This window comes from Dromiciops gliroides, chromosome 2 (genome assembly GCF_019393635.1).
Source record: "Dromiciops gliroides isolate mDroGli1 chromosome 2, mDroGli1.pri, whole genome shotgun sequence".
NCBI lineage: Eukaryota > Metazoa > Chordata > Mammalia > Microbiotheria > Microbiotheriidae > Dromiciops > Dromiciops gliroides.
Genome location: NC_057862.1, coordinates 489123722 through 489266724, shown reverse-complemented (window position 1 = coordinate 489266724; position 143003 = coordinate 489123722). Strand labels below are relative to the sequence as shown.

The following is a 143003-nucleotide window of genomic DNA, read 5'->3' as shown; positions in this document are numbered from 1 at the left end:
TGCCAATCCTCACAGAGTTCAGCATCTTTGCTGGAGGAGTCACTCTTCTGGGCTCCCTGGATCTGCTCTCTACTAGGCTAAATGTGTGACTTCATTGCATGGCCATATTCTCTACCACCACTGTTTTCTACCTCAGTCAAAATCTCTGGCTTAGGGTCCTGACAGATTCTTTCAGGGAGAACCAGAGCCTTCACCTAACACTGGTTGGAAGTGTCCCCATTTCTACATCCCTGGAGTCACAGCAGGATCCCTGGGGGGGAGCGGAGCAAGCTTGCTTTCTTCCAAAACCTTATCCATAGTCCATCCCCCTGTTTTAACACTCTCAGATTCCCCTTGTTAGAAACCCAGCTAACAGCTCAAATAGTGTTAGCAGCTCAAGTGTTGCTAGCAGCTTGCAGCTCAAAGAATCCAAGCAGGGGGAAGCTAGGTGGTGCAGTGGATAGAGCACTGGCCCTGGAGTCAGGAGGACCTGAGTTCAAATCCAGCCTCAGACACTTAACACTTACTAGCTGTGTGACCCTGGGCAAGTCACTTAACCCCAATTGCCTCACAAAACAAAAAAATTAAAAAAAAAAAAGAATCCAAGCAGGCAGCAGAGGGTGGGTGAAGGCTTCTTTATTCATCTTCATGAAGATGGGCATTATTCTGAATGTGCTGGAGAGTGTACTGAAGTGAGGTCCTGCACCTTGATTTATACCCACCAAGGGTGCCCCTTGGCCAATCACATAATAGTATTACAATCCATACAGCATTACAGAAACAACCAATCGCAACATGTTTTACCAACCTCCCATATATGGTAATTGTAACGACCAATCAGATTGTACCAGTTGACCAATCAGATTGCAGCACTAGGCCTTAATCTTACTCTGGGCAAGAATGTCCATTCCTTACTAGAACAGAGCTGTGCTAACATATATAACATGTCAAGAAACAAAACTTAAGTCAGAGTTTCAACACTGGGGTCACGTGGGAATCACTTCAGGTACCTCAAGGTGAACTCTCAGCTTAGTTCAGCTCCCACAAAGTACAGGCCCCATTCCAAGTCCTGCTCGGGCCTAAGTCCCAGGGACTTTGGTTTTTCAGAGTCTTGTGTGTCTGGTGGCCCCCTGCTGGGAAGTTTAGGCAACAAAGTTGTGGGGCTTGAAACTAAACTCACTCTCTGTCTTTAGGGCTCTGAGAAGAGTCCAGATATAGCTTTTTCTCTCACCCTGATGCTTACATAAATGCATAGCCAAAGAAAAAACACTGAGACTAGCCATAGTCAGGGACAAGTCTATCTTCTCCACAAACCCTCAGCCACATTTCCTGACCCATTTATACATAAATAAGCCTAAGACTTCTGTACTGTCTACAAGTCTTTGCCTTTTTCTTTTCTTATTTCTGATCCAAATTTTCCAGTTATATTACTCATCAACTTCACCTATTCCTATTGTATTAATTAGCATGGTGATTGAATTTTAAAGGTCTGTCTTATCAATTCTTCAAAGAATTTCTCTGCCTCTTCAACCTTTGCAATAGATGTTGGTGAAAAAAGTTGCAATTAATTCATTGTTTTGGGTTTGTTGCTTTTTTTTTTTTTTGCTTTATCATGAGCACTCCAATATGAGATGACTAAATATTTCTTGTGGCCTTTAGATACATAACGAAGTCACCTCTGCCAACTGCTTTGTCTTTTCCTATGAACCATTCTTATATTTAGTTGAAACTTCCTTCTTTTAATTTTGTTTAGAGGAAGAATGTCAAGATTGGGATGATTTGATTCTTTTAATCATTTGTCCACTAAGTCACTGCATGAGGATTTCCTATGTAGATGATGAATAGCTAAATTAAAGTTTACAAAGATTCTGTGGCTCCCACTGACAATTTTCTACGACTCAACCATTATAACGGCAAAGTAAAATAGAATTGTGGAACACTGAGGCCATTTTTCATTTCCCCCTATTTCCTGGGTTGCCATAGCTAAAGAATTCATGCTTAAATGCCTTGTCCTTATGGTGATGCGCCTCTTTGTACTTAGCAGGACTGGTTCTTGGAAAGCAAGCTCATTTTGTTATCAGGGCTGTACTTTAAGTCTTATCCAATATGATAGAACATGTCAAAGCTTGTGCCTAAACTGACATACCTTTTGAGAATCTAGGGTCACCTTCAGACCATGAAACAGCAGTGGAGTAGTACTCTAGTTAAAGTAATGGTAAAATTCACATTGGCTGGCAATTGATTGGAATTCTACTCATCACCCAAGGATCAAATCAAATACTACCTCCTGTATGAAACTATTCATTATCACTGAACCCAAAGAGATCTTTTACCCTTTTCAACCCCTATGGGCCCATTTTTTACTATTCGTGTTTATCAAAATAATAAGAACAAATATGAACTCAAGTTTTCTTGGCCCCAGCCCCAGTGCTATATCTACTGAGTTACTTAGCTGCCCAAAGAGTACTTATCCAAGATGTTGGGTAAATTATGTAGGAAAGGTCTCTGTTTCAGTTTATTTTGGGTAGATATAAAATGACAGTATTTGTTTGTAAATCATAAGGATAGTGACTAGATCAATGAAGTACAATATTTATAACTACCTGTAGCTGATGAAAGGCAGAATAGTATAGTGACTAGGATACTGAACTTGATTATCATAGGATTATTGACTTAAAACTGAAAGGGACTTCAGAGGCCATCAAGTCCAACCCTTATCATTTTACAGATGAGTAAACTGAGGCCCAGGGACTTTAAGTGAAGCAGCTAGGTGGCACAATAGAAAGAGTCTTGGAGTCAGGAAGAACAGAGTTGAATCTTGCCTAAGGCACTGTGTGACATTGGGCAAGTTATTTAACCACTCTTGGCCTCATCTGTAAAACTGGGATAACAGTACTGATGAGATTCAAACAATGCATGTAACTTGCTTTGTAAACCTTAAAGTATGGTACTAGCTTTTACGTGGCTTCCCCAATCACACAGGTAGAAAGTGTCCCAGGCAGGGTTTACACCGAGGTCTAAGAGACTGAAGGTCAGATTTGACTGTTGTTGTTCAGTCATTTTTCAGTTGTGGTTGACTCTTCATGATTCCATTTGGGGCCTTTTTGGCAAAGTTACTGGAATGGTTTGCCATTTCCTTCTCCAGCTCATTTGACAAATAAGGAAACTAAGGCAAACCTGGTTAAGTGACTTGCCCAGAGTCACACAGCTAGGCAGTGTCTGAGGCCAGATTTGAACTCAGGAAGATGAGTCTTCCTGAGTCCAGGCCTGGTAATCTATCCACTACACCACCTAGCTGCCCCTGATCAGTCAGTTCCAACTTTACATATTTGCTAACCCTATAAATGAGTGATTTAGCCTCTTAAAATCTTTGTTTTACTGTCTATAGCATAGGAGTAATATTTTGTCCTGCTTATTTCACAAGGTTGTTATAAGGAAAGTGCTTTACAAGTCTTAAAATGCCACAAAAATGTGAGTTCTGTTCCTGTGTGCTACATTCATGCTTTAAAACTATATTATGGGGTGCAGCTAGGTGGAGCAGTGGATAAAGCACCGGCCCTGGATTCAGAAGGACCCGAGTTCAAATCCAGCCTCAGACACTTGACACTTACTAGCTGTGTGACCCTGGGCAAGTCACTTAATCCCCATTACCCAGAAAAAAAAATGAAGAAAACTATATTATGCGGGGCAGCTAGGTAGTGCAGTGGATAGAGCACCGGCCCTGGAGTCAGGAGGACCTGAGTTCAAATCCAGCCTCAGACACTTGACACTTACTAGCTGTGTGACCCTGGGCAAGTCACTTAACCCCCATTGCCCAACCAAAAAAAATCCAAACCAACCAAACAAACAAAAACCCAAAACCCAAAACTATATTATGCTATAGAAACTCTGTTTAGATGATCTATGTGAAAATTTGAGGATTGTCAACCTCTCGAGAACTTCTAAGCTAGACAAAAGTGCTTGTTCCTCTGCACCCTTCTCTCTTAGGTGTCCCACTAGAAAGACTTATCCTGCCTCTTTCCAGGAAGATTGGAGGAGGGGGGTGGGGGGTGGAAAGCAATCATCCTCAGCCAACTCTAGGTTCAGCTGGGCTCTGGTGGTAATCTGGAGAGGGAGTCTCACTGATGCCTGAAGGTTTGTCTCTATGAAGTAATAGTTAAAGAGGTCCAGAAAATAAACCACCTGGGAGCGGTTGACTAGTTTAGCCTCGTTGTTCTAGTTCTCAAACCAGATGGGACAGTTCGATCTTGCATAGATTTTTGCTGGCCCAATGCCATCTCTCCAAACAGAATGTGAGGCCAGTGCCAACTACAGATGCAATGCTGAGACACCTGGCCAACGTAGTCTTCACAACCACGCTGATGATGATAAAAGGCTATTGGCACCTTCTCAGTAGCCTTGAGTTCCCTCCCAGAAAAGGTGGTCTGCCTTTCTTCCTCAGGAGGAAAGGTTGTTTCAGAAGAGGGGATTTCAGGCATTCAGGAAAAATATGTTCAAAGCCACACACACACACAGAGCTCTTAGTGTAATCTAAATAAAGTGACTATGTCTTTAAGATATGCTTGAAAACAATGTCAAAGACATATAAAATTAATATTGGAGAGGTTCTGCTCCTCTGCTGGCAGGCTGCTTTGGAAGACCTTTCAAACAGGCAGGAAAAATACTGTCTCATTTGAAAGGTGGAGGTGGAGGCTGGAGTGTGGCCACCACCCCCTGAGGCTATCATAAAGTTGGACAGGACCCATGATTACTCTGATACTTCCCCATTTCCCCATAGGAAATGAACTGGTCCTCTTCCCCCCTCCCTAGCCATATTATTAACCATCCATCAATCTATCAATCAACCATCTACCTATGTATCTATCTGTCTGTCTGCCTGTCCTTCTGTTTGTGTCTATATATTTCCATCTATTTGTTGGCAACTTTTGTTTTTACATCACCTCCATTTTTTTTTCTTTGCATGGGGCAATGGGGGTTAAGTGACTTGCCCAGGGTCACACAGCTAGTAAGTGTCAAGTGTCTGAGGCCATATTTGAACTCAGGTCCTCCTGAATCCAGGGCCAGTGCTTCATCCACTGTGCCACCTAGCTGCCCCACCTCCATTTTCTAATAAAGTTCTTCCTCAGAGAGCCATCTCTTTCTTATAACCAAGAACTAAAAGGAGAAACAAAAAAAGTTCAGCGATACTAACCAACATTTAAAAACAAATATTTTGATATTTATTTTTCTATGTAGTACATTGTTTCACCCAAGTAGAATATATGTTCTTTAAAGTAGGGAATTTTCATTTTGGTCTTTTTATTCCCAGTGCCCATCACACAATAAGATCATAGATCTGGAGCTAGGAGGGATCTCAGGGGCCATCTAGGCCAATCCATCCATTTTACAGATGAGGCAACTGAGGTGAGGCACAGGGAATTTAAATGCCCCAAATTGCACTGGTAGTATCAGTGGCAGGGCTTGAACCCAGGTCCTCTGACCTCATTCCACCACCATGTTTGTTGAAAGTGGGGAAAGTACCTCAGTATAACCAATACATATCTGTATACAGGAGAACAAGGATGGAGGGAGAAGTAAGGAAGTTTAGATCCTTTAGAGGAGGTGGTGTTTTTGTTTAAATGTTTTTATTAGTATTTGATCTAGATATCAAGCTATCAGTTGTTTCCTGATCTTTATTTGTTTCTAAGAGCAAATATAATTCCTCAAGGCTTAAGCTTTGAAAAAGCATTTCTTGTTTAGTTCTTTATCTACAAGACCTATTTATATTCAGACATTAATTACTTTGCCTCTTTTAAATACAATCATATAATCTCTGTTGCTGTCATTAATTGCTACAAAAGAGATGCTTACAAGAAAGTCATCCTAGGACTGTGATAGAGCAGTCCTTCATGAGACCCTGTACTGCTTCTCCAAGATCTTTACTGTTTTATAGGTATATCTGTGTGATTTGGGGAGAATCATTTAAACTATCCTGAGCCTGTTTCCTGTGAAAAGAGGATGTTAGATTTGATGTTTTTTGCATTCTCTTCTAGCTCTCAGACCCATGCAGTTATATATGATTCTATGAAATATTATGACCATTTCTTTTTTTTTAATTTAATTTTTTATTTAAAAAATTTCCCTTTATATTTAGAATGTTATGCCCACCAGATTACATGTAAAAATAAATTTTAACATCAATTTTTAAACTTTGCATTCCAAATTCTCTTCCTCCCTCCCTTAAGAATTTAAGCAATTGTGGGAGGCTAGGTTGGCGCAGTTATCCACTGCACCAGCCCTAGATTCAGGAGGACCTGAGTTCAAATCCAACCTCAAACACTTGACATTCACCAGCTGTGTGACCCGGGGCAAGTCACTTAACCCTCATTGCCCCGCAAAAAAAAAAAAAAGGAATTTAAGCAATTCAATATAAATTATACATGTGTAGTCATGCAAAACATTTCCACATTAGTCAGATTATGAAAGAAAACAAAAAACTTTTAGAAAAAGGAACTAACAAAAAAAATTATGCTTTAATCTTTATTCAGATACCATCAGTTCTTTTTCTGTAGATGAATTGCATTTTTCATAAGTCCTTCAGAGTTGCCTTGGATCACTGTATTGCTGAAAATAACTAAGTAACTAAGTCATTCACAGTGGATCATCTTATAATATTGCTGTTATTTTGTATACAGTACATTTCACTTTGCATCAGCTCATGTCTTTCCAGGTTTTTCTGATAGCATTCTGCTCATCATTTCCTATAGCACAATAGTGTTCTATCATAATCTCATCCCACAATTTGTTTAGCCATTCCCCAATTGATGGGCATCTCCCCAATTTCGAATTCAACTTTTTAAAAAAAAATCTCTTTTTGGATACCAACTTAGTAGTGGTATTACTTCTTTTTTTTTTTTTGGTGAGGCAATTGGGGTTAAGTGACTTGCCCAGGGTCACACAGCTAGTAAGTGTTAAGTGTCTGAGGGCAGATTTGAACTTAGGTACTCCTGACTCCAGGGCTGGTGCTTTATCCATTGTGCCACCTAGCCGCCCCAGTAGTGGTATTACTAAGTCAAAGAGTGTGCATGGTTTTCTAGCACTTTGGCCATAGTTCTAAATTGCTCTACAGAATGTTTGAATCAGTTTACAACTTTACTAAAAGTGGGATATGGGGAAAGTGAGACATTAATATACTCTTGGGGAAAATGATACTTTAATTTAATTTTTAAAAAATTTCCAATTACATGTAAAGATTTTTTTTGAGTTCCAAATTTTTCTCCCACCCTCCCTTCCCTCCCCACTCCTGAAGGAAGCAAGCAATCTGATATAGGTTATATATTACAATTATGTTAAACATATTTCCATATTAGTCATGTTGTAAGAGAAGAATCAGAACAAAAGGGGGAAAAATGCAAAAAAGGATAAACAACAACAAAAAAGCAACAATAAAAGTGAAAATAGTATGCTTCAATCTGCATTCAGCCTTGATAGTTCTTTTTCTGAATGTGGAAAGCATTTTCCACCATGAGTCTTTTGGGATTGTATTATGACCATTTCTAGTATCACAACAAGGTGTGAGCTAGCACATCTCTAATCTTTCCAGTCTGTTTGTTCTTCCAACAAGACATGGCAGGCCTCCTTCTTTCTTTTTACCACATGATTCCATAGAGGCATATTTATCGATGAGGAAAGGAATGAAAAACTCAAAAATTATACAGAAATTATATGAGAATGCTAATAAATTAATGAATAGCTAGATATTGCTAAAGCTTTCTCATTCCTAGCTAGTCTTTCCTAGATTACATACCTGGCACAGGACAGATGCCTTCATGTTTGGATCAGAGATTTAAAACTAAAAGGGATGTGAGAATTAATCTATACCAGTGCTGGCATTTTACATGTGAGAGAACTAGAACCAGAGAAGGAAATGACTTGCCCAGGGTTATACAGATAGTAAATGGCAGACATAAGGTCAGAACCCAGGCCTTCTGGCTCCAAATTCAATATTCTTTCTACTTTGCCTTGCCATATTTTCTCTCTTTACTGGTATGCCCAACCTTAATGGGTTCCCAGAGCAGGACTAGTAACCATTCCAGGATGCTGGGTCAAGGGCCTTGGTTCCACCCAGCTTACAGTTCCCCAGGTTCAACCCATTGGTAGGTTTATAATCAGTGCCACACTCCCAGCCCAAGGAGAAGTCACTCCAACACCCACCTGGCCCTGGCCCTCCACCCACACATACACATATAGGATTTGCTAACCTATAACTACTTACCACACGAAGATTACTGTAACCCATTACCAGCTGAACCCCCAAAGTTCTCAAACATTACATTCCTTTTTTACATACCAGAAGGGCTATCGCACCCACACCCCCAGTGCAAAGTCTTGGGTGTTGTTCTTTGATAGGGAAAGGGACATCATCCCTCCCTGATGCTTCTAGTCATTTTATTAATTATATATTACAATTAAGTAATTTGTGACTGATTCTGCTTTTATGATGTTAAAACAAACTAGTTTTAAAGGAAGTAATGGTGTCAGTAGAAATAGGGCAGCAAGTATATGGGGATCACTTCTAAACACATTGCTAGTTGATGGGAAAAAATGGAAAGCCAATCAGGCAAAAAAAAAAAAAATGTGGCCACAGCTGAAACTAAGTGGGAGGCACAGGATCCCTCCTGAATGGTGTCACAGTCCTGTAGTCCTACTATAGATGGCTGGGCAAAGCATAGGATTAGAGGGAAAACAAATATGTACAGTCATATCACTATTTCAGGGTGACCTTGGGAGCCACTTATCCTCTTTTTGTATGTTGGTTTCCTCATCTCTAAGTTTCAGGGTGTCCTCCCTCATGAAGGTGTTGCAAGAACTGACTAATGCAAATTAGTTAGTGTCTCAATAATAATGATGCAAAGAAGTGCAGGTGCTGGGAATAGCCCTTCTACTATGGCAATCCAGAACCCATGAATGGCTTCCTAATATGAGAATGAGTGTGACCCCAAAGGTACCTCTCAGTGCTCGGTGTGCCTTCCCAAGTGGGAAGAATTTCATTCAGCATTTCACAAAACTTGCATTACATAGACCTGTCTGTTGAAAGATGAAAAAGATATTTTTGCAGCTTTCACCTAAGGAAGACTAAGAATAACACTGAGGGAAGGGCAGAGTTATTATGTATCAAATTCTTTTGAGAGTGGAATAACTGAGGCACAGTTGAGTTAAGCATCCTCTCCAAGTCAAGATTAAAACTGAGAATGGAATATATCTCCACTCATTAGCAGCTTCAATTTTAGAAGCATAGAATGTCACAGAGTTGGAATTTTATTCAATTAAACAGATACATTTTTTTTTTAGTGAGGCAATTGGGGTTAAGTGACTTGCCCAAGGTCACACAGCTAGTAAGTGTTAAGTGTCTGAGGCCAGATTTTAACTCAGGTACTCCTGACTCTAGGGTCCATGCTCTATCCACTACACCACCTAGCTGCCCCTAAACAGATACATTTTTAAAAATAAAAGTATTTTATTATTTTCCAGTTACATGTAGAGATAGCTTTCAGCATTTGTTTACATAAGATTTCCGATTTCAAATTTTTCTCCCTCCCTCCCCTCCTTCCTCCCCTCCCCCAGATAGCAGGCAATCCAATATAGGTTTTATATATATATATATACACACACACACATACACACACACACACACACACACACACACACACATATATACATATTTACATACGCATGTACATACATACAAATATACATATACATAACAACATTAAACATATTTCTGCATTAGTCATGCCATAAGAGAAGGATCAGAGCAATAAGGGAAAACTTCCAAATAGAAAAACAACAGCAGCAAAAACAAAAGAAATAGTATGGTTCAATCATCATCCATATTCCACAGTTTTGTTTTTGTTTTTGTTTTGTTTTTCTGGATTTGGAGAGCCTTTTCCATCATGAGTCCCCTGGAACTCTCTTGTACCATTGTATTGGTGAGAAGAATACAGTCTATCACAGTTGATCAACACATAATGTTGATGATACTCTGTATAATGTTCTTCTGGTTCTGCTCATCTCACTCATCATCAGTTCATGCAAGTCCTTCCAGGTTTCTCTGAACTTCTCCTGCTCATCGTTTCTCGAGGCACAATAGAATTGCATTACATTCATATACCACAACTTGTTCAGCTATTTCCCCAACTGATGAGCAACCCCTCAATTTCCAATTCCTTGCCACCACAAAAAGAGCAGCTATAAATATTTTTGAACATGTAAGCATCAACTCTAAGCAAAGTACTTTGCTAGGTAGTGAGGTTAGAAAGATGTAAACAAAAGAGTCCCTGCCTACAGGAAGCTTTCATTCAGCTGAGAGATAACAAAAAGTATGCAAAATAAGTACAGTACTTAAAAAAAATAGAGGGGGAAGAGATGGAAAAAAGGAAAACTTCCTAGTGGAGGTGGCATCTGAATAGAGCTTTGAAAGAAAAGGCTTTTGAGTCCTGGGAATGAAGAGGGAATGAATTCCAAGTGTTGGACTATGGTTTATGGAAATATAAAAAAAGTGCAAGATGGATTGTCATGTTTAGGAAACAATTTGTAGTCCCTCTTACCTGGAATGTAGTGTTTAATATATATATATATATATAATATAATATTATATATATATAGTAACGATTGGAATAACGCCGCCTGCTGGAGACTTACTGTAGAAGAGTTCCACCCATGAAGGGAAGGTCTTTGAGGACAAGACCAGGAGTCTTTTCTTTGGCTTCAGGAAGTGACGGGGGCTAGTGGGAGGAGGAAGGAAGAGACTGGCGCTCACTCTGAGGCTTTCCTTTGGACTCTGGTGGAGAGGGGAGCTAGAAATGCGCTCTCCCTTTAATAGATAGGAATCTAGGCCTTTCTCTCTCTCTTTACCAAATTCTTATTCTCCTTAATAAATGCTTAAAAGTCTAACTCTTGCTAAAGCTTATAATTTATTGGCGACCACTCATTAGATATTTTAGACAGACTAGCTAGAATTTTAGCCCTTAACTATATATATATATATATATATATATATATATATATATATATATATATATATATATTTATTTATTTATTTATTTATTTATTTTTTTGGTGAGGCAATTGGGGTTAAGTGACTTGCCTAGGGTTACACAGCTAGTAAGTGTTAAGTGTCTGAGGCTGGATTTGAACTCAGGTCCTCCTGATTTCAGGGCTGGTGCTCTATCCACTGCACCACCTAGATGTCCTGTTTAATATTATTAAGATTAATAAATAATTACTAGCATTTATATAGCACTTTAAAGTTTTCAAAGTGAATTAGAAATATTTCATTTTATTTTCACAACAACCCTGGAGGTAGGTGCTATTATAATTCCCATTTTACACATGAGGAAACTGAGTTTGAAGGAGCTTAGGTGACTTACCCAGGGTCACACAGCTCATAAGTATCTGAAGCCAAATTTGAACTTCCTGACTCCAGAACTAGTGCAGCTAGCTCCTTTGAGCTGCTTTATGAAGGGGATTAGTTTGACATGTCTAGAGAGGCAGGCAGGAACCAAATTATGGAGGACCTTAAATGTCTGAGGAAGGAGTTTCCATTTTATCCTGTAGACAACGGTGAGGCATCAGAGATTTTTTTTATTAGTAGAGCAACATGGTCAGGACCTTACCTTTGGAAAGACATTTTGGCAGCTGAAGGACATAGAGAATATCAGAACTAGAAGGAATCTTGGAACATACAATGTCAGAATGTCAGAATGAAAGATACCATATAGCCCAACTCTTTCATTATCCTGTAACAGAAATGGAGATCTAGGGAGATAACACAACATGGATCAGACAGCTTGATGTACCCCAGAGAACTTCTGGGGTGCTCTGCACCCTCAACACAAGCTTTCTGATCCCAAGTCCAGGGCACTTTTCCCAACACTGTGTTTTTGTCCCCTTCTGCCTTCATTGGGCTTTGGAAACTGCATCAAAACCTGGAAAACTCTGAAAAGGAGTTATCTTTTTTTTTTAAGGGGAGTCTATTTTCTTTCTTTTTTTTTTTTTTAGTGAGGCAGTTGGGGTTAAGTGACTTGCCCAGGGTCACACAGCTAGTAAGTGTTAAGTGTCTGAGGCCAGATTTGAACTCAGGTACTCCTGACTCCAGGGCTGGTGCTCTATCCACTGTACCACCTAGCTGCCCTGAGAGTCTATTTTCAATGAAGCCTTTCTTAAAGTTTTTCTTGTCCTGTCCCTTCCTATTTGGAAATGATTAGCACACCCCTCCCGAGAAAAGCAATGAAAATACTTCCCCCAGTGTGAAGCCCAGGTATTCATTGGTTCTCTTAGGTTCCAGAGATTACTCTGGAGAAAATGCATTATTTATTATTTCTACCCTCCCCTCCCCCCAACAACCATACCTGGAAACATTCCAGAGATGGTCTATTTGGCTTTTGAATATGCTTGGCAGTGAACAAAATGCAAAGAAGTAGTAATTAAAGTTCAAGTAACCAAATTTTTAAAAAACAGCTCTTAAGGTCCTATTATATGCAGCGAACTGTGCCATGACTGAAAAGAAGATATCATACAGCCCCATGTTCTGAAGGAGTTTAATGTCTAAGAGAAAGGAAAGAGTTATACATGTATAACTATTACATGAGGTAGAATGTGTTAAGTTCAAAAGAGAAATCCAGATAAAGTGCTATGAGAAATTTTGAGGCAGAGTAATAACCTTCTCTTGGGGCAGAAAGAAGTCTTCCAGGGAAGATTTTTGAAAGAGATAGCACCTAGCCTTAAGGAAAGGAATTAGAGCAAAGCTTCATCAAAGGCCAGAAACTACAAAAGGATGGATATGGGGGTAGGGAGCATTGTTATGAAACCTTTTAGAAGGTCTTAGCCTGGGGACCATGAACTTGTGTGTGTGTGTATGTGTGTGTGTGTGTTTTTTTAAGTGAGGCAATTGGGGTTAAGTGACTTGCCCAGGGTCACACAGCTAGTAAGTGTTAAGTGTCTGAGGCCGGATTTGAACTCAGGTACTCCTGATTCTAGAGCCGGTGCTCTACCCACTGTGCCACCTAGCTGCCCCTGTGTGTGGTTTTAAAAAATATTTTAACATCAGTATTTCGATATAATTGTCTTTCTTTGTGATTCTTTGTTTTTATTTTTATGCATTTAAAAACAATATTCTAAAAAGGGACGTATAGGTTTTGCTAGACTGGAAAGGAGTCCACGACACAAAAATGATGAAGCTTTGGTCTAGATGTTCCAGAAACAAATTAGAAACCATAGCAACGTGGCAAATCTCCTTGCTTCAGGATAGCAAGATATTTTTGTTCACATGTATTCACTTATGGGCAATAAGTTAAAATGGGTAGAGTGCTGGACTTGAAAATTGTATCTAAAGGATCACATGAACTGTCTGACAGTATCAAAGTGTTAACTATTATCATTAGTGACATATTTTAATTGGTGTGTAAGTATACTATTTTAATACATAGATAGGCAGTTTTGCATAGTGATAGGAGATTAGCCTTGGAGTCTGGAAGAGTAGGATTTAATTTCTGCTTCTGACTTTTAATAGCTGTGTGACCCCAGGCAAGTCAATTAATCTCTCTTTTTTTTTTTAGGGGGCAATTGGGGTTAAGTGACTTGCCCAGGGTCACACAGCTAGTAAGTGTCAAGTCTCTGAGACTGGATTTGAACTCAGGTCCTCCTGAATCCAGGGCCGGTGCTTTATCCACTGAGCCATCTAGCTGCTCCAATTAATCTCACTGTGCTTTAACAACTCTCTAGGACTTATCCGCTAAGTCAAATAGTAGTTGTGATTTGTACTTTTGAATTACAGGGGGGTGAGATGAGTTTATGTATTTCTACAAGACACTTTGAGTATCTTGAACTCTATTAATACTGGCAATGTAAAAATGTTTTTAAGACTTCAAGGATTGTTATTCTCTCCCAAGATGGCCAACCCCTCCCACACCTTAAAAGACAATCTTATGAGTTATAATGTCCAAAAACATTCCTGACCAGTTGATCAACAGTTTGGTTTGATAAGCCTTTCTGAACTTCACTAGCTTGAATGTTCTTCAGGTGATGCTCCATTGCTGAGCCCAAATAAGGAGTCCATAAATGGAAAAATAGATCTTAGTTCTTTGCCCTTTTCCCCAATATAGTATGCTTGTTATAATCTCTTTCTAGGTCCTAAATGAAAAAAAAAAAAAGAGAGACAGAGACAGAGAGAGAACCAGAAACTATTTTATAGTCTATGTAATTTTCCTTGTGACAAGTACACAAATTAATCTTTTAGGGGGAATCCAAGGATTTTATGGAAGGAATCTCAGAAATCTTCTAGTTCAACCTACTCATTTAACTGATGAAGGAAACAGAGTCCAGGAAAAATAAGCAGCTTGGCCAAGGTCTCCTGTGTGTCAGAGGTCAGTTCTTTGTTTGACTCCAGAGCTGGTGCTCTTCCTATTTGTGAGGGGAAAAACAATCCTCTTCTCAATAATTCTTAGGAACTCAGCAGTGATGTGACAAACCCTCTTTTATTTCCTTCTTGTGAAAAAGAGGAACCCTAGTGTGCAGCTAGTGGGTGCAAAGAAAGGGGGCTCGCAGGCCCTGTTTTATACCCTAGTCCCTAACTTGAATGAACCCTCCCCTTTTTCATCATTGGTCCGATTACTCAAGGGTTACAATCTACGTGCAAAAACTAGCTAATCAGAATGAAGTATTCCCATCCCTAATCAGTTCTTCCTTATATGGGCATAACTCAGGAGTGGACCTTATTGAGACCAGGGCTCCTTGAACCATGTGATTTTGTTAGCCTGAGAGGGAGAAGGGGATCTGAGACCTTAGTCTTACAAACAGGTCAGGAGGAGTATGATTGACTGTTATATCCTCATTGAGAGGTGACAACTACCCATTTTCTCACACTATTGCACTAGAAGATACAGGTGGCATTCATAACAGGTAGAGAAGTTATCCCGTCCATGGGTCCCATTGACATTTAACAGACAATTAGAATAAAAATGAGGTGACATTTCTTTCCACCTAGGAAGATGAGGACTGCCACATTCCTTTTTAGGGAATTGAAGCACTTCCAAAATCTAATATTACCTATTTTTCCAAACATTGCATATTACTGTTCTTCACTCACTCTTATGCTTTAGCTAAAGTGGACTAGTTTTCATTCTCTCTTCTCCTTCTACAAGTTTTTTAAGTGGTTTCATATGTGTGGAATGTCCTCCTTCTCATTGTCACCTGTGAGTTGTTGTTATTCAGTCATTTTCATCAAGTTGTACTCTGGTTTTTTTTTTTTGTTTTGTTTTTTTTGCGGGGCAATGGGGGTCAAGTGACCTGCCCAGGGTTACACGGCTAGTAAGTGTCAAGTGTCTGAGGCCGGATCTGAACTCAGGTACTCCTGGATCCAGGGCCGGTGCTTTATCCACTGCGCCACCTAGCCGCCCCAAGTTGTACTCTTTGTGACCCCATGTGGGATTTTCTTGGCAAGGATACTGCAGTGCTTTGCTATCACCTGTTAGTACCTGTTCTTAAAAGCCCTTATGCCATCTTATCCAGGAAGCCTTCCGAGATTCCCCTGTTAATAGTGATCTTCTAACTCAGATTTTAGGGCAGTTAGGCAGTATATTGGATAGAATGCTAGGCCTGGAGGCAGGACGAATCATTTTCCTGAGTTCACATCCAGGCACAGACACATACAAGCTATGTGTTCCTGGATAAGCCACTAAATCCTGTTTGCCTCAGTGTCCTTTTCTGTACAATGAGCTGGAGAAGGAAATGGCAAACTACTCCAGTATCTCTGCCGAGAAATCCCCAAATGGGGTCATGAAGAGTCAGACACAACTGAAAAATGCCTGAACAACAATAAATTTCAGAGTTTACATGGCATTGGTTTTACAGCTCTCTACGCAATTCAACAAGAATTTATTGAGGGCCTATATGTATAAGGTACAACATTTTATCTATATAGCAATCCACATGAAAAAAATCTGAGGGTGTTAGTGAACTGCAAACTCAATATGAGTTGGCAGTAAGTTATGGTAGCCAAAAAAAGCTCATGCCATCTTAAGCTGCTTTAGTCAAACATTGTCCAGAAAACAGGAGGTGACAATCTCATTGTACCTTATCTGGACCACTGTGTTCACTTCTGGCTGCCATGTTTTAGAAAGGATATTGATATGCTAAAGAAGCAGACTTTCATAGAAGGTTGTTCAGAGAGTAACCAGAATGGTGAAGGGACTAGAATCAATATCATATAAGGATTGGATAAAGAAATTGAAGCCTGTTAGCCATCTTCAAGTTTGTTTGTTTTTGTGAGGCAATTGGGGTTAAGTGACTTGCCCAGGGTCACACAGCTAGTAAGTGTCAAATGTCTGAGGCCGGATTTGAACTCAGGTCCTCCTGACTCCAGGGCCGGTGCTCTATCCACTGCGCCACCTAGCTGCCCCCATCTTCAAGTTTTTTAAAGAATTAATATTTGGCAAGAGGATGATTGGATTTAGGATTATGAAATCATAGATCTACACTTGGAAGTGACTTTTGTTGGTCATCTAGACCAAACCTCTTATTTTATAGACAAGGAAACTGAAACCCAAGGAGTTTAAGTGCCTTGCCCAAGGTCAGGCAAGCAATAAGCTTTAGAGTATCATTGTTCTTGGTTCCAGAAGAAAGACTTGGAAGCCATGGGTCAAAGTTGCCAAAAGATAAATTTAAGTTTGCTCTAAGGAAAACATTTTCTGAGAATTAGAGCTGTTACAAAGTGGAATGTAATGCCTCAGGAGGTACTGAATTCCTCCTCCTAGTAATTTTTCTAGGCATGGAAAGATGAGCACTTGTTGAATATGTAGAGGGATTCTTGGTCAGGTTGGAGGTGGACTAGATTAAAGCTTCTTAAACTGTGGTTTTGAGCCTATCTGAGGTTGAGGCCCACAGTTTAAGAAGCTTGGGACTAGGTAGCTTCCAAGGTCCCTCCTAACTTTGAGAGTCTAGGATTCTGTAAAGTCCCCCAGCATTGAATTCTAGGTTTTGCACACTGTAGGTACTTAGTAAACGTTTCCCAAACGAATAACTCAGTTGTTCTAGTTACATTGTGTGTTATATTTATCGGTATTGGTGTCTCATCTTCCTAAATCCCCCAAAGAAAGAGCACAAGTAATCTTCGCATATCAGGCATTAGGCATTTAATAATTGTTTGTTGGATTGATTGAAGCTGAATCAGACTGTAAAATAGCTAATGCAAGCATTTGGGGGGGCTTTATAAGTGTTGAGTAGGACACAATGGGACTCTTGCAATAGAAACCTTCCAGATTGGAATCCCATATGTGACTCTTACACATGTGAAGATGGACAACTCTCCTGGCTTTAGTTTTCTCATTTTCAAAATAGGGGGAAATAATCCCTCTGACTTCACACAATTGTAAGAATCATTTAATATAACTTGCTAGGTTGATCGTTGGTTAGTTTTGCCCCTCTGAATTTCTCTACTCGGTCTTTATCTGTCTCTATCTGTCTCTGTCTCTTTATCTGTTTGTCTTTCTCTCTCAAATTAAATGAGATAGCTTGCTATGCTTGGAATGTTCTAATTTCTTGGCTCCGCCTCGTGGCTTCCCTGGCTCCCTTCAACTTAGGTCAGATCCTACCTAGGGCTAAAAGCATTTTCCTATGACACGGGCTCCCTCTAATTTCACTGTCGTCCCCCATTCCTCTCCATGAGCTCGCTTTCCCTTTGAGTTTACCTGAAGTTTAACCTGCCTGTGTATATATCTTGTCTCAACATAGTAGTTTGCATGTTATCTCCCTCATTAAAATATGAGCTTTTTGAGAAATGGGTCTGTTCGTTTTTGTTTTTGCCTTTATTTGTATCTCTAGGGCTTAGCTCAGTGCCTTGCAAGCACTGAGAGTTTAATAAATGCATGTTGACTTGTTCACTTCCTGTGTAAAGGAGGGTGAAGAAATATATTCAGAAACGAAGTTGATGCCAAAAACTAAAGCTAACAATTAAAAAAAAGATTTGAAGGCAGGGTAGGGATCGGTTCTGTGAAAAGAATCCTTTGAGTCCCTGAACCTGTGTTCGAATTCCTTCCTGCTGAGGTTGTTTCCTCATTTATTAAATGAAAGGAGCTGGACTGGATGACCTTCTAAGTTACCCTGCAGTTCTTACAGAACATTTAAGTCCCATGTTAATTTCTTTTCTTTCTTTCTTTCTTTTCTTTATTTTTTGCAGGGCAATGAGGGTTAAGTGACTTGCCCAAGGTCACATAGCTAGTAAGTGTCAAGGGTCTGAGGCTGGATTTGATCTCAGGTCCTCCTGAATCCAGGGCCAGTGCTTTATCCACTGCACCACCTAGCTGCCCTGCCATGTTAATTTCATATTCGGGGCAGTTAGGTGGTGCAGTGGATAGAGCACTGTGTCCGGATTCCGGAGGGCCTGAGTTCAAATCCAGCTTGATATGCTTTTTTAGCTGTGTGACCCTGGACAAGTCACTTAACCATATTTACCCCAGTTTTGGCAAACCACTCCAATATCTTTGCCAAGAAAACTCCAAATGAGGTCACGAAGAGTCAGATGTAACTGAACAACAGCAACAAAATCCCACGATATTTTCATCTTCATCATCTTCATTTTCATCATCATCATCATCATCTCTTTTGGTAGGAGTGTGTTTGTGTGTGTTTGCGTCTAAAGCTCCTGCCTTAGCTGTGTGACCCTGAGCAAGTCTCTTAACTTTTCTCAGCCTCAGTTTCCTCACTTGTAAAACGAAGGACAATAAATTTTAGGATTTACTTCCTGAGTAGTTGTGAGCTAGTGTATAGAAAACGCTTTGCAAATCTTCACTAACTATATAAATGCTAGTTGCTGTTATTTTGATGATGCCCTGAAAGACAGTTTGGTGGCCTAGGCGACCAGGTGGGTCGAAGAGAGCACCAGCTGGGGCCCAGCGCCAGGCGACCTGCTACCGTATGCAAATGCGCAGGTAGGTGGGGGCAGTCGAGCCACCTCCCCGGCAGCTCGGGGATAAAACGCCAGGCGGGCGGGGCGAGGCCCGCGGGAGCAGCTGGAGCCGCAACCGCCTGGTAGCTGGGGCTCGCGCGCACCTGGGATTGATCTGGGCTGAAGGGTAGCAGCACCTGCCCTCCAGCGACCCCGGCAGCCAGCCGCGGGAGGCAGCCCAGCACGCCCCCATCCCTCCCTGAGCAGTTCCCAAAGCGATTCCCCGAAGGGTCAAAGGTGCCCCGCCCCCCAGGATTGCCCAGGCGGATCGAACGCATCGTCCTGAACAAGAGCTCGCGTCCTCCTCCCGCCTGGAGTCTCTGTGCCCTCAGCCTTTCCCACGCACTTTGGCATGCGAGCCCCCTTCATTCTACTCCAGGTAAGAGCCGGGAGAAAATTGGGGAAAGTGTGGCCGAGAGAGGGTGGGTGAAGAAGGGAGCCAGAGGGTCGGGAGAAACTAGACCAATCGCGATCTGGAGAGAGGGAGAAGGAGGAAAGGAAACTTCCACCCACATTTATATTGGCTCCAGTTTTACTCTGGGGATTCGTTCTCCGTCGTTTCTGAATGGGAAGTTCAGGATCCAAGTAGCTTACATTTCTACAGCTCTTTCAGGTTTAGCAGTCGCTCCCTACACTCCACTCCGGGGAGGCAGATAGGGAACGCAAGTAGGATTAACCGTTTTTGACCGGCAGTGAAACAAGTTCAGAAGTTACAAGACTAGTAAGGTTCGAGCTGGAATCCGACTGCCAACCAAGACCACTACACCTTGCTGCCTCTCGTAGGGAACTATGAGGCAACTCTTAAGTTCCTTTCCAGCTGACAATCTTCTGAACTGTCATGTCAACATCAGGCAATTCAGGTTGCAGGTGGCGCCTCTTCAGTGCCCTGAGAATAGGAACAATCCATCCCCAAATACTTTGCATTAAAGAAAATGATTTTTTTTTCTGTTTTTAATGGATTTAAAAACAATTGGGGTTGGGCCGACTTAAAATTGCCTCAAAGATTTAGATAACAGCTTCTTTTAGTAAAAAAGTCTGGTTTTCGGCTGTTTTGGGTTTTTTTTGTTTGTTTTATTGTTGTTTTTAAATCCACATCAGAGATCCCTCTTAGCTCCCACCTTGGTCATCTAAGCAGGCAACAAAAGGAGGAGGTACTTGAGAGGAAGGAAAGACAGACAAACACGTAGAGGGAGGGGAAACAATGGAAAGAAGAAATGTGTGTGGGTGTATTTGTGTTCGAATGAGCAGAACTAATAGGTTTTAGTGGTAAGAACACTTGGGCAGAAACTCCTAGGTTTCAGGAGTTAGAAGCAAGATTGGGCTATAAGCTTCATCTCTAAAAGGAAGACAATGCCCCATCCTCTGTTGAGATTTTAAGAGTTTTTCTGAAGAGACTTTAAACGAAGGCATCTTCAATTCTGTGGGTCCTTAGTTATTGTTGAGGTTAGAACTGCAAAGTTACATAAAAGATCATGTATTCCACTCTTTTAACTTTGGAAACAAGAAAGTTGAAATGTAGAGGGAAAATGACTTGCTAAGTAAAAAAAACCCCAAAACCCAACAAAATACTAAATGGCAGAGCCAGAATGCAAATCCAGGCCTTTTGACTCCAAATCCAATACTTATGCCACTAAGATTTTTCTTTCCCAAAGTAGGGAAATTCCATTTCAAGCTCTTATCCCCCTACCTTGATATCCCATCCATCCCTCTCCCAAATCAGTTTTGCAGTAAGCCCATGCAATCCATTCAAAAGGTGGCTATGGTGTTAAAGGAACATCAAGTTCCCAAGCTAGGCCTCCTGATTATTACAGGTTTTTATGAGGTCATATGGGGATTTGTCATTGGAATGGGTGGAGGGAAAGGAAATGGAAAACCTCCTTCTGTTCTTCCACCTCCACCTCCACCTCCTCCACCACCACCTACTCCTTCTCCTCAGGAACCAGTCAGAACAGCCCTGTGAAAGAAGGGACTGCTAAACCCTTTCTTTGACATTCAGGAGGCCAAGCTCCTGAGTAGTCCACCCCCCCCACCCCCACAGTCCTTAGGACTGGGTACTTCCCATCGTTAAGTAATTGGACTACTTTAGGACCATAGAATTGAAAGTAGAAAGGCATTTTCAAGATCACAACATTTTAGAGGTGAAAGGGACCTCCCATAGCATTACCTACTACAGCATGCCTGAAAAATAGCCATCCTCTGCTTGAAGACCTCTCCGGAGGGGCAAGCAGTCATCTCTTGAGGTAGCTGATTATACTCTGGAGCAGTTTTAATTGTTTGCAGCTTTTTCCTTATAGATAGCAAGCCTAAACTTGCTTCTTTACAACTTCCATACACTGTTCCTGGTTCTGCCCCTGGTGCCAAACTGAACAAGGTTAATCCCCCTTCCACCTCAATCAGTAAATCAATTAATAGACATTTATTAAATTCCTGATATGTTCCAGGTACTGTGCTAAAGGTTTCAATTATTATTATTTTTTTTTTTTGCGGGGCAATGAGGGTTAAGTGACTTACCCAGGGTCACACAGCTAGTAAGTGTCAAGTGTCTGAGGCCAAATTTGAACTCAGGTCCTCTTGAATCTAGGGCCAGCGCTTTATCCACTGCGCCACCTAGCTGTCCTATTATTTTTATTTTTATTTTATTTTATTTTATTTCTTTTGTGGGGCAATGGGAGTAAGTGACTTGCCCAGGGTCACACAGCTAGTAAGTGTCAAGTGTCTGAAGCCAGATTTGAACTCAGGTCCTCCTGAATCCAAGGCTGGTGCTTTATACACTGCTCTACCTAGCTGCCCATCGATTATTTTTTTATCTTGTCCTCCTGAATTAAATTTCTCCACTTCCTTCAACCAATACGCATATGACTTGAATTCAAACCCTTTCACCATCCTGGTTGTCCTCAAAGTCCATACTATAGTGCAACTCCTCTATCATTTTACAGTGGTGGGACCTGAGGTTCAGAGAAGAAAATGACTTGCCTGAAGTCAGAGCAAGATCCCAACCCCTGCTGACTGCAAAGATTTGAATCTAAATCCAGTCTGAGGCTAGTTTTCCATGGATTACTCCATATCTACGTGGGGCAGATTGAGTCCCAATGCTCATTCCCATAGATCTGATACTAAGAAAAGAAAGTAGCAGATGGGAAGGTCCTTAAGCTTTTCTCTTTTATATGTTGGTTTTCTTTTTGTATGTTTGTTCAGTAACCTTGACTTAAAGGGAAGACTTTAATTAAACATGTCGTCGGAATTTTGGCTAATTTCTGCCCCTGGAGATAAGGAGAATTTGCAGGCTCTGGAACGGATGAACACAGTAACCTCCAAGTCTAATCTGTCCCACAACACAAAATTTGCCATTCCTGATTTCAAGGTAAGGTCCTAGAAATTGGAGAGAATGATCTAGGGAGGGTTGGGAGAGAGGAATGAAGAAAAGCAAGAATTAAGGAGAGGGAGGGGAAAGGCTGCTCCTGGAAGAAAAGAGGTAATTGTGGAAAGAGTGCTGTGTTATAGTTTAAAAGGATCTGGGTTATGATTTGCAAGTTGTTTAACATAACTGCCTCAGTTTCCTCATCTGTAAAATGAGAGGGTTAGACTAGATGATTTTATGGTCCCTTCCCACTGTAAATCTATGATCCTATAAAAAATGAGATGGTACTGTGAAGGCCATTGCTATCTATTAGGAATGGTCCTTTGGGGGAAAAGGGTAGAAAATAACCATCAATAGCAAATGGCTATAAGATCCTAGATCTTGAGCCAGAATAGACCAACCACCTCATTTTTGTAGATGAGTAAACAGAGACCCAAGGAGTTTAAATGAAAGGGTTACACAGGTCGAATGGATCAGAGGTAAGATTTTAACCCAGAATCAGCAAATTTTTTCCTATATCACATATGCTAAGAGTGGGTGGTAGAAATGTCTGATTTTATAGAACTAGGAATGGGATAAGGAATCTTTGGATTAATTGTGGTATCATGGAAAGGGATGGATAACAGTGGGATCCAAGAGAAGTTTTCCAAGAAAGTCTGCTGATTGGCTGTCAGAGTTAAAACTCCTGGTCTTCTCTTAAATTCCCATTCTAATTCCTTCTGGTAAGGACTAACAATATGCTATAGTTTGGAATTTGCCTTGTTTGTTTCCAGCCTTAAGTGTACTCTTGCCCCACTTTACGGAAGGTATGAAGGGAAAGAAATTCAGTGTTCATGCCCAAGATCACTTTTTGGTTCCCATATCCCTTGGCATTGAGTAAACTTTCCCATACCCCTTATTCAGTGTGAAAAGGAAAACATTCTTGAATTCACAATGCTTAGTTGCATAAGATTTTTCTTTTTTTTTTTGAGACTAGGTCTCTCCCTATCTCACCCAGGCTATAAGTACAGAGGTCACTCACAGGCCCCCTACTGATCAGCTCTGAAGTTTTCACCTGTTCTGTTTCTGACCTGGGCTCCTTAGGTAGCGGGCTGGCCCTTGTCCTCCTTTGGGCTTCACCATATTGGTGTCTGACAGCACAGACACTGGATGGCCTTAGTCCTATTCTGGCTCAGAACTCTAGAGCTCAAGAGATCTACCAGCCTCAGCCTCTCCAGTAGTATGAAGTGTGTCATCCTGGCCTGCCAGAAATAATTTTACAAAATTAATTCCCCTACCTCTTTGACTAACTTACATTAACTAGGGGTATGCATGCCCCAGGTTGGAGAAGCCCTTCCCAAGATGAAATTGAGAACAGGAGTCACTTTTAGTGACAAATAAAAAAAACCCTGCCATTTCTATAGTGCTGTTAAGGTTTACAAAGCCTAAGCCCTTATTGTCTCCATTATATTAAAGAAGAAACTGGTAATGGCTTGTCTAATGTTACATAGCTAATGAATATCAAAAGCCTGGACTTGAACCCAGTTCTTTCCTAACTGGAAGTACAGCACTCTTTCCACTATATCACATTGCCAAAGTAAACCTTAAGGAGATCAATATATGTTAGTAAAGTGGCTTTATCTTGAAAGCAGGTCTGTTTGTGTGTCATACTGTCTTAAAAGGCAGACTGTGTGTGTGTGTGTGTGTGCGCGCGCGCGCGTGCGCGCGCACGAGTGGCTTGGGGCGGGGACAGGGAGCAGGATATCCATATTTAATATGATTATGCTCCTTACCTTAGAGGATTTTGTTGTTGGGGAAAGTGTTTTGCAAACCTTAAAAAAACACCATAGTAATAGGAGCTAAGTAGTAAACCAGGAGCTAAGATTAAACCACATCTGGAATCAACCAAGCAAGCATTAATTAAATGCCTAACAAAGGCTAGGCTCTGTGAAATAGAAAGAGAAAAGGAAGATAGCTCTTGCCTCAATCAATCAATAAACTTACTATGTGAGCTTTCATATACCCACACAATTAAATAAATAAATAAACACATGAATGAATAAATGCACAAATAAATAAATAAATGAAATTACAAAATAAGTACAGTATACTTTTGAGAGGCAGGTCACTAGCAGGTAGGAAAGGAAGAAAGGCTTTCTATAGAAGGAATGTTGAAAATAATTATGTGTACATCAATTTCTCTTAGATCAGAGTTCTTAAACTTTTTGTTTGTAGGGCAGCTAGATGGCACAGTGGATAGAGCACCGGCCCTGGAGTCAGGAGTGCCTGAGTTCAAATCCTGCCTCAGACACTTGACACTTACTAGCTGTGTGACCCTGGGCAAGTCACTTAACCCCAATTGCCTCACTTAAAAAAAAAACAACAACTTTTTGTTTGTATATCTTGGACCCCTTTTGGTAGTCTAGTGAAACTTATGGGTGCCTTAGAATATAGTTTTACTGTATAAAATAAATTAGAATGACAAAGGAGACTTAATTATATTGAAATACATTGTTTTCAGCAGATTAAAAAAGTTAAGACCCCAGGTTAAGCACCCTTGTTCTAATTCCTGCCAGAGCTCAGTAGTCCCTTACTTCAAAAATAGGAATAAGTACGTGATTTCTTCTCAGATACTATTAAGCACAGATTTAAGACCTCAGAGTTCCTTAGTCCAATGTTCTTCCCATTTTAAAGATATGTATACCAAGAGCCAGAAATACTAAGTGACTTGCCTTAGGTCCCACAAGTAGAAGGCCTGAATTCAAGCTCTTGATTCAGAGTTCTTTCCAATCCACGTGGATGTCTCTTTTAATAGAAGTTGAAAACAGTGTCACGTCCAGAAGAGAACCCTTGGGGAAAAGAATTTTTGTGCATGCTTCTATTCCTTATTTATCTTTACATTAAGATTTTTTTTTCACCTTGGTCTCTCTAATGCCTTTGGAGAGCCAAAGGAATGTTTCCTAAACTTTCAGAATATTTAAGAATATGGTTGCCCTGGAGGATGACTCTAGAGGAGCCCCACCCAAGCCAGATCCTTTATCTCTAGCAACCCAGAAAGGTCAAGAAAGTGCTGGTTGAAATCACTTGAAATAGAAATGCTTTTTAAAATTTAAGTTCTCAATTTGATTCAGTTAATTTAAAGAACAATAAGTGCCTACTGTGTGTCGGTCACTATGCTAGTTTCTGGCTATACAAAGACAAAAATAGAATTAGTCCCTGCAAGGAGTTGACATTCTAGTAGGTTTGCTTCCACAGATATCTTGCTGAAGTTTTTTCATCAAGCAAATTCCAGAGTTACTATTTTCTATTCTGTGAAGAAAATGAGGAGGGCCTACCACCAGATAACATTCAGTCTTTCCTATGGAAAAAACATGATAGTGGGGAGAACCTAAAGCCCCAAGTTAAGAATTCTAACCAAGTTTCTAGGCTCTGGATTAGTTTATCTAACAAATGGGCTACTACAGAATTTCCCACTAGAAGCTGTTCTGTTAAAAAAAAATTCAAAGCATCTTCCCATAAAGCATTTGTACATTTAACTTATTTATACTCTTTATAGGTGGGGACCTTGGATTCTCTTGTTGGTCTCTCAGATGAGTTGGGGAAACTTGATATCTTCGCTGAAAGGTAAAATAGTCCTTATTTACTACATACAAGTGAGAATCTGATGTTGTTTTTAGAGGACACAGTGTTCTTGCATTAACTGAACCCATACCTGTCCAAACCTGGTGGGAGGATACTAGCAAAGTGGTCAGAGGAGGCTTGACCTTTTTCTAATGGCTGTCAGTTATTCTGTTAGCCACTTGCTGCTCAAGAAGACCATCATTTTCAGGGCAATTAATTATCTTGAAATAAAAGTAGGACTTTTAGCATTAAGCTGTGGGAATCAAGAAGAGGTTTTCTTCTAGAAATAGCACTGAACATTATTTAGAGCTGTAGTTTTCCTACTTCTTGAGGTTGCGAAACCCCCTGCATTTCTTTTAGGACAAATGCTGTGTCTAGTAACAGTCTAAAGAGGGACTACTGTGGATGCCAATTTTTTTTTGGGGGGGGGTACTTTTTTTTTTTGAGGCAATTGGGGTTAAGTGATTTGCCCAGGGTCACACAGCTAGTAAGTGTCAAGGGTCTGAGGCTGGATTCGAACTCAGGTCCTCCTGAATCAAGGGCCTGTGCTCTATCCACTGCGCCACCTAGCTGCCCCAGATGCCAGTTTTGAAAAGTGAAAATCTTGGGGTTCCAGGGAATATCATTGAAAAATGATTGGTATTTATAGTTACAGTTATATGATAGGCATTGAAAAATCCCTCTACCTCCCTACCAATTACCTAGTAATATTGTTATTTGTAACAATAGTAGTGAGTAATATTTACCTGTTTGCTGGATGTGGGATACTATAGAATAGCCCTAATCTTGAGGGATTTTACAATTTATGAAACCTGAGAAGGCACTTCTTAATTGTTTATTGAATGAATGATTGAATGAATAAATATTTTGCATTTTTCTTATCTGTAAAATTAGGTGATACTACTTAGCTTCTCATCTGTTTAGGGAGATAATTGTGAAGGCAAAGGGATAAGATCAGGGCACATGTTTTGGGAAATTCTAGTTTAGGGGAAATACTTGTCATTTTCCATAATTTGGGGAAGGGCAGAATGATCCCCTAGAACAGTTCATAAAATTTAAAGCCAGAATTAGACTCAATTGAGCAAATATTTACTAAATACATTCTATGTTTGAGTCACTGTGCTAGGTGTTTGGGATAGAGACTATGATGTCATTAGTATGGAGAGCTCCTGGTGAGGAAATTCCACCTATCAATACAGGTTGACACCTTCTCTGTAACTCAGAGTCATTTAGAACACTGAGAGGTTGAGTCATTTTCCCAGGGTCACACAGCTAGTATGTCTTAGACCCATGTCTTCCTGGCTTGAAGGCTGGCTCACTGTCTATTATGTCACACTGCTAGGGATACAGAGACAAAAATGAAACAGTCCCTGCTCTAGAAGACCTTTTATTTATTTGTGGGTGGAAGGACCATAGAAATAATTTAATATAGCCAGCTCATTTTACAGATGAGAAGATCATGAATAGTAAGTGCTTAATAAATGTTACTCATTCATTCATTGGTCCATTCATCCATCCATTTATTCATTTAAAGTAACAAAACTGAGATACAAACTGAGATCATATCTGTGTTCTTTTTACTATACTACACTGCCTAATGGTTGATAGATACCAATGTTACTTTAAGGTGTTCTAATTATTTAGATACTGATGTAGCATTTGGCTACACTTCAAAGTAGTACGTTCAACAGTATTCAATAAGTAGTTTGTTTTGTTCTCTCTATCCTACTATAAAGAGAGTTTGGTTTTTTAATTCTGTATGTGAGTTTGCCATCTAGGTTGCTTGTGATACTATATCAGATATGAAGTAAATGTACAAACATATAAAACCTATGTAGGTGTGTGTGTGTGTGTGTGTGTGTATGTATGTGTACACTGTATAATATAATTAGAATTGCAAATTGTTAAGGGCTTGAAGGAACTATAGAGATATGGCTAGTTAATCCCCTTCATTTCATAGGTAAGGAAATTGAGACGCTTTGACGTAGGTGACTTGCCCAACATGACACAGTAAATTACTGACAGCAGAGTCAGGACTTGAGTCCAGGTATAAGAAGCTAGTTCACCCAAAAGTAGCAGCCTTTATCTATAGTATGGTGGAGGGAACACCAGACTCGGGGAGTCAGGACCATTGGATTTGGGTTCTTGCTCTGTGCTTCCCCCCTCCCCCCAATAAACTGATCTCAGTCAAATCAAAAAGAGAAGACAGAATGGCTTAGAGGACAACATGTGGAACATGGAAACAAGAAGACCTGGGTTCAAATCAGCAGTTATATACTAACTAGCCATGGGCAATCACTGTACTTTTCTCAGCCTCAGTTTCCCCATTTATAAAATGAGTAAAATGCCTACTATAGAACCTACCCTTTCAGATTTGTCACGAGTATCATATGAGATAATGTACATAAAACACTATGCACATGTCATTTATTATTTCTAAGGTCCTTTTGAGTTTTAGAGTTGTGTAATGCTCTTTCCATCATATCCTACATTCAAGGTCAAAAAAATTCATAAAAAGAAAATATATAAAAATAAGTGCAATTGGCATGTTAACCATCTGGCTAGCTAGTAGCTAGAACTCTTTGTAGCAGTCAATACAAATTATTCCTGATTTATGGAAGCAGCAAGGTCCAAAAGAAAATAAAAACTGTCATGTCTTAATTTTCAATATGAGTAGATAACTGTGTCAAAGCCCCATAATCAGAGAAGAAAATTAAGATTTTTTGAGTCAGGAAGAGCCCTAAAGATCATTCTAGGTTGATGCCCCTCACCCTTCACAATTATAGGTGAGAAAGCCCAGATTTGTTAAATGACTTTCTAAATTACTACAGCTAGTAAGCGATAGTATGATTCAAACCCAGATCTCCTGTCTGTAAATCCAGCACTCTTTCCCTTGGACATCATTGCTTCTATAAGATAGGTATGGTCAGTTTCTGATCTCTCCAAAGAGTTAGTTGTAGCTCAATAGTGGTATAGTCAGAAGGTGGTTAACCTGCCAGCCAGCCCTGCCTACACAGTGGGAATAAATAATGTAGAGGACGCTTATAAGGAATAGAGTATTCAAAGCAACTGCCCATACCCAGCTTCAGTTCTTTGAAAAGGACTGCTGGATTCTCTGAAAAGTGCTTAAGTGTTGTTAGATAAATAAATACTAACTGTGCTTGTAACCTAGGCAGCACAAACCTGTCAGCACTGCCTCTGGTCAGGAGAGTAGAGAAGGTACAAGAGTTTTCAGGGTGTATTGTTTCCATATCCTTTTATTATTTATTTACTCGGCTAGACTGAGTGTTTTTCCATGTTGCTGTAAGGCAACTTTTGGCTCTTGGAGCTTTTCATCTATTTTTGATTTATTCCCCAGCAATTCTGTTGGGGTATGTGCTAATTATTTTTGTTCCAATGCACTGACTTCTGAGGAATCAATACTTTTGTCTTAGAAAGCAGCACTTTCCTCCTTTTTCTGAGTATACCTGAGCCCTTTAAGTGATCTTAATCAGGTTAACAATTGCTGGTGGAAACATCACATGTCCTGAGAGCTTTCTTAGGACATTACTTGAATTAATGAAGGAGAACAAAGTATGGACAACACAAACATTATTTATACAATAAAGGATCTAGTTAAGCCCACATTCACAGGTATTCATTTATTTTTAAATTTTTTTATCATAAAAGTTATTATTTTCTAGTTACATGTAGAGATAGTTTTCAACATTTGTTTTTATAAGATTTCTAGTTCCAAATTTTTCTCCCTCCCTCCATTTCCTCCCCCCTCCCTAAGACAGCAAGCAATCTGATATAGGTTACATATGTACAATCACATTAAACATATTTCTACATTAGTCATGTTGTAAAAGGAGAATCAGAACAAAAGGGAAAAACCTCAAAAAAGAAAAAACAAAAACAAAAAAAGTAGAAACAGTATGGTTCAATCTGCATCTGGATTCCACAGTTCTTTTTTTCTGGACTCAGAGAGCATTTTACATCATGAATCCTGTGAAATTATCTTGAACCACTGTATTTCTGAAAAGAGTTAAGTCTATCACAGTTGATCATCACACAGTGTTATTGATACTGTGTACAATGTTCTCCTGGTTCTGCTCATCTCACTCAGCATCAGTTCATATAAGTCCTTCCAATTTTTTCTGAAATCCGCCTGCTCAACAGATATTATATAAACTAATATATATATATATACATATTATAAATTAATATAAACTAATAAAATAAAAACAAGATGAAAGCATTTGACGACTTTAGAATTCAACCCCTTCATTTTATAGGTGAGGAAACCAAAGTCCCAAAATTTAGCTAAATAGAAGTGACTGGGGAGTCCATTAGAACTGGGATGGGGGTGAGGGGGAATTTGAAATGGCCTCATAGATGGTAGTACTTGGGCTGAGCTTTGAAGGAAGCAAGAGTCTAAGAAGTAGAAGAGAGAAGCATTCCAGATGTGGGCAACAGCCTGCACAAGGGCATGGAAACTTGAGATGGAATGTTGTGTGTGAGCACCAGCAGCTAGGCCAGTTGCAGGCTGCTCTGTGTAGGCTGTACGCAAGGGAGTCAAGCGTAACACCCCTGCAAAGGTCTGTTCAAGAGCTGGACTGTGAAGGAGTTTAAATTGTCAAACCAAATCTTTAGCTTCAGCTCAAATGCCGCCTTGTGCAGGAGTTTGTCTTTTAGCCTAGAGGCAGGACAGTGACATGGTTAGAGCTGAGTTTTAGAAGTTTTACTTTGGTATCCATGTAAAGGATGGATTAGAGAAGCAGTGAAGAAGCAAGAAAGGAGGGATGAATAATCAATCAAGAGAACCGAAGAGTACAAGGCAGAATCCCCAGTGGAGAGTATTGCAATCTGTATGTAATGGACAAATGTGTATTATGTTACGTGTTATGATAGGAAAATGAAAAGCCACACTGTCCCTACTCTCAAAGAGTTACAATCTAATAATAGTACTAATGACAAAAGAGTAATTCAGAGGGTAGAAGAGAATGGAAATCCATGTTTTTCAGTGCATGTTTCTTGTATTTAAAGAAGCTCTAAATGGTCTGGGTTGAATTTAACAGTAGAAAAACTGTTTATTTTAGTGTAAAGATTTTAAAACTAGAAAGGACTTTTGAGATTATCTTATTCAGCCTCCACATTTTACCGGTGAAGAAACTGACGCCCAGATTTGCCAAAAAGCTGTATGCTAACTAAAAATCAAGGAAGTAAATCAAAGAAAACCACAAAAAATGAATTAACAGTCTTTGACTTCTATCATAATTACAACTAAGCCTTCATAAAATGTAAGCTCATTGAGGATAGGAACTATTTTTTTTCTTTGTATCACTGGTACTGAGCAATAAATATTTAAAATGATTGTTGAATAGAATTAATGTCTTATTTTTGTATTAAATTGTTGAATTATTTCATTCAAAATATACTACTGGGATATATTATATTTTTGTTAAGTGGTAATTTATAGTTTGTATTATGAAGATAGAAGACTTTGGGGTTTTTTTTTGTTTGTTTTTTGCGGGGCAATGGGGGGTAAGTGACTTGCCCAGGGTCACACAGCTAGTAAGTGTCAAGTGTCTGAGGCCGGATTTGAACCCAGGTACTCCTGAATCCAGGGCCGGTGCTTTATCCACTGCGCCACCTAGCTGCCCCAAAGATAGAAGACTTTGAAACCTTTCAAGATATATGTATGTTTTCTCTTTTTAACCCTGTTCTAATAAGAATAAGGTCCCTGAACTACCAGCCCTCTACCCCAACCTGCTTCCACTGTAACAGTTCTTCCATTCACCCAGTGTTTGTATGAAATGATTGCTTCATTTTATCTTGCCCTACCCAATTTTATTTTTTTGAATTATTCCATTATATTCAACTCAGGGTCAAACTTTCCTCAATTCTCAGGAATATGACAAGCATCCAGGCTTTCCCCACCTCAAAAAGGAACTTTCCATTTTCAAGTGGTTGCCCCATCTACCCTCTATAAGTGTTGCCCTTCATTTGGTTCAGGGAGGTTAAAGTTCTAGACTTTCCTCCTGGCCATTATCCCCTTGTGCCAAATAAAAATCTTGCTTTTATCTTTGTTTTGTTTTTTTTTTTGCGGGATTGCTTTTATCTTTTATCAGGATGTGTATGAGTTTTAATTTTTTAATAGAGGAAATCTAAGGACCAGTATTTTTTCACCTTTTCCCTGCTACAACTCCCATGCCTGACAAAACCGAATGAGATTTCTGTCTCTAAAACTGAAGCAATATCTGAACAAAAATACCTTTTCTCATATTTTCCAAGAACTTAACTGAATATGGTAAGAGAATGACTGTGAGTGGTCAGTGATGAAGCATCAAAATCGATGAGCCACAAACTTTACAAAAGAAAAAAAGTTTATGGATGTTTGTGGTGTTTAAAAAAAAAGACTATTTCCACTTCTTTTTCCTCTTCCTCCCTCCTCCAAAGTAGAACCCTCTAATAACAAAAACAGTCAAGCAAAATCCAACCAGGCACTGTGCAAAAGCTGCTGCTTTTGATCATAGATGTAGCATCTATAGTCTACCATCTCCCTGCTGTAACCTTCCTTCCTTACTAGGTTCCCCAGTTCCTTCTCTGGAGGGAAAAGGTATTTTTCATTATCTAGCCTTTGCAACCCAGATTGGTCATTGAATTTAATCTGAGTTCATCTTCATTGTTTTCAAAATGATTATCCTAATCATTGTTTAATTCTCCTGGTTTTGCTTAGAGCACCAGTTCATATTGGTCTTTTCAGTGTTTTTTCCCCCTGAATTCCTTATATTTGTCACGCCTTACAATGCAGTCATTCCATTCCATTCATATGCCATAGTTTGTTTTTCCAATTTTTATTTGAAGGCTGCCCACTTTGTTCTCCCCACCTTTTTTTTTTTCTATCACAGAAAAATAGATTTGATTCTTTTGGCATATATGGAGCTTTTCTATCTTTTACTGCTATGAGGTATATACCCAGAAGTCTTGCTGTAGACTTTTTTTGGGGGCGGGGCGATGAGGGGTTAAGTGACTTGCCCAGGGTCACACAGCTAGTAAGTGTCAAGTGTCTGAGTTTGCATTTGAACTCAGGTCCTCCTGATTCCAGGGCCAGTGCTTTATCCACTGCGCCACCTAGCTGCTCCCCCTTGCTATAGACTTTTTCTTTTTTTTTTTTTTTTGCGCGTGGCAATGGGGGTTAAGTGACTTGCCCAGGGTCACACAGCTAGTAAGTCAAGTGTCTAAGGCCGGATTTGAACTCAGGTACTCCTGAATCCAAGGCCGGTGCTTTATCCACTGCGCCACCTAGCCGTCCCCTGCTATAGACTCTTTTTTTTTTTTTAATTTTTTTTTTTTTTTAGTGAGGCAATTGGGGTTAAGTGACTTGCCCAGGGTCACACAGCTAGTAAGTGTCAAGTGTCTGAGGCCGGATTTGAACTCAGGTACTCCTGACTCCAGGGCCGGGGCTCTATCCACTGCGCCACCTAGCTGCCCCATGCTATAGACTCTTAAAGGAATCTTGCCAATGAATGCACAGTTGGGCTTTTTAATTGATCCCTTTACTGGACAACTTAGCCAAACATCCAGGTCTGTAACTATTTTTAGGTACCATTGTTGGTGTCATGATGTCAGGGAGAGAACACTGTACTGGGAAGGAGTCAGGAGATCCAGGCTTTGATGCTTAACCAGCTATGTGACCTTAGGCAAGTTATTTAACTTCCAGGAAACCTCTGTTTCTTCATTTGTAAGATGGGGATAATACTTGGACTACCTACTTCACAAAGTTGTTGTGAGGAAAGTCTTCTATAGTCCTTCAAGAACTTTAGAAATATGAGTTATTACCACCCTCCTTCCCCTCTACTAGATACAAGTTCATCCATTTGACAGTCAGCCAACAAGCAGTTTTTTTAATTGTTGAGTCGTTTTCAGTTGTGTTAAACTTTTTGTGACTTCATTTGGGGTTTTCTTAGCAAAGAGGCTGGGATGGTTTGTCCTTTTCTTCTCCAGCTCATTTTACAGATGAGAAAACTGAGGCAAACAGGTGAAATGACTTGCCCAAGATTACAGCTAGTAAGTGTCAGAGGCAGAATTTGAACTCAGATTCTTCTGACTCTAGGCTTGGCCCTCTAATCATTGTGTGACCCTGGCTGCCCCTGGGTAAGTTTGAAAAACAGCCAAAAGTTATTTAGAATTCAGTTTGGCAAATAAAGTGGGGGATTGAGTTGGATCATACCATATGGTTTAGTAGAAAGAACTTTAGATTCATAGAGAAGCTTGAGTTTGAGGCCTCGATCAGCTGCTTCTGATCTTTGTAACTTTCGAGTAATTTGCTCTGGACCTCAGTTTATCACACTGTAAAAAGAATAGGTTGGAATAGATGATATAACTGCTCTTGAATAAAAATACATAGTTTTGGGGGGCAGCTAGATGGCGCAGTGGATAAAACACTGGCCCTGGATTCAGGAGTACCTGAGTTCAAATCTGGCCTCAGACACTTAACACTTACTAGCTGTGTGACCCTGGGCAAGTCACTTAACCCCCATTGTCCTGCAAAAAAAAAAATACAAAGTTTTGGAAGAGACAATATTTTCCAACTTCTTCATTTTACAGAGGAAGAGGCCTAGAGAAGGTGACTTGTCCACAGCCACAGGGCTAGTTAAGTAGCAGAACCTGAAAAAAGTTGTACATAATGGTTTCATAATCAATCCTCTTTTTCTGTTATTTGTACATATTTTGAATCCAGATATTTTCATTCTAGAGTTTTCCATTATAGTCTTAAAAAAAAAGGTTCAGCTTTCCTTCTTGGTGTTCAAACCATCCTATTCCTGCTGCTTGCTCTAGGGTAGGTTAGTTCCATTATCCTTATTGGCCAGGAGGAAACAGCAAGACAAAAAAGAAGCTGGGTGACTTGCCCAGGGGTTCAGTGAGTCATCTGATGGGCCTGGATCAGAACAGACTCCCCTGTTTTGTGCTTTTTATACCTCTGGGCCAAAGTATCTCACTTCAGATTTCATGGTACTGAAGAGGAAGGAACATTAGACCTTTAGTTTTTGAAATACCTGGGGGGAGGGAGGCAGCTAGGTGGTGCAGTGGATAAAGTACTTACTGGTCTTGGAGTCAGGAGGACCTGAGTTCAAATCCAGCCTCAGACACTTGACACTTACTAGCTGTGTGACCCTGGGCAAGTCACTTAACCCCCATTGTCCTGCAAAAAAAAAAAGAGAAGAAGAAGAAGAAGAAGAAAGAAATACTTAGGCCATCCTACCCTACCTAGCTCTCCTGGGAATCTAGCAAAGGCAGACCTTGTATTGTCATCTAGTGTGAGGCTTGCTCCATCTACCTGCTACAGGTGCAAAGAACCTGTCTGTAAACCGAAGAGCAACCACTGGCAAAAGAAATGTTCCAACCAGTTGGTCAATCCACAAGGATTTATTGAGACATGCTATGTGCGGAGTGTCAGAAAAGGAGCTAGGGTAGCTCTACGATTACAAAGTACAAATACAAAGTGAGGACATTCCTTGCCCTCCAGTAACAAACACACCAAATAAAACATGACTGTACCTAAAGCTATAAATTCAAAATGATTTATAGTTTGTTTTTTAAAAAGTATGTGTTATCAAATCCGGCCTCAGACACTTGACACTTACTAGCTGTGTGACCGTGGGCAAGTCACTTAACCCCCACTGCCCCGCAAAAAAAAAAAAAAAAGTATGTGTTAAACTTAAAAAAAATTATTGATGGCTTTTGTTTATATGATAGTCATTTCTGAATATTTTACATCACTATCCTCCCCCAACCATTCCTTCTACCCAAGAAAAGCGAAACCAGAAAACACAATGACCTTCTGACACGGCATATTATATATATATATATTATAATAACAATATATAACTGTAGTCAGTCTTACCTCTACACTAAGATGATACAGGTGTATTTAATCATCAGGGTTTTTTTTTTTTTGTTTTGGTGAGGCAAATGGGGTTAAGTGACTTGCCCAGGATCACACAGCTAGTAAGTGTCAAGGGTCTGAGGCCACATTTGAACTCAGGTCCTTTTGAATCCAGGGCCGGTGCTCTATCCACTGCGCCACCTAGCTGCCCCCTAATCATCAGTTTTTTAATACCAAGCAAGATTGGGCATGACAATCTGAATTCTTTTGGGTGCTGATGCTCTTACATTATTGTAGTCATTGTTTCTACTTCTCTCCTGATTTTTCCTGCTTTATTCCTCAACAATTCATACAAGGCACTTAACCTTGTACATCTCTTACAAGTATAAAATTAGGTTTGTGGCTTTGTGTTTGTTCCAGAAGAGAAATACTTCCTCCTGAGAACCTTAACCCTTTCTGTCCTCAAGTATGAATTAGGAAGGGGGGGAATCTTAAATGACCACTTCTGGGGGCCTCTTTCTGAGGGGAGTTTTAAGTGTTCTCTATAGCATCTTCCTTTGTATTCTGTCTTGCCTTGTGATGCCTAGGCTAGGAAATTCTCTTTTTGGATAGGAATTAAAATATTGAACCCTTTTTTCTATCCATTCTCATTGTAAGGGTCTAAAATTCTAGCTAGTTTGTCTAAAATATCTAAGTTTAAAATAAAGTCTATCTTTCCCCCCCAAACTCTCCTCCTTTCCTAACTTCTCGATGTTGAGGTCTTTATTCTCTATAATGTTAAGTGCTTGTTGACTGCCTGGCTGATTGACCTAATGAAACCCCATAATGGTTTATAGGATTTAGGATAGAAATCCTTAGAAAGAGAAGCATCTGAGGGCTGCTAGGTAGCATAGTGGATAAAGCACTGGCCCTAGAGTCAGGAGGACCTGAGTTCAAATCTGGCCTCAGACACTTAACACTTACTAGCTGTGTGACCCCAGGCAAGTCACTTAACCCTCATTGCCCTGCCAAAAACAGAGAGAGAGAGAGAGAGAGAGAGAGAGAGAGAGAGAGAGAGAGAGAGAGAGAGAGAGAGAGAGAGAGAAGCATCTACTCCAAACCTTTCATTTTACAAATGAGAGGTCTGTAGCCCAGAGAAGGCAAGGGAATTTCCCAGATTATGCAACATAAGTATCAGAGTCAGGATAGGAACTCTTCAGGTCTTCTGACTCCAGAACTTCTGTTATAGCACATTGCTTAGTGTGCTTCTTTGTGACTGCTTTAGAGAAACCTAGTATATTTGGCTTCAGGCTGTATTCACTTTTCTATTTTCAAATGTAATAACTAATTTCTGTAGTGTTTCAAGTTTTACAAAGGACCAGGTTATGAGAATTGAACATCTGATTAAGATGTCGGTAGAGAACAGTGTTTGATTTGGAGACAGAGGACCTGGGTTCAGACTCTTACCACTTACTACTTGTGAAACCTTGGGAGGGAAGGAAGGAGGAAAGGAGGGAGAGAAATGAGGGAGGGAAAGAAGGAAGGAAGGAGGGAGGGAGAGGAAGAAGGGAGGGAGGAATGTGAGGGGGAAAAGAAGGAAGAAAGGAGAAAGAAAGGAGGGAGGAAAGGAAGGAAGGAAAGAAGGGAGGAAGAAAGGAAGGAGGGAAGGAGAAAAAGAAGGGAGGGAGGAAAGAAATGAGGAAGGAAGGAAGGAATAATGGAGGGAGGGGAAGAAAGATTGATTTATTAAGCACCTAGTGTGTACCAGGCACTTTAAAAATATTACAAGTAATCTCATTTGATCCTTAGAACAACCATGGGAGGTAGGTGCTATCTCTTATTTTGAACTCAGGTCTTCTTGACTCCAACCCCAGTGTTTTATCCACTGTACCCCAGTATGTCTGAACCACAGTTTTTGCTGTGAAATTGTTCTAAATTTATCTGTTGTCTCCTTTGTTGGACCTAGAATTTCTTTTTTTTTTTTTTTTGCGGGGCAATAAGGGTTAAGTGACTTGCTCAGGATCACACAGGTAGTAAGTGTCAAGTGTCTGGGGCTGGATTTGAACTCAGGTCTTCCTGAATCTGGGACTGGTGCTTTATCCACTGGGCCACCTAGCCGCCCCCTATAAGTTCTTTTTTTTTTTTTTTTTGGTGGGGCAATGAGGGTTAAGTGACTTTTCCAGGGTCACACAGCTAGTACTTGTCAGGTGTCTGAGGTTGGATTTGAACTCAGGTCCTCCTGAATCCAAGGCCGGTTTTTATCTACTGCACCATCTAGCTGCCCCTCCCCTATAAGCTCTTGAAGAGAAGAACTGGGTCTCATTTTTCTTGGCACTTCCTTTATTTGTCATTATTTTTGAAGAATAGCCATGACAACTCAAATTTCTGTAGCAATTTAAGGTTTCTCAATAGTTCTTATAACAGTGCTATGAGGTAGATTGAATATGAATTATAATCTTCATCTTACACCTGAAGAAACTGAGGTTCAGTTAAAGTGATTTGCCAAAGTTTATGTAGCTACTAAGTGTCAAAGCAGAAATTCAAATGTAGGTTTTGCATATGGTTACCATGCTGTGTCTCTTAGTTTTTTGTGTCTTTCTTTTCTCTCTTTGTATCTTTCTTTAATGCCTAGCGTGGTTATGATTTAGAAATGTTGAGTTTGAAATGTCTGTAGGATATATCCAATTCAAAATGTCTAATAAACAGTTGGTGATACAGGGTTGGGAAAACCAACAGTAGACAATTAATAAATGCTTATTGAATCTAATAGAAATGACTTATTGAAATTATAAATGAAAATGGACACTAATAACTCTAATGAAGTCAGAAGCCTTCAGTCCATACCAACCTAGTAATCCCAATGATGGATAGGTTAAAAGAGCTCTGCCCTACATCACACTTTATCATCCTGAATTTCTACCTGGACCTCTACATTCTATATGGTAGTGAATGTTGTTGGTATCCAGGGTATGTGCTCCTTGTAGTGGATAGTAATGATAATAATAATAATAATAATAATAATACTTAAATGGATCTGGGATCTCATCAATACGGTTAAGCCTTCCAGGATGAATTCATCCATGATTTCTCATCCTCTCCAATAATCCCACCATAGGGGACCCACCCGGTCATCTGGGGTCTTTAAAGCATTATATACATGTTAGTTATTAGTGACTTTAATATAGTGGGGTGTTTTGGTTTTTTTTGCGGGGCTATGGGGGTTAAGTGACTTGCCCAGGGTCACACAGCTAGTAAGTGTCAAGTGTCTGAGGCTAGATTTGAACTCAGGTCCTCCTGAATCCAGGGCTGGTGCTTTATCCACTGTGCCACCTAGCTGCTCTCAATATAAGTGTTTTAAAATTTGCAGGAACACTGCAATAGTTTAGTATAGTAGACATCAGGAAGATCTAGTAAAAATTCCATTTCTGATAGTCACTATCTATTACTTTGGAGAAGTCACTCCTCTAAGCCTCAGTTTCTACATCTAAAAAAATGGGAAAGCATAGTATTTGCTCCCCGGGGGTCGGGGGCTTAGAGAGATTTTATATATATGAGTGTCATAATCTAATACTATGTCCATTATGCTTCTCATTTTATAGATGGCAATACTCAAGCTTAGAAAGATTAAGTGATTTTCTCATAGTCACACAGCTATTAAGTGTCAGGAGTGAGACTTTAAAAAAAAATCTTATTTGATTCTCACAATAACTCTGTGAGGTAGGTGCTAATTGAACCTCATTTATAGTTGAGGAAATGAAGACAGAGAGTCACGCCGCTAAACTTGTCTGAAGCCAAATTTGAATTCAAGTCTATTTCCAGGACTAGTGCTCTATCCACTGTACTTTCCCTTCAAGTAGAAAAAGCTGGACTTTTTTATGCCAGAAAAACCCAATTATTAAAAGGTGTTAACATTAGCATTAAGAATTCTTCCTGGGGCAGCTAGGTGGCGCAGTGGATAGAGCACTGGCCCTGGAATCAGGAGTACCTGAGTTTAAATCCGGCCTCAGACACTTAACACTTACTAGCTGTGTGACCCTGGGCAAGTCACTTAACCCCAATTGCCTCACTAAAAAAAAAAAAAAAAAAAAAAAAGAATTCTTCCTGCCTCTGAGTATAGCATGCCATCCAGTATACCTTTCATTACTGGCCATGTGATTCACTTAGAGGTAAATGGCCTCTCTCTGTGCTCTCTCTGTTCATAGCCCTGCTCCTGCCCTCACTAGAATGCACACAAATGTAGGTCAGTCAGATTATTAATATGCTTTGATAGTACTTGATCTTAGTTTGTCCAGTGAATTTTTTTTTCTTTTCGGGGCAGTGAGGGTTAAGTGATTTGCCCAGGGTCACACAGCTAGTAAGTGTGAAGTGTCTGAGGCTGGATTTGAACTCAGGTCTTCCTGAATCCAGGGCCAGTGTTTTATCCACCGCGCCACCTAGCTGCCCCCCTGTCCAGTGAATTTCTAATTGAGTAGTTGTCTCTCATCATCATCATCATCATCATCGTTATTGTTGTCATCATTATCATGTCATTTATAAAGCACTTTAATTCCTGAAAAGCACTTTGCATATATTATATAATTCTTGCCAGAGCGGTATGTCTGTATACTTTCCTAGCATATTTTTCTGCTCCTAATTATATTTTTCTTTTCTTTCTTCCTTCAAAGCCTTATAAAGAAGATGGCTCAAAGTGTAGTAGAAGTTATGGAAGATGCAAAGGGAAGAGTTCATGAGAACCTGTTGGCCAATGGAGGTAAGTAGCATGCATGGTCCCCTTGTACTTTGGGGGATGAGGTCTGAGGATGGGCTTGCAGATGTCTTTGGCAGATGCAGACACTAAGCAGAACTAAACCTACTTACTATTGGAGACACTGAATACCTTTGGTATTATATCTGGCTGCTCAGAGTAGACCAGTTAGAATCTAAAATAGTTATTTGGAACAGCTTGAAAAGATCCTATTCTTTGTATGACAGAATCATGGTATTTTACAAATTAAAAGCCTTTTTCTTTGTTGATCTGACAAATTTTCAGACTAATTTTTTTTATCTTTTATTTATTTATTTATTTATTTTGTGGGGCAATGAGGGTCAAGTGACTTGCCCAGGGTCACACAGCTAGTAAGTGTCAAGTGTCTGAGGCCGGATTTGAACTCAGGTCCTCCTGACTCCAGGGCCAGTGCTCCATCCACTGTGCTACCTAGCTGCCCCCAGACATGTTTTTTTAAAACATTAGTCTTGGGGCAGCTAGGTGGCACAGTAGATAAAGCACTGGCCCTGGAGTCAGGAGGACCTGAGTTCAAATCCGGCCTCAGACACTTGACACTTACTAGCTGTGTGACCCTGGGCAAGTCACTTGACCCTCATTGCCCCGCAAAAAAAACCCCAAACAAACAAAAAAACCCATGTCTAAAATGTTTTAAAAAATAAAAAGACAAGAAATAAAAAATAAAAATATAAAGACTCAAGGCTTATAGGTAGCCTCATCATATCAGTGCTTAGAGTAGCAATAATCTTTCTAAGACTATGCCAGTGGTATATAAACTTTGGCAAGTCCTCCCAGGTTGCTAAGGCTTTTGAGTACAAGTCTAAAGACTGACTATGCCTCTGTTGTCTAGTGTATGTTAAGAGACAGACGGAAGTTTGTCACCAAGTTGGCCAAAGGATTGATTTTTTTTAGCCACAGGATCTGTGAGATGACCATCTATCAAATTGTAGATAGGTTGTGATCTGTGTCAGTACAGAATATCTTCATTGATGAACTCGTCAAATCTCCAAGTATTAAAGTATTAAAACACTGCATGTATGTGTGTATGCGTGTGTGTGTACACATTTATATATTTAAAACAAAAATGCCTGAAAATGTCTTAGCCTTCTTGTTTCAGAATGAGACTTTGAAATCCTTGTGCCCCCAGATTCTAGCCCTACTCCAGTGTCTTCATGTAACTCCTAATAACCCACCTTCCTATGTTGCAGGGTTGAAGGAAAAAATGAAATACCTCAAGAGTAGGTTGAGCATGGTTTGCTGTTATGGTCCGTGTGATATGTGCATGCTCCCCAGAGGGTGGAATCTTGGTCTGGTTGTAGGGGTACAGTGATCGGGTTATGATGGATTTCTCAAGTAACCACCTCGTAGCTCGGTCACGATATCCATATGACTCAGATGGCTGCAGTTTTAGACTTTTGTCTTATTTCCTGTGTTGCTTGTTCCTTGCCCAATAACATCTATATGTCATGTGAGAATGGGAAATTCTTTAGAAGAAGGCTTCCTGCTAACATTTGCATAATGCCTTAAGGCTTACCAAGGGCTTTGTATGCTATATCTCATTTATTCTTCTTTGCTACCATTGCAAGGTCAGTGGAGTAAACATTACTCCTGTAAGTGTAAATAACTGAGATATTTGTCTGTGTGGCCACTTCCTTTATTGATTCAGATCAGAACACTTCTACTGGGAGGACAGGCCTTAAAAAGTTGTTGTGGTCAACTAACTCATCACCAGGTGACCAAGTTAGTGATTGGACAAGACTGTTGTTCAGAAAACTGATGTACAGTCTGTTAATAATGATGATGTTGATAACAATACTAATAATTAACATTTATAGTACCTACTATGTGTCAGGTGCTATGCTAAGAGCTTTGTAAATATTATCTTATTTGATCCTTTCAACAACCCCTTGAGGTAGGTGCTATTACTTTTCTCATTTTACATTTTGAGGAAACTGAAGCAAACAGGTTAATTGACCTGTCCAAGGTCACACAACTAGAGAGTGTTGAGGTTGGATTTGAATTCCAGTCTTCTAGACTCTAGAACTCTTTAGTTCTATCTACTATACCACCTAACTACCTCTAAGCAGGTATTAACTGTGCAAGTATTTTAATTGTGCAAGTATTATTAAAACCTATTTTACAAATAAGGAAACTGAGGCTTCTTGAGGTTAAGTGACTGATTGAGGGCCACACTGTAAATCCCCATGTCTTCTCACCCTAAGTCTAACTCTCTGTTCCCTATAGTACCTTGCTTTTCTTTCTGAGCTATATGACTTCCTATGTACATTGCTTTGTTCAGAAATATAGTTGCTTTTCTCTGTTACTGTTTTTTCTTTCGGGTCATAGTGTATTACTCATCTGCTCTCTTATTCCAGATGTTTCTGTGGGAAGATCAGCCATAAAAAATTAACTTACATTTGCTTTGTATGCATTACGGGTGCTCTGACACATCCTTAGGCCATTTACTTTTTAATATGCTTCTGGTTTCAACCTTGGGGCCCTCGTGTTCAAATATGCTAGATCTGGTTTTGATCAGGGAGAAGGAGAGTTTGATCTTTCTCCAACCAGTTCAGTAATCACCCAGGTTTTATAGTCTATAGTAGAGGGATAAGATGCAAGTATAGATGACTATAATACATTGTATGGAACAATTGCTTTTGAGAAGGGCAAAGTGGGGGCAGCTAGGTGGCCCAGTGGATAGAGCACCGGCCCTGGAGTCAGGAGTACCTGAGTTCAAATCCGGCTTCAGACATTTAACACTTACTAGCTGTGTGACTCTGGGCAAGTCACTTAACCCCAATTGCCTCACTTAAAAAAAAAAAAGGAAGGAGAGGGGCAAAGTGGAAAAGACAAGGAGAGGTTCTTAACTGAGAGGTGGGGGGAGGGGGGAGGGATCAGGGATAAAAGCTTCCTGAAGGATGTGACGTTTGAGTTGAAACATTTATTAAACACTTACTGTCTGCCAAGTTCTGTGCTAAGCCTAGGGCAAATGCAGTTTGGGGAAGACAATCAACCATTTTCAAAAAACTGGTGCTTCTAGCAAGGCTTCATATGGTGCTTTAAGGTTCCCAAAGTGCTTTACTTCTATTATTTTTTTGAACCTTACAACAGTCTTGGGAAGTAGGTGCTATTGTTATCCCCATTTACAGATGAAGAAAGTGAAGCAGGATTAAAACTCAAGTCTTTCTGTCTCCAGGTTCAACGTTATCCAAAGTACCACCTAGTTGCCTATATATAGTTTTTGTTTTATTTTATTGTTGTTTTTTTTTTTTTGCAGGGCAATGAGGGTTAAGTGACTTGCCCAGGGTCACACAGCTAGTAAGTATCAAGTGTCTGCAGTCAGATTTGAACTCAGGTTCTCCTGAATCCAGGGCTAGTGCTTTATCTACTACACCACCTAACTGCCCCCCATATAGTTTATAAAAGGGTTTTTTTAAAGGGGTTTTTAAAATACACCAAAAAGACTTTCCAAACCAAATCTGTCTTATACAGTTGCTCTGCTAACAAAAAAGTTATTTGTTACTTCCTTTTTGTCAGATTGGTAAACCAATCTGATGGCTTTAGTCACCTTTTGTATTGGATTAGCTGTCCTTACCTGTGAACACAGTAAGACAGACCCACCAGTAACCTGAGAAGTCCCAGGGCAAGTAACTGGCCCAATAAAGACCCAACGTTGCTGGTTTTAGGATAAACCTTGCTTTAAGAGGAAGGGTCTTAGAACAACTCTTCAATTGTCATTGCTGTAAGCTCTTTATAAGTAGGGATTATTTCATTTACTGTATTTGTACCTCCAGTGCAGTGCCTGGCATATGCCTGTTGACTGATTTTTACTAAATTTGTTGTGCATCTTAAAAGAAATGATTGGTTTGTAAACTCACTGATAGTCAAAAACCTTGAAGACCCATTCCGTTTACCCTGAAGACAGCCTGGGTAGAAAGAGCCCTAGAGGTGATGTAGTGGATAGAGGATTGGACCTGGAGTCAGGAAGCCCTGGGTTCAAATTCTGTCTCAGACACTAGATGTGTGTGCAAAGTCACGTAAACACTCTCAAATTCAGTTTCCTCCTCTTTAAAATGGTGATAATTAGAGGGGCAACTAGGTGGTGCAGTGGATAAAGCACCGGCCCTGGATTCAGGAGGACCTGAGTCAAATCCGGCCTCAGACACTTGACACTTACTAGCTGTGTGACCCTGGGCAAGTCACTTAACCCCCATAGCCCTGCAAAAAAAAAAGAAAAAAAGAAAAAAAGAAAAAAAAATGTCTCTCATAGGCCATCCTGTCTAGTAAATGGAAAAAACAATACCCCTACATCATACCTTAACAAGTGGAGATCTGGCCTTAGTTCAAAGACCCCTCTCTATTTCACCACCTCTGGGTCTCGGTTTGTTTATAAAATTGGGAGGGTATGGGTATGGGTATTACTTGTATGTGGTGGGAGGGAGCAGGTGAATTGACTTCTTAAATCCTGTCTAGTTCTAAAGCATAGTATCTTTTAATTTTTTTTTTAATTATTCTTTTGTGCGGGGCAGTGGGGGTTAAGTGACTTACCCAGGGTCACACAGCTAGTAAGTGTGTCAAGTGTCTTGAGGCCAGATTTGAACTGAGGTCCTCCTGAATCCAGGGCCAGTGCTTTATCCACTGTGCTACCTAGCTGCCCCCATAGTATCTTTTTAAATAAGGCAAGACCAGAATCAAACCAGTTCAGAACCATTTTCTTTCAGGTCTTCAGAACAAGAAACTGATATCTTTTTTCTTTCTTTCTTTTTTGTGGGGCAATGAGGGTTAAATGACTTGCCCAGGGTCACACAGCTAGTAAGTGTCAAGTGTCTGAGGCCAGATTTGAACTCAGGTCCTCCTGAATCCAGGGCCAGTGCTTTATCCACTGTGCCACCTAGCTGCCCCCAATCTGATAACTTGATAATGTTTTTTAATGTCTCAAGTTCTTGTTACAGTTAATTTATAACATTTTAGAATTGAGAAGTGGGGCGCTTAAATATGGTGACAGCTCTGAAATATAAACAGAGTCAAATGAAAGCTTTGAAGGATTCTCTCTTCCTCATGCCAAAACACACCTAATGTGGATACCCATTCATTTCAAAATATGTCATCGTTGACTTTATTCACTATTTAATTAAGCCATGATCCATGGAGGTTACCTCTGAGTAATCCTACTTCTTCGAGTTTTTTTTTTTGTTTGTTTGTTTTTCGGGGCAATGAGGGTTCAGTGACTTGCCCAGGGTCACACAGCTAGTAAGTGTCAAGTGTCTGAGGCCAGATTTGAACTCAGGTCCTCCTGAATCCAGGGCCAGTGCTCTATCCTCTGCGCCACCTAGCTGCCCTTCTTCAAGTTTTTAATTCTCAGAGGCAGGATTTGAGCCAAGGTCTTCTACACTGGGTGCTCTTTCCACTGGCCCATACTGTTTTCAGTCTAGTTTAGGACCCCAGAAGACATTAGGAACTGCTAACTTGAAGGAAGGAAGGAAAGGCTGCTTGAGACAGAAACAGATGATATCCTGATCACAGAAGAAGCAAAGGAAAGTACGAGAAGTAGATGACGGAACTTAGAAAGCATTTGGTGCAAGAACAAACTGTTCTGGGCAGCTTGATAGTGCTTGAGCATCATAAAATAGTTTAGCAATTAAAATTGATAACAATGACCCGGATCCTCTAGAAGACAGTATTAAATGTGAATGCAGGGCAGGTGATAATGTCTGCAGGAGCTTAGTAAGGTACAGCAGGGTAGATGGTAAAGCCTTGTAGTTCTCCATCTCACCCCTAAGGGAGAAAGGGAAGAGGGCAAGGGTATCCCTGGTGTCATGTCTATGTGGCCTGGGGCAAGGGAAATAGGATGGGAAAAGACAATAACTATAATCAGGGTAGAACATCTTGCATTATACAACCACACAATTTGTCTTGGTAGTAGAAGCATCATAACGCCTATTTCATTATTTCTTGACTTTTTTTTTTTTGCTTGGTCTCAGGCATTAGTATTCATTTCAATTTTATAATCAAGCTTGGACAAACATATGTATATTAGGTTGCAGGAAGGAGCTGGTCCGTGGTGTTTCAAAAACAGGTGTCTAACCCAAGCTTTAAGATACATATAGGGGAAAAAAAAAAAAAAAAGAAAAATAAATAAATAAATAAATAAAGATACATATGGGGTGGGGGTGGGGGTAAACACTTGTTAGAGCCAAGTGAATAAATGAGCCTTAAGTTATCTTGTTCTTGGGTCCTTGGATGGGACATAAGCTTAAGGGACCCTGTTGTATGATCACAGAGTTGATTGGTTTAAATCGCTGCCAATATGCTTTTGATCTAATAGCAAGAACTGCAAAACAAGGTAGTCATGCTTTGCCCTTCCCCATGCTTTGCTTTCCCTTTATCCTCACTCATATTTCACCACTAGGCAGGGATTCAAGGCAAATGCCATCACTGAGGACAATTGGCAAGAGTCCTTACTTTGCCAATGGAATGGGGAGAAAGTTATTCGAGAGCAAAGAGATGAAGCCAGAGACTTTTGAGCTGGAAGGGGTCCCTCGCTGTTGATGCCTTTTTACCTCCCCTCGTCCAGACCTTGTATGTTTAATATTATCTATATAGTTCTATATAGTTATGTTATTTCCCTTTGATGGGAATACCAGCTCCTTGAGGTCTGAGGTTGTCTTTCTTTTTGTTTTGGCATTTCCAGAAACTAGTACTGTTTCTGAGTAGGTGCTTAAATATTTGTTGATTGATTAATTTAGATATTATACAATTCAATCCCTTCATTTGACATCTGAGAAAGCTGGAGTCACAAGTAACTTGCCCATGGTCACACAAGCTGTGAGAGAGAGGAGGTGCTTTGACTTCAAATCTGACAGGCAACGGTCCTTTGCTAGTCCTATAGGACTGGGATTTTGCTAGGCTTCTTCTGCTCTTAAGGTAAGACATGGAACTTGAGATACTTAGGCTTAAGAGTTCAGAAATCCTTGTTTTGTCCTTCTGTTGGGAGCTATAGATAATGCTGTGTTCTGACAGCAATGACATTGGGATTTGTGATATTTGTGATGAGGTGGAAGTGGATTGATTTTTTTTCTTCCTACAGGGTGTAACTTAATGATTGATGTAAATAGGATTTTTGAGGAAAAAGTTCAGAGAACAAATTCTTTGCAATTATTTTATAAACTCCATTTACATTATAAATAACTCCATAACCATTATAAAGCCCAAAGACACTGGTAATTAAAAAGCCACATGTCTACTTTCTCACCTCTATTACAGTCTTATGAGAATGTTCTATGGACACACTGAGAATTTTGAAGGAATGGACAGGCCTTTGCAGATAATTGTCTGCAACAAACAACTTTCACTGTCACCAAATGATAACAACAATATCATGTCAAAGGACACACTGTGATCATATAAGATTTCTTGATAAATCAAAAGATTATAGATTTGAAGATTGAAGGGATCTCTATGAGGTCACTTCATTAACTCCCTCATTTTATTGATAGAGGAATTTGAAGCTCAAGGAGGTTAAATAATGTACATTTCTATACATGTAATAGAAAAGAAGAATTTTGCATGTGAAACTGCAACTATCTATTAAAAAGTAGAGATTACTTTTCTCTGAAAAGAAAAAACATAAATTCAACATAAAGTTTTCAAATCTGTCCTACTTGTCATACAAGTAGGAAGGGACAGAAGCAAGATTCAAATTCATGTCCTCTTGACATGAGATCTAATGCCCTTTCCAAACATTGTCCTATGCTTTGCTGCTGACATAGATCAGTTTGTTAGATGCTCTCCTGATTCTCAAGGGAGGAATAAGACAAGATATAAAAGTTACCATCATGGAAGCTCTCCTATATGCTCCTTATGCCAAAACCAGATCAATTAATAATTTCTTGACTTAAATATAGCAATGGTAATCTTTCAAAGGGCAGCTAGGGGATGCAGTGGATAGAGGGCCAGACCTGGAGTTAAGAAGGCTCGTCTTCCTTAATTTAAATCTGGTCTCAGACACTTACTAGTTATGTAGTGCCCTGGGCAAGTCACTTCACCCTGCTTGCCTCCATTTCCTCTTCTGTAAAATGAGTTGGAAAAGAAAATGGCAAACCACTCCAATATCTTTGGCAAGGAAACCCCAAATGGGGCATCATGAAGAGTCAGATATGACCAAAAATGACGAAATAGTCTTTCAAAAAGTAAAAGAACTAAAGAGGTTTGCCATTCAGGACCTGATTCGCACAAATAAGGAAGAACTGACTACTGAAGTAGACATGCAGGGCATATTGCTGGGGAAATGCCCATTCTACTTCAAAATTTGTGATGGAGAAGGAAAGGAAAGCCACTTATGGTCTGACATACATCCTAGTTTGGGGAAAACATATTTCAAAGGGATCAGAGAGAGGATAGGTATCAGTATAGAAAAGATAGTTTTCCTCCTATAAAATGCTATAGGAGAAATCAGTCAAGCAGGGATGACACTCTCAAGAATGAATTTCTGACACCATAAAGAATAATTTTGGGGGCAGCTAGGTGGCACAATGGATAAAGCACTGTCCTTGGATTCAGGAGGAACTGAGTTCAAATTTGGCCTCAGACACTTGACACTTACTAGCTGTGTGACCCTGGGCAAGTCACTTAACCCTCATTGCCCTGCCCCTCCCCAAAAAGAATAATTTTGATGATGAAGAAAAAGGGAAGTAGTAAAAAAGTGGCACTTATCAAGCAATTTAGATTTTTAAAAGACATGTATGGCAAAATATAGCAGTTCATTTCATGATGGAAAAGAACTAAATACTAAGGGGGTGCCCATCAATTTAAGAATGACTAAACAAATTATGGAATATAAATATAATATTATTGTATCATGAAATTCTGAAAGAGACAATTTTAGAGAAATCTGGGAACACATGTATGAACTGATTCAGGGTGAAGTGGGAAAAAGCTGAACCAGAACATTGTAAAGACAAGCAACTTAGAAAGATGCAAGAACTCTCTGTGAGTTCCAGAGGACACATGATGACATACGCTACTCACCTCCTGACAGAAAGGGGATGGACTCAGGATGCAGAATGAGAGATGTATTTTTTGGACATGCCTGGTGCAAGAATTTGTTTTTATAGACTACACATTTTTGTTAAAGGCATTAATTTTATTTATTTTTTCAATAGGGGAAAGATTTGAGGAAAAAAAAAGGAGAGAGAGGAGAGGGAAAGAAAAGAAAAAAGAGAAAAGAAAAGAAGATCATTGAAGCATCTTAATGCATAGAAGAGTTATAGGAGAAAAACCAGAAAGAAGTACAGACAAGCAGAACAGGTTTGAAAAGTATATGTTGTTTAATAGATAGCTGCAGTTTCATATACAATATTCTTTTCTCTCACTATTTGTATGAAAATAGATTTTTTTTTAGTGTTCAGTATAAAAAAAAATTAAGATTTAGAGGATGGATCAATGTTAGGTAATCATAACAGTGCTGTAAGAATAGTATGGGGGCAGCTAGGTGGCGCAGTGGATAGAGCACCAGCCTTGAAGTCAGGAGTACCTGAGTTCAAATCCGGCCTCAGACACTTAACACGTACTAGCTGTGTGACCCTGGGCAAGTCACTTAACCCCAATTGCCTCACTTAAAAAAACAAAAAACAAAACAAAACAAAAAAAAAAAGAATAGTATGAAGATTGTTTTCACTAACCCTAAGTCAGCAATGCTGAGGATAACCGGAAGGTGGATTTAACTTTTTCTTTCATTTCATTGGGTAGAAGATGATTTAAGAAGAGATGGTACTACTGCATAAGATGGGTAAAATCATGGTTGTTGAGAGAGGACAAAATTCCTCAACTTCTATTTGGCTCCTATTTTATCTGGTAAGGAAAACAGGCTTTAGACTGGAAAGGACAGAACAAACAAGGCCAATAAGGAGTTGAAACCCAAGATAAGCAGGTAGATAGGAAGAGAGTGGCATGTAGCTGTCCTTGGTGTTTTCAAGTTTCCAGGGCCAGACAGACTATATCCCAGGGTACTGAAAGTACTGGCAAGTATAATTGCTGAATTATTATCAGTGATGTTTGAAAGATCATAGAGAAGGGGAGTGGTATGGCAGGACTGGCTAACAGTAAATATTTTATTAATTTAAAAAAAAGAGAAGATAGTAGAGTTGGCCAATAGTAGGCCAATGACTATTGTTTCAATTCCTGGAAAAATTCTAGACTAAAGGGATGGTTACAGAACATCTAAGAAAGGAAACTGTGATCTCCAAGAGCCATCATAGCTTCATGAAAAATAGGTCGTGCATGACTAGCCTTTTTTTTTTTTTTAAATAGTAGTGTTAGCTTGATAGATCAAGGGAATGAAGTTGATGAACTTTATCTTGTAAACTTCAAGAGGTCAGAAGATTTTGGACTTCTTATTCATGTTCCAGCAGCATCCCTGAAACATCAGTAGCTGATAGATAGTGATGCCTACATCAGGAATTATAAAGAGTAAGCTAGACACACTAATGAAAGTTAGCTTCAGTACTCTATAAGCAGCTCTCTAGAAATTATGCCATCCCTAAAGAAACATAGTGAGGACTGCCCAGAAGGAAGAAAGGACTTCTAGTAAGCAGGAGCTATGAAGGTACCTCTTTGCCACATGAGTTTTTTAGATTTGAGACTATTTTCTTCTGACCTTTATATGTATTTAAGGAACAGTTTGTTCCAGACTTAGAGACAGCTGGTGGTACAATGGAGAGAGTGCTGTACCTGGAATCCAGAAGACCCGAGTTCAAATATAGCCTTAGACATTAGACATGTGGGCAAGTCACATATTATGTTTACCTCAGTTTCTTCTATTGTAAAATAGGGATGATAAATAATAGCACCTACTTTACAGGGTTGTTGTGAGGATCAAATGAGATATATATAGATATATATACACACACATACACACACACACACACACACATATATATGTATATATACACACATATATGTTGTTTATTATTATTATTGTAAAAGTGCTTAGTACAGTACCTGGCCTAATCTAGGTTCTATATGTTTATTCCTTTTCCCCCTCCCCCTTTGGGGAGATGTTTTGTGCCAACTGTTCTTACTAAACCATTTCAGTAAATACCCATTTCTAAAAATTAAGTCTGGGGCAGCTAGGTGGTGCAGTGGATGGAGCACCGGCCCTGGAGTCAGGAGTACCTGAGTTCAAATCCGGCCTCAGACACTTAACACTTACTAGCTGTGTGACCCTGGGCAAGTCAACCACAATTGCCTCACTAAAAAAAAAAAAATTAAGTCTGGCTGGTTAATTGACATCAAGTAATCATTGATGAGGGAAACATGTTGGAGAGCCCAGCCTATAAAGGTTATGTCCTAGAAGCCTGAGGGGAGAAATTATAGCCTCACTCTGGTGAACCAATGTACTAGTCTAAGTGGGTTCTCAGAGAATAGCTAATATGTTGGATGACAGAGTCTAAATCTCAAAAGATTTTGGACAGGCTAGAACACTGTACTAAATATAATCTTAAAAAATGAACTTAAATAGGGATATTCTTTTAAAAAAAAATCCACTTGGGGCAGCTAGGTGGCAGAGTGGATAAAGCACCAGCCCTAGATTCAGGAGGACCTGAGTTCAAATGTGACCTCAGACACTTGACACTTACTAGCTGTGTGACCCTGGGCAAGTCACTTAACCCTCATTGCCCTGCAAAAAAGAAAAAAAAATCAACTTCACATGAATAAGATGAAGATGGCATGACTTAATTTCAATTCATTTGAAAAAGATAGGGAGAATTTAGTATACTACAAGATCCATGAATAATTAGTGTGATAGGATACCCAAAAGCTAATGAAATTTTAGGCAGCATTAAGGGAGGCCAAATATACAGGACTAGCAAGGTAATAATCCCATTTTACTCTGCTCTAGTCAGATCACTCCTGGAGTGTTAATAATGGCAATAACAACAATCATTCCTAATATCTGTCACAAAATGGAATGAGCTGCTTTTAGAGGTGGTAGCTCTTCTCACTAAAGGTATTTAAGCAAAGGCTGGGTTTTCCTTTCTTGGGGATGTTACAGAAAAGATGATTTTTTTCTTGGTGTAAGTTGGATTAGAGGAGTTTTGAGGTCTCTTCCATCTCTGACACTTTCTGATTCTTTGGGAAAATAAGAGCATGGGGAAAATTCCCCTTAAATCTTATTTGTCTGCTATCCCCAAAACATTGTTAATTCATCAAACAATTATTTTTTAAAGTATGTAATACATGGAAGGCCTGTGCTCCATGATGCAGGGGATACAGATAAGACTAATTTGCTATCTAGTAGCAGAGATTCCATGGGAACAAAGAAACACAATCCAAAGTACAGGACAAAAGAAATTCCCTGAGAGCTTAAGGTTTGGTGTGGGCTAAAGGACACCATTTCTGGTTGGGAAAGTCAGAGAAAGTTTCCTGGAAGAGGTGGAAGCATTTAATGTGCTTTGAGAAATCAGTAAGTTTTTGTTTTTGTTTTTGTTTTTTGCGGGGCAATGGGGGTTAAGTGACTTGCCCAGGGTCACACAGCTAGTAAGTGTCAAGTGTCTGAGGCTGGATTTGAACTCAGGTACTCCTGAATCCAGGGCCGGTGCTTTATCCACTGTGCCACCTAGCTAAGTTTTGACAGAAGATGGGTGAATGCAGACTTTTTTGCTTTGCTTCCTTGGAGAGCTCAAACTGCAGAGCAGGTCCTTGATTAGAGTGGAGAGACCACTAGAATGAATGAAAGAAACCCAGAAGGGAATCTTAGTTCTGTCTGCTATTGTCTATGGAAATTTGTGTGGGACAGAGGTGAATGTACCTGATTTATGGAGTCAGATGATCTTGGTTCAAATATTACCCCTGTTAATATATAATCTCTGCAGTCTTGAGCAATTTACTTCACCTCTCTTAGTTTACTCATCTGTAAAGTGGGAAGGTGGGACCAGATAACCTTTATGATCCTTTGTAGTGGTAATTCCCTTGAGACTATGACTCCAAGCTGTTTAACCACTTTGAACCTCAATTTCCTCATCTGTGAAATGGGTATAAAAAGCACTACCTACCTCACCGAGTCATTGTGAGGAAAGCAATTTGGAAATATTTAAAGTGCCATAGAAATGTGAGGCAATTTCCTGCAAATCAGTCATGACCAAAAGGTCACAGCCCTCCTTCACTTAAATCCAATTCACTTTAAGTCATGACATCACCCCAATGTCATGCCTTGAGAACAAAGGACAAACAACAACAACAACGATTTCTGTAATGAAGCTTGACAAGATGAGAATGGGACTTTCTGTGGGACTTCAAGGTTTGCAAAGTGCTTTGTGTATGTTAACTCATTTGATGATGTCATGCAGCTGGAGATCGCTTTCAAGTGACAGTTAAAACATGTTATAATGATATTGACTTGGGGCATTTAGACTCCCATGTTGCATGTGTGCTTTCCCAGAGCAGATCAGTCTAAATAACTCACAACTTTTCATTAGCTGCATCATGGATGTAAGCACCTGTTGTATTGGAGAGAGAGCACTGAACCTTAAGTCAGGTGACCTGGGCTTAAGTCCTGGCTCTGTTCCTTTGGACATATCACTTGATCATGTTGATCTTTAGGTCTCCTGTAAGATGAAGTGGTTGGATTAGGTGATGTCCAACTTCCCTTCCATATCTAACAAGCTATGAGTGTATGCATCAATTCTTTTTTTTTTTTTTTTTTAGTGAGGCAATTGGGGTTAAGTGACTTGCCCAGGGTCACACAGCCAGTAAGTGTTAAGTGTCTGAGGCCGGATTTGAACTCAGGTACTCCTGACTCCAGGGCCGGTGCTCTATCCATTGCGCCATCTAGCTGCCCCTGTATGCATCAATTCAAAGGACAAGGAACCCTCTAAGGAAGAGACCTTTTTTTTAACCATGCTGGGCCTTGATTTACTCATAGGTAAAATGGGAATAGTATTTGTATTACTTCCATCTCAAGGCTATTGGGAAGAAATTGCTCTATAAACTGTGAGATTAAAATTGGATATTAGATCATAAATCTCCCCTACTTAACCTTTCCCTTAATTTATCTCCCAGACTAGTAAATGGAAGAAGCTTCTGGTTTTCTAGATAGAGCCTTTATTGTATGGTAGTCACAAGGTGATGTTGATTAGAAGGATAGGAAAGTAGAAATACAATACAAATCGTCTTAAGTCTAGGCTTAGTCTATATTCTGTATAAAACTCACCAAAACCCAAGGCCACTTTTGGGGAGAGAGACCGAGTCAAGCGCGTGCTGTTAACCGAGAGCCGGGCCGAGTCAAACTCCAGTCCGCATCTGTCTGTGCAGAGCAGCCAGGAGACCAGCGGAGCGGGAAAAAGCTGCCACTTCCGTTCTCTCCTTGCCTTTTAAGCTCGCACCCCGGAAGTCAGAAGTCGAGTGCTCAGCAGGCAATGCTGTTGGTCTCCTCCCCAAAAGGGTGGTCCTAAAAAAACCCAAAAACTGGCGTCTCTCCATTATCTAACCGACTGTTAAAATTTTTTACCACATTCCCCCCTTTTGTTCCTCAAGAAACAAAATATTTCCTTGACGGAACAGTAAAAAGAATATAATAACTATTGCTAACTAATAATATGTGAACAACAATGTAGAAAAGGAAGAGAGGAAAGTTTTGTCCAGAGGGGCGATTTTTTTTTTTTTGTCCTCATGAACTGACGCTTTGACATTAGTCTTGCCAAGGGAGAGCCTCTGCATATTTTGATCTCACAAAACCTTAAAGCACTATAGAAGATTTTGTGTGTATGTGTGTGTGTGCGCGTGCACATTATTATTAGCACTGTACTCTTTGGCAGTTTTTCATTGCCCTGCTTCACACGTATTGAAAAGTTGGATTTTCTTTTGTTGCTGCTAAACTATATTCATGTCTTTTCAGTTGACTTAACTTCTTTTGTGACCCGCTTTGAATGGGACATGGCCAAGTATCCTGCCAAGCAACCTCTTGTGGTCATCGTGGACACGTTAGCAAAGGTAACTGTTTGAGAATTCCCCTTTTGGGACTGGAGCAACCTCAGGGAGAAGGTGTGTGAGCCTTCTAAAATGTATTCTCTAGTCTGCCCTCCCCTGTTCCCCCTAACAGTGCTTCCGCATTTTACATTTTGGTATAGGGATAAATAAAGACACTACCCAGGGAGACAGGAGACCTGGGTTTCATCTTATTCCTTTACCTTTAAAAAAGTGACCTAGGACAAGCCATTTCACTTCGGGATCTCAGTCTTCTTCATCTAGAAAATGAAGTCACTCTCTTTTATTCTATATACTTTGTTTTAAACACCCCTTTTGCTTTAATACCCTCAAATTTTGTGGTTCATATTTCTTCCCTAAATAAGGGCCCCTTTGCTTACCCTGGCTCTCATGTTCTTCATGAGAAGCTTCCTGGAACCAGGACAGGTAGAGGTAGTACCTCTGTTGGGGTAAAGGGAGGGTACTAATCCAGTTCTCAAACGGAACAGCCAGGCCAGGTTTGATACCAGGATGTCTTCTGAGTATCAACCTCCAAGGGTTTGAGAAGGAAACAGAATGCTATGGTCAGGAGTGGAGGTTCAGGTTGGGGCAGTCAGTATAGAACCAGGAAGCAAAATCCTGATTTTCAGGGAGCTGCCTGACTGCCTCCTCAATTCTTTAGTTTTTTATGGTAGCAGTGGGTGTGTTCCGCAGCCTGTATTACTCTGCAGTACCATGGCCTTTTGTGATCATGATCTATTGTGATTCTCTCCCGTTAGATTGTGGCCTCAGGTACTTGTCCTCCCCACCTACCTTGCTTCTCTGGATATTAGGAGTATAGTCTGCCCCTGTCAAAACAGGTTTTTGAGGAAGCAGGCTAGAGTTATGATAATAATTCAAACTTCCCTTACATTTGAACATTTACGTCTAAGGTTGATTCTACTCACATACTTCAAGGACCTGTGATTTCCTTGATGGGGGCCTCACCCCTTCCTGTGCAGATTATACAATCCCTTACAACCTAATAGAAGGTTTTTGAGAGTTTTTGTGGTAGAATAATTCATCTTGCTGAGACCCAATGATGAGCTTCTGTGACTTTAGCTAGGCATTCCTTGTTCAACACACAGTCTTGTTATTACCTGCCCAATCTTAGAAACCTTTCTAGCTTAGTAGACCATGGCAGACCTTACACTTCACTGGCAAACCTTTTGAGAATCCACATTCACATTCATATTCATACCATGATGTGGATTTAGAGGAGGACCTAAATGGAGACTTATTATTCAGTAATTGAGAGTTTAATAGTGATAGATCTGATGGGCCACTACAACACTCCACACCCAGCTACTTAATGAAGGGTTATCGAATAAAGGACTAAATGAATGGTAGTGATAACTGATATGTGTGTGTGTGTGTGTGTGTGTGTGTGTGTGTGTGTACATACACACATGCCTTATTGAGCTTTTTCTCATTGAAGAACTCACATTTCAATAGTGTTTCCAGGTGTGCAAAATGTTTGTCCTATAGTTCCAAGATGGCAGGCATAGTGGCACATGCCTGTAATCTTGCTAATGGGAAGGCTAAGGCTGCTGCATCTTGAGTTTAAGAATTCTGAGTTAAGGGGCAGCTAGGTGTTGTAGTGGATAAAGCACTGGCCCTGGATTCAGGAGGACCTGAGTTCAAATCTGACCTCAGACACTTGACACTTACTAGCTGTGTGACCCTGGGCAAGTCACTTAACCCTCATTGCCCTGCAAAAAAAAAAAAAAAAGAATTCTGAGTTAAGTGGGTTAACTTAATCAAGTATCCTCACTAAGTTCAGCATCAATGTGAGGAGCCCCCCAAAGCAGGCAGAGGGCACCAGATTGCCAAAGGAGAGGTAAACTGGCCCAGCTTGGAAACGGAGCAGGGCAAGATTCCTGTGCCAATCAGTGAGGTCAGGCCATGAATGGCCCCTGGCTTTCCAGTCTGGATAGCATAGGGAGAACCAGTCTTCCAAAAAAAAATTCCTGAGGGCAAGTATTATTATTGCCATTTTACAGATGAGGAACTATAAACCAAGAGAAGTAACTTGCCTCCTGCCTCATAGCTAAGACGATTTGGGGTACCTAAGTCTAGTCATTGATTCCATTTCATCAACATTTGTTAATGAATCAATGAGTCCTAAGAGGCATTGCATAGTGACTATTACTTATGGTAAAGCCTTCCTATGGGTGTGAAATAAATCTTGTGACACAGGTACTATGAAAAACAGGTGTTGGCTAGGGTGCAGACTCGTTGGCGTCCATTTACCCAAAAGATCCATTTTCATCCACTCCTGTTCTCTGAGGTCTGACCAAACAGTTCTGACTGTGGTTTAAGAAATAATTTCTGAATGAGAATGATTGTGAAATCTTTGTTCAAAGTGGAGTGAGAGAGTGTACTCTACACCATGGAGAATTGCAGAACATTATGTCCAAGGGACATAGGTTGGCTGGCATATTTTCTATCTCTTTGAAGTCTTCACTGTACAAACTAGTGGAGGGGATTGTAATGTGCTGTTACGAGCCATTTATTGAAATACTGTATTTGGCTACCTAGGTGAGGCAGGGACAGGTTGTTAAGGCCATTTTATAGTTTCCATAAGGCCTAGGAGCTGGAATAGAACTCAGATAATTTAGCCCCAACTCCCTCATTAAAATTTTTTTCTTTTTTATAATGAACTTAACAAATATGAGCATTTCAATATACAAAGAAAGAATAGGACTATATATGGAAATTGTGAACTATTATATATAATTTTCAAAACACGTATATTCACCTTAATAAAATAACAAGTGTCTTGCTTGTCTGTTTTTCCTTCTGACCTTTCTTCTGTTCTTAACTGTACAATTTTTTTTAAAGGTTTAGTTAACAGTCTTATTTTGTTTGAATCACTTTTACTACTCACCAACTCCCCTTCATAATTCCTCTCTCCTTACTCCTACTGAAGAAATCCTCCCTTGTAACAGATAAATATAGTCAAGCAAAATAAATCCATGCATTGGTTGTATCTTTTCTTTTTTTTTCCTGGGGCAGTGAGGGTTCAGTGACTTGCCCAGGGTCATATAGTTAGTAAGTGTCTGAGGCTGGATTTGAACTCAGGAAGATGAGTCTTCCTCACTCCAGGGCTGGTGCTCTATCTTCAGTGCCACCTAGCTTCTCACTCATTCTCTACCCTGGTTCATACATGTATTCCTAGGTTTCTCAGAATCTGTCATATCTTCTATCACTTACATAGTATGGTAATATTCCATTACAGCCTTATACTATAATTTCTTTGACCGTTCCCCCATTGAATGTAATTCCCTTATTTTGCAGAGTAGGAAACTAAGGCTCACAAAAGGGATGCACCTAAATTCCCACAGCCCATAAGCAAAAGGACTAGGATTTAAATGTAAGGCATTATCATACCTATTGTATAGGCTAGGAAACTGGGGCTCAGAGAGATCTAGTGATTAACCTGTGGTCAAAGTGTTAGGGACCAGGATTCAAACCTCAAGCTCCTGACTCTGCCTCAGGGCATTCCAAGACCATTAGCCTGTAACTTATAGTTCTTGGAAACCACAGTATTTCATCAACATAGTCCATCATGCCTCTGTGGCTTATGGGCAGCTATTAGAACCTAACCCATCTTTTTTTTCTTCTGAAAAATATGTGGTCCTTTGGAACCTGGAAGCATGGGAGCATTTGGAAATCCAGGCGGGTCTTCTCTGGAAGTATCACAAAGCCTTGAAGTCTTTGGACAATTAGAGAAGCCTGATAGTACATTCAGTTCCAGCCCTGATAGAGGTGGCAGTCATTCTCCTAGTACCCCCTAGGAGAATGGAATCTACTGTCTTCACCAATTCAGTTTAGGGTTTCACACTCCTCCCCTGTTTTCTTCCAGCCCACATATACATCTTCTCTGCAATGCAGAATTACAAGGGACCATTTAGAAGGGAACTTAGAATCTAACCCTATCATTTTTTTTTTTTTTTTTTTTAGGCAATGGGGGTTAAGTGACTTGCCCAGAGTCACACAGCTAGTAAGTGTCAAGTGTCTGAGGCCGGATTTGAACTCAGGTACTCCTGAATCCAGGGCCGGTGCTTTAACCACTGCGCCATCTAGCTGCCCCGATAATTTCATTTTCCACATTTATTCACCTAATTTCTTTATCTTATTTCAATAAATATTTTTTCTGGAACAAAGGACATTTTTGTTTTACCCTTTATCTAATTGGAAAGGCCTCATTACTCCATTACAGATGTTCACTCTTTTTTTTTTTTTCTTTTTGGTGAGGCAATTGGGGTTAAGCGACTTGCCCAGGGTCACACAGCTAGTGTCAAGTGTCTGAGGCCAGATTTGAACTCAGATCCTCCTGACTCCAGGGCCAGTGCTCTATCCACTGTGCCACCTAGCTGCCCCTAACCCTATCATTTTTAACGAGGGAGCTCAGTGGCACAGTATAGCTGCAGTCAGGAAAACCTGAGTTCAAATCTGGCCTCAGATTCTTACTAGCTGTGTGACTCTTGGCAAGTTAATCAACCTCTATCTGCTTCAGTTTCCTCCCCTGCAAAATGGGGCTAACAATGCTTATCCATTTCCCTATAGATGAGGAAACTGAGGCTAAGAGAAGTAACTTGCCCAAGGTGACTTAGGCAGTAAGAGAGAGATTTAAACTCAGATCCTTTGCCTCTTTCTGCCAACATATTTGCTTTCCTTCTCTGGGTCCTGCTAGTTGGGACCTTAAAGACCACCTAGTTCAACTACTTTAGTTTATAGAGAAAGTGCTGCCCAGGAAAGTTGAGCGATGATTAGTCATATTCTTTGTACAACGAAGGAATAGTACTAGGCAGTCTCTTTCTGGTTCTAAATTTTATGATCCTGTTATGGGGAAATTAGGTGGGGTTTTGGGATAGGGATAGGGGTTCTTAGGAATTCCTCTTTAAAGAATTACACCCTCTTGCACACAAATTCAATTAGAATAAAATAATAGTTCATTCAGGTACTAGGGAAAGGAAACCAAGAGAGAAATCCTTGGACTGCTTCTCAAGGGGAGAAGGAATGGCCTAGAGGCGTGGCTCTGAGATACCTATCTCCTCAAGCAGGAGACAGGCATATACTTTTATAGAGGACTGATAGGGGTGACCATCTGACTGGGGAAAGTTCCCTTATTGGGGAAGAACCATCCCCTACTGGTGGTGGCTAGGGGAAGTTGGGTGAGGGGTGGTTGTGGATCTCTCTAGCCATCTCTCTCCCCTTCACTCCACAAAGGCTACAGCCACACTTAATCTTATTTCCCTGAGGGGAGAAGGTTCTTTTGATTTATCCCACAAAACTTCTGGGGTACCCAGGGCCATTCAAATAAGGTACCTAGGCCCATAACAATCCTTTGCTTGATAACCATGGAGACACAGGGATATCATCCTTGAGCTAGAACTAATCAAGATTTCAAAAGTCGTCTAGAAGCCAGTTGCTGTTTGCTGGTAGGAAGCCTTAAGACCATTAAAAAGAAATAATTTCAGGGGCAGCTAGGTGGCACAGTGGATAAAGCATCAACCCTGGATTCAGGAGGACCTGAGTTCAAATCCAGCCTCAGATACTTGACACTAGCTGTGTGACCCTGGGCAAGTCACTTAACCTTCATTGCCCCACCAAAAAGAAAAAGAAAAAAAAGGAAAGAAAGAATTTCATAATTCCAGTCTAGAATGCTCAGTCCCTCTGTAGCATGCAGTTTCCTTGAGGGCACTGGACTCAAGATAATGTTTTAGGTCCCTTTCAGCTCTGAAGTTCTAGGATCTAAGATGTGGAATGAACATGATTCTTCTTCGAAGTCAGTGTCGGGATGCACATCTTTTCTAGAGCTGGTATTGACCAGTTACTGTCTTCTCTAGTTCACTGGTGATATAAACAGGTTGAATATACCAAATATATATTCTACATATATTTCATACTGGCTAGACAGGATTATATATTCTGTACCAACTAAATAGAGTTGTCAAGACAGTTGTATTTGATGATTCCTAAGTTTAAAGCCCTATGCTGGGTGCTGTGGAGGATATAAGGCGAATAAGACATGTCCCTGCTCTCTTGGAGCTTGCAGTCTAACTGAGCTCTAGTAGAACTGAGATAAGTCACAGATAACAAGTGCTGTACTAGAAGTGCCTTGGGTGTTGGGGTGGGGGGTATCCAAGCCCTCTTGGAATATCTAGCCTAGAGAATGAGATAAGACCAGCTCGTGCTAGGAGGGTAGAAGGAGAGAGGACACCTGGCTGGAGAAATCAGGAGAAATACTGGGCCTGTGAAGTTGGATACAATTTCAAGATGTAGAGACAGGGTTGGGAGAGAAATCCATTGGGTGTGAGAACTGCAAAATTTACTGAGAACTGATTCCCCACCCAGTCCCCTTTTCCCCAGACAAATGAATTGCCTTGGGCTGACCAGTCTTTGTCATTTCCAGACTCTTGACCGCTTATGGATCTCCCCCAAGCAAACTATCCCCTCCCAAAGATTCCCAAGCTTACTTCCTGGACTTTAGGTTATTATGTGAAAAGATTCATTTACGTTAAATAATTTCTGTCTGTGAGAAATTTACCTTTCCCAGGGGTAGTTTCATAGCTCCCTCTGTTCTGTTACCTCATAAAAACCCTATCCTTGTTTCCCATCTTTGGGGTATTCCTAGCTTCTGAGCTTTGCGATACCAGGAGCTATAGTTCCTCTGCCCCGATTAAAGACCTTATTTTTGCCAATATTGATTGTTTCCTTAATTTCTAGGTTAATAGGTGGCACTATCTGGAACCATGGTGTGAAGATGGAAAGTAGGTTATGATCTGAGGTCAGAGTCAGCCACCTTCAGGGTCTTGAGTAGTAGTAGACTGTTAACCTGGAAACTAAGGAAACAATCAATATAGGAGAAATAAGGGCAAAGCTCAAAAGCTAGGAATAACCGAGGCCTGGGGTAAAAGAACAGAAGGGAGCCAAAAGATTGCTCCAGAGTCACTACAACTACTTAATGTATGTAGACCCTTTTACTTAACTAGGAAGTCCAGGGAGTGAGGAGATGGGGTGGGGGTGCCATTTTGCTTGGGGGAAGGTTCATAAAGCCATTAAGAATCTGAAATTGACTAAAACCAGTCAGCCCCAGGCAATTCACCTGCTTGGGTGAGGAATCTGTCAGTTCTCAGTAAATTTGTAGTTATAAAGACTAAGGAAATTCCCTAAGAAATTAGGGAAGTTGTTTTTTTTTTTTTTTTGAGGGGCAATGGGGGTTAAGTGACTTGTCCAGGGTCCCATAGCTAGTAAGTGTCAAGTGCCTGAGGCTGGATTTGAACTCTGGTCCTCTTGAATCCAGGGCCGGTGCTTTATCCACTGCCACCTAGCTGCCCCTAGGGAAGGCTTTTGTGCAATAAACTTGAGTGGTCAATTTGGGGAAAATAAGTTGTTAAAAGTCATGTGATTACTACTCCAAGAGCTAGGATGAGGCAGAAATATCTTCAAGAAAGATTTAGATTTATTTATTTATTTATCTTCAGTAACGCCAATCCTGATAATTATAGGTTGTGTTAAGGTTTACAAAGTACTTTTTATTGTCTCATTTGAGCCTCATTATAACCCTCTGAGGCAGGCAGTTTACTCTTCATTTTGTGGATGAGGTGTATGGGACTTGTCCTTGGCCACTGGTTTTAGGTGCCTAGGGCAATATTCAAATGCTGCTCTAGCCGCCTCCCACTCCTGAGCTGGAGTTAGTATGATAAATATTCCAAACTTGTCCTTAAAGCCTTTCTTGCCTCTGGCACTTTAACTAGCTTCATGACCTTGAGGCAAGGCACTTAAATTCTCTAAGCATCAGTTTCCTCCTCCATAAAATGGGACTAATAATGCCAGGAGCAAGATTGCTGTAAGGATCAGAAATGTCAGCTGCTATTGTTATTATTTCCTGTTTGGTTAGACCAGGGTTTAGGGTATACTGGAACTGTGTTCCTAGAACTATGAGGAAACAAATGATGACTTTAATAGCAATAGTGTTTACATTTGCATAGCTTTTCTCCGACATTCTCTCCTTTGATGCTCATAAGAATTCTACAACCTTGGGGCAGCTAGGTGGCGCAGTGGATGAAGCACCAGCCCTGGATTTAGGAGGACCTGAGTTCAAATTTTACCTCAGACACTTGACACTAGCTGTGTGACCCTGGGCAAGTCGCTTAACCCTCATTGTCCCCCACCCCCCCAAAAAAATTCTACAACCTAGAAAAGAACTGCAAGGATTATTATCTCCACTTTACAGATGAGGAAACTGAGTCTCAGGCTGGGGAAATGTTCCCCATATTTACACAGCTGTTAAGTTGTGGACCCTGAACTCAAATGCAGATGCTTCCCACCACACTATGCTGCTGCATAAGTCCTCAAAGTGAAAACCAACTTTTTGTCATCTGGGTTGTCCTTATAGCCCTTTACTGTATCAAAATTGAGGCAGTTTTGTAGGAAATACTAATTGTTAACTATACAGAGTTAACTTTTGCTTTCACACACAGCAATTGGCACAAATAGAAATAGACCTGAAAACTCGAACAGCTGCCTACAGCACTCTGAAAGGAAACCTGGAGAATCTGGAAAGGAGATCCTCGTAAGTATCGTTGCTTTTGCTCATTCATGGGACCTGTTTCTAGTGGTTCTGCCCTTCCCATATGACCCACTGGCCTTCCTTCTACTCCATCTCCCATATCCCCACTCCCCATCTTTGTTTACTCTTGTCTATGGATTTGTAATCTGGTGCTTCTAGGGAGGCCTACTGGGTGTTAGAATGGCTTTATTCTCTACCCCCAACCCCGGTACTTTCTTCCCTTCTCCCCCTCAGTTCAATTCAGTAAGTATTTATGGTCTTTGATATGCAAAGGTGGCTTTGGGATTGAAAGACCTTTTGAAGGAGATGGAGAATTCTTCGCCTCAGGGAATTTACGACCTGCTAATGCATTATGTACAGATAAGTAAATTAGTGGCTTCAGTGGATGGAGATCAAAGAAATCTTCTCTTCCGCTTCTGTTGGCACCCTGGCTAAGTATGTAAGGGAGGACCTGGATTCTGTGTGAAGGGAGATAGTTCATTCTAGGCTTCTGGCAAGTATTATGCGAATGCTTAATGCAAAATTGAATGTTTAAGGCTGGGAATAGCTCTTTATTTGGCTGAAACATGAAGTTAATGACTGAAGATGTTATAAAATAAGTCCAGAAAAGTTGGTTGGGGAGATCATAGAGGACATTAAATGCCAGAAAGAGGTCCTTTGTATTTTATCTGAAAGAAAATAGTGAGCCACTCAAGGTTTTTATTTATTTATTTATTTATTTATTTATTTATTTTTTAGTGAGGCAACTGGGGTTAAGTGACTTGCCCAGAGTCACACAGCTAGTAAGTGTTAAGTGTCTGAGACCGGATTTGAACTCAGGTACTCCTGACTCCAGGGCCGGTGCTCTATCCACTGCGCCATCTAGCTGCCCCCACTCAAGGTTTTTGAAGCACCCCAGTACACGGTCAGTTCTGTGCCTTAGGAATATTGTTTTGGCAATTGAAGATGGACAGGAGACTGTAGAGACTGGAAGCACGGAGATCAAATTAGAAGCAATTGAAGTAGTCCAGGAAAGGGGATAAATTAAAGTGAGTGTGACATTGTGAGTGTTGATACCAAAGATATAGAAGGAGAATCCAGAGGATTTGGCAGGTAATTGGATATTAGGACTGAAGAAGGAAGAAAAAAGTCTAAGATATTTCCCAGTTAAGGGTTTGGTAAGTAGAAGGAAAAGTTGAAAAGAGGCAGTTTATAGTTATATTTTAGTTAACTCTGGTTCAAGACTGAAGAAAGTAAAGTGAGGTCAGAGCAGGAGTGATGGATTGAACAAACAGGGAATGTTGGGGGGGAGGGGGCTGAGGTTGAAAAATGGAAGGCAGCAGATTACAGTTAGAGGGGGGATTTCAGAGTTGAGGATCACAAAATTAGTATATATGGACTATGCCTCCTAACTGATCTTCATCTACTTCTTTTGGGCTTTCTTGGAAAAGAAATGAGAAGAAAAAGAGCCTAAAAGACTTGAAGGAGAGTGGGAAAATGAGAGTTTAGAGGAAAAAGCTACTTTGACCTAGAGAGAATTAAGGGGAGTGGTTAGAGTGCTGGGCCTGGAGTCAGGAAGATTCTTGTTCCTGATTTCAAATCAGACTACAGACACTTCCTAGTTGTGTGACCCTGGGTAAGTCACTTAACACTGTTTGCCTCAGTTTCCTTATCTGTAAAATGAGCTGGAGAAGGAAGTAGCAAACCACTCCAATATCTTGGCCAAGAAAACCCCAGATAGGATCATAGAGAGTGAGACAGGACTGTAAAACTCAACAGCAAACTTCCTGACTCTGAGCTACCTAGCTGTCCTCACTTTTATATTACTGAAGAACTTTGTATAGTTTACAAAGTACTCACTTCCCAATAACCCGGTGAAAGGATTAGTTCAAATATTACACTCCTTATTTTACTTGTCTAGGAACAGAGAGTTAGTTAAGTCACCAAGACAGAACTCCAACCCAAGTATTTCACCTCTTCATACAGCATTTCATTAGTCAGTTTATAAACTTATCTCCCCTTTTGGCTTATCATCCTAGTGTTCCTCCTCCTTTTCTTTTCTTTCTTTTTTTTTTTTGGTGAGGCAATTGGGGTTAAGTGACTTGTCTAGGGTCACACAGCTAGTAAGTGTTAAGTGTCTGGTCCTCCTGAAGCCAAGACTGGTGCTTTATCCACTGCGCCACCTAGCTGCCCCTAAATCTATTACATTTTGCCACCTTCTCTTTGGAAGAAACTTCTCAATCGAAAATTATATCCTTTATTGTTAACTGATTTTTAAAAATCCTACCTATCCTTGAAGGTTCAGATAAAATGCTATTTCCTCTTTTGTTGTTCATGCCCTGACTTCAGATCTGACCTCAGACACTTATTTAACAGTGTGATTATGGGCAAGTTGTAGATTATCCTGCCTACCTCACTTTTCTCATCTGTAAAATGGGGGCAGCTAGGTGGCACAGGGGATAACACACTGGGCTTGAGAATCAGGAAGGACTCATCTTTCTGAGTTCAAATCCAGCCTTAGACATTTACTAGCTATGTGACCCTACACAAGTCACTTAACCTGACTTGCCTCAGTTTCCTCATTTGTCAAATGATCTGGAGAAGGAAATGGCAAACCATTCTGGTATTTCTGTCAAGAAAACCCCCAAATGGGTCTGGGACTCAACCTCAAGCACTACAAAAATGAAGATGATGTAGCATCCACCTCTTCTGTGACATAGGCTTAGAATGACATGGGTTTGGAATCAATTAGAGAGGGCTTCTACTGTGAGAAGCAAACTCAAAGATGACCAGATAGCAAGACAGCCACGCCAAGGAAGAAAGGGGTGATAAAGGTTTATAGCAGGAATGTTGGTTTGGGTGTGTCTGCAAACCTGGCTGGAGCCAGAAGACAAAGATAACCCCAAAGGTCAGGACCATCATTTAAAAAAACACACACAACAAACCCTGGACTCTCAGTAATATGACAAGCATCCCAGCTTTCCCCACCCCACCCCAAAAGGTAATTTTCCAGTTTTCATGTGTTTCACCCCCCCCCCATCCTTTATAAAAAGCCTTGCCCTTCCCACTGTCTTTTTTTTTTTTTTTGCAGGCAATGGGGGTTAAGTGACTTGCCCAGGGTCACACAGCTAGTAAGTGTCAAATGTCTGAGACCGGATTTGAACTCAGGTCCTCCTGAATCCAGGGCCGGTGCTTTATCCACTGCGCCACCTAGCCGCCCCCCCCCCCAACTGTCTTTTGAGGAAGTGCTTTTGAACTCTTCTTTTTCTTCCCTGAGAGGCTAGGTCAGAGACCTCTCTGTCATTTTCCCTAGCACCAAATCACAGACTATTTTAATTCTAACTGGACAGTGTGGAAGAGTATAATTCTTTATTGAGGAATACCTAAGGATCATTACCCCTCACCTATGACACCCTGGTCTTTGTGAGGATCAAAGGAAATAAGATTTGTGAAATGCTTTGCAAACCCTAACATTAGCTATTATGATATGAACTTATGTTACTGGAAAAGTACTTAACATATATTCACAGGGAGTGTGCTGTGGTGGCAATCCCATCATTCTTTTTGGCTAGTGTATTATCTGTTTATAGATAGCTTTCTTTGAATTAAAAAACAAAACAAAACTTTTTTTTCCTTTCCCCTGTGCAAAGTCAACTAGATTGTTTGACTGAAAACCCTATAAAAGGCAGCTTAGCTATATCTTGAGCCATCTCCCCTATGGTAACTTGAACCACCTCCTCCTCTCCTGGCAGGGAGCTTCATAGTGGCAAAGAGCCCTGGCCCCAGGGAATTCCCTCCTGTCCTCTGGGAAGCAGCTGTCACTTCTAAAAGGTGATAGGAGCCAGAAGAAAGAGGCACAGTCAGAGTTCAGTGGAGAGCAGGGTATGGGAGGCTGCCTCGGGCTTGGAATCAGAGATTCTGGATTTGATTCCTGACTGCTACTGACTACATGAGTGATTTTGACACACTCCTTACTCTCTGGATCTCAGTACCATGTTCTATAAAATGAGAACGTCAGATCCTAAGGTGTCTTTTAGCTCTCAATCTTATGATTAAAGGCAGCTAGGAGACAGTGGATAGAGTGCTAGACTTAGAGTCAGAAAGACCTGAATTCAAATTGAGCCTCTGACCCATAATACTTATGTGACCCAGGTCAAGTCACATAATTTCTGCCTTCCTTACTTAGCTGAACTATAAAACAGGAAGAATGATAACACCTTCCTCCTAGGGTTGTTATGAAGATCAAATGAGACAGTATTTGTAAAATGTTTAGCACAGTGCCTGGCATGTAGTAGGCACTTAAATCCTATTTCCTCCTTTCTTTCCTTCCTTCCTTCCTTCTTCCTCCCCTTCCTCCTTTCCTCTGTCCTTTCCTTCTTCCCTTCCTCCTGTAAGGGCCTAAAGTTCTAGCTGTGATGTTTAAAATCTAATGAGTGGTCGTCTTAAATTAGAAGCTTTAGCAAGAGTTTAGACCTTAAGTATTTATTAAAGTGCATCAGAAGTTAGTGAAAAGATAGAGAGAGAGGTAAAAAGCAAACTTCATCTAACTATCTCTAAGAGAACCCAGCATCTGTCCTTCTGCCAAGCCCAAGTCAGGAACCGCAAGGGCTCACTCCTCCCAGAAGCCTCCTGTGAAACAGGAAACAGTGCTGTCCACACATACAGCTCCAAGTTAATTGGTTGGTAGCACTGATTGACAGGACCCACAGAGTGGCAAACATCACTTCCTGATGCTGATCTGACCTTTGAAACCCCAGAAAGGGTCACTTCCGGAGGATAAAGTCACATGGTTTCTTTTCAGGTCAGAACTCACAATGTCTCTCCCAGCAGGGGGTGTCATTCCAATTCTCATACTCCCTTCTTCCCTCTCTTTTTCCCTTCCTCCCTCCCTCCCTCCTTTCCTTCCTAAAAAATAATAAGTAGGGGCAGCTAGGTGGCGCAGTGGATAAAGCACCGGCCCTGGATTCAGGAGTACCTGAGTTCAAATCCGGCCTCAGACACTTGATACTTACTAGCTGTGTGACCCTGGGCAAGTCACTTAACCCCAATTGCCTCACCAAAAAAAAATAATAATAATAATAAGTAACAGAACTCTTTAATCTTTTAATGTAGAGAAGTATGATGTGGAGGTTACTGGAGTCAGTATGTCTCTTGGTTCTCATCCTGAAACTTGCACTATGCTGCATTAGGGAAATTATAGCCTGTCTGAACTCAGTTTCTTCTTCTTGAAAGCAAGGGATATTAATACTTGCAAAATCCACTTCATAAGGTTACTGGTTGGAAAATGCTTTTAAAATCCTAATATTCTATAGAAATGTGAGGATTTTTGTGGGATTCCAGTTATGGAAGTGACTCAATTTTCTTACTAGGAGGTCTGATTGGGAAGGTAAATTAGAGACTCAGGCAATAGCCATTGGAAGGTGCTGTGTTCTAATGGAGTCGAACACCTCATGGGAGGGAAATAATACTAGAAAAGTAGGTTATGACCAGTTCCTAGAGGGCTTTGAATATACTGGAACTTGGACTTGATTTAGTGGGCAATGGAAATGTGCTCGGGCTGAACTTTTGAGCAACTTTTGAACATGATCCAAATAATGCATCAGGGCGATTAATCTGGCAGAGCAGTGTGGATGGAAAGAATGGAGGTGGGGATGGGGAGCCCAGGTCACTGAGGTGTGGAATTCAGGCAGCTAGAGTCTAGCCACCTTGGCAGACTGGTGAGAACACCACTGGGTTAATGAGCCAAGTTTGTCACATCTGCTGGGGAAGGAAAGGGGTGCCAGCTTTTAGTACCCTGGATGTCAGTAGACAGAAGCAGAAAGAAGGTGGGAATGACCAGGGAATAAGAGGAATGTAGCACCTTCTCTACCTTTCCAGTTTTGCCTCAACCATTCTATTTTACACAGTTTATGTTCCAGGTTAGCTGAACAACTGTGTCCCTGTGGTGACTCACACTGTCCCTTATGCCTGGAACTAATCAACAAGCAATTCTTAAGTGCTTACCTCGGTGCCAGGCACAGTGCTACATGTTGGGGATCTTAAAAAACAGAAAGAAAAACCAATAATGTCTCTTTTTACATTCTGTGGATGAAATATCCATCCCTATTTTTACCTTTAAAACCCAGCTTAAATGACACATCATTCATGATGCCTTCCTTATTTCCCCCTCCACCCTCTCCATCAGTAAAAGACCATCACCAGTTGACCTCAACTCTACTTGCCCTAGAGGAGGCAGAAGAATAGAAAATGGAAGGATCACCTGATTTGGAGATAGAGGACTTGGGTTCAAATCTTAAACTTACAACTTGTGCTACCATGGGCAACTTATTTAATGTTTTGAGACCTTAGTTCCCTCTTCTGTAAAATGAAGGCATACAACCAGATGTGCTTAAAGGTCCTATAGTTTGAAATCTATATACCTTTTTCCTCTGGCTTCTTCCCCAGTTTACCTTAATATTTTATCCTACATAACCAAGGTGAATTTATCCCTAGAAAATATGACTGAGGCAATCAGATTATTTTATTGACCTGACAGAAAGTTATTCATAAACACCTGTGTGATGACCCACTATATGTTAGACAGAATGTGTTTGGAGAGCCTTTTTTAATTTTTTAATTTTTTTGGTGCAGTGCAATGAGGGTTAAGTGACTTGCCCAGGGTCACACAGCTAGTAAGTGTCAAGTGTCTGAGGCTGGATGTGAACTCAAGTCCTTTTGAATCCATGACCAGTGCTTTATCCATTAAGCCACTTAGCTGTCCCAGTGTCTTTTTTTCAATGTGCATTTCAAGGGTGCAAACTCCTTGATGGTATTGATCCCATCTAATTTGAACTGGATTTCTTGTGGGCATGACATATAGGACTTGGTACAAAGTTGGTGCTTAAAACATGTCTGTGGTATTGTTAAGTCCAACTCAAAAGCTTACTTACTCCAAGGAGGCTTCCTGGATCCCCTCCTTCAGCTAAGGATTGTTCCTGATAGTATGTTAGATAGCACTTTGTAATACTCAAATGCACTCATCATGTAGCAGTATTTAGTTATCTGTGCTTGTGTCCTATCTCTTGGGAAGCCCCATGAAGTCAAGGACCTTATTGTAGCTAAATCAGGGATTCCTAACCTTGTTCTCTGTTATGGACTCCCTTGGCAGTCTGGTGAAGCCTTATGGATCCCCTTTCAAAATAAGGATTTAAAAAAAATTAATTTATTAAAAAAAAATAAACATTGGGGCAGCTAGGTAGCACAGGAGGACCTGAGCTCAAATCCGGCCTCAGACACTTAACACTTACTAGCTGTGTGTTAAGCCTAAAATTCTAGCTAAACTGTCTAAAATATCTAATGAGTGGTCGCCAGTAAATTATAAGCTTTAGCAAGAGTTAGGCTTTTAAGCATTTATTAAGGAGAATAAGAATTTGGTAAAGAGAGAGAGAGAGAGGCCTACATTCATCTATCTATTAAAGGGAGAGCACATTTCTCACTCCGCTCTCCGCCAGAGTCCCCAGGAAAGAGCCCCAGTCAGAGCGCAAGGCTCCCCCTTCTTCCTCCCACAAGCAAAATGTCACTTCCTGATGGCCAAAGAAAAGACACATGGTCTTGCCCTCAAAGACCTTCACTTCATGGCGGAGCTTTTCTACGGTAAGTCTCCAGCAGGTGGCGTCATTCCAATCATTACATGTGTGACCCTGGGCAAGTCACTTAACCCGAATTGCCCCTCACAAAAAAAAAATTAAAAAAAAAATATATAATAAAGATTACTATCTAAAACAAAATAAAAAAAATAAACTTTTTTTTTTTTTGGTGAGGCAATTGGGGTTAAGTGACTTGCCCAGGGTCACACAGCTAGTAAGTGTCAAGTGTCTGAGGCTGGATTTGAACTCAGGTCCTCCTGACTCCAGGGCCAGTGCGCTATCCACTGTGATACCTAGCTGCCCCCAAAATAAACATTTTTATTTATGGTTTTGTGTTCTAATTTTTATCCCTCTTTCCCTCCCTCCCTCCCCTCCCCTCTCCCTGAGGCGGCAAACAATCAGATCTGGGTTATATATGTATGATTATGTAAAACATTGCCATATTTGTCATTTTGTACAAGAAAACTTGATTAAAAGAAAAAAAAATGAGAAAAAGTGTAAAATAGCATGCTCCAGTCTGTTCCATCAATATCAGTTCTTTCTTTGGAGGTGTATAGTCTTTTGGGATTGTCTTGGATCATTGTATTGCTGATAATAGTCAAGTCATTTAAAGTTTTCATCAAACAATATCGATCTCTCTGTGCACAATGTTCTCTTGGTTCTGCTCATTTCACTCTACATCAGTTCATACAAGTCTTTCCAGGCCTTTCTGAAGTCATCCTGCTTGTCACTTCTTATGGCACAATAATATTCCATCACCATCATATACCACAGTTTGTTTAGCCATTCCCTAATTGATGGGCATTCCTGTGATTTCCAACAGAATAAGGTTTTTAAGTGCATAAAAGAAAATTGTAAAGGAAACAAATTATAGTGAAAGAACATTAAAATGTTAATTTCAGGTCAAGAATTCCTTGATCTAAACTGATCCTTCACTGCCCAGCATAGTGCTCTGTAAAACACTAAGTAATGTTCGTTGACTGACTGGCTATGACTGTTTTGTAGCTGAGATCCCTTGTTTTTGATGTGTATGTGTTACATATGTGGTGCATACACCTATATACCAGTAAGCCTAAGTGAAAGAACAGGAGCTCAGATAAGACTGAGGTGCCTTTTCATTAAGCTCACTTTTTGCTTTTGCATTTCAGGGGAAATCTCTTCACTCGGACATTAGTTGATATTGTGAACAAAGAAGATTTTGTGCTGGATTCAGAGTATCTCATCACTCTCCTGGTGATAGTTCCAAAGTAAGAGCATTGTTAAGTGACCCTAAAGTTGAGAGGCTTCAGTTTCTCTGGGGGATTTCTCTTTGTCCCCTGGGCTTAGGGAGTTGAGGAAAGCTCTTCAGCCACTACCAGGTTTCAAGGACATAGAGCCAAACCAGAAGAGCTGTCTAAGAGGGGCAGGTAGGAGGATGCTAGCAGTGATGATGTGTGTCTGGCAGAAGCCTCCCATCACAGATGTCTGGGGCATTGATGGGCTTCCCCTGAGAAAATTGTGTTATAAGACCTTGGGAAGACTATAGATCTTTATCTCTCGTGAGAAGATGACAACAAGCCTACTTAATGGGGTTCTTGTGAGGAAAGTGATCCTGTGAGCTTAATAATAATACTTTACAATGTACTTTATTGTTGTTATTGCTAATGCTAACTTAAAGTTCTGTTCTGTTGCTTGAAGGCCAAACTATTCACAGTGGCAAAAAAGATATGAATCTCTCTCAGACATGGTGGTACCTCGATCAACCAAGTAAGTGAAACTCTTGAACCAGGTCCTTGCATTGTCAGGACATTTGTTTTCCATTGGCTTTTGCACTTCTTGATTTAGAAATGACATTTTCTGCAAGGAGAGACTGTTATAGTCTGTGTTTCAGAATGTGTAGTGAATTGAAGAGGCAAAGTGTGGGATTGATGGGAGCATGGAACTGGTGGACATGAACTTTGGTTCTAGGTCCAGCTCTGCCATAAACAGAAAAATGCTTCTTTTATGCAACCGTCTCTGGGCTTCCCTCCTTTGTAAAATGTGAGGGAACTTGGACTATATCAGAGAGGCAGAAGTGTTTTTCATTAGAAGGCTAAGAATCACTCTAAGGACTCACCATGAAGCCACAAGTTATCTTTGACAATGGAAATTATATGTAAAATATTTAAAAATAGATTTTGTATGTGATGCATGTGTACAAAATATTTCTTCCATACTTCCAGGATCTATAATTTCTTTGGTGCAATCTTTCTTTCTTTCTTTGGGTAATCTTTCTGCCAATGCTGGTCATAGTTCCTCCACACCCTAGAATATGGTTTTATGAGTTGCTCTGACTAGGGAGAAAAGCATGCACTGGATAAACCTCTTTGCTCTTAGATGAGTTGGACCTTAGGTGACAGGCAAGTAGTCTGTCACTGGGCTGTTGTTATTTGAAACTCATAACCTCTGCTTTCCTGCCTTTGTGAAACCAGTCACCTCCATATCATGACCAAGCATCTCTAAGGATTATGGGAGGATAGTCAGATTTTAAAAAGACATGGCTGGGGGTCATTTAGGTGGTGCAGTAGATAAAGCACTGGCCCTGGATTCAGGAAGACCTGAGTTCAAATCTGGCCTCAGACACTTGACACTTACTAGCTGTGTGACCCTGGGCAAGTCACTTAACCCTCGTTGCCCCACCAAAAAAAAAAAAAAACCAACAAAAGACATGGCTGGTCCTTGCCCTCAGGGAGCTCATAATCTATCTAGGAGACAAATTTACCTGTGATACAAGGCAGAAGAACAGTCTTCCTAACTCCAGTGGGACAAAAAGAAGGAATTCCCTAGGGGCTTCAGACATATCCCCAGTCTTAGAAGGTATTCTGAACATCACATGCTAAGGTGATGTTTGAAATGGGTGATGAGTAACATGTTAGTACTTAACAATTATAATAATAATGAGAAAGCAAACATAGTTAAGTGATTTACTTTTAGCTTGCTTGTTGTGAACTAAAAATTTGCTCTTAATTTCCAGATGAGAGGTATAGAATCTTAGATTTAGAGCTAGATGGGTTCTGCTTGACATAGTGGATACCGTGCTGGACCTGGGATCAGGAAGATGAGTTAAAACCTGCCTGTGTGACCTTAGGGAAGTCATGAAACCTGCCACCCTCAGTTCCCTCTTCTATAAAATGGTGATAATACTAGCACTGATCTCAAGTGATGTTGTGAAGATAAAACAAAATATTATATGTATAGAGTATTTTGCAAATCTTTTTTTTTTTTTTGTGAGGCAATTGGGGTTAAGTGACTTGCCTAGGGTCACACAGCTAGTAAGTGTTAAGTGTCTGAGGCCAGATTTGAACTCAGGTCCTCCTGACTCCAGGGCCAGTGGTCTATTCACTGTGCCACCTAGCTGCCCCTATTTTGCAAATTTTAATGCATCTTATCCTTGTATCATTATCATCTCAGACTTCATCGAATCAAACCCTCATTTTAAAGATGAGGATTGTAATCCATTGGAGTTAAGTGACTCAACTGTGGTCACATAGGAGTCAAACCCAGTTTATTCTGACTCCAGAACTGTGAAGATGTCAATTCACAAGACTCATCTTGGTATGGAGGTGATCTTGGGTTCTCAAAGGCTCTGGCAGAGTTTACCAAGCTAGAAAGGCTTTAAGGACAGGACCAGTGATCGTCTCTGTGTCCATAGTCTGAGTTCTAAAATAGCTAAGTTCATTGTGATTGTCATTTGGTTGTTCTCAATGGGTTTATCAAGTGGAAAAAGTACCTACACTGATGAAATCAAAGATCTTTTAGGAATAGAAGTAATGTAGAAGTAAATATTGTCCTTCTAGCCTGTTAAGATATTGCTAAATCCTAAATCTGTCATCCGTTGTCTTGTTTCCCACCCAACTTCCTGTCAAGTATAGACATATACCATCTGTGCCTTCACCCAGTTAATTGCAAAGCCAGGATTCAGACGCAGTTCTCCTAGCTCCTAGTCCAGTACACTTTCCCTTGCAAAAACAATCAAAAGGACCAACCTTTATACCACATTTAGAGGTCCCTGGAATTTCTAGGTAATGGATATAAACTAGTTGGGAGAAACCAGAAGCTGGCAGAGTGAAGACTACAGGGTCAAAATTTGGAAATTCGGATTCCCAGATCTTAAACCTTCCAAATACATGGATCCTCATGTGTAGCCTTCTAAGATGTCAAACAGAAGGAACAGAAGAACAATGCTTTTTATTCCAAGCACAATTATAAGTGGGTTCTTCTCTTCCACAGATTGCTTGCTGAAGACGACGAAGGAGGCCTCTTTACAGTCACAATGTTTCGGAGGGTGATTGATGATTTCAAAGTCAAAGCCAGAGAAAACAAGTAAGAATTTGGGTCTGCTGCTTTATTTATGTACTTATCTACCCACCCAGTTATTTATTTGTCTGCCTATTTTCATTCACTAATTTTTTTCTTTTTTGAAATTTGAAGTTGAAAGCTTGAAAATGTGCTTTTCTGCAGTGCTTCTCTCCTAGCTATAAATTTGCCATCCATGCTTTCACCTATTTAGTTAATGACAAAATTCAGGACTTGAACCCTGTTCTCCTGCCTGCTGGTATGCTAGGACTTTTTTCCTCCTACACATTTAATTATTAGCTAACACAATTCTTCTATTTTATATTTTATTTCCCTCCAGTTACATGTTAAAAGAATTTTTAATATTTATGCGTTTTTTTTTTAACATTTTGAGTTCCAAATTCTATCCCTCCCTCTTTCTGTTCTTCCCTCCCTCCTCCCTGAGATAAGAAGAGTATACATTTGTAGTCATGTAAAACACTTCCATATTGCTTCTTTTAAGGTTCATTGTCCGTGAATTTTTCTATGATGAAAAAGAAATTAAAACTGAAAGGGAAGAGATGACTAAATTGCTTTCTGAAAAGAAGCAACAGTATGTAAGTACTTGAGCCCAGTGAATTTTCCTACTGAATTTCCAAACCTGCTGCTCCACCCTTTGGTTATCCCTTTACCAGGGCAGGTGTCTTAACCAGAAGAGGCCCTTTGTTTGAAGCATGGAAGTTTCCCTGATTTGGTCTCCCACTCTTTAAGAGATAGATCTTGGGGGAAGCCTGTCTTCTTTTAGTTCCCATTTTCTTCCATTAGACTTCATGGGAGCTTTGTGCCAAGTGCTCTAGGGAAGCAGGCACAGGCATTGATAATGAACATGAGCTCAGTTTCCCTTTGAAAGGGGTCTTAGGGTGCCCGCACACTGAAGCCAGTGAAATTCAGAGGGAACAACACAGCCCCTTGATGGCAATAATGCAGCTATGCTGAATAAAACTGGTTGGACCACTTTTGACAGCATGGTTTCAAGGGAGTGGTGCTTGGTGTCCAGATGTACCAAGCAACTACCTCTTGTTTTTACCTACCCATGTTTTTAGCAAGGCATCTGCCTAAAAAGGTATCCTCCAGCAAGAGTATCACATGAGCTTTATACCATGTGAAGGAAGCTTAGCTTAACTTGTAATGAAAGTAATAGACATCTTTCCATTTTTTTTTTTTTTTTAGTGAGGCATTTGGGGTTGTGACTTGCCCAGGGTCACACAGCTAGTAAGTGTTAAGTGTCTGAGGCCGGATTCGAACTCAGGTACTCCTGACTCCAGGGCTGGTGCTCTATCCACTGCGCCACCTAGCTGCCCCCATCTTTCCATTTTTAAAGATGAGCTGCATGGCCTTTGGATAAATAATTTTTTTCTTTCCATACCTCAGTTTGCTCCTCTGTAAAGTGGGTGTAATACATATGCAGTCTCAGCCATATCATACTCAGGTTTTCAGAAGCCAGAAGGATTATGTCCTGTATTGTTCCTTTTTTTTTGTCAAGAGTCCAGTGAATCTTTTATTATCATGTTGACCACCAAGGGCTCTGGTTCTGAAATCTTATCACTTTTTTTTTTTTTTAGTGAGGCAATTGGGGTTAAGTGACTTGCCCAGGGTCACACAGCTAGTAAGTGTCAAGTGTCTGAGGCCGGATTTGAACTCAGGTACTCCTGAATCCAGGGCTGGTGCTTTATCCACTGCTCCACCTAGCTGCCCCCAATCTTATCACTTTTGATTTCAGGACTGGTAATGAAAATGGAGGGAGCAAGTCTAGGAAGCCCCTTTGCTTTCTTAGGAGGAAAGGCTTTATATAATTTTTTTTTAAAGTATGTCATCCTGGGGGCAGCTAGGTAGTGCAGTGGATAAAGCATCAGCCCTGGATTCAAGAGAACCAGAATTCAAATCCAGCCTCTTATACTTGACATGTACTAGCTGTGTGACCATGGGCAAACCCTCATTGTCCTGCCTTAAAAAAAAAAAAAAAAAAAAGGATGTCATCCTTATTGCTTAAAGGTATGAAAATGTATTTATTTCAGACAGTTAAGGTTTTAGAAGTGTTATTTGTATGGAAGGGTGTTTTGGTTTTTTTTTTTTGTGAGGCAGTTGGGGTTAAGTGACTTGCCTAGGGTCACACAGCTAGTAAGTGTAAAGTGTCTGAGGTCGAATTTGAACTCAGGTCCTCCTGAATCCAGGGCTGGTGCTCTATCCACTGTGCCGCCTAGCTGCCCCAGGGTATTTGTTAATACATTATTCTTGTGCTGTTTTTTTGGCCAAAGTTTGATGTTTTAGAGAACTCACAGGATCCTGAATATGCTGCTGTTCACACCTTGATAACCCTTTTCCATGTGTATCGGGAAGAAGCAAAAAAATTAATGAACTATCACTACTACAAACAAATTAGCTGTAAACTCCATTAACTGGAATTTTGTGCCTCCCCCCCCCCCCTCCTGCTTTTAACAGTAAGCGATGGATGACAAGAAAGAAGATGTCAGAGCCTCATGTAAAACACTTTATACTTCAGGCCTAGGTCTGGTGCTCAGTTGACATGTAGCCCAGTCACTTACAGCTTTCACATTGTCTCGAACAGTGACAGCTGATGTTCCGTTCTGTATAATGGCCCTGAGCTCCTCTAGAATCCTTAGCCATCAAAGAATGAGTCAGTTCTGGTCAGTGGACTTTAATTTATTGAGGCCAGTATCAACAGGACATTGTCAAATGATATTAAATAAAAGCTAAAACAGATTTTTTTTTTAATTGGGAGAGAGGGAAGAGTGGGAGTAGATGATTTTGGAGATTCCTTTCATTGCTAAGTCTATGATTCTGTTAACCCTGAGTTAATTAGAAAATCTTGTTACCCAGAACCACATCTCCCACTAAATTTCCTGAATATTCTTGTTTATCCAGATTTTTTAAAGAATAAAAATTAGCACTATTTCCCCCTCCCTCCAAATCAAGGAACCAATGTACTATCTCTTCCCGACTAAGAAGTCAGCTATCTTTCCTAATGCATTACCTGTGGATTTCATTGAGTTTCCAGGAACTGGACTGACTAGGAGTCATGTTTATTTCCAGAGAAACTTTCTAGAAGGCTGTGCTCAGGAGAAAGAGTAAAGTGGGGCTCTTGGCAGTACCCTCTGTATCATCACAACCCAACCTGAGACCACCCCGTTTATCAGTGTGTTATACAAGAGCATCACACCTGCCATCTGGGTTATCAGATCTCTGGTCTAGAATTTTACATGGTGTTCCACTTCTGCACATTCCCCCCAGGGGAGTGTGCCCATCGTTTCTTTAAGAAGGGAAATGGAGCTCTGTAATAGGCATCCAACTTTTAAACATTTAATACCTTTCAACCTTCTCATCTTATTATCTAGGGAAAGTAGCATACGGCCTACTGGCCTTTAGGTGGAGGTAGGGATGGGTTGGGTTTGGTAGATACAGTGTTGGGTTTATAGGTCAGAACCTATTTTCTGTCTTAATCCCATCTTCAATCTATTACATTGTACATTAAGAACTAGTAATTTCATCCTTCTTTTATTCTTGGCCAAGAAGAAAAAGTTCTATTTCTGCTTTCATTATGGTCTTTCCTTCATTTCAGTCTGTGTTTACAGAGATAGGATGACATCTCAGATCTACAAATTCAGTCCTGTTCTTTCTTCCTTTTTTTTTTTTTTTGGTGAGGCGACTGGGGTTAAATGACTTGCCCAGGGTCACAAAGCTAGTAAGTGTAAAGTGTCTGAGGCTGGATTTGAACTCAGGTCCTCCTGACTCCAAGGCTGGTACTCTATCCACTGCACCACCCAGCTGCCCCAGTCCTGTTCTTTCTTGAGCTACAGTCCAGTACCAGCAACTGTCTCTTCACCCTTTGCCAGTCTTTTTTCACTTTACCTGCTTCCACACATTCTACAGTATAGTTTTATTGGTCTACTTGGAATTTCTTAGAAAAGACTCTCCGTCTCCCATCTCCATGCCTTTGCTTTGGCTGTCTCATGACTGGAAAGTTCTGTTCCCTCACCTCTATTTCCCTGACTTTCTTCCAGATTAGGGGAGGGCCTGGACCATTCCACTAGCTTTTTGTGTGGCTCTATGAGGGAAGACGCCAAATATAGGCAAAGGCTGTATATTTTCCAAGGATGGTACGTGATTTTAATCCTTCTTTCAGTGACTGGCTTTGGTACTGGATTAGTGAGCAAGGAAATGTACCAAGCCAGGCACAGCCCATTTTCAGTTTCCCTAGGTTAGATGAATGATCTAATTTGTGTACTTAATCTCTAGGATTATTGTTAAATTTCGTCATTCAACTCGCTTGCTTTTAGATGCTTTTCATTAACTTAATGTTAGTTTGTGTTCTCATGCATGTTTGCTGAAAGATTAATAAATCATTTCTATGCTTATAGCAAACTTCACGTGTTGCTCTTAAAAAGGGATCATCTACCTTCCCGGATCACATGGTTAAGGTAACCCCGATAGGGAACCCTGGTAGGCCCACTACGGGGCAGATGGAGAAAGAAAAAGAGAGTGAGGGCGAGGGTGAGGTAAGCAATTCTGATGGAAGCAATTCTATTCCCTCTCCAGGATGAGAGGTCTTTAACTTTTGATAAAATGAATCTCTTCCCACCATCTTCATCATCTTGGTGTGGCTTTCACTAGACCTCAAATTAATAAAAGTGATGAATCATGCCTTTTCCTAATCTATAGGACTTTTTGTTAACTGCTGGGTCTTCCCCTTAATATTTAAATGAATGTGCTTCTTGGTCAGGTGGGCTAGGTTGTCCCAGGATTCTAGGTGGATGGAGCTGATTGGGAGACATGAGTCTTTGGCTTTATGACGGGTTCTGCCACTAACTCACTTGGATATTGGGCAGCTCATCTATGCTCTTGGTTTTCCCATCTGTACAAATGAAGATAGTGGTACTCAACCACTTCCCAACATATCCTGAGGTGCTGGGGGGGATTCATGCACTATTGTCTGTGAAGTGCTTTCAAGATTTCCTGACAAGAACCTGTAGCTTGTGCTGATTAGTTTTTTCACTATTTACATCAAGGGAAGTGCTATGGAAATCTCCGCAGCAGGGTTGGGGCTTTATGCTGGTCTGAAATGTGGTCTTGGAATGTTGGTAGAGCACTGTTGGCCTTAGCACTGTTGACATTATAGTTTGTAATGAGAAACTGTAAAAGGATCCCGAGCTGGAAATTGTTGTGAGGCAAAAGCTTGAAATCTGCCTGGTATCAGAACTTTTAAGATGGACTCCCTGGTTTTCCCAGACATTGGTATAGATGGTTTGCATGTGCTGGGTGGCTGAGCTGCTAATTTCCTTCAACTCTACTTAATGGAGTCTGGAATCTGATGTCCATCAGCCCCATAATATGGTTGGGACTAGTTTTATCTTGCTGGAAGGCGGACTTCTGGGTGGCTTTTCCACCTTCTTTTCAGCTTTTGCAAGCTTCTTGTTCTTAGCAACTTTAGTATTCTGCTCTCTTTTAACGTGCTGTGTCTGGAGGCAAAGAAAAGTGATAACCTGATTCCTTTTTAAGGGTCCCCTTTTGCGCTGGCTCAAGGTGAACTTCAGTGAAGCATTTATTGCCTGGATTCACATAAAGGCTTTGAGAGTATTTGTTGAATCTGTGCTAAGGTAAGTGAATCCAGGCTACATGTCTGGAAATACCATTTTTCTTAAGGTAGCCAGGTAGTGCTGGTTTTAGAATCAGGAAGACAAGTTCAAATTTGTGACCCTGGGCAAATCCCTTCACTTATGTTTGCAGAATGAGTATAATATGTACTTACCACAGTATCTGGTACATGTTAGATGCTACATAAATGCCAGTCATTGATTAATATTTTAGTTAGTATTTATTTTTTTTGGTGAGGCAACTGGGGTTGTGTCTTGCCCAGGGTCACAGTGTCAAGTGTCTTGAGGCCGGCTTTGAACTTAGGTCCTCCTGACTCCAGGGCCAGTGCTCTATCCACTGCATCACCTAGCTGCCCCTTTAGTTTGTATTTTTAGGTAGTATTAATTAGTGTAACTACTATTCTTCAACTACTTTGTCTTATCATTGGTGATGCAATAATAATAGTAATAAAAGGTAGTGGGGAAAGTACTGGATTTGGACTCAGAAGACCTAGGGTTCAAATGCCAGCTTTGACAATATCTATGTGATGAGCACAGGTAGGTCACTTTAACTTAGAACCTGAATTTATCCATCTATAAAATGGAGATACCAACATCTGCATTACCTTTTTCTTGGGGTCACAAGAAAAACACTACATATTTTTTATTTTTTTTGGTGAGGCATTTGGGGTTAAGTGACTTGCCCAGGGTTACACAGCTAGTAAGTGCTAAGTGTCTGAGGCCACATTTGAACTCGGGTCCTCCTGAATCCAGGGCTGGTGCTTTATCCACTGCGTCACCTAGCTGCCCCTAACACTACATATTTTAAAAGACTAGTTTTAGTTATGTGGCTAAGATTTTATAGAATTTTAGAGGTTAATTGAAGGAACAAATTATACAGAACTATAACATCTATATAGGTAATATAATCCCCTGTGTTATGTGGAGGTGTGGGCAGGAGGTAGAACTTCTAAGGCAAGGTTAAACACTTGTAATAGGTGGACGTTTGGAATAGAATGAGAACATTTCTCTCTGATCCCTTCACAGACAATACTAGATGCAAATTAAAGCTAGTTAAGACAGCATATTCCTTGAAAAAATCTCCACAGGAGGAAAAGCTTAAAGGGCTCCATGAAGGGGAAACCTATGCCACAAACAGGGACCACTGTAGGGGGGAGGGGTAGGGAGGGAGAACAGGGAGAGAGCAGAGGCGGGGAGGGAAAGAAGAGAGTGTAGGGGAGGGTAGAAGAGCAATGGGGAGGGAGGTCTAGTGTAAAGCTTCTTCGTTTGTGTTTTTGTGAGGCACTGTGAGTTGTGACTTGCCCAGAGTCACACAGCTAGTAAAGTGCCAAGTGTCTGAGGGCAGATTTGAACTCAGGTACTCCTGAATCCAGGGCCAGTGCTTTATCCACTGCACCACCTAGCTGCCCCCTAACTCAAAGCTTCTTAAACTGTGGGTTGCGACCCACAGTTTAAGGGGTCATATAACTGAATGGGGGGGGGGTCATGAACAATTTGGCAACAATTAAAGGTCTTAAGAGTGGAAAAAGTTTAAGAAGCTCCAGTCTAGCCCATGATTGATCCCATTTGGTATGAAGGAAAAGGTCACAACTCTTTTCAAAATCAAAGCTTTGGGGGCAGCTAGGTGGTGCAGTGGATAAAACACCAGCCTTGGATTCAGAGGACCCGAATTCAAATCCAGCCTCAGACACCTGACTGTGTGACCCTGGGCAAGTCACTTAACCCCCATTGCCCTGGTGCCCCCCCCCCGCCCCCATACAAAAAGCCAAGCTTCTACATGTTGGGAGTTGGTGCCTATTTATTATCAAAGTACTCTTCCATTTTCCCCTTCTATGATGACATATTCCTGTGGCTCTCTACCTACAAGAGGTTGCCAACTTTTTAAGGGAGAACAGGATTTTGAGAAATGTTCCAAGGGAGTTACTTCTTGGAAAGCCACCCCAACTGGTGACAGATTTTATATCAAGCACTACTGCTGACAATATTGTATTATTTTATTAAGTACAAGTTAATACAGTGTGGGCCTTTGCTTAATAAAGTTGTGGTTTAGGAATTAGGAATGGTAAGCTGGGCCTAATGTACTCACTGTGCTTATTTGAGGTCTTACCATATATTTTAAGATGTTCTTGATCTTTGCATGTTGTCAATAATATTTTATACATTTGAAAAAGGTATGGACTACCGGTGAATTTTCAGGCAGTGCTTTTACAACCCCACAAGAAGGCCACAAAACGTTTAAGAGAGGTTCTAAACTCAGTCTTCAAACACCTGGATGAAGTAGCAGCAGCAAGTATACTGGATGTACGTACATATTCGATGAAGATGTAACTGCATTTTATTTCCATCATGTTGAGTGTGTGTGTGTGTGTGTGTGTGTGTGTGTGTAATAAATCAATGTGAAGGGTGGCAGGAAGAATTAGTTTCAATATCTAGATAAGTTACCCATGAGTATTAGATTTAAAGCTGAGCAGTGTTTTCAAAGGCTGAAATATGGAAAATATGAACAATGTTCAAACTTTCAAAAAAAAAAAAAAGCAAACCCTGCTCTTCCAAGAATTTACTTAGTCTTTTATTTTTTTCCCTTTTCTAGGCTTCTGTGGATATTCCTGGATTACAACTAAATAACCAAGATTATTTTCCTTATGTCTACTTTCACATTGACCTTAGTCTTCTTGACTAGCTTTTTAAGAGTCCAGTGACCCTTGGTAACTCTAGAAAATAGCCTTATTTCACATCTCTATGTAATCAAATTTAATTGTAGATACTGTCTTCTCTAAGAGAACTTTTACAAATTAGTTAACTTCAGAAAAGAAATGACTTTTTAAAAAATGGCCTCCTATTTAGAATGTTACAACAAAAATTACTCACAAAAATTACTTATGGTTGTATTTATTTTTTGTAAGTTACAATAAAGAAAAGCTCCCAGAGTCTTTGAACTTTGAAGTATTTTTCTTGACTTCAATTTAAACATAATTAAATTAAAAACTAAGATAATACTGAACACCTAGTCACCCTTTTCTAAAGATAATTTTACACGTATTCAAGGCATTATTATATGGACAAACATGTAAAATAATTACAACTGTTTTGTACTTAGTCTCATAGTTCTTGTTCCTGCCCCAGAGTGTAAGATGAAGAATCTAGATCCTAAGTGTAAGTTTCATGCCTTACATAGAAGTATGAAAAAGACTACTACAAATGGGGTACATCATGCTATTTAACAATCATTTGGAAATTGCTTATTGCCTAGCTATATACCTGGGTTCTGTTCCCTGATATTCATTTGATGAGGCCTAAAGAGGACTGAGAGCAGTGGACTGGAAATAAAACCCTGAACCAGCAATTGATTAAAACCTACTCTCAAGCAAAGGAAAGACTAGGGATAGGTTCGTGCTTCAGGCACAAGGAACACTTTAAAAAATATTACGTATTAAGTTTTGCCTGACTTTCACAAATGCTCTGTCTCAAATTCTGCTTGAATATTTAGAGTATATACCATTTAAGAGTTGTCTGGGTTCCCCAAGATGAAACTAAGTTTATAAAATGTAAAAATAAAATAGTACTACAAGTAGGCATTTAGTTTACAAAAGATATGATTATCCCCAGAAAAAAGCCAAATGTTCAAAAATGCATATATACTGTGTTACTTATTCACCTACAGAAGGGAGGAAAGAAACCCAAAGAGTATTATTAATGTGAGGATAGTTACTAGTCACAACCCTCAAACCCTGAATTAAACTTGTGATGTGGACTTGTTTTCATACATGATAGGCACTGTCAAAAATACTTTTTTTTTATTCTTTAACTCGAACAACGCATTGTGTCCAAATGAAGAAAAAAAAAATCACAGTTAAAAACTTAGTAAAGTAACAGCCTTAAAGAACCTACAAACAGCACACTTGGGATGGAAAAAGATGTTTTAACAACAAAAAAAATCAATTATCTTCAAAATATTATTTGACAGAATACAATCAAATTCACTGGTTAACAACAATTCATAGAATTTTTCAATGTTTTTCTTGAGATGCAAACAGTTCACTGTTACAGTGTTTCAAATGACCAAACAATGCTGCTTCTGTTTTTAAAAAGGCCACTGGTATATCCATTTGATTGCAAAGGATGTTCTACCACTGCTGGAAAAATCCGCTCCCAAGAAGTATATACCATATCTCACAACTCATCTTTTCCTAAGTCATCAAGTTCTACATCACTGAGGTCAATATCATCTTCAATGGGAAGCTGTGAAAGAGTAAAAGGGATTTTATTGAAGGTGGCAAAGTAATAATATCTTAGTCATACTTTTTTTTTTTTAAATGAGGCAATTGGGGTTAAGTGACTTGCCCAGGGTCACACAGCTAGTGTTAAGTGTCTGAGGCCGGATTTGAACTCGGGTACTCCTGACTCTAGGGCCGGTGCTCTATCCACTGCGCCACCTAGCTGCCCCAGAGTCATACTTTTAAGTGATGGAAGTATCTTAAAGAACATCTAAATACAACTCTTCTTTATAGACAGGTTAAATGCCTATTATACCTCACATTTTCTGATCCTTTTCATCTCACTGCCTAAATCAAACAGTAGATTAAATATATTACAAAAGGCCAACAAAATAAGACTTGAAAGATTTCAAACACAATCACATAGTTTTCTCAAATATATTTCTACTTCAATCGTGGAGAAACAATTTACTGATCCACACGATTCAAAGATAGTATATCCCTTTTAAACTCCAAAGTTATTATTATTGGACTTATTAACTAAAGTGACTTGCCCAGGGTCACACAGCTAGTAAGTGTCAAGTGTCTGAGGCCGGATTTGAACTCAGGTACTCCTGAATACAGGGTCAGTGCTTTATCCACTGCACCACCTAGGTGCCCTGGACTTATTAACTAAACTTTTGTTTATAGAAGCTTTCCAATTTTAGATTTTTCTCCCTCATTCCCCTAGACAGCAGGGCAATCTGATATAGGCCATATATAGGGCAATCTGATATAGGCCATATATATATATATATATATATATATATATATATATATATATATATATACACACACACACACACACACACACACACACACACACACACACACACACACACACACACACTATTAACACAACAAATGAGACAATAGGCCAAGGCCCTGTCATAGTGTATAAAATCTCAGCTAGAAGAGCAAATCTCAGCAGGCGAATGGTTCAACCCCCTAAGAGTTGGTCGTCTTTATAAGTCTCCCAGCATATTATAATTTACTTAAAATTGTCTGATGTGAAAAAGCAGCCTTAACCTGTTTCCTCAACTGTGAAATAGGGATATCAATAGTATCAACTAGTACTTTGCAGGGTTGTTTTGTGAGAATCAAATGAGATATTTGTAAAGTGCACAGTGCCTGGCACTGAGTAAGTACGCTTACCTCACCATCTTTGCCATCCCAGGGGGCTACTGTGCTTATTTTAGGGAAAACACCACCACCTACTGGTGCTGTGGAGCCACGGCCAACGGAAAGCTCTCTGCAAAATAAACAAACAGAAAATTTTATTATTTAAAACATCTCCAAATCCAAAATACATATTTGATGAATAAATACAATGTGACTTCAACATTCTTTTATTTATTTATTTTTTTAGTGAGGCAATTGGGGTTAAGTGACTTGCCCAGGGTCACACAGCTAGTAAGTGTTAAGTGTCTGAGGCCGGATTTGAACTCAGGTACTCCTGACTCCAGGGTTGGTGTTCCATCCACTGCGCCACCTAGCTGCCCCCCTCAACATTCTTAAAGATTGGAAAATGTACATTTCAAGCCAATTTCCCTGATTACATTTATATTAAGTTCCTATGGTGTGAGAAACATGTATTCTTGGGGGGGGGGGGCGCACACTGGGCCACCTATCTGCAATTATAAATCAGTAACAAAGGCATACCATTCTTTTTTCACTAAAAAAGAACAAAACAAAAAATCCCCCAAACTTGAATAAAACAAAACCTTGATTTATTTATTAGTTTTGTCAAATCAATTACTTGTGAAGCTTATGTACAACACACTTCAGCAGAAAGCACAATAAGTATGTCATGTTTATTAAGCAGTGGCTTGTTTCATTTAAAACAAAAAACCAAACCCTCTTTTTTCTTGCAACAGATTAGCTGGGGCACTAGAGTATACCAGTATAGGTAGTAGGGTGTTCTGTTCAAGTGTCTGGGTCAATTGAATGCATAATTTTTGTACCATTTTTGTCCTGAGATCCTATGTAGTCTCCTATAATCTCAAGTTATCAACCCCTTATTTTGTTTTAACAAGTAAAAGCTAGGATCGTAGCTGGCTATAATTTTAGCCCTTGATCTTTGGGCCCTTCAATCTCTAGGTCCAAACTACATTAGGAGTGAATACAATTACATCTATGTCTTTATGAAGCTATGAGGGCAGCTAAGTGGCACAGTGGATAGGGCAATGGCCCTGAAGTCCAGAAGATCTGAGTTCAAATCTCACCTCAGACACTAGTCTCATGACCCTGGGCAAGCCACTTAACCCCAACTGCGTTAAAACATCTGGGGTTGGGGCAGCTAGGTGGCGCAGTGGATAGAGCCCGGCCCTGGAGTCAGGAGTACCTGAGTTCAAATCCGGTCTCAGACACTTAACACTTACTAGCTGTGTGACCCCAGGCAAGTCACTTAACCCCAATTGCCTCACTTAAAAAAAAAACCACAAAAAACAAAACCAAAAAAACATCTGGGGTCACCTCCAGTTGTCTTGACTGGACCCAGATGGCTCTGGAGGAGAGAGTGAGGTTGGTGACCTTGTTCTGTAAAATCTATTTCAGTGCAAGTCATGACATCACCACCTGATGTCACAGTCTCTTTGAGAATGAAAGATAAACAACAACAGGACAACTCAGTGAAGGTGGAACCAAGATGCTTGAGAAAAGGCAGGGACTTGCCTGAGTTCTCCCAGATTTCCTTCCAAATACTTTAAAAATAATGCTTCAAAAACAAATTCTCGAGTGGCAGAACTCACAACAGGATGAGGTGAAACAAACAGTTGCACAAAACCCCTGAACTTGGAAAAGTGCGTCAAGAAACAACCAAACAAAAGCAAAACAATGGGGAAAAAAAAGAGAATGTGAAATATCTCATTGAAAAAACAACTGGTCTGGAAAATAGATCCAGGAGAGTTAATTTAAAATTACTCATTTACTTGAAAGCCATGGATTAAAAAGGGGGCTTAGCCATCATCATTCAAGAAATTATCAAGGAAAACTGCCCTGAAGGGCTATAAAACTATGCATACCCTTTGACCAAGCCATACCACTACTAGATCTGTATCCCAAAGAGAGAAAAAACAAAAAGGAAAAGGACTTTATTTTGGAGGCAAAGAATTGGAAATTGAGATGTCCCTCAATTGGAAAATGGCTGAACAAGTTGTATATGATGTGCAGGATGCTCTCAGAAAAATCTGGAAAGACTTAACATGAACTGATAAAAAAGGTGAAATGAGGGGCAGCTAGGTGGCGTAGTAGATAGAGCACCGGCCCTGGATTCAGGAGGACCTGAGTTCAAATCCGACCTCAGACACTTGACACTAGCTGTGTGACCCTGGGCAAGTCACTTAATCCCAATTGCCTCACACCCCCCCCCAAATAAAATTAAAAAAGTGAAACGAGCAGAACCAGGAGAACACTGTATACATTAACAGCAATATAGTATGATGATCAATGGTGAATGACTTTGCTATTCTCAGCAATACAATGATCCAAGACAATCCCAAAGGACTTATGATGAAAAATGCTATCCATCTCCAAAAAAAGAACTGATGGAATCTGAATGTAGATCGAAACATAAGTTTTCTTTATTTTTCCCCCCGTTTTTTTTCACAACATGGCTAATATGGAAATGTTTTGCATGACTGCATGTGTATAAACTATATTAATGTGCTAGCCTTCTCAACGAGAAGGGAAAGAATTGGGAACTCAAAATTTTAAAAAATGTTAAAAATTGTTTTTACATACAATGGGGGGGGGGGCGGGGAATACAATATGATATTATGCCCTCCCCCTTGCCCCAATGACAACTCAGCTCAGGAGAAATGATTTGTTCCTTTCTCAATTCTGCCCCCTGAAAAATTCTCTATTCTTTGATCTCAATGCTAAGGTTAAGAACTTGTCTAATGGGAACTCTTTACAAACTACAGAGTTATTTCTTAAATAAGTGTCCCTGTGAGTTTCTCCCGAAACTTATTTAACACTACCCACACCAAATCACGTAATAGCCATCCATGTACCTTTGTTTCAATTACGGTGTTTTTAGGAAACTGATTAAATGTTTTCAGGCAGAAAGTTATGTAGTTTCTGTTTTCTCTCATTTTCTTTTTTTTTTTTCCTTCTTTTTTTTTGTGAGGCAATTGGGGCCAAGTGACTTGCCCAGGGTCACACAGCTAGTAAGAAGGGTCTGAGGCTGTATTTGAACTTAGGTCCTCCTGACTCCAGGGCCGGTGCTTCATCCACTGCGCCACCTAGCTGTCCCTCTCTCATTTTCCAAGGGCCAAGAGCAAGTTTATGAGATACTTAACTGTTTTAGGGTAGGCAGTAAGAGTGAATTAGTGTCAATAAATTATATAACCTATCCTGTTTAATGATGCCAAAAGAATCAGAAAAACAAGACTTGACAAGAAAATTCTAGATATGTGAGCTGAACAAATTAAAAGTTAACAAGATTGATGCAATACAGGAAAATGGATTTAAAATTGTAATGGATTTTAGATATCACCTTATAACAACATTTATATAGTGCTGTAAGGTTTGCAAAGCACTTTACAAATATCTCATTTGATTCTCACAACAATCATGGGAAGTAGGCACAATTATCCCCATTTTACAGATGAGGAAAAATGGAAGCGGACAGAAGTTAATTGATTTGTCCAGGGTCATACAATTAAGTGTCCAAGATTGGTTTTGAACTCATATCTTCCTGATTCCAGGTCTAGCCAGCAAATCACTTATTGGACTTGTCTAACCTCTTCTTTTTAAAATAAACTAAATCCTCAGAAAGGGTAAATGAGTTGTTCAAGGTAAAAGTGCATATTAAGAGCCAGGACACTGGAGCTCCCAAATCTATCAGATCTTCAGAAGAAAGTAATTTCAAGGAATAAACAAACTTGAAGGCAAATCCAGAAACTTTATCAAGTTTACAGCTTATAGCAATGTAGTATAGAGAAAGAGTTGGCATTGAAGCCAGGAAAACCTTCTTGAGCTCAAGTCCTGCATCTGACACATTCTGGCTGTGTGATCCCAGCTGTCACAGCCTCTCAGTGTTCTAGGTTAGAGATGTCGAACATAAGGCCTACAACATTCCCTAGAGGGGCTGAACCAGATTAAAATGTAATTCAGAAATGCTTAATAAAATAAAACATAGGCAATCGTACATTTTAATAAGTCAACATGTGGCTGGCAGGGATCCTTATCTATGGGTAAGCAGCCCCTGTTTTTATTTGACTTTGACACAACTGTCTGAAGCAACCTTCTAAGAAATGTTACAGTTGGTGATCATCAGAGGAGGGAATTTTAACACTGGGAAATTCTTTGCATAGCTGATTATCACAGAACAAGACTCACTTTGCCTATTAAAAAAAGGAAAAAAAAATTTCAAGATAAAAAGTCTTATAAATTAGTAACCAGGAAAAAAACCTTCTAATTTCAGCTTGTACTCATTATTAGCCAAAAATGTGGAAAATCCCTGCATATTTTGCAAATTTGCTACTTCATAGAATTTAGAGCAGAAAGGAACTTTAAAAATCTAAACTAACCCATCTTCTTAACTAATTTATCTCCGTTTTTACCCAAGGAAAATGAGACACAGACATTGAAATGTGTGACAAGGGTCAAGATCCAAAATCAGGGCTGTCTTCTTCTATTACAAAGTTATCAAAAAACATCTCTTCCAAAATATTTTAACTATGAATTTTAAAAGATTTTAATGTTTTCTCTTTTTCAAATTGGGTCTTTCATATTCAACTACTCCTGTGGTACTTGTTATAGAACTTTATAAACATTATAGCAGTAGAACACTGGGTAGAGGGCTGGACCCAGTATCAGGAAGACCTAAGTTCAAATTTTGCATCAGAAGCTTACTAAACTGTGTGATCCTGGGAAACTTGCTTAATCTGTCTGCTTTAGGTCCCTCATTTGTAAAATGGAGGTAGTAATAGTACCTACCTTGAGAGTTGTTATAAGGATCAAATGAAATATTATCAATTCATAAAATACCAATAAATCCAAATATATGTCACAAAAATACTAGTGAGAAAAGTGCATTGTTTTACATGTTTTTTGCAAAATCTTAGTAATTTAAGCTTTTACTTCAAGGACCCCTGGAAGAGTTTTTTGGATATCCCCAGGGGTCTGCTGATCATACTTAGAACACTGCTGCTTTAGAGCAAGGATTTTTTTGTTTGCTTGTTTTTGGTTTTTTTTTTACATATAAGGTATTTTATTTTTTCAGTTACATGTAAAGATAGTTCTCAACTTTTGTCCATACAAGCTTTACAATTTCAGATTTTTCTCCCTCCCTCCCCCCTCCCCTAGACAGCAGGTAATCTGATATAGGTTATATCTATATATCTATACACACACATATGTATATACACATAACAACATTAATCCCATTATAAGAGAAAAAATCAGAGCAGTAATGCAAAACCTCAAAATAGAAAAAAAAAACAGCACCCAAAACAAAAGAAATAGTATGGTTCAATCAGCATCCATACTCCACAGTTCTTTTTTTTTTTCTTGGATTTGGAGATCCTCTTCCACCATGAGTTCCCTGGAACTCTTCTGTACCATTGCATTGGTGAGAAGAATATAGTCCCTCACAGTAGGTCAACACTCAATGTTGATGATACTGTGTATAATGTTCTTCTGGTTCTGCTCATCTCACTCATCACCAGCTCAAGTAAGACCCTCCAGGTTTCTCTGAACTCCTCCTGCTCATCATTTCTTACAGCACAATAGTATTCCATTGTATTCATATACCACAACTTGTCCAGCCATTCCCCAATTGATGGGCACCCCCTCAACTTCCAATTCCTTGCTACCACGTAAAGAGCAGCTATAAATATTTTTGTACATGTGGGTCCCTTTCCCCTTTCCATGATTTCTTTGGGAAAAAGACCTAAAAGTGGAATTGCTGGGTCAAAGGGTATGCACAGCTTTATCGCCCTTTGGGCATAATTCCAAATTAGAGCAAGGATTTTAATCTGTATCCAAAGACTCTGAAAAGGTCTGTGGATAGGTTTCTTGGGGGGTTAGGAAGAGAGGGTAGGCCTGTGAAGTTGAATGGAAGAAAAATCTTATTTTCAGTAACCTCTAACCGAAATTTAGCAATTCTTTCATATTTCAAAATAGTATCCTGAGAAGGGGTCTATAGGCTTTAGACTGCTAACTGGGATCTAAGACACAGAAAAAATTGAGAACTCTTGTTCTATAGGGTTATTTCTCTACATAGTTCCCTTGTTTTCCCTCTTAAAACCTAAAGTGAATGGCAGTGACAAGTAAATAACCCCATTTTATAATAGACCCTGAGAGATCTTATTTTTTATTATCCCCAGACAGTTTTAGTTTAAAAAAAAAAAAATTCGAGTTTGCTATATCTATGGGAAATCCAATAGGCAGTTAGTGATCCAGGACTATAGCAAAGAGTAGGGTTGGAAATACAGATCTGAAGTCATCAGCATAGATGATAATTAAACCCATTTATGAGAATGGGTTCATGAGACACTATTAGTATTTGGAGAAAAAGACCCAGGACAGAGCTCTGGGGCATGCTTATAGTTATTTGGGGCATATTTTGGATGATGAAACTGTAAAAGAGAGTGAGAAGGTGCAGAACCAAGAATGAGCAGTGTCATGAAAACCCAGAGGAAAGCATTACCCAGGAAGAAAAGGCTGGTCAAAGTGTGAAATGCTACAGAGGGGAGAAGTCAAAAAAGGATGAAGACTGAGAAAGACCATTGGATTTTGCAATTAAGAAATCATTACTGGGGCAGCTAGGTGGTGTAGTGGATAGAGCACCGGCCCTGGAGTCAGGAGTACCTGGGTTCAAATCCGGCCTCAGACACTTAACACTTACTAGCTGTGTGACCCTGGGCAAGTCACTTAACCCCAACTGCCTCACTAAAATTAAAAAAAAAAAAAAAGAAATCATTACTAACTCTAGAAAGGGTAATTTCAGTTAAGTGATGAGGCAGGAATCTAGATTGTATAGAGTTTAGAAGTGAGTGAGAGAAAAATAAAGAACAAGTGAAGCCAACAAATATAGAGTTTGAGTTAATAAAAGAGAGCTAGAGGATAGTAGCTTGTAGTCATGGTGAGATGTGGTTTAGATTTCCTAAGGATAAGGGAGACTTGGGCTTGTTTAGAAGCAGTAGGGAGGGAACTAGCAAAATGCTGCAGTAGAAAAAGGGATCTGGGGTAGAAACTCAATCTTATACTACTAGAAGCTTCTAACTAGTTAACATCCAGGTTTACAAAGATTAGTATTACGCTTACTTCCCTACAAAAAGCACACAACTTATTTTTATTCAAATTCCACAAATTATTTGAGAAAAGCTACCGTAGCCCAATCCAATTTCTGTACATTGCAGTTCTCCTATATGCTAATGACAATCAGACATCAATGCAATCTCTTATTCTTGTTAGGCAAAATAGTGGGGGGAACCAAAAAATTTGTCAGATGCTTTTAATTACAAAAAAGGGTACTACCCTTTGTTATTCCTGTAGAATCACAATGTTTTAGAGATAAAGGGGATTTTTAGAGATTATCTAAGTTCAACTCCTTTAAAAATGAAGAAAATAACTTTTAAAAAATCAAGAAGCTGACTGATCATTCTTCCATATTTTAAATAAAGCAACATTAAAATAGCCATGTTCTATATACTATGAGAATGTCATCTAACTTGACTCCTGGGGGCGGAGCCAAGATGGCAGAGAGGAAGCAGCAAGCTGCCTGAGCTCTCCCTCTGTTCCCTCAAAAAGAACATTAAATCAAGCCTCTGGATGGATTCTGCAACTACAGAACCTGAAGAGACAGAGATCATTTATTTAGAAGACTTCAGGAAAAGGTCGGTCTGACTCGGGCAAAAGGGAGGCCCAGTGCAGGGCAGTAGCCCAGCGCTGAGGGGGATGGGGCAAGTCAGCAGGAACTGCGGGCCACAGCCGAACAACTGAGGCCCTTGGAACCTGGCTCAAAAATCTGGTGGCCAAGAAGGACAGTGGAAAAACCTACCTGTACCAGCCGAGAGGGCAAGTTGCCAGCCGTAGGGCCACGAACATGATAGGTGCGAGCAGGCACACAGACGCAGTGCGCTTAGACAGGAAGTGCAGGGGGACGAACTGCACACACTACAAAGGCCTCAGAGTAAAAAGTCGGTCACACAGCACCTATACCCCTGCACAAGAAGCCCAAAACAGGGACCCTGGTGCCCCCAGAGCAGACCTCAACTTAAAAAAAATAAACAAACAAGCTGCAATAATGAGTAAGAAGCAAAAAAGAGCCCTCTCCATTGAGAGCTTCTGTATCAATAGGGAAGAAGCTAACACAAACTCAGATGAGGACAATAGCTTCAAATAGCCTACACGTGAAGCCTCACGAGGGAAGGTGAATTGGTCTCAAGAACAAAAAGCCTTCCTGGAAGAGCTCAAAAAGGATTTAAAAAATCAATTGAGAGAGGTAGAAGAAAAAATGGGGAGAGAAATGAAAGCGAAACAAGAAAACTATGAAAAAAGAATCAGCAGCCTGGAAAAGGAAGCACATAATTTCACTGAAGAAAATAATGCCTTAAAAAATTCACTTGGCCAAATGGAAAAAAAGGTGCATAATCTCACTGAAGAAAACAATGCCTTAAAAATTAAAATGGGACAGTTGGAAGATAAGGAATCCATGAGACACCAGGAATCAGTCAGGCAGAATCAAAAGCATGGAAAAAATAGAAGAAAATGTGAAATAACTTGATTTCCTGAAAACACAAAACTAGATTAATCCCATAAGAACTAAGTTATAAATGTGAAATGTTTCTGAGGAACATAAAAATCTAAATCAGGTTTTAAAGAGAGGGAAAAAGGGGGCAGCGAGGTGGCACAGTGGATAAAGCACCAGCCCTGGATTCAGGAGGTCCTGAGTTCAAATATGGCCTCAGACACTTAACACTTACTAGCTGTGTGACCTTGGGCAAGTCACTTAACCCTCATTGCCCTGCGCCGCCCCCCTCCCCAATAAATAGAGGGGAAAAAAATGATCCTTCTAATGCTCTTTCCCCCCCTACCCTACACCAGATGTACCATGGCACACTGCTTCTTTTGGTTACTGAATGAAAACTAAACTAACGATTTGACGATCTGTGTCTATTTTCATACTCAATCTAAATGTTAACTTTTTTTTTTTTTGCAGGGCAATGAGGGTTAAGTGACTTGCCCAGGGTCACACGGTTAGTAAGTGTCAAGTGTCTGAGGTCACATTTGAACTCAGGATCTCCTGAATCCAGGGCTGGTGCTTTATCCACTGCGCCACCTAGCTGCCCCCTAAATGTTAACTTTATAGTTTAAAAACTTTTCTATTATGGAACATTTATTTTTACTATACTTGCCTGAAAACACTCCACATCCTCTAAAGATTTCTTCACATACTCAGATGTAGAGTGAACTCTTAATTATCCACACTCAGCTTATGTACAATTTAGTAAAAGCTTGCTTTCATTGTCTTAAGGATATTAGTAAGCCATTTGGTGAAGTCCTTTGATTGTCATCACTTTAAATTAAATATCTAATTTGTACTTAGAAAGGGAGATGGTAGTTTTTTCAATCAAACAATTACTTCTCTACCCCAGGGAATGTGTAACTGAGAAGGAGAGGCAGAATTTTATGGAAGGCTGCTTCTCTTTAGGCTGGGAGTTAGGGGTTGAGTATTTTTCTCAAAATGAGGGACAAGGTCAAACTCTGGTTGTGTGGAAGACATTGATATGAGCAGAGGAACAAGGATAGGAAAGCTAACACAACTTTTTAACACTTCCTAGAGTGGATTCACTATGTTGTTTGAAGTACTGTGAATTCCCTGGTCAGACACACCCACATTCAAATTAACTACTAGTACAGTGGAATCTTGACTAGCCAGCTGTGGCCCTGCTGGGTCCCTGGTTCATAGTAGCTTTTCTTATGGCTAACAATATCTTTAAAAAACAAACAAAAATAAAATAAAAACAAAACCTGTTGCTAAGGCTAAAACAAAAAGCCTGGGAACTCTGTAGGAAAAGATTCAATACAAAGCACATACAAATTACATTATCATTAATAAAGATAAAACAATATTTAGCATTTATATGGTGCCTAATATGTGCCAGACACTGTTGAACAATTATCTCATACGATATATAACACAAATATTATCTCATGAGCCTCACGACAACAGTGAGATAGGTGCTATTATTATACCAATTTTACAGTGGAAGAAATTGAAGCAAACAGTCTAAGTGACTTGCCCAAGGTCAAAGAGCTAGTAAGTGTCAGAGGCTGGATTTGAACTCAGGTCTTCCTGATTACAGGCCTAATACTCTATCCACTGTGTCACCTAACTGCTTCTCTAATATTTACCACTTTGTTTGTTTGTTTTTTTTGGTGAGGCAACTGGGGTTAAGTGACTTGCCTAGGGTCACACAGCTAGTAAGTGTTAAGTGTCTGAGGCTGGATTTGAACTCAGGTCCTCCTGAATCCAGGGCTGGTGCTCTATCCACTGCACCACTTAGCAGCCCAATATTTACCACTTTAGAATTATCAATATTATTTAAGAGGAAAAGGCCACCAGAAACATTAAATTAAAGCACCAACTAATTTAAATGTGGCCTGAAAAATCTGTCACCTACACAATTGGCTTATCTCAAAGCTTTTTAACTTCAAAGTCCTCTAGAAACCTCTCCCCAAGCCCTAACCCAACAAAACCCACTTACCTGAGAAACTCATTGATTCCTTGCTCACTGAAAGACCCTTTCAAAAGAGCAAATTTCATCTTCCGTGTATTGACAGCTGCCATTGCAGGGTACCCAAAACCTCCAATTCCCAGTGCAGTCTCGAGTTCATGTTGAGCTCCAGCTTCTGTCCACAGCCATCTAGAAAAGAATATTTGTCTAATTTCTTGGGGCACTCATTATACTATTAATTGTGCTCAAGGTAAAAATATCATTTCCACATATAAAAGAGATAAAATATGACACATACAAAGATAAGCACGGGATATATTCTAATACAAAACTGAGAAAACCAGAAAAGGTCTCTTGAAGGAAGTAGCACCTGAACTGAGACTTGAAAGGAACAAAACATTACAAGAGGCAGAAGCAAGGAGGGAGATCATTCTAGGCATGTGGGCCTGACTGTGCAAAAGCACAGATGTATGGGGCAGAATGTCACGTATGGGGAATAGCAAGTAGTAATAGTACAGTGTGTCTGGAGTATAATGTCTGAAGAGGAATAGTATATAATTTACAGTACTAAAAGACAGTCTATAGCTAGACTGTACAGGGCTTTTAATGTCCAAGAGTGAAGCCTGTATTTTATCCAGTGACATGGTGTACATTAGGCACAGCAATTTGGCAGTTTTAGAGGACATTCTCGAAAGAGAAGAGACTGGATACAAGAAAAGCAGTTAGGAGGCTACTGCAATAGTCTAGGCAAGAGGTGATTAAAACTTAAGTTAGGATAGTTATGGTGTTGAGTAGATACAGATGTGAGAGATGTTAAGATATAATCAACTAGACTTGGTAACTTACCAGATACAGGGGGTGAAAGAGAATGAAAAATCAAGAATGAAACAAAGATAGTGAACCTTAGTAGCTGGAAAAATGGTGGCCCACTTGACACCAACGGGATGTCAGGGATGAATAAAATGACTGGTATGCAACAATGAGGGCCCAATTGAGAATAGATAACCAATTTGTAATTGACTGTGTGCCTTTCTTCAGTAGCAACATTCAAAGAGGAGTGGAGAAAACAGATAGTAAGAGTAATCCAGGATAGAGTTGGGAAAGGGATAAATGGCAGGAAGGCAATGGAGTTATGGATTGAAGATAAGTGTAAAAAGTTGAACTGGTTAGCTAAGGGTCAAGATCTTGAAGGGAAGAAAATGAGGGCAATGAAGGAGGGAAGGGAATAGAGATTGCAAGGAAGAAGGTGAATAGGTTTTAGGGGGGAGGGGAAGGCAAGGAATAAATGGAAGGACGGGTTATGGCAAATCACATTCTTTAAAATTCTGTTAGAAAATTCAATTCTCTTAGACATATTAGCTGTATGAAATTGGGTAAATTTTCTCATTTATCATATGTGTAGAAGAGTCACCTCAAAATGGTAGAATGGAAGCAAAACAGCTTAGCTTCCCTACAATGACCTCATTACATTCCAAGCATGAAGGACAGCTAGTGAAAATGTTCAAAGATTGTGTCTTGTGCAAGGATTAGTAAGGAAGACAATGTTTATAGTATCAAAGAATATGCAGTGGGGGAGTAAAGTATAAGAACACTAGAAAGGTAGGAAAGGACTAGGTTATAAAGGTATTTAAATGCAAAACAGATAACTTTATAAACTAGCTAGAGGATTAGGGTTAGGTAGGAAAGAGAACAGTTTTTGATATGTTCAGTTAAAGATATCTATAAGACATCTAATTTGAGATATCTGTTTTTGTGTTTTTGCAGGGCAATGAAGGTTAAGTGACTTGCCCAGGGTCACACAGCTAGTAAGTGTCAAGTGCCTGAGGCCGGATTTGAACTCAGGTTCTCCTGAATCCAGGGCTGGTGCTTTATCCACTGTGCCACCTAGCTGCCCCAAGATATCTGTTAAGTAGTTGAAGGTGAGAGACCATAGGTTAAGGGCTAAAAAAAACTGATCTGAAAATCATTACCACAAATGATAACTGAATCCATGGGAGCTGAGGAGATCACCAAGTGAAACAGCATAAAGTAAGAAGAGAAGATTAGAACAGAGCCTTGGGGGACACCAACAGTTAGTAGGTGTGACTTGAAGATACAGCAAAGGAGACTGAAAAGGAGCAATCAGATAGGTTAGGAGAACCAGCAACTAAAATCACCATGAAAACTTAAAAGACCGTATTCTCAATTAGAAGAAGGTGATTGACAGTGTCAAAAGCTGCAGAGGGGTCAAGGGTGAAGGATGAGAAAAGGTCCTTAAATCTGGCAATTAATTAAGAGACCATTGGTAATTTTTGAGAGAATAATTTTTAGTTGAATGACAAGGCTGTCAGTGACTGCAGAGAATTAAAGAGAGTGAGGAGAAAGAAGTAGAAGCACTGGTTTACAAATAGCTTTCCTTAGGAAAACAGCCATGAAAGGGAAGAGATACAGGATTGTATCTACACATGAATGATAATGCTAATTACTTACTTCAAAGGGTATAAGGAATATACTTAGTAAAATTTAAAGCACAAACTATTATTATATAAAGAAAAACGGATACTTATGGAATTACAAAAACCCTTTCTATATCTCTTCTATGCTGACAAGAAAGAAGAGGTGTTAATATTACTAATGAGAAACAACCTCAAATAGTTAACTGGTTTGCTGCTAAACATAATTAGGATTTAACTTTCAGCCTTCTAAGGACTTTAACCACAGAGCTTTCCCCACTATGCAATCCTGTCTCTTTTTGGAGATTATAATACCAACAAAACATGATTATCATCCATAAAACTTCTCTAGTCTCACAAAGATCTACAGAAGGTAGATTCTATGATCTTTAGCAGCCTTTCAGTCAGTCAAGAGACTTAATCTCCTTAAATTTCCTTAATCTCAATAAAGCTCAAACTCAACTTAAGCTCTTTTATGTAATGGGTAAATTGTTTTCTATTTCTATAGAAGACTCACTTAGGCCTCTAATGACAACCACCACCAACACCATCTTTCTGAAGTTAGGGATTGAGGACAAACACATAGCTTTATGTTTTGTGTTGGTCTGTTCATAATTTTTAAATCACATCACCTGGGTCCACCAGACATCCTTACCCTTTCCATGTAATAATTGTCATACACACACACACACACACACACACACACACATTTATTCTGTATAATCCTAAGGGCATTTAATGTGAGTATGCACTTAAAATTTTTTTGCCAGTTTATTCTGTAACCTCCAACTTCACTTAAGTTATTTATCATCTCAATTAGCGGTGGGGAGAGTGAGTATTCTTGCCTCACTCCTCTATTTACTGGAAAAGGTTTTAGTATATCCCAACAGAGTATGCACTTTTAAAAGACAGATGTAAAACACTAAGAGAAACAATAGCATTTTAATTATTCCAGATACTTAATGGGAAAACAATGTCTAGAAGTCTTATACCTTCTGAAATGTGAAGAATGTTAAGATAAAATGCTCAATAACTTACCCCCACAATTTCTTTTTGTATTTCTCTGCCAACTTTAGTAGAACTTCTAAGTAAGAATTTCTGCCTGCTGCTCCTGTTTTAAACAGACAAAATTTGAATTAGAGAGGGAGCAATTTACAGGATACATTAGTATCAGAAGAGAAACTGATAGAGGATGAATTTCTGTTCCTCTTACCAGTATCAAGAATATGAGGCAATACAGCAACTACACAGAGCTGATGGTCCTCACAAGTTTTCTTTGCCACTGCTTCATCGACAATCTGTGAATAATAATAGGGAAGCTGACAGTTAATATTTGGGAAGCTACAAGATGAATAGCCAAGAAAATAAAAACTCAGTAGTCTGAACTTCACACAATTATTCAAAAAGGCAACCCATCATTTCTGTTATCATGTGTTAAGTTCTTTTGTCAACTACCACTTTAAGGGATTGTGTAATTTAAGATTCTAAATGTGGATTCTAATCTGTTCCCCCAGTTTTTGGGGGAAACTGACTAAAATCACTGATTAAACGAGTTAAGGTTTTTAAGAGTTTATTGGAAAATAGAAAGAAAAAGATTGAGAAACAGAATTCCAACAGCCTGGCATTCCTATCTTTCCTCAAATTTCCTGTGAAGTCCTCTGCTGCCACCACCAAGTCAGGAACCCAAAAGCCCAAGTGCTCTCCGCAGGCTCCCTCTCCTCCTTCCTGTCTCCTCCCAGAAAATAGGAGGCTCCTCAAGTTGATTGGCTGGTAGCCTTGATAGACAGCACCCATGAGCAAACATCATTTCCTGACGCCAAGGAAAAGCCACAATGCCTCTGAGGCATTTTCCTCATGGTGGAGCTTTCCCACAGCAAGTCTCCAGTAGGTGGCATCATTCCAATCATTACAGGATGTATCTAATAATGAAGCCCATACAAAACAGAACAAAATATTTATGATCTTTAGGTACATTCTTGCTCTAATCAATTATTTTAGTGCAGAAAAGTGAAACTAAACATTCAAGAAGACTTCACCTAACAGCAGTGGAATACTGTTGTTTGTCAAAAAGGCTAAGAGTCAGTTTAGAATAAAAAGAAAGGAAAAAAAACTAAGGTCACTCAATTCAGTTTCATATTTTCCACATAACAGTTTGGAAGTCAATTTCTCAAACTTTAGCATTAAAAGTATGGCAACTTCCTTCAACATTTCAATTTACCAAGCAAACATTTATCAAATGCCTACTATGTGCCAGGCATTGTGCTGGGTGGAAAACAAAACAGTCCTTATTGTCCAGGTGATGTTCTATTGAGGGGAAACAACATGTACATAGAAAATATAAAATATATAGTCAATGATGAAGTAATTTCAAAGGAGCACTAACAACTGGAATAAATCAAAAGGTTGTGTAAGAGGTGGTACTTAAGCTGTAACAGTTTCCATGAGACAGGGGTGGGAGGGAGAGCATTCTAGGTATAGGGGGACAATCTGTGCAAACCCATGGAGGCAGAAGAAGTGGAAAATGTCAGACAACAAGCAGGCTAGTTTAGTTTATGCCTGTGCAAGAGTAATGCAGAATCATTTTGGAAAAATAGGCTAGGGAAAACAGGGAGTCACTGAAGCTTTTTGGACAGGAGAGTGGCATACTTAGAACTATACTTTTTGAGCAGCTGTGTGGAAAATAGGTTTCAGAAGGGATACTGAAGACATAGAGATCAATTAGGAGGCTACTCCAACAATCCAGAAAAGAGGTGATGTAGACCTAAATTTGGGTAGTAGATGTATGAGTAGAGAGGAAGGGATGTATATGAGAGATATCATGTACATAGGACTGACAAATTTTGCCAACTAAATCAACAAGGGGGAAAGAAAGTGCCAAGTTGAGAATGAGATTGCAAACTTGCACAATGAGAGAACATAGTGATGTCTTCAAGGGAAATAGAGGTTAGTATAAAATATTCTGTATTAATAAACTGAGATATGAGGTTTTTAAAAAAAAGGCGACATACCTCAAGGAGTTCAGGTGGTGGGGCATTATCAGAAAATAAATCTAGAGCTCTGGAAACTATGTCAGATCTTGTCCTCCCACCATTGTAATCCATAGGTGGTTCTCCTTTCTGGAAAATCTTGATTGTGGGAAATCCTCCAATCTAATAAAATGTAGAGTATTAATTTTTTAACCAGAATAAAATAAAAGTAATTTTTTTTTGCCATTTCTAAAATTGCTTTGTAACTAAATAAAAAAGGAACCAGAAATTTTGCCATCACTTTTTATCTCTATCAAAGTACCCACATTGGGGCAGCTAGGTGGCGTAGTGGATAGAGCACCGGCCCTTGAGTCAGGAGTACCTGAGTTCAAATCCAGCCTCAGACACTTAACACTTACTGGCTGTGTGACCCTGGGCAAGTCACTTAACCCCAGTTGCCTCACTAAAGTACCCACAAAGTAGCAATATATTAGAAGCCTCATACTGCTATGATTCATTTAAAACTGGTCTTTTTAGCAGTATGACTTCCTTTAGGCTCAATCAAGCTTTTTTTCCTTTGGAATTTTCAATAATAATTGAATATAATTGTTTGTTATTTAAATGATTGTTGCTAAATTATATTTTCTAGAATTATTGCTACTTATACATTAATGGCTACTGCATGCACCTGTTTTGGTAGTATTTATCATTAATTAATATTACATATTAGTAAAGTATTGACCGTGTGTCTCCCTAACTTCCTCATAGCCTTAGGTCTTTCAGGCCTAGGTACCTACATACTCCAAAGGCAGAGAGGGCAAAAAAGAGCGAGAGAGAGCAACCCTTAGATAGAGGCGGGTCACTATACACTGATCTAAGATAATTGAGTATAGCCTCATTCAGTTCCATTTATTGACATGACTTGAAGGTGGTCTAGAGAGGGCAAATTCCTGGTTTAGATATGTTTCTTCCCCTAGCTAAACAAAAGAATCAATCTGCATTTCCTTTATTCCCCAGAGCTCATCCCAGGAACTGAGGGGGAGAAAGCAAATAGACTGATGTTTGGATCTTTCCTAGAAATCCATTATTAATAATTATTTTCTCACACAATACTACATTCAATAATAAATCAATTCAATTTACAATGTGTTATTAAAGTTAAAAGCACTACAATCCTCAAAACACAGCTATTGATCCATGTGTTTGAAAGAATTTGCAAGTACAAGTGTACAAGTAGGAGTGTGGAATAAGGCAAGGCTATAAAACATACACACTCATTTCTAGGTACACGTCAAAGCTGATCATACTTATCAATATTCTCTACACAAATCCTAACAGTCATGTTAATTAAAACCTACTTGGACACCCAGATTTTTTTTTTTTAAGTGAGGCAATTGGGGTTAAGTAACTTGCCCAGGGTCACACAGCTAGTAAGTGTTAAGTGTCTGAGGCCGGATTTGAACTCAGGTACTCCTGACTCCAGGGCCGGTGCTCTATCCACTGCGCCACCTAGCTGCCCCGGGGCACTCAGATTTTAATAAGGAAAACAGCGCCATGACAATTTCACTCCTTCAGCTAACATTGCAGACAAAAACAAATCCTAGTATATTTGTATTAGATGTATTTCAAATCCAAATCCAAATTATTAATGGCTGTACATAGGTACTATCTACTACGTGCTGTCTTGGTTTTATGAAAATTGATCTGAATTTTTTTTTTAAACTTTCAGGACTTCAATACTGGCAATTAATTGTGCCAAACCATCTACTGTTTCATCAACATTCAAAACAAACTGTACAGAGATGAGTTGGAAAGTAATAATGTCCTGAGGCTGCTTGACATTTCAATACACTGAAAGCAGGAAAAATATAAATACTGCTTAACTATTATCACATAGCTCATATTTTCCCCAATATTGTCCTATGGAAAAAGAAGATTTATATAAAATATTTGTTTCCATCTTCACCCTTATCAAGTTTCACCTGTCTTTGAGCTTTTCACTTTTTTTTGGGCAGGGCAATAAAGGTTAAGTGACTTGTCCAGCCAGGGTCATGCAGTAAGTGTCAAGTGTCTGAAGCTGGATTTGAACAGTATGAAATAATTAGGACAAAATTAAGATTGAAAAACTAGGAGAATATCTGATATCCAAGACAACTGACCTGGAAAACAGGTCAAGGAGAGATAATTTAAGAGTTGTCTAACTCCCTAAATACCAAGATTTAAAAGAAGAGAAATGCTAACTTGAGCTCACTTCATCCCCCACTATAGCCAAGCAGCTAATTGTTCCTCTAAATTGACTTCTTCCTACTCTAGCTAGGACAAATTGACTTAACCATTCCTTCTGGCAGCAAGTTTATCTAGTTCAAAATTGGGGGATTGGGGGAAGGTGGGAGGGAAAGAAGAGGAGGTGGGAAGAGACAATTTTCAGTTAACGTTCTTTCTGTAATGGAAATGGGTGTTTTTTGTGAACTCTGGAAGTAATGTTTATGGGATAAAATCACTTTGATTTTTGAAGTGACAGACAAAAGCTTTATCTTATATAATGTGATTTTGGTCAATTCATTCTATCTGTCTAAATTTTCTTAATCAGTACAATGAAGGGGTTAGATTAGATGATCTCTAGGATTCCTTTCACCTCCAAAATCCTATTACCCTATAGATCGTTATTTCCTTTTCTAAAATGGGCAGGAGGGAGGGCAGCTAGGTAGCAATTAGATAAAGCACTGGCCCTGAATTCAGGAGGATCTGAGTTCAAATCTGGCCTCAGACACTTAATACTGTGTGACCCTGGGCAAGTCACTTAACCCTCACTGTCCCCTCCACCCCCACCCCAAAAGCCACCTAAAATGGGCAGGAGGAGATAATGACTTCTCAGCTAAGTGATTAAGATGAGTAAGGCACCTCAACATTGCCATTCATTTAAAAGGCTTCAGAATTGGCTGGCAGTGCCATTGAGTGTTAGGTGGCATTAAGAACAATTTAAAAAAAAAAAAAAGGGGATTGTGGGTGAGTTTAGGTTTAGAGACAATCATGGGTCAGGTCAGGCCCTGAGCTACCATTAAGGATTATGCTATAACCTTAAGCCGACACATTATCTGGCATGGCTAATTAACCTATTTTAACTGCTGAATTTTCAGTTTCTAATTCCTTATTAACCCCCAACTCCTTGTGAGTCAGAAGGCATTTGAGACTAACCGTATATCCTTTTTCTGACAAGACTAATTCTGACATCACTCACAGCATGCTGCCCACATTGTTTACTTTGATAAAGTCTCATAAAATTTTTATAGAAAAGAGAGAAAAGATTTGGGCAAAATAATTTAACAATTATAGGGATTCAGAACTAGTAAATGGCTGTAGTGATAATGGTGCAATATTAAAATTGTATGGAGGGGCAGCTAGGTGGCGCAGTGGATAGAGCACTGGCCCTGGATTCAGGAGGACCTGAGTTCAAAGCCGGCCTCAGACACTTAACACTTACTAGCTGTGTGACCCTAGGCAAGTCACTTAACCCCAATTACTTCACAAAAAAAAAAAAAAAAAAAAAAAAGGGAAAACAAACAAAAAAACCAAGTTGTAATATCAGAGTTCTAAGTTACATATAATAACATTGAAAACTCCCCACAATATTTTTTGCCTGGTCAAATTTCTCAGAATCATAAATGCTATGCACTTGAGTTGTGGGAAATCATTATTCATAAGCAATATCTTAAGGACCTAGAGATTTCCCCTTCTTTCTGAGTCCTTTGTCCCTCCCCCACTCAAGGTCTGAGCACCTCCCTGCCATGTAGGATTCTATCACCTTATGTAGGTCAAACCTACCCCAACTCCAAGCTCACAAAAAGAGCCTTAAAAAAAAAAATTGTATGGAGATCATCAGGGGACTGCCCCAGGCATCTGTACTTGGTTGGCCCTGTGCTATATAAAAACTTTTATTGGTTAGCTAAAAGGAAAGAAACCAATGTTAAGTATCTACTATATACTAGGCCCTGTGCTAAGCACTTTACAGACATTATCTTATTTGATCCTCACAAAAATCTCCCAGTCTGGATGAGAGGAATATTTATGGAAGTAAATATTTAAATACATCAATGACTCTGTGATTTTATCGGCATGATTGTCCCTTTCTTTCTTTCCTTTTTTTTTTTTAAAGTGAGGCAATTTGGGTTAAGTGACTTGCCTAAGGTCACATAGCTAGTAAGTGTTAAGTGTCTGAGACCAGATTTGAACTCAGGTCCTCCTGACTCCGGGGCCAGTGCTCTATCCACTGAGCCACCTAGCTGCCCTATGATTGTCCCTTTCAACAATACAGATCAACTCATCCATGTAACTCTTGTTCACATCTTCCCACAAATTAGATATGAGGGTCTCCACCCAGTTTGCTGAAAGGCAATGACAATAGGAAATGTAGTGATGTAAAAACCAAGTTATCAGGGAAGATTTACTTAAAAATAAATAAAAACTGGGCAGCTAGCTGTGTGACCCTGGGCAAGTCACTTAACCCCAATTGCCTCACTAAAAAAAAAAAAAATAAAATAAATAAAAACCACCTTTGTAGATATTTTCCATCTTTCACTGGCAAATATGCTGTATAAAAAGTGAAGGTGGAGGGAAGCATGGTGGAAAAAGTACTAGACTACATTAGAAGACTTGGATTTCAAGCTCCCAGCTCTTATTAGCCATGAACACCATACATCTGTGGGTTTCAGTTTTTTCACCCTTAAAATGAAGAATTTGGAATACACGGTTTTTAAAGTCCTTTCTAACTCTTACTCTTTAATGATTCTGTAATCAGAGTTAAAGTTTAAAATATACTCACCCCATATCGGCTAGTTAATGCCTGATTTACTGTAGCATCTACAGCAGCTAGCTTCACCTTTCCTTTTGTCTGTTCCTTTACTTCTGTGGCTGCAGCTGCCCACTCTGGTTCTAGGCTACAGGAATAAAATATCTTTATATTATACCTCATTCTCAATGATTAGTGATAATATTTGCTTTTATACTCTCTTTTTATACAATTCAGATGAGGCAGACCTTGGAAATAACCCTTTTTAGCTACTCTATTCCCCAAATAACACCCCATTTTCTAAGTCCCCTGATAAAGATACACAAAATTCAAAGTGCATTCCTTTCAGACTCCATATTCCACTCATATGTATGCACCATCCCACTCCTTATGCTACATACCTCTTATTCATTTTATTGGCTAATGTGATAGAGTCCTCTATCACTATAGTCCTACATTTTTTTGAGTAAGAAATTTTAGATCTGAGCTATGTGAGTAGATTAAGCCTGAAACAAAAATAAGGTAAAAACTAACTTACTTTTTGCAGTGTCCACACCAAGGAGCATAAAACTCCACCAACCAAACATCATCACTGTCAAGCACATTTTTATCAAAAGTGTCATCTGTCAGTTCAATCACATCCTTCTTGCCTGAACCTTCACTTCGACTCTGTAATTAAAATATATCCAAACCTTAGTTATAACTTGGGAATAAGATTTAGGGCACTGAATGAAATTCCTTATCTAAGCTTAAGAAATGTTCACATAGCCTAAAAGCTTTGGTTTAATTTTGCAATTCAAGCGCAAAATGAATAAAAACAAAAGCTTTTCCAGTGTATTAAAAACATAATAGAATATAATTTTAAAAACTGCACCATACACTCTCTCTTAGAAATGTATTTGCACAATACTCTTCCATATATATTGGGAGAAGCTTTAATGCTCTCATACTCTCTTGAAACAAAGACAATTTAAAAATGGTTCCCCCTCTTTGAATTGTGGTATATGAAGGCAGTAGTATATAATTTCACTCTAAGAAGTGAGGAGTAAGGAATTTAAAGAAACACAGAAGACCTGGATGAAGTGATGCAAAATGAAATGAGTAGGAAACCAATGAACATAATGACTACAACAATGTGTATGAAACAAACAAATGAAGTTAAAGACCTGGAACCTTGAATAATTATTTTGGTTGATCTTGGATACAGAGGAGATGAGGAAATGGATCCCTAAGTTCTGATGGAGGGATGGAAGACTATGGGTATACAATATTGAATATGCTGTTAGATACAGTTGCCATGAAGTATTGCTAAATTTGTGAAGAGTAGATTAACAAGAGAAGTAGTTAGTGGAAGTGTTAGTGGAAGTAGTATTTAAAAAAAAACTGGGGGGGGGGGGTGTATGAGGGAAAACTAATAAGGAATGAGGGGTTGGTTTAGTAAAGATGAAGAGATGAAGAGCTATTTGGAAGTGATGGATGTAAAACAAAATAGCATCAATAAAACTTTGTTTAAAAGTTACCAAAAATAACTAGAAAATCTTACAGAACTATATCCACCACTTCTTCCACCAAGGCGTTCCTTTATCAGTTGTCGTAAAGAATTAAGAGCAGCATCTACAATAGCTTCACCAGTTCTACCACCTAAGAGAAAACAAATGTAAGATGATTAATGCTCACGTATCATATAAAAACAAATAAAACCGATGATGTCCCTTATTGTCGATTAGTTTAAGATGTAGTCAATCAAAATATAATCTAAAAGTGAGAAATATGCTAACAGGAATAGTCATTACTGCTATTAGACAAAAGAAATTTTAAAATCTCTAGCACTTCTAGAGATTGCTATCTTAACTACCATTTCCCAATAACACCTAGAAGAGAACAGGTAATTTAACCTAGGGGAAAAAGAGTTAGAAAATTATACAACAATGTCAGTGCAATTAATACAACGATATATCAATTCCTAAAGAGCCTTCATAGGTGTTAAAGGGGATAATTATGAAGGGCACTGGAGTCCTACCAGCTTCCCGAAGACCCATTCCAGCTTTAAATTCTATGAAGGAGACTGTCTCCCGGGCTATATACTTGGATATTAGGAAGAAACTGACCAAGCTGTTACTGAAACTGTTCAACTGTACAATGTGGCTGCTTTTTTGCGGATAATTCAACATGCTATGGATATTAGTGTCATAGAATATCCTTCTACAAAAAGGCACTTGATACATTTCATAAAGTTAGCCCCTTTCTCAAAATTCTATAGCAAAGTAAAAATAATACATGAAAACTATCTCATAGCAAGTTTTTAAGAAGAAAATGGTTACACCCAAATAGCAAAATTCAATAGAGTACCGATATCTTTTTAAAATTTAAAAAAGGACTTTGCCGTAACAGTCTGTAGAATAAACTCTAATACATTTAAAGACTGTAGTTCAGTTAAGGACTTACCTTAAAGTGTAAGAATGGTAATTATGAGTATGACTGAATTCCCTGGAGATTTTAAACTTCCAAAAACAAAAAATGAAAAAGGGTTTGAATAAGGCTACAATGCTAAAATCCATAATGTAGCATATTTTTGCTTGATATTCCTTACCGAACAACCAACAACTGAGAGAAAATAGCAGCCAGTTCATATGGCTTTGAATCCAAGATTCAAAGAAATGTACTAAATGCATAATATCGTGTTATGAAATGCTGATTGGATTAATAATGTAGCAGTATGTTAAAATGACATGCTGCTTAAAAAAATACTTTCAACTATTGCTCCAGAGAGCATTTGGGATTCTGCTTAGCTTACTTATTAGTCTTGTGACAGTATAAAAGCCCCTGCACAGCATAACTTCTGATGTAAATCTTGTTTTTACAAACTGATGATCTTCTAAAAACACTACCAACTAAAATCCAAAGATAGAGCTAACTTAGAAATGAGAACAATTAGAGAAAGTAATATGAGACAAAAGTTTCAATGAATTTTTGAGATGTGTAACAATTGGAATGACGCCACCTGCTGGAGACTTACTGTAGAAGAGTTCTGCCCATGAAGCCAAGGTCTTTGAGGGCAAGACCAGGAGTCTTTTCTTTGGCGTCAGGAAGTGACGCAGGCTAGTGGGAGGAGGAAGGAAGAGACTGGCGCTCACTCTCGCGCTCTGCCCTTTGGACTCTGGTGGAGAGCGGAGCTAGAAATGTGCTCTCCCTTTAATAGATAGGAATCTAGGCCTTTCTCTCTCTCTTTACCAAATTCTTATTCTCCTTAATAAATGCTTAAAAGTCTAACTCTTGCTAAAGCTTATAATTTATTGGCGACCACTCATTAGATATTTTAGACAGTTTAGCTAGAATTTTAGCCCTTAACAGATGTAAGGAAATGAAACAAGTCATCAATTCCAAACTCCTTATATTTAAAAAATGAGGGAACTGAGAGACCTAGGATTATAACTCAAAAGTTTATTGTCTCATACACTACTGCTATTTCAACTAATCAATGCTGAGCATATTGCTTGCCCTTCCGAGTTCTTTTTCTGGGGGAAAAAATGCGTTTTTCAACAATTACACCAATGAGTTTTCCACTATATTTTATCTATTTTTTTTCTGAAGTAGAAAAAAACTATAAGATGCTAAATTCTTTAAAGCTCAGTTGTTTGTTGGTCCTATTTTTAATAAAATAAAAAATCATGAATAAAACCAAATCTAATTTACTGTCTCAATTGTTATTTTTGTAAAAAGTACTATGCAAAGTATTGTTCTTTCTCCTATTTTCTTCCTATCCTTTCATTTTTTTTTTATCCTTTCAAAGAAAAAAGTCACAAGGCGAGACACCATTTGAATAATAAATGGTCAAAAAATTTGAACGGCAGTTTCAACATTTATTTTTTACATGATCAAGCACTAATTTTTCCCCCTTCCAATTTTCCCCACCCTGTGACCCTCAACCTTACTGGAGATAAGAAAAGGAAATAAACCGGAAAACAAAACCGTTGAGACAAATATGTACAATTAAGTGTAACAAATAGTGGTGTCTAAAACAAGACAAGATGAAGTGCCATCTCCTGTAAAAAATAGAAAATTACTAGTCTCCTTCCTACCCCAAATTACTGTGTATGTTTTATATTTTTTCATCTATTTCTAGTCAAAAGAACACAAGCTTTCAAAAAGCAGGAAATGTTTCAATTCTTCAAGCATACCTGGCAGAAAGTAGGCACTTAATGTTTACTGAATATGTCTAGGATGGCCTCCTTTCCCTTCCTCCAATGTTGAATTCTTATTCATTGTTCAGAGTCCAACTCAAATGCCACTATTCCCTGATAATTCTCATAACTTCTTGCTTTACCTTCCAACAGTATTTTGTTTTTACTATCAAATACGCCCCCCCCCCCCATGGGTGTTTGGACTGTAAGCTCTCTAGGTCTTTGAAAAGAGATGTCCTTTTATCCATATGCTAATTCCTTCTGTCCCCAGCAGGGGGAGTAACAAGGTAGTCACACAGAGAGGCATCAGTAGGGGGACATTATGCATCTTACATTCGGAGTATGACACAAGTAGCAAGTAAGTGGGAAGTACTCAGAAATCTAATGCCATGAATTTCCCAATGACAATGTAATGGTTATTTAAAATATGGTTTAAACTGAAACAAAGAAATACCACTATACAGAAAAGTCAGAAAAGGGAAAAGTAGGTAAATAAATTCTTACCCTGGTAATCTTCAGGCCTATTTTTGTTGGATCCAAAGATCTTAATAGTGGGAAATCCTTGGACTCCATATTGTCCACCTAGGGACTGATGTTTATCTGCATCAACTGCACCAACTTTCACTACATCCTGTTGAAATTCAAACAAGCATTATTTATTTATTTTTTTTAAGTGAGGCAACTGGGGTTAAGTGACTTGCCCAGGGTCACACAAAATAAGCATTATTTTGTACTCACTTCACCAAGACTTTTTTTTCCTGGGTTTCCTAGGTCAGAGGCAACAGCATGATTTCACTATCTTGTTCAAAATTGAATTTTTATCATATAAATTTCAGAACTTCTTAAATAAAGGTAAAAAACAAGTTGTAAGGGCAGCTAGGTGGCACAGTGGATAGAGCACTGGCCCTGGAGTCAGGAGGACCCGAGTTCAAAGCCGGCCTCAGACACTTAACACTTACTAGCTGTGTGACCCTAGGCAAGTCACTTAACCCCAATTACTTCACCAAAAAAAAAAAAAAAAAAAAAGGGAAAACAAACAAAAAAACCAAGTTGTAATATCAGAGTTCTAAGTTACATATAATAACATTGAAAACTCCCCACAATATTTTTTGCCTGGTCAAATTTCTCAGAATCATAAATGCTATGCACTTGAGTTGTGGGAAATCATTATTCATAAGCAATATCTTAAGGACCTAGAGATTTCCCCTTCTTTCTGAGTCCTTTGTCCCTCCCCCACTCAAGGTCTGAGCACCTCCCTGCCATGTAGGATTCTATCACCTTATGTAGGTCAAACCCACCCCAACTCCAAGCTCACAAAAAGAGCTTTAAGATGGAGATTCTTTTGTCTAGACAGCCCAAGGACTTTACAGATGAGATGAAACTACACCTAGATGAAACTATTTTGCTCTGACCAGCTTGAGTGGTGGTCTTGCATTCCTTTCTCTGATGTCATCCTTGGACTTCATTTTAATATAACCCACTTTCAAATCATGTCAACAAATTAAGATTTGAATAATGCTAACCAATTAGATTTGTTTGCTGTGTGATGGACTTCCTACAGTGGAAGGGTATATGAATCAAGTTCAGACCATGAGGAGGGAGTCTTTGGTCTGAGGGAGAGGGCTACAGACTTACCTCTTATCAAAAAGGGATAAAAAAATCTGGACAGGTAGCCATGTGCCTTCTTGGGGCAATAAGAAGCTAAGGAGAACCTTGGTTAATCCCTTACTGGCAGAAATTGATAAACTGATAATAAACTTACCCCAAACTTGTACCTATAGTAATTATTTTAACTGTCACAGAATGTATCAATTTACTTTACAGTATACACATTTCCCTACCCATTTGGAAATCTGGTTCATTGGGACCATTCTGGGGGGTAAAACAAAATAAAAAATAGTGGAAAAGTCCAGTAAGGAGAGTGTGGATCTAAAAGTAATCTCAGCACTTGAGTAAATGAGGAAGAGAACCAAAAGCAGGTCCACAGAGGTAAAGCTACAAGTAGATTATTTAAAATTTTCCCATTTTCTCCTGGTATAACCAAATGGCATAGCTATATTCTACAGTTGATACAATTCAATCATTTAAATATACTTGACTCAATATGTGCAATGTACAATGCTACATATGCTTAGATTAAAAAAAAAATGATAGGACCTGCCTCAAAGAGTTTACAGTCTACCAGTGGTTAAGATGAACAAAAACAACTATAACAATGACAGTTCTTTAAAGTTTACAAAGAACTTTCCTCACAAATCCTCTGAAGATGTTGTAATTATTACTGTGATTCTGTTTTAGAAATCAGGAAACTAGAGCTTGGAAAAAGTGGCTTGACCAAAGTCAAACAGATAGTAAATATCATAGACAGGATACTAATAACTAGGTGATCTGACTCAATGCCGCCCCCTCCCCCCATCCCAAGAGTGGAATATATAAGCATTTATTCAATTTGTGCATCAGGAAGATAATTTTAATAGCAGTATAAAGGATGAATTAGATTACTAGAATATTAATTTACACTTTTTTGCATATTTAATTAAAACAGAGAGACTTGAGAGAATGGTTAAGAAACTACTTCAAAAGTCCAAGTGACAGGTATTGAGAACCAAAACAAGGCAAGAAAGAAAAGGAGGGTAGGGATGAAATAGTAAACGGATTATAAGGTAAGAGGAAATTATAAGGTAAGGGATAAATCAACAATAATCAAAGGCGGAAAGGAAAACAAAATTTAATTCCTAAGGATTGCACATGGGCGTGACATTTCAATAAATTCAAACTGTACTATGCAATTGATAGAATTTGGTATTCATAGCTACTGCAAAGTTTCCTATCAGATTAAACCCATACAATCTGCTTATTTTTTTAGTGCAAAAGCACAAAAAGCATACTTTTAAATATCTTTGAGAATGGCTGACACTTACTTTTAATGCAGTTGCTGCTTTCTTCCATTCTGGTGCTAACCTTTGGCAATGACCACACCTTTATGGGGGAAAGAAGAGAGAGGGCAGAAGGGTAGGAAAATCAAAGATTAGATTACTTAAATCCCTACTTATAATCACAGAAACAATTAAACTTCAAATTTTTGGTTAACATTCAATGAGAATAATGCTAAATTCTGTCTAAATGGTTTGAATAAGAATGAGAAAACTAGAAATCTGAACAGCAGAGCTGAAACTCCATATATTCTCATTTATTTGTTATTGTTATTATTTTTTGCAGGGCATTGAGGGTTAAATAACTTGCCCAGGGTCACACAGCTATTAAGTGTCAAGTGTCTGAAGCTGGATTTGAAATCAGGGCCTCCTGAATCCAAGGTTAGTGCTTTCTCCACTGCACTACCAAGCTGCTCCCAAAACTCCAAATATTCTCAGGCTAGTATTCTACAACTGGTAGGTTTTGTGGGAGTGGGAAGAGTGAGTGAGGATTAAACTTTAAAAAATTAATTTACATTGGTTAAATAATATTTAAAACAGAAAAATGATATGGGATGTTCACCTGTAATAGAAGTAATGATTTTAAAAAAGTTATAGATTTAAAATGAAGCCTCAGCCCAGAAACATGGTATAGTGTACTCTGAATTATTTGTATTCTCTAATCCTAATCTTTTATTTATGTACAATCACTGTCTCAAAACATACAAGATTATCCTTTATTGATGGACAATGAGCACAAATGCCAAATATCTAAAGATATCTTTGGATGAGGCTTTAAAATATATTTATAAATAATATACTTTTGCACATTAGGGGAGTAAAATTTTACAAAATTATGTGAGATTTATGTAAATACCTGTGTCCAAACAGGATCACAATATCTCTAGTTCTGTTAGATTATATCAGCTGTGCACATCAAGATGTTATAATGTGCAGTGTATGTAAATAGCAAAATCTCTAATTTGATCATGTTACTCAAATCTCTACTGACATATGCTTTATTACTAAAATGGTAAATTGTTTGAACAGTAGTATTATAAAAGCAGCTTGGCACAATGGCTCAGTCTTTAAGACCTATGTTCAAATACCAATTCCAAAACTTAACACTTAATAGCTGTGAGATTTTGGGGAAGTCCCTTAATTTCTATTCATCTCCAGCACTAAGACTTTTTGTACAGTCATAAACCACTCCATGGAGGAAATTCCTATACAAAAAGATAAAATCATAGAGCTTCCCTATATTTGTCTATTAACAATTTTCCTTATGCAGCGCTGGATACTGAAGTTCCTTTCTTAATTACTATACAGTTTTAATGTCACGTGATTTATTAAAATACATATTCTTCAAAAGGGCAATTCATTGGGGCAGCTAGGTGGCACAGTGGATAGAGCACTGGCCCTGGATTCAGGAGGCCCTCAGTTCAAATCCGGCCTCAGACACTTAACACTTACTAGCTGTGTGACCCTAGGCAAGTCACTTAACTCCAAATGCCTCACCAAAAAAGAAAAAGAGAGAGAAAGGTAATTCATCTACATTATATGTAACTATTAACCATGCTGTTTTAATTCATTAAATAAAATCACTCTGCATGAGAGCATTTTAACTGATATTTTATTTATTTTTATTTTTTTGGTTAGGCAATTGGGGTTAAGTGACTTGCCCAGGGTCACACAGCTAGTAAGTATTAAGTGTTTGAAGTCAGATTTGAACTCAGGTATTCTGAATCCAGAGCCGGTGCTTTATCCACTGCGCCACCTAGCTGCCCAACTGATATTTTAAAAAATATGGTTTTACCCAGTAAGCCTTAAAAAAAAATAAATAAAAAATTGGGGGGCAGGGCAATGGAGGTTAGGTGATTTGCCCAGGGTCACACAGCTAGTAAGTGTCAAGTGTCTGAGGCCAGATTTGAACTCAGGTACTCCTGAATCCAGGGCTGGTGCTTTATCCACTGTGCCACCTAGCTGCCCCCAGCCTTAAAAATTTTAATACCCCAAGTAAACAAAGTAATCTTAAAGCTAAATGCCTATAGTTTCCATCCTACCAAATTTTAAATTATGGAATTTTATTAAAAAGAAATATTAAAAACTTGAGATTTCATTTTACTTTAATACACTGATATTTTCTTTTATAATACAAACATTCCAAAAAATCCCTTTACAAAGTACATCCTATCCCCTCAAAAAGTGCTAGTATGGTGTTACACTAAATGGACATATGGGACCAGAGTTTGTTAGCCAGCTCCACCCCCCACCCCAAAACCTGGGTGGTTTCATGAATGCAGGATTCTCCTAGGTAAGAAAACCCCTATTATCACAGATCTACAGCTGTCCCCATTTTAGAGAATTACCTGGGGGTGACTGAGAGGTGATTTGCCCACAGACATATAATATATATATTATTAGAAAGTAGAATTTTAATACAGGTTTTCTTGACTCTTAGGCTAGTTCTCTATCCACAAAGCTACTGAGGACAAGCTATTAATGAAATATTTTCTATCTCCCTTGGAGAGGTTCTTTGTTTTGGGTAAATTATGTTTTGATCTAAAATAAAAACCTTGAGTCCTATATACTTTCAACTTATACCAACCATATACTAAGTTGAGTAAGACAAGCAAATAGAAAGTATATTTTAGTAAACAATTTGCTTAAAGAAACTGAAAAAGTAATTCATGATTCTGTCTATTTTGTCCATAAACATTTGGGCATAATGGATGAGTACCATTATACATTTTTATGCAACAAAGTTCATATTCTATATCATCACAATTATTTCCGTTGTTTTTTTTTTTAAGTGAGACAACTGGGGTTAAGTGACTTGCCCAGGGTCACACAGCTAGTAAGTGTTAAGTGTCTGAGGCCAGATTTGAACTCAGGTACTCCTGACTCCAGGGCCAGTGCTCTATCCACTGTGCTACCTAGCTGCCCCTCCGTTGGTTTTTTTTTAATCTTCATCTAAAATAAACACTCATTTTTACTGTGCCCCGCCATCCTCTCCACTATCTTTAATCATTTAAATTTCACTCAGTTCCCCCAATTTTCTTCCACTAACCTCTCCTTAGGTAAGCAACCAAATAATCCAACATCAATCAATTTTCTTTTATTATATTAATAATTTTTTGGGGGCAGCTAGGTGGCACAGTGGATGAAGCACTGGCCCTGGATTCAGGAGGACCTGAATTCAAATGTGACTTCAGACACTTGACACCTACTAGCTGTGTGACCCATGGCAAGTCACAACCCTCATTTTTTTCAAGTTTATAGCAATAATTTGATATCACACTGCTTATGACTATAATATATAAACACTTACCATGGAGCATAGAATTCTATAAGCCACAAACTGTTACTCTGAATAACTTCACGGTTGAAATTGGAAGGAGTCAGTTCTATCACATCATCACTAGAGGAATATAAGCCACTCACACCCAGAAAGAAGGCACAGCTTATCAGTCCTAGAACAAAAACACAACCATACCATCAAAAAGGTTTGGAGGGGTTAATCTTCTATTTCCCATTTCCCCCCAGTGCTGGCTTTATACAGTTACAAGATCCCCTGCTTGCTTACTTCTAGAACAACCCTGAAAAGACTTTTCATAAATACATTACAAATGACAATAAATTTTACAGCTATACTACTGGTTAAATGAGTTCCTGAGAGCTACCACCATTTATTTTATTTTATTTTATTTTTTTTTTTGGTGAGGCAATTGGGGTTAAGTGACTTGCCCAGGGTCACACAGCTAGTAAGTTTCAAGTGTCTGAGGCCAGATTTGAACTCAGGTCCTCCTGAATCCAAGGCTGGTGCTTTATCCACTGTGCCACCTAGCTGCCCCACTACCACCATTTATAAAAATCTCTCAAGCAAAAGACTTGAGTGCTAAACAACTGGCTTTGAAACCCTTTTAGATCATATATATTCAAAAGCTTACTCCTTATACCATTTTCTTCTGTGCTGATTGTTATTTTGTTTTCATATATCATCTCATTTTTGTTCCTCCTTAACATGCTTACAAAATAAGCAATATGAGAAAATCAAAGCCCAGAAAGGCTGTTACACTCAACAATAAATGAAAAAGCCAAGTTAAAAATTCAGTTCTTTTCAGCTCCTGCCTTATTCTGTGCTTTCCATTACATGATGCTGCCTTTTGTGTGGGAAAATGAATGGGATAAATGGAAAAAGTATTTACACAGGAAGAGAAAAAGTCTAATAAAGATAATGGTAATAGCAATAGCTAGCATCACATAAGGCTTTAAGGTTTATAAATAAATTATCTTATTTTATCCTCACTACAACTCTGGGAGCTAGTTGCTATTATTATTCCTATTTTACAGATGAGCAAAGTCAGACAGACAGAGTGTGACTTGCCCAGACTCACACAGCTAGTATGTGTCTGAGGCCCAATTTGAACTCAGGTCTTCCTGACGTACAAGACTGTATTGTCTATCTACCAGGATCCTTCCATTCCTCTAACCGGACTCATTCCCTCTTCTTAGAATGGCCTCCTTCCATTTCTCTTGACAAAAATATTAAGGTATAATGAATGCCAGGGGTTAGTATTATAAAGATGTAACAGTCTATCTGTCTTCTAGGTGCTTGCACCAAGTATAATACAAAGAAAACACTGAACAAATTGATGGGGGTGGGGAGGGAGAAATTAAAGAAAGCTTCAACCTAGGAAGCAGCAGCTGAGTTGAGACTTGAAGTAAGAGACTGAGTGTGACGCCAGTATGACTGGGATGCAGAGCAAATGAAGGGTAGTAGTATTAAATAAGTGTGGAAAGGTAGATGGGGACAGATATTAGAGCCTTAAACACTAGGGTGAGGCATTTCTATTTGATCCTGTAGGCAACAGGGTGAATGACACGAGAGATTTTGGGCAGAAGTGATATGAGTTTAGAAATATTGTCAGCTGTGCAGAAGACAGACTAGGAGAGGAGACTAGAAGGAGAGAGACAGCCAGGATAGCATGGCAGTAGAGGCCAATGATGATGAGAATCAGAACTTTGGGAGTCAAGAGAAGGGAAACCGATGCAGATTAGAGATATATTGTGGATAGAGAATCAAAAAGATTTCGCAATGTGATGAGAGATGGGGTGTAAGGGAGAAAGAATAGTTAAGGGTAATTCTGAGGATAAGAATGTAGGTGAATACAGGTGACCAGAAGAAAAACAATACCTTCAATAGAAACAGGAAAGAGCTTGGAAGGATGAGTTTAGGTGAGAGGAAGATGAGTTGTGCTTTCTGACACCTTGAGGAAGAGATGCCTACAGGACATATGGGAAGAAATATTTTGTAAGGCAGTGGCAGACCTGTGGCTAGAATCCAGGATAAGGATTAGCAATGGTTATATAGATCTGAGAATCATATACATGGGAATTATCTGAGAGAATGGAAGACTGTGACTTAGGAAATACTTATCTTAAGAGGGCAAAAAGATGGATGATGATCCAACAAAGGTACAGCCAGACAAGAAGAGACCCAAAGAAAAGTGTCCAAAAAGGGTTAGTCAATAGTATTAAAAGCTCCAGAGAGGATAAGGATTAAAAAGCTATTAGAGGGGGCAGCTAGGTGGTTCAGTGGATAAAGCACTGGTCTTGGATTCAGGAGGACCTGAGTTCAAATCTGGCCTCAGACACCTCACACTTACTAGCTGTGTGACCACGGGCAAGTCACTTACTGCCCCCCCCCCAAAGAGGCTATTAGATTAAGAAATTAAATGATCATTTAAGTAGAGTGGTAGGACCAGAAGAGTGACTAACTAGTGTTGAAGAATAGGTAGTGAAAAAATAGAGATTATAGAGAATTAATGACTATGACTTCAGTAGTGAAAGGAAAATATAGAGAATAACTTGAGGGGATAGTGTGTCAACTGAAAGGTTTTTTTTTGTTGTTGTTGTTTTTGGCAGGGCGATGGGGTTAAGTGACTTGCCCAGGGTCACACAGCTAGTAAGTGCCAAGTGTCTGAGGCTGGATTTGAACTCAGGTACTCCTGAATCCAGGGCCGGTGCTTTATCCACTGCGCCACCTAGCTGCCCCCTGAAAGTTTTTAAAGAATGAAATAAATCTGGCCATGTACAAAGCCAGCAGGAAAGAACTGTCAGATGAAAGATTAAAGATAAGAAATTCCTGGAGATGGGATCTAGGGCCCAGGGAGAATGGCTGGTCCCTCTTTCTTCAAGACAGGAGAATAGGTAAAGATGTAGAGGGATTTTGAGGTATGGAATAGGAAGATGAAGTTCATATCATGTGGTTCACATCTCCTTAATAAAGGTATCCTCTCAAAATCCACCTCAAATACCATTTTCTTCATAATCCTTTGTTTTTCATCTCTCCGGTACTATGATCTTTGAACCGGATCCCAACTAGGCTGTTCCCCAAGGACTTGTATATAATATTTATTATCTAGAACAATGTACACAGTAGAAACCAGATGTTTACTAAGTCAATGACTGAGAATAGCTTTTCTTTTCTTTTCTTTTCTTTTTTTAAGTGAGGCAATTGGGGTTAAGTGACTTGCCCAGGGTCACACAGCTAGTAAGTGTTAAGTGTCTGAGGCCGGATTTGAACTCAGGTACTCCTGACTCCAGGGCCGGTGCTCTATCCACTGTGCCACCTAGCTGCCCCCGAGAATAGCTTTTCTTAATCGTCAGCACTAGCTTAGAGTTGCTTCCTCTCAAACCATCCCCTGAAATACATCAAGCTCCTGAGATAAATATGCCGCAAAGCAAGATGTGCTTTATATATAAACCTCTTTGGACTTCTGTTCTATTTTCAAGCGACACATAAGCTTAATCATCTACTCTGTGGATTAGAAGTCATGGCGACATATCCCCATTCAAAGACGATCTGTAAGTTTAAGCATGTGGTAGAAAACTGCGGGTCCTCTTATCACTTCTACACCTCAGGAGTAAAATCCTGGAGTTGCAGGGACTATCCTTTTGAAGGTGCTTTGCACCCCAGCCATTCTATTCAATGATGGCATTACTGATATAATTCCAGGAGAGCAGCTATTTTAGTAGTTCGATGTCATTTTCCTGAAAAATGAGGTTCCCTACATTCTTGACAACTCATTGAGTTTACAGTAGTAACTTAAAAGGTATTATGTAAGACATATTAGAGGGGGCAGCTAGGTGGCGCAGTGGATAAAGCACTGGCCCTGGATTCAGAAGGACCTGAGTTCGAATACGACCTCAGATACTTGATGCACACCATCTGTGTGACCCTGGGCAAGTCACTTAACCCTCATTGCCCTGCAAAAGAAAAAAAAAAGACATATTAGAAATTACATAAAGACTTCTAGACGAGATCACTGTGCAAATGAAGGAAAACTGACCAGCTTATATACACCTACTTTAGCAAAAACGGAAATTCACAGGAGACCAAATAATGAATCCATTAAGAAAATATAGCAAGTTACTTCTTATGCTGCAGGACTATAACAAAATGTCCACCAGAAGAACCATGGACAATAGCAAAGGGGGCCACCTATAAAGCCAAGACCAGCACCAGCACCAATAAACAAGTTGGTAGTTTTCCACTGCAATCCAAAATAACATGTAGCTGACAGGTCTGTGTCTGGAGGTAGCAACAGCTGCCCCCTACTCCTTTGAAAGTCCCAAGGTGAAGACCCTGGAAACTGAAGCAGTGTTAAACCAAGGCAATTCAAGTACCCAGAGTCTCCAAGTTCCCTAGCACTTATGTTCTGAGTTGCCACCGATGACCCAGAGGGTCCCAGAAGGTGGAGATCAGTGAAAGAAACCCTGATGATTCAGGGAGAGATAAAGCAGAGGCAGAATCTGATCCTGCTCAAAACCCAAGTTAAGGAACTAAAACTGGAAAGACAGTGAGATGTACAAAAAGAAAAGCAACTGTAACAATAACAAGCATAAATTCAAATGAAAAAATGGATTTTCTACAAGGACTACATAAATATTTAGAAAAAGTGAAATTAAAGCTCTGGGGCAAATAATTAGAAAGAGAAAAAATAGCTTAGACATGGACTCCCTGAAAACTAGGACAGAAATCAATGACCCCATGACAGCCAAAATTAGGACAAATCAAGACTGAAAAAATAAAATTTGAGATATCTGACATGAAAGACAACTAATAATTAAGAATCATTAATTAGATGCTCTGAAAACAATGATTAAAAAAAAAAAAAAGGTTTGGTCACTGAATTTCAAGAAGTCATAAATGAAAACTACTCAGACCTATTAGAACCAGAGGGTAAAATGAAGATAGAAAGAAACCTCAAAATACAAATGACCAAGACCTAGAACTGCCATGGCCCTAATCAAGAGCTCCTATGTCAAAGAAAAAATGCTGCGAGCCTTCCAGAAAACAGTTTAAGTCTTGAGCTACCAGTCAAGATCACATTGAGATCTTAAGAGTATTACAAAAGAAAAAAGATATAAGCTTACAATCAAGAAAAATTGACCTGTGAAGCTAAACATAATCCTATTGGAGAAAAAAGCAGATCTTCAGTGGAAGAGAGGATGTTCAATCACTTCTGATGAATAGACCAAAAGGTATATTTATTTGAGCGACTGGAAAAGGTTGTATGATGATGCAGTGCTAACATTATAATGAAGAGAGGGAAGGAACAAGTGTTCCTTCAGTCTTTTTTTGGTGAGGCAATTGGGGTTAAGTGACTTGCCCAGGGTCACAAATCTAGAAGTGTCAAGTGTCAGAGGCCGAATTTGAAATCAGGTCCTCCTGACTCCAGGGCCGGTGTTCTATCCACTGTGCTACCTAGCTGCCCCCTCCGTCAGTCTTAATGTTTCCAAAGGTAATTAAAAGTTAAGTAAGAAAAACAAAGATTTGGGGGTGGACTGGTTTTGTTCTGAGGGTTTTAAGAGGGGCAAGACTGTTGTTGTTTGTCCTTAATTTTTGAAGAGGACCATGACATCAGGGTCATGTCATGACTTGCACCTAATTGGATTTACCTGAGGCAGGGCTGTGCAAAGTCATCAGCCTCACTCTCTCCTCAAGAGCTATTTGGGTCCAGGGGCAAGATATACATCAGCATGACTGGAGATGGCTCCGGATGTTTTGAGGCAATCAGGGTTAAGTGACTTCCCCAGGGTCACACAGCTAGTAGTCTGTCAAGTGTCAGAGGCTGGATTTTAACTTAGATCTTCCTGATTCCAGTGCCAGTGCTCTATCCACTTCACCACCTAGCTGCCCAGAGAGGGACAAGAGAATGGAGGATAAAAGGAATACACTAGCGTAGAGAGGAAGAAAGGGGTATAATTTGCTCTCTCAAAATTGGAGAATATATAAAAATGGAGGTGATGGGATAGGCATGAAAAGAAACTTACTCTTACCTGAAAAGGAGAGAGGAAGGTTGAACTCACACACAGTTTGATGTAAAAACACAAGGAAACAAACAGGAATAAGAAGGAGGTGGGATAAAAACGGAAAATAAGACCAGGGAAGAAATAATAAGCTCAACAAACTTTTTGATTCTGGAGATATTGTTAAAAGTGGGAAAAGATCTAGACCCTAAGGGGGTACCCATCAATGGTTGAACAAATCATGAGATATGAATATAATTTTATTGAGCCATAAAAAAGGACAAGATACTTTTAGAGAATCCTTAGTAGTATGAACTGAAAGAGTACAAATAAGCAGAATCAGAAAATCAATTCACACAAACACAAGAAGCCCCAACTTATTATATTTTTTAAAAGGCTAGTGGAATGGGGAAATCACATTTCACATATAGTTTTGGTTTTGTGTTATATATGAGAACAAGTTTTTTGGTATCTAAGTTCAGAATTTAAAAAATTAAAATGTTATTATATAAGGGAGAACTATCACAGGTTAATTCCTAGACCATAACTTCAGGCCCCCAAACAAAAGAATCCCACATTATCTCTATAAAAGCAAAGATAATAAAAGTTAATTTCTAAACTGACCTATACTGTTTCTAAATTTATTTTCATCCTTTTAGTCACTGATAAATGCCATCGGTAGTATCTCACTATCTGTCTAGAATCTATATGAGCAGATGACTGGTCATCTGTAGATTCTATTTTCCTACTGCATTCAAGGATGTCACCATGCTGCCTCAGCGAAGGGACAATTCCACATTGCCAGTAAGTGTGAATTCTAAAGCCATCCATAATTTGATGATTGCTTACTTAGAAGCCTTGAGATTTTCAAGGAAATATACTAAATTAATACAGATGATACCCTCTTCAACTGAATGGTAAAGACATCAGATTTTGAATCCCAGGATCTGCATTTAATAAACCCAAGATGTGCTACTTGTGACACTGGGAAAGCCACCTAACCTTTCTGGGTCTGAGTTTCCTGAACTGTAAATGATGGAGTTGGTGTATGATCTCCAAGGTCCCTTCCTAGCTCTATTTAGCAAGCATTTATTAATCAATTCCAATGTACTAAGTAGTGTTTTAATCTAGGGATACAAAGGGAAAAACACCCCTTGATTTAAGTACAGGTACATAACAGAAACTATACCTATCATTCACGTGTTTCATGCCAAATTCCCACCCAGCCTTCACTTCAAATGTAGTATTATGTGGGATGGACCCAGAGAGGTAGGGGATCCCTTGAACCCAAGGCTCCACTCTCCTCATTTATAAGTATACTTCATTTTACACAATATATATCTGTGAAGAACTGCATGGTACCCCAACCTACCTTGTACACCCACGACAAATGTATAAACAAAAACAAAAGTATAAACAAAATGACCCCACAACCAATTCTTCATATACCATATTCTTCCAAATACTTAGTGCAAGGAGGAATGAGTTTATAAGTCACTCTCCCCCACCTAAGTGAAACGATAGACAATAGTCTGGTTCTCGGGGGCCCAAAATAAGTGGGGCTTTCACTCCTCCCCAACAGACCAAAAAACTTTTACTAGGCCTATCACATCAAAAGCTGAAATATAATCAAGCTTTCCCCAGCCCCCTTTCCAATTCACAGAGTGCTCAAAAGTTTTGCCTAGGAAAGAACTCCAGGCCCACCCAAGACTGCCCCCCCCCTCGCCCCCCTCCCGCGGCCATCATTTCCTCCCCCACAGGAAGAACTTCCTAGACACGGGTTCTTCACTACTGGGGCCCACCCCAGCCCCCATGCCCTGCGCGCGCGCACGCACACACACACACACAGACACACTCACACACATAGCATCTCCCAGCCACAGTGGATCTGGTCCCCAGTCCAACCCCTACTTACTCCCTGCTCACAGACAGCACTCCCCACCCCGATGCAGGGGCCTCCGGCGTTATCCTTCCTCCTTTAGCATTGTTCTCACTCCTCATCGGGGCGCTGCGTGTTCCTCTACGTCCTCCGGCCCCCGCCCCAAGTACAAACTCAAGCCGACTAAAACCCCTCCCCACCACGCATTGGTCCCAAAGTCCTACACTCTTACTCTCCTACAAACTCCGGGTACGGCCCCTTCCACCATCGAGACCCCCAGTCCCCGCTTTTGGCTTCCTCAGCCCCATCCCCGCCCCCATCTCAGCTTATCCTCATAAGCTACTCTATCCCCCCCACCCCTTCCCACCCCCCACCACTGCATGGTCCGTGCGGTCAGGCCGTCTAGCCCCGCGCTATCCCCGACCCCCCAATTCTGGGGCCCCTCCTTGCGCCTCAGGCCGGGTCGGCAGCCACAATGGCCGCGGGGGGCGGAGGATGAAGCCGGCAGTCCGCACGCGCTTCCCCCCTCCCAACCCCCCCATCGCTCTCCCAACGGTCGCCTCCGCGCGCGCGCGCGCCCTCGCCCGCCCTCCTTGCGCTTACCGAACCCTAGGCCGGTCATGTTGAGAAGCGCCCCGGGGGCACTGCTGCAGTAAGAGCCGCCGCCGCAACCCTTGTTCGCCCGCTGCCTCAGCCACCCGCCCGCACTCTCCTCAATACCCTCGCCGGCCCCGCGAACCCCGCCCTCTGCCCAGGAGGGGCGGGGAGGGAAGCGAAAGAGCAATAGCGGCAGGAGAGGGAGGGAGAGAAGACTCTCGCCAAGCCGTGGCCGGACCTCATTGGTCCACGGGTTCTTCGCTTATTTGAATAGCCAATGGGAGTTGGCCGGGTAGAGAATCACGTCTTTATTGACGGTGAGTGGGGGAGGGCACCTAGCCTCAGAAGCCTGCCTCCCACCGTCTTCGCATCTGGTTCAGAGGCTCAACTCCGCCCCTTCCCCTCGCCCCAGTCCCGCTCCGCTCCGCTCCGCTCCGCCCTGCCCCGCCCCTCCCGTCCCAGTCCCATTGGTCTCCTCAACTTGGCTGTAGCTTTACTTAGTTTCTCCAATTTCTTAAGCCTTTGTTTCTCACAGCTTTCCATTTTATAATTAATAATTATAGCATTTATGAAGCCTTAAGGGTTGCAATGCGCTTTACCTATATTATCTACCCACACTGCGAGGTAGGTGCTATTATTATTCCCATTTTAAAGATAAACAGGTTAAGTGATTTGCCCAGGGTTGCACAGTTATTAAGTGCCTAAGGCAGGATTTATTTGAATTTAGGTCTGTCCTGACCTTGCCACCTAGCTGCCCAAATGCTTTTTTTTTATTAGAATAGAGGAACTCATCCAGTCCAACCTGAGCCTGACCATAGACTCTCATCTAAAATGTGCCTGACAAGAGACCAGTCTCTGCTTCTATTTTTCCAGTGTTGGAAACTCACTACGCTGTCTATGAAAACCTAAAATCAATTTATTGAACATAAAGTGTGCCCGACTCTGCACTAGGTTCCAGAGAAACAAATACAAAAGTGAATCAACCAACAGGCATTCATTAAGCTCCTACTATGTGACTGTGCCAGGCACTGTGCTAAATACTGGGAAAATAAAGGAATGAAGTCTCAGTCCTCAAGGAGTTTGCCTTGAATCTTTCCCCACATCTTCTTTCTTTGCCTGCTTTCCCAGTCTTTTTCTTTCTTTCTTTTTTTTTCTTTGGTGAGGCAATTGGGGTTAAGTGACTTGCCCCGGGGTCACACAGCTAGTAAGCATCAAATGTCTGAGGTTGGATTTGAACTCAGGTTTTCCTGAATCCAGGGCTGGTGCTCTATCCATTGGGCCACCTAGCTGCCCCTTTTCCCAGTCTTCTAAAGCAGGTGGAAGGGAAGGCCACGGATGGGAGTAAGTACCTACTATGTGCTAGGCACTGTGCTAAGTGCTAACATTTGTAAAATGGTTGCTATAACAGCCTTCAGAACTCAGCTAAAACAAGGAAAATGTGATTCCACTCATAATATCCTTATGTGATGGTCCTTCCCCCATATCCTGCTAGCTTGACATTTTGAGGACAGATATACATTTTGACTCTTGACTGGTACTTGAAGCCTTTCCAGCTTGGAAGGACCTGCTAGAACTTGCTCTCTGCTGGCATAGCCTTTGAGAATTGTGTGTCACCTTCACCCCATGATGAGGTATCAGGGGAGATACAAGGACCCAGCCCTCATTACTTATCTATTTTTCTTCCTAAGAAAGAATGCAGTTTTTCCTTGACCCTGGAGAACCCAATTACTAATGACTAAATGTTAAGTATCTTGGAATTTTTGGATGAAGTTCTTATTGGCTGTGTGACATTGGGTTCATTGAGTTCATTTAAGCTTCAATTTCCTCATCTGGAAGATGAGGGGGTTAGTCTAGATATTTTCTAATTCCAGCTCTAACATTGTGCAGTTTTCTAAAGGAAACATTGTATTTCATAGATCAAATGCATGTTATGACAAAAGACATCACAACAGCAACAACAACAAATTTTGGGATTTAAAGCTGAAAGGGGGAACTAACTTTAGTCTTTTATTTTGGTGAGGAGGATAAATTGAGGTTGTCATTTGTTTAGGATTTGAACCCAAGTATTCTGATCCCAGATACAGTGCTCTTATTACTGTTAGGAAAATGCTGATGTGTCTCTGTTCAAAACTTCAATTCTTCAATGGCTCCTTGTTGCTTCTCAAATAAAACCTGCGTCCCTTCCATAGCATTTGAAATCTTCTGTAATCTGGTAGGACCCATTTATATAATTTTATACTATTCTCTACCTTTTACTCTATCAAAATCTGTCTTGTACTTCTTCTGTATCTCGCCTCCATGCCTTGGAGTCCCTCTTTTTTCTCCCTTGCAGCCTCCCCCCTCCCCATCATCCTCACCTGTGAAATTCCCAGCCATTCTTTAAGACTTAACTCAAGGGGCAGCTAGGTGGTGCAGTGGATAAAGCACCGGCCCTGGATTTAGGAGGACCTGAGTTCAAATCCGGCCTCAGACACTTGACACTTACTAGCTGTGTGACCCTGGGCAAGTCACTTAACCCTCATTGCCCTGCCAGCCCCCCCCCCTCAAAAAAAAGACTTAGCTCAAGAGGCATCTCCTTGAAGCATTCCTTCATTTCCCCCAATCAGAAATGAAGATCCTTACTCAGATTTCTTGTAGCATTTTCTTCCTTTACTTTTTTTGTTCTCTTTTCTTTCTTTTTTTAGTGAGGCATTTGGGGTTAAGTGACTTGCCCAAGGTCACATATTCAGTAAGTGTCTGAGGCTGGATTTGAACACAGGTCCTCCTGACTCCAGGACTGGTGTTCTATCCACTGTGCCACCTACCTGCCCCAAGAGAAAGAGGTGATGAGGCATTGCATTCCAAGAATGAGAAGCAGCCTTTTTTTGGGGGGGGGCAATGAGGGTTAAGTGACTTGCCCAGGGTCACACAGCTAGTAAGTGTCAAGTGTCTGAGGCCAGATTTGAACTCAGGTCCTCCTGAATCCAGGGCCAGTGCTTTATCCACTGCACCACCTAGCTTCCATCTCTTTTCCATAATAAGAGAGATGGACCACAAGAAAAGGGGGGGGCTTAGAGATATAAGCAGTGTAAAACTTCTCAAATGTTGGCAGAAACCTAAGGTGGTCATAGTGCTCTTTGTCCTGTCTACTGTGGGACGTCCTTCACGGAGTTCTCAACAGCTCAAGCCTTAAGTGCCTTTACTGTTGGGCTCTTTCCTTAACCACCTTGGAGTTTCCTAATTTACATGTGTGAGCCTCTCATCCCCTTATCATTGACCAATGGTATTACTTCCATCCCTGCCTCAGTGAACCTGATTTGATATTAGACTCTGACTTTGTCTAGCCACAGGGACTATCTGGACCTCATTCTAGCCCTTAAATAAGGGCATATATGATGTGTTTTGCGTCCCGTGGAGGTTGTGTTTGTTTTCATGGATTTGTCTAGATGTGGGTTAGAGTTATGCATAGATATCTTTAGTCATCATTGCCAACCCTTCTCCAAGGGTATCTTTGATTCCTGCCTAGGAGGGGTTTAGAAGGATGGGGCCAGAGGCTAGCCACTCTGTTTTCCTCAGCTAAAGGGTTCTGGACTAGAATTATATCCATTCTCCTTACTTTACTTCCAGATAATATTAGTCTAGACGAAATCATTTTTAGGGTCAAGATATTATTGTTGTTCTTCCTTTGTTCCCAAAGAGGACCAATGACATCACCAGCCTGATATCTTGACTTTTGTGTGAATTAGATTGAAGTGATCCAGAGCTGTGCAAAGTCATTAGCCTCCCTCTCTCCTCCAAAGTCATAAGAGTCCACTGGCAAGACAAAAGTCAAGACAATTGGCAATGACCCAGGATGCAGTGAGTGAGCTTGGCCTTTTAAAACTAAGGTCTTTCCCAGACCCCAGTTTGTGCTCTTAATTTTTTTTTTTTTTTTTGGTGAGGCAATTGGGGTTAAGTGACTTGCCCAGGGTCACACAGCTAGTAAGTGTCAAGTGTCTGAGGTCAGATTTGAACTCAGGTTCTCGTGACTCCTTGGTCAGTGCTCTATTCACTGTGCCACCTAGCTGCCCTCTAGGCCCCAGTTTGAATGAGACAACACCCATTAAATGGCTAAAGGCTAGGTAAGAACTGAAAGAAAAGATGGCCTGGTTTTCCGTCACAAGAGAATCAGTCTAAGAGTTGGGGGAACCTCAGTTTCTGGCCAGAAAAGAAAATTATAGCTATTTAAGCTCTCTCAGAGCCATAGAAACTCCGACAATGAGCAAGAAAGGCTTGGGCTGGAACCTTTTAATGGCCATTCAACGAAAGCCAAAGTGATTTGGGTTTAAAGGTGTAGCTAAATAACTCTATTTGAATAACAATGGGTTTTTCCAGAGCTATATTTCATAAATGAAAATTGCACAAGAAAAAGAGTTAATTATTCCAGCTTTTTGAAAAATAAAATATATTTAAAAAATAGGAAATAAAAAAATCTAGTTCCCCTCTGAGGTATCACCCCAACCTATCAGAATGGCAAATATGACAAAAAGGAAAATATTAGATATTGGAGGGGATGTGGGAAAACTAGGGTGCTATTCTACTGTTAGAGTTGTGAAAAGATCCAACCATTCTGGAGAGCAATTTGGAACCATGCCCAAAGGGCTATAGAATTGTGCATACCCACTGATACAGCAATACCACTGCTAGGTTTATATCCCAAAGATACCCCTCCAAAAAGAGAAAAAGACCTATTTGTACAAAAATATTTATAGCAACTCTTTTTTTGGTGGATAAGAATTGGAAATCAAGGGAAGGCCCATCAATTGGGGAATGGCTAAACAAGCTGTGGTATATGATGGTTATGAAATATTATTGTGCTATAAGAAATGACAAACAGGATGATTTCAGAAAGGCCTGTAGAGACTTATATGAACTGATGTATAGTGAAGTGAACAGAACCAGGAGAACATTGTGCAAAGTGACAGCAATATTGCTTGAAGAAGAACTGTGAATGACTTAACTATTCTCAGCAATACAATGATCCAAGACAATCCCAAAGGACTAATGATAGAGCATACTATCCACCATTGATTGAACACAGACTGAAGCATTTTTTCTTTTATTCAAGTTTTTTTATACAAAATGACTAATATGGTAATGTTTTACATAATTGCACATGTGTAACCTATATCTGATTACTTACCACCTCAGGGAGAGGAGAGGGGAGGGAAGGAGAGAGAAAATTTGGAACTCAAAACTTTAAAGAAAAACGTTTATTATTATTAAAAAAAATTTTAAGCTTTTCAAGGGCAAAAAGAAAATAAAAAGGAAAAAAATCTAGTTCCCCAAAATATGTGGCCAAAAATTATGTTCCTTTGAACAGAACACTCATGTGTAAGGGTATGACTCCCCATGTGGACAGAGGTAAGGAAGGGGGAGGAAGAGGAGGAGGAGGGGGGGAGGAAGAAGAAGAAAAAGAAGCAGCAGCAGAAGAAAGGATGATGATGATAGTAGCATTGTCCAAATTGAACTGCCTAGTTGGGTCCCCAGAGGGTAGCTACTACTACTCACACATTGTGATTTGTCCTTTGTTCTCAAAGAGAACCGATGACATCACAAAGCTGATGTGTGTGTGTGTGAATTGGATTGAAGTGAGCCAGAGCTGCCCAAAGTCGTCAGCCTCACTCTCTCTTTCAGAGTGATTCAAGATGACTGCTAATGGTCCAGGAAGGTCAAGATGAGTTCCTGATCAAAGGAGTTTCCCCCTTATGAATGCTGTTGGGTTGGAATGTGGTGTGAGTGATTCTATGGCTTGTTTTCCCCCTTATTATTTCTGTTGCTATTCTCCTTCAACAAAATATTTTAGCTATTTTATTCAAAGTTTCTATCTGATTTGTAATAAAGCTTGCACTGGTGGGAAAATGCTGCCAAATTGCTGCCTAGATGTTGAGGATAGAAAAAACAAGAACAAAGTTCAATGTAGCCTAGTAACACTAATGCATTTAGCCTTAGCTTGACCCAACAGCATTCATAAGTAATTCATCACCAATCTTTAATAATCATAATTAATCCCAGATAAACCCACAAATGTAGCACAAGTTCCACTCAACTCTAGAACCTCTTGCTACCTTGGATTCAGGTGTGGCACTTTGGTAATCATAATTATGTAAATATATCTCAAGCTTTTATTCCAGTATACATTATAGACTATAGTATAAACAGAGAAAAACTGTAAATAAAGTAATTGACATATTTCATACAGACATAACAGCAAAATAAATAATGAGGAAAAATCAAGCAGTGGAATCATTCTCAGCCTCCAAATGAAAATGTATACAACTTCCCTAGAAAACTAACATTTGAGTTGTGAGAAAAGCATCTTGTGTATGTATATATGTAGGGGAGGGAGGGGGAAGAATGAGTCTCCATCTTTTCTTCTGTGATTCTTGTTTTTGTTTTTGCAAGGCAATTGGGGTTAAGTGACTTACCCAGGGCCACACTGCTAGTAAGTGTCAAGTATCTGAGGTTGGATTTGAACTCAGGTCCTCCTGAATCCAGGGCTGGTGCTCTATCCACTGCGCCACCTAGCTGCCCTCCATCTATTCTTCGTTTGGTCTCTTTGATGCCTGTTAGGTAGTAGCTAGTGGTGCAATGGCTATAGAGTGCTGGCCTGGAGTCAGGAAGGTCTGACTTCAAATCCCACCTCAGAATCTTACTAGCTGTGTGATCCTGGGTAAGTCATCTCACCCGTTTGCCCTAGTTTCCTCATTTGTATAGCATGATAGCACCTATCTCCCAGGGTTAGCACAGTCCCTGAAATTATATATATATTTATACTCTTCCCTCCCTCTGAGGTTTCTTAATTTGTCTTATTGGCTCTAGGTTTGTCAAGATTCAGTTTGTACTCTTAGGTTTGATTGTTCTGTTACTGGCTCATCTATGTGACTGTTTTCTTTTCCTTGCTCAGACTATAGCCCCAACCATGTCTTCTCTCAGAAGGCTCATTGCCTTGCGCTAGCCCTGCTCTGCACCCAGACATATGGCCTTTTGGGAAATGTACTCTAGGGAATTTCATACAATGAGGAATGATCTCTGGGCTACAAGCAGTGATGTGCTGGAGCCACATAGTACTGGCTCTTGCGAGGTGATTGATAAATGTTGAGGAATTTTGAGAGCCAGTTGTTAAACACAGCCCGTGTTAACACTTGCATTGGTAACATTATATGTTGCTTTAAAAGAATGTGTGTTAGCCATAACAGAATGTATTTCAAAACAGGAATGTCAGTTTTAAATGATTATTAAATAATTAATATCTAATTTAATAATAAATATTTAAAGTTAATTTAATGATATTTTGTTCTGATAATGCTTATACAATACTGGGAAGAAAGTATGTGAAGCTATTAGAAAATTTTCTTGAAATCATTATTTAAATCATTGCAATTATAAATTCATTCAATACCTAAAATAAATTAATCATTTAAAATATTTCTGAATAAAATTTGTTCTATTCATCACCAATCTAATAATAATTTGAGCTAGATACTGTAGCTAAAGAACTTGAAATTGAAATTATTAAAATTGGTCAAATACTCGTATTGATATGGATGGCAGGTAGTTTATAAGCCACTACTGCTGTATGATATAGGTATCTTGTATAACATATGCATTTTCTCCTTATTCTGGTTTGGTACAGAGATTAGCGAGCATCAATATCTTGCAAGAACTTGTTTTGATGATTGACATTCTTGAAGAATTTTCATTACTTTCAACTGCATTGCAGTCAAGATCAACTTAAAATGCTTTTCAGAAAGCGTAAAAAAATCAAATGTCTCATGAGCTTTGGGAAATTTGAAGACTGGTACTAGAAAGCATGAATCTTAAGTTGAAGATTTTATTAAATCAGATGAGTTTAGAGACATTCCATTTCACAAAATAATAAGTTTAATGCCCTTCCTAGGAATATGTTATATATGTAAGAATGTATATATAAATTTCTATATATGTATATATGGAATTTAATTGAATTTTTGAGACAAGAAATTGATTTGAATAATTTTCAGGATTTCATGGAGCTAGAAAAAAATAATAAAATTTATCTGGAGCAAGAAAGGTCAAGAATATAAAATGAATTAGTGAAAAAAGTGGGAAAGAAGGAGGTCTGGTAGTACCATATCTCAAACTACACCACAAAGCCATAAGAGGTTGATGAGTGGAACAGATTTAGTACACAATATACTGAAGTAAATGATCACAGTAATCTAGTATTTCACAAAATCCCAGCTACTGAGGTAAGAACTCACTATTCTAAAAAAATACAACAAACACAAAACAAAACAAACAAAAACTATTGGAAAAGCTGGAAAGTAGTCTTGTAGAAACTAGATATAAAGGAACATCTTTCATTGTATGTTAAGATAACCTCCAAATGGATTTATGATTTTGGCATAAAGGATTTCATCATAAGCAAACTAGAGAAGCATAGGAACAATTTCCTGTCAGATCTATGGACAGGGGAAGATTCTATGACCGAACAAGAAATAGAGTTTTGTAGGAAATAAAATGGACAATTTGGTTACATAAAATAAAAAAGGTCAAACAAGATGAATGCAGCTAAAATGAGAAGGTAAGAAGGAAATTGGGGAAATAATATTTTTAGCCAAGTTTCTCTGATAAAGGTCTCATTTCTAATATACATATATGTAGTCAAATTTACAAGAATTAGAGCATGAAAACCATTCTCCAATTGAAAAATGGTCAAAGGATATGAATAGGCAGTTTTCAGAGGAAGATATTCATGATATTAATAATCATATAAAATGTTTAAACCACTAACAACTAGAGAAATACAAATTAAAACAACTCTGCATAACACTTCATATTTATCAGTTTGGCAAAATAAACGGAAAAGAAAACTGGCAAATGTTAGAATGGCTGTGGGAAAACTGGTATTTTAATGTGTTAAGGGCTAAAATTCTAGCTAGTCTGTCTAAAATATTTAATGAGTGGTTGCCAATAAATTATAAGCTTTAGCAAGAGTTAGACTTTTAAGCATTTATTAAGGAGAATAAGAATTTGGTAAAGAGAGAGAGAAAGGTCTAGATTCCTATCTATTAAAGGGAGAGCACATTTCTAGCTCCCTTCTCCGCCAGAGTCCAGAGGAAAAAGCGCGAGACTGAGCGCCAGTCTCTTCCTTCCTCCTCCCACTAGCCCGCGTCACTTCCTGACTCCTGGTCTTGCCCTCAAAGACCTTCCCTTCATGGGCAGAACTCCTCTACAGTAAGTATCCAGCAGGTGGCGTTATTCCAATCGTTACAGTCCCCCCTGTTGTTCCTCAAGAAACAAAATGTTTCCTTGACGGAACAGTAAAAACAATATGATAACTATTGCTAACTAATAATATGTGAACAACAATATAGAAAAGGAAGAGAGGAAAGTTTTGTCCAGAGGGGCAATTTTTTTTTTGTCCTCATGAACCGACGCTTTGACATTAGTCTTGCAAAGGGAGGGCCTCTGCAGAGAATACATGTTACAGATGGTGTATATTATAACAGAAAGAGAAAAAAACCAACAAAAAGAACAAATCAAAACTGTTCATTTAAAGTCTCTGAAAGTCTTTTCTCAGATGTCCTCTAGGTGTAGTCGTGGAATGGAAGTCTTTTCAGGGGTTGATGTGTGGATGCTGGTAATCAGCCAGGAAAATTTCCTACAAAATTGAGCTTAACACAACTTTAAAATAGCTTTGTCAATAATCAAATCAAACAATGAAAGTTCTCAAAAACATGTCTAAGGGAATTCAGAATCTTAGTTGTTACACATGAAACATATAATAAAACAAAAATTGAACCATTCTTTAAAGTTATAATATTACTATAGTCCCCCCCTTATGGAGGGTAATTGAGAAGACAATTGCTGCGATATTAATTATTAAAAATAATTTTTTATCTTTGTTTCATCACTTTTTGCATCATCTGCCTAATTATCCTCATGCCATTATGAGAAATTAAAAAATCTAATATAATTGGTAACAGGTGTCAAGGCCAAATTCAACACTGTATTTATCATGACACCTGAGATAATTATGGGGGTTACCATAAAAGAACAGAGAAATGATGGGATATGAGCATTCCCACACTTGAGCGATATGTACTGCCCATACAGTATGCCAGGCTTAAAATAGGTGGATGGAATATATGTCCATGCCACCAAACATATTGGAAGAAACTGAGTCAGACTTAATCAGATGCATGGGATTGAGATGTCCATGGCATCAGGCATATAGGAGGGAGCATAGAAGCCAGGTGTAGAAGTGAGATGGGTGGGATGAATACTTCCAGCCATCTGTACAATATTGTGGGGGAAAAAGAGAATAAAATATTAAACCAAGAGAATCCAACCTCAACATTTGTCAAAAGCCGTTCCCTCGGCCATACCTTGACTTCATGCATGTCTCCCCTCATGTGACAGTTCAGTGTCTGCTCTTGCATGTATTCCTCTTGTGATTGGATGGCATCTTGGCCAACTGGCATCTGATAACTCAGAATAAAGGCAATTAATGTCTTAAATGATAAGTTCCCATAATCCAAGTCTCATATGGATTTAAAATTGAGGATAATAAATGATTGCAAAAAATGTGAATACATCTTGACTCAAAATATAATATATAATTATGCAACAATTTCAAATAATACCCTTTTTTTTACTTAGTATACAATTACTTTTGTGAAAAATCAGAACATACTTAAATACAAGTTAAAGCACAACAGAATCTCAAAGAACTTTTTTTTTTTGAAAAAAGAAAACTTTTACAAATGTTCCCCTCTTTTTTTTTTTTTTGGGAATATGCTTATCAAAAATAATACTTCTAGAATCAATTTACACTTGCCATGGCAACCAATTTGCCAGGGAAATGCTTTAAAGAGTTTGATCAAATAATCAGTTGAGGAAAAAAAAATAACAAAAACAAACAACTCAGAATATGGGAGCACAATACTCCTAGAATTAACATTGTATTATGAAATCAAAACCATGTTTCAAAATTAGATAGATGAATGAATAGAAGAAAATACACGTGGAATAATAAAAGACAATGAAATTCAAACTAGGGAAATCTAAATGAAAATGAATTTAATATTAATAAGAGTACTATAAAATATAAACTTGATCACATGACTATAAAAAGCTTTTACAAATATTCTCCTTGTTTTAAAAACTAAGTATAAGACACAATCTCAAAAGCATGAAAATCTCTATGAAAATAAACCCATACCATTAATTTCAAAATGTATATATAATAGCATAGAAATCCTATGTAACCTCTGAACTGACATTAATACTCTGAGTGAATTCAGAACACTTTTGATTCCGATATCTAAAATCCCCAACACTCATATCAATACCTTGCTGCTTACTTCTACATTTCTCTAAAATATATACCCTTCCATGGCAAAAGAAGCAGAGTCTTGAACTATGTTGATGGTTGTCATTCTTATTCAGCTTAAGTTTTTCTTCTTTAACCCCTTTATATTGTCTGTCAGTCTTTTCACCATACAAATGCTTTATAAGATTACTAATTAAAGACAAAAGCAGGTTAGCAAAATTATGAACAAAACAAGCATATCTGGAATTTAAAGAGTTTTCTAAGATTGTCTCAAAAGCACAGCCAGGCCGGGGAAGGGCTGAGCCTGAAGCTGCAAATGCAGGTAGAAAAAGTTGAGCATGCGCATCAGATCTCTGGACTTCCCAGGCAGGGGAAGCAATGGGCTTGGCCATAGGAGGAGTAGAGGGTGGGGTCTGGAGAGGAGGGGAGGGACCAGAGCAATTTGAATCAGACTTGATTTTGAACTCAGGCCTGGATTCCTCTTCCCCCACTTTGCCTCCAGGTGCTAGGGGATTAAAAGCTTCTAGAGGGTGGGTCATTGCCTCCAGGCATGCAAAATTAGAGCAACAATTAGTGTTAGAACTGGGAAAAGCTGCGGGAATCTCTTCAGGTTTCTCTGAAAAAGCATGGTTGGGAGAGGGAGAGATATTTCCTTGTGTGAGTAAGTTGCTGGCTCTTTTAACAAAAATAAAAAGAAAAATAGAAAATCCACAAAAACAAAGCATTAACATGATCTTATCTCCCATTTGTCTGGTTAAACAGACCAAAATCAAAAATAGGATAATTAGGGAGTTTAAAAGGTCCATTCGAAAAAATTCAAAGGAAAAACACAGCCAGTACACCAGTACTTAGCAGTTAAAGGGAGAGGGAGGGGAAATTTCTTACCCAACCAGCAGATCAGAAGAAGACTGAGGGTTAGCTTTCCTCTTCGTGGTCAGCCATCTGTTAAGGGCTAAAATTCTAGCTAGTCTGTCTAAAATATTTAATGAGTGGTTGCCAATAAATTATAAGCTTTAGCAAGAGTTAGACTTTTAAGCATTTATTAAGGAGAATAAGAATTTGGTAAAGAGAGAGAGAAAGGTCTAGATTCCTATCTATTAAAGGGAGAGCGCATTTCTAGCTCCCTTCTCCGCCAGAGTCCAGAGGAAAAAGCGCGAGACTGAGCGCCAGTCTCTTCCTTCCTCCTCCCACTAGCCCGCGTCACTTCCTGACTCCTGGTCTTGCCCTCAAAGACCTTCCCTTCATGGGCAGAACTCCTCTACAGTAAGTATCCAGCAGGTGGCGTTATTCCAATCGTTACAAATGCACTGTTGGTGGAGTTGTCAGCTGGTTCAGTCATGTTCTGGAAAGCAGTTGGGAACTATGCCCAAAAAGCTATTAAACTCTGCATACCCTTTGACCTATCAACACTACTACTGGAACTAGAACTTCTAGAGTTCTGTACTCCAAAGAGATCAAAAAAAAAAAAAAGGAAAAGGACCCACATTTACAAAAATATTTGTAGTAGTGCTTTTTGTGCTAGCAAAAAATTTGAAACTAAGGAGGTGCCCATCAGTTTGGGAATGTGGCTGAACAAGATCTATCTCCATCTCTATCTCTATCTCTATCTCTATCTCTATCTCTATCTCTATCTCTATCTCTATCTCTATCTCTATCTCTATCTCTATCTCTATCTCTATCTCTATCTCTATCTCTATCTCTATCTCTATCTCTATCTCTACCTCTATCTCTATCTCTATCTCTCTCTCATCTCTATCTCTATCTCTGGCTATGGCTATGACTATATAAATATCTTGCTGTATGTATATCTATGTATTTATTTACACATATGTATGTATATATGTGTATATGCATGTTTACACATATACATATATGTACATGTGTGTGTATGTGATAGAAAGCTATTCTGCTATAAGAAATGATGAGGGAGATGGTTTCAGAAAAGTCTGGGAAGAATTGATATAAAGTAAAGTGAGCAGAACTAGGAGAACAATGTGTATAATAACAACAATATTGCAAAGAAAAACAATTTTGAAAGATTTAATAACTCTGATCAACACAATAAGCAACTACAGTACCAGAGGATTTTTGATGCAACAAGCTGCCCTCCTTCAGATAGAGAGCTGAGGACACATATACAGAATGAAGCATCTTTTTCTTTCCTTTTTCTTTCTTTTCTTCTTTCTACATGGCTAATATGGGAATTTGTTTTGCTTGACTATATTTATAATGTGTTTTGTTTTCTTGTCTTCTTAATGGGTAGGGAAAGATAATTTAGAATGGAAAATAAAATAGAATTAAAAAGGAGTTTACTCAAGCAAAAAACAAAACAAAAAACTCCTCACAGATTGCCTCTGGGAGGAAAATAAAAACCCTCTAACCCTTTGCTGCAAAGTCTGAGATATACATAGTGGCTAAATTTAACCATCTCAAGGACAAATGACAAACGTCCGCAAATGATCAGAAGAAAGACTTTCAAATATAAAGAAAAGAAAATTTGAATAACATGAGGCTATTCAACACAAACCAGAAAGCATAGGAAGTAATGAAATAATGTGTTCTGAAATGTAAAGAAGTTCAAGATGCAACACATCCTTGCAAACCTTAGTCTAACTATTAGTTTAGAAAAAAAAATGAAGTTTAATAACCAAGAGGAATTTGAAGCATTACTATAAGGAAAACCAGACCAGAGAAAATTATTAGCTTTTCAAACACTCTAGACAACAGAAATACAACAAATGTAAAAAAATACAGCAAACAAGGATAACAAAACCAAAACAACAGGAAAACCATTGTGAGATTTCTTTCTAAAAGTCTGCAACAGACAAGGGTGAAAGCATTAGTCAGATAGAGGTGATGGTGGAGAAACAGCCCTGAAACATCATGGGTTAAACTTCATAATACCTGCTCACAGGTGAATAAATGTTTGTTTGTTTGTTTTTGGTGACAGAAGAGGGAGAGGTAGGTGGTGCAATTGATAGAGTGCTGGGCCTAAAATCAGGAAAACTCATCTTCTTTAGTTTAAATCTGGCCTCAGACACTGGCTGTGTAACCCTGGGCAAGTAACTTAATTCGATTTGCCTCAGTTTTCTCATCTATAAAATGAGCTGGAGAAGGAAGGAAGTGGCAAATCACTTTAGTATCTGCCAAGAAAACCCCAAATGAGGTCACAAAGAGTTGAACTGACTGAAATGACTGAACAAAATCACCACAACAAATTACAGAATAAGAATGTATATAAAAGAGAAAAGGAGAGGAAGAAGATAGAGGAGAATAGGTGATATACTCCAATCAAGTTAAAGATTAACAACGAAGAGAAATTATTTCTTGTAGTCTTTTGTGGGGCAATGAGGGTTAAAAGTGTCAAGTGTCTGAGGCTGGATTTGAACTCAGGTCCTTCTGAATCTAGGGTCGTGCTTTATCCACTATGCCATCTAGCTACCCTCTATATGCCAATAAATTTAACAATTTAAGTGAAATGGAAGAATATATACAAAAATATAAGCTGCCTATAAATCTAACAGAAGAGGAAATAGAATAGGAAATAAGATACACCCATTTTAGAAAAAGAAAGTGAACAGGTTGTCAGTGAGCTTCCTAAGAAAAAAGCATCAGGACTAGATGGATTTACAAGTGAATTCGTTTAAAGATCAACTAATTTCAATATTATATAAATTATTTGGAATACTAGGCAAAGAAGGAGTCCTACCAAACTCCTTATATGCAACAAATATCAGTACTAGATCCCTAAACTAGGAAGAACAAAAACAGAAAAAGAAAATTATAGGCCAAGTTCATTAATGAATATGGATGTAAAATCATAAATAAATACTAGTTAGGAGACTGCAACAATATATTACAAAAATTATGCATTGTGACAAAGTGGGATTCATACCAGGAATGCAGGGATAATTTAACATAAGGAAAAATATTGATTGTTATAAATAACAAAAGTAATAAAAATAATATGATTATATCAATAGATGTCCCAAAAAGCTTTTGATAAAATACAACACTCATTCCTGTTAAAAACACTTGAAAGCATAGGTATAAAGGCCTTTTTCCTTAAAATGATAAGAAGTATCTACCTAAAACCATCAGCAAGCATTATTTTTAATGGAGATGAACTAGAAGCCTTCCCAATAAGATCAGGAGTGCAACAAAGATGTCCATTGTCACCAATATTATTTAATATTGTATTTGAAATGATAGCAATAGCAATAAGAGAAAAAGAAATCAAAGGTATTAGAATGGGCAACAAGGCAATAAAACTCTTTTTCCAGATAAGATGATGATATACTTGGGAAATTCTAAAAATTAAATTAAAAGTTAGTGGAAACAATAATTTTAACAAAGTAGCAGGATATACAATATGCCCATATAAATCATTAGCATTTCTATATATCACAAAATCCTACAAGAAGAGATATTAAGAGATACCACATTTAAAATAACTGCAGACAGAATAAAATACCTGGGAGTATACCTGCCAAGACAAATCCAGGAACTACACGAACATAATTATAAAACACTTTTTAAACAAATATTTATATATTTGGAGAAATATTAATTGCTCATGGGTAAGCAGAGCCAGTATAATAAAAATGACAATTTAACCTGGTCTATTCATTCAATGCTATCCCAATTACATTACCAAAAATTATTTTACTGGGCTAGAAAAAATAAGAACAAAGGGTCAAGATTATCAAAGGAATTAATGAAAAAATTTACAGGAAGGAGGTTTAGCAGTACCAGATCTTAAACTATATTTAAGGTAGTAATTATCAAAACTATCTGGTACTACCTAAGAAATAGAAAGTAGATCAATGTAACAGAATAGACATACAATACATAGCAAATGTTTATATTAACCTTGTGTTTGACAAATATAAAGATTTAAGTTTTGGGGATAAGAATTTATTATTTGTTAAAAATTGCTGAGAAAACTGGAAAGCAGTCTGGCAGAAATTAGGCAT

At 39.4% G+C, this 143003-nt stretch overlaps 2 protein-coding genes across 3 annotated transcripts; one reads left to right on the top strand and one right to left on the bottom strand.

Moving 5' to 3' along the window:
- The first annotated feature begins 22187 nt into the window (after positions 1 to 22187).
- Positions 22188 to 84406, top strand: ATP6V1C2 (ATPase H+ transporting V1 subunit C2). 2 transcript variants are annotated; one of them, XM_043984408.1, is made up of 13 exons: positions 22188 to 22319; positions 25852 to 25919; positions 40431 to 40516; positions 55422 to 55516; positions 64021 to 64112; positions 72862 to 72960; positions 73391 to 73459; positions 75962 to 76054; positions 76530 to 76623; positions 80443 to 80580; positions 81581 to 81678; positions 83847 to 83976; positions 84266 to 84406. In XM_043984408.1, exons 1-13 carry the CDS (start codon positions 22188 to 22190, stop codon positions 84353 to 84355), a joined length of 1284 nt encoding a protein of 427 aa, XP_043840343.1. In that variant the 3' UTR covers positions 84356 to 84406. The 2 variants fall into 2 exon arrangements, with proteins under 2 accessions (XP_043840343.1, XP_043840344.1); XM_043984409.1 differs by lacking the exon at positions 80443 to 80580.
- Positions 84407 to 84548: 142 nt separating this feature from the next.
- PDIA6 (protein disulfide isomerase family A member 6) lies at positions 84549 to 126861 on the bottom strand. Its single transcript, XM_043984407.1, has 13 exons — positions 126696 to 126861; positions 118227 to 118368; positions 114905 to 114962; positions 112488 to 112614; positions 109346 to 109443; positions 108341 to 108471; positions 107836 to 107950; positions 103059 to 103199; positions 101264 to 101348; positions 101089 to 101161; positions 97649 to 97807; positions 87084 to 87180; positions 84549 to 85914 (listed from the first exon to the last, which is right to left on the bottom strand). Exons 1-13 carry the CDS (start codon positions 126712 to 126714, stop codon positions 85846 to 85848), a joined length of 1314 nt encoding a protein of 437 aa, XP_043840342.1. The 5' UTR covers positions 126715 to 126861; the 3' UTR covers positions 84549 to 85845.
- Positions 126862 to 143003: the final 16142 nt, after the last annotated feature.

Coding starts and splice junctions, on each gene's coding strand:
- ATP6V1C2 (XM_043984408.1), top strand. CDS start 22,188: ATGTCGTCGGAATTTTGGCTAATTTCTGCCCCTGGAGATAAGGAGAAT. Junction 25,920..40,430: donor CTTGATATCTTCGCTGAAAG/GTAAAATAGTCC, acceptor CTTCCTTCAAAG/CCTTATAAAGAAGATGGCTC. Junction 73,460..75,961: donor GTGGTACCTCGATCAACCAA/GTAAGTGAAACT, acceptor TCTCTTCCACAG/ATTGCTTGCTGAAGACGACG.
- PDIA6 (XM_043984407.1), bottom strand. Junction 109,444..112,487: donor TAGGCCTGAAGATTACCAGG/GTAAGAATTTAT, acceptor GTTTTCTCTTAG/GTGGTAGAACTGGTGAAGCT. Junction 101,162..101,263: donor GCCTCATATTCTTGATACTG/GTAAGAGGAACA, acceptor TGTTTAAAACAG/GAGCAGCAGGCAGAAATTCT.